This window comes from Patella vulgata, chromosome 2, assembly GCF_932274485.2.
Source record: "Patella vulgata chromosome 2, xgPatVulg1.2, whole genome shotgun sequence".
In the NCBI taxonomy this organism is placed as follows: domain Eukaryota; kingdom Metazoa; phylum Mollusca; class Gastropoda; family Patellidae; genus Patella; species Patella vulgata.
The window spans coordinates 36,865,028-37,000,497 of NC_065880.2; the positions used below are offsets into that span (position 1 = coordinate 36,865,028).

At 35.1% G+C, this 135,470-nt stretch overlaps 6 protein-coding genes and 1 long non-coding RNA gene across 10 annotated transcripts; 3 read left to right on the forward strand and 4 right to left on the reverse strand.

The window, feature by feature from the left end:
* Window positions 1-16,519: 16,519 nt before the first annotated feature.
* LOC126810580 (uncharacterized) lies at window positions 16,520-22,397 on the reverse strand. The gene is made up of 6 exons (XR_007675260.2): window positions 22,253-22,397; window positions 21,887-21,997; window positions 18,357-18,435; window positions 17,856-18,014; window positions 17,016-17,119; window positions 16,520-16,567 (listed from the first exon to the last, which is right to left on the reverse strand). It is a non-coding gene; the product is annotated as an uncharacterized LOC126810580 (long non-coding RNA).
* A 12,741-nt stretch (window positions 22,398-35,138) lies between these two features.
* LOC126810917 (dynein axonemal assembly factor 5) lies at window positions 35,139-46,827 on the forward strand. The gene is made up of 10 exons (XM_050536293.2): window positions 35,139-35,816; window positions 36,255-36,497; window positions 36,670-36,756; window positions 36,949-37,181; window positions 39,893-40,102; window positions 41,969-42,112; window positions 42,356-42,524; window positions 43,118-43,416; window positions 45,408-45,756; window positions 46,050-46,827. Exons 1-10 carry the CDS (start codon window positions 35,186-35,188, stop codon window positions 46,172-46,174), a joined length of 2,490 nt encoding a protein of 829 aa, XP_050392250.1. The 5' UTR covers window positions 35,139-35,185; the 3' UTR covers window positions 46,175-46,827.
* A 17,805-nt stretch (window positions 46,828-64,632) lies between these two features.
* LOC126809529 (von Willebrand factor A domain-containing protein 3A) lies at window positions 64,633-70,031 on the reverse strand. The gene is made up of 11 exons (XM_050534156.2): window positions 69,802-70,031; window positions 69,031-69,123; window positions 68,654-68,753; window positions 68,399-68,526; window positions 68,056-68,145; window positions 67,729-67,783; window positions 67,481-67,582; window positions 66,977-67,083; window positions 66,671-66,796; window positions 64,993-65,101; window positions 64,633-64,713 (listed from the first exon to the last, which is right to left on the reverse strand). Exons 1-11 carry the CDS (start codon window positions 69,861-69,863, stop codon window positions 64,633-64,635), a joined length of 1,053 nt encoding a protein of 350 aa, XP_050390113.2. The 5' UTR covers window positions 69,864-70,031.
* A 35-nt stretch (window positions 70,032-70,066) lies between these two features.
* LOC126809531 (signal peptidase complex subunit 2) lies at window positions 70,067-72,280 on the forward strand. The gene has a single exon (XM_050534159.2). The coding sequence runs from the start codon at window positions 70,162-70,164 to the stop codon at window positions 70,747-70,749; it is 588 nt and encodes a 195-aa protein (XP_050390116.1). The 5' UTR covers window positions 70,067-70,161; the 3' UTR covers window positions 70,750-72,280.
* Window positions 72,281-72,525: 245 nt separating this feature from the next.
* On the reverse strand, window positions 72,526-98,662 carry LOC126809530 (uncharacterized). The gene is made up of 17 exons (XM_050534157.2): window positions 98,528-98,662; window positions 96,888-97,120; window positions 95,884-96,580; window positions 92,988-93,738; window positions 92,473-92,640; window positions 90,733-90,937; window positions 87,737-87,793; window positions 87,236-87,363; window positions 86,711-86,899; window positions 86,271-86,319; window positions 86,033-86,132; window positions 85,531-85,609; window positions 85,256-85,353; window positions 82,893-83,025; window positions 82,262-82,351; window positions 79,931-79,994; window positions 72,526-76,457 (listed from the first exon to the last, which is right to left on the reverse strand). Exons 1-17 carry the CDS (start codon window positions 98,548-98,550, stop codon window positions 76,390-76,392), a joined length of 3,132 nt encoding a protein of 1,043 aa, XP_050390114.1. The 5' UTR covers window positions 98,551-98,662; the 3' UTR covers window positions 72,526-76,389.
* Window positions 98,663-108,238: 9,576 nt separating this feature from the next.
* LOC126809551 (uncharacterized) lies at window positions 108,239-109,418 on the forward strand. Its single transcript, XM_050534180.2, has 2 exons — window positions 108,239-108,432; window positions 108,918-109,418. Exons 1-2 carry the CDS (start codon window positions 108,298-108,300, stop codon window positions 109,416-109,418), a joined length of 636 nt encoding a protein of 211 aa, XP_050390137.2. The 5' UTR covers window positions 108,239-108,297.
* Window positions 109,419-111,979: 2,561 nt separating this feature from the next.
* LOC126810524 (tetraspanin-5) lies at window positions 111,980-134,275 on the reverse strand. Of its 4 annotated transcripts, none has more exons than XM_050535639.2 (7): window positions 134,017-134,275; window positions 121,443-121,637; window positions 119,073-119,246; window positions 117,690-117,806; window positions 117,326-117,376; window positions 116,878-116,994; window positions 111,980-116,301 (listed from the first exon to the last, which is right to left on the reverse strand). In XM_050535639.2, the coding sequence occupies exons 1-7, from the start codon at window positions 134,098-134,100 to the stop codon at window positions 116,230-116,232; spliced, it is 810 nt and encodes a 269-aa protein (XP_050391596.1). In that variant the 5' UTR covers window positions 134,101-134,275; the 3' UTR covers window positions 111,980-116,229. The 4 variants fall into 4 exon arrangements, with proteins under 4 accessions (XP_050391596.1, XP_055954481.1, XP_055954482.1 ...); XM_056098506.1 differs by lacking the exon at window positions 134,017-134,275 and adding an exon at window positions 132,999-133,150; XM_056098507.1 differs by lacking the exon at window positions 134,017-134,275 and adding an exon at window positions 132,475-132,495.
* Window positions 134,276-135,470: the final 1,195 nt, after the last annotated feature.

Consider the following 135,470-nt stretch of genomic DNA (forward strand, 5'->3'; position numbering starts at 1 on the left):
TATATTTCCTCGTGTATATATTCAAAGCTGCCCGAATTTCAGACGGCGAGGTATTGCGGTCATAGAATACACCCCAAAGATCCAAGAGATTTACCGTTATAGGTTTATAATTTATGCTACAATAAAGTACTGGAAACGCAAAAATGAAATGAAATATGTGGTTTTATGGCACGTCAGCTCGAACCGGGCTATATATATTGCGCCAAACAAATGATGAATATTACGAGACAGGCTAAATTATATCACAGAAAAACATTATATGCATAAATAAAGCCAATATCACAGTTGGTAAAATTAAAAATAAAATACAACTTTTATGCATATAAATATTAAATATAAAAATGAAATGATATATATATATATATATATATATATTATGAAAATTTATGATAAAATCCTGTCTCTTTTTTAAAAGTCTAGCACTTTACCATATAAACCCGGTTGGGCAAACATGTGATGTAATGACTGACAGCGGTAAAATGCGATCTAACATCCTTGAGATGCGTGCACTCAATCAAAATGTGCTTAACTGTCAAAGGAACATGACAGTGTTCACATATTGGTTGAGGCTCTCGCTTTAAAAAAGTATGACCAATACGAGAGCGGCACAAAACAACCCCATCTCTCCTGTTAGACCTGTAGGAGCTAGGCCAATCTCCAAGGAGAGGTTTGATGGGATGAAGTTTATTTGTGTCTGCAAGATCCCAAGACCGTTGCCAGCGGTCATAATATATAAAATGTTTGATACAAGATTTAAAATCTGTAAAGGGTAAAAGAAGTTGTGATATGGGAAGATCTAAAGCAGACTTGGCAGCTAAGTCTGCTTGATCATTCCCTGTAATATCAACATGACTGGGGAGCCAGCAAAGGACTGTCCTTGCCGATAAACTCGTGTGATGGTAGCAGATGATAAATATCTGCTACTAATGGGTGTACAAGCTGTTTATTGTTTATTGCTTGCAAAGAGGACAGAGAATCAGTAAAAATGACGTGTTTTAAATTAGAAGATGATTGAATGAACTCCAGTCCCTGAAAGATGGCCTGGAGCTCAGCAGTAAATATGGAAGCAGCAGGTGGAAGTCAACCCGATCACCATCTTTGGAACCATCTGTGTAAATGGGAGTATAATCACCATATTTAGACCTCAGCTCTGGATAGAGAGTCTGAAACACCGTGGAACTAGTATCTCTCTGTTTGATTTTCGTTAGATCTAAATCGCTCTTTGGAGGCGATATAGTTTAGGGTGGAGTATTCGCAATACTGTCATGACTGATGCCAGCCTCTGACAAAAGGGGTTGGATGCGAATACCGAATGATGGATTAACGTTAGTTTTCAGTAAATACAGATGTTCATGATATGGTCTAAACATGGTGGTATATTAAATATGATGAGGCAGAGATGCAATTTTTGTAGCATACTACAGTGCCAGTTTATCACGTCTGTCGTGCAAAGAGGGCTCTCGAGCCAAGACGTATAAACTGTGCACTGGCGATGTACGAAATGCTCCTAAACTGATTCTAAGTCCTTGGTTGTGTATGGTGTCGAGCTGGAATGGGACTACCATCCAGTGTAAGTTCCGGATCAGGATGTAAACCTCTTCTTTGACAGAAGTGCATGCACACAGTCTTGGATTTCGAAAATCGAAATCCATTATCAGTTGAATAGAATTCAAGCAAAGCTGCAACTAATGTTCGATTGTCTGCATACTTGTCGATCTGTAACACATCTGGAAGTCGTCAATATAAAAAGAGCCGTCGACCCCACGTTTAAGGCACGTTGGTATGGTATTGATTTTGATAGAAAAAAGAGTAGGAGATAATATACTTCCCTGAGAAAATTGATCCCAAACGTACCTTAAACGACCTATCTTCTAAGAAGTTTTTAATGAAGATAGGTAAGCGACCGCGCAGACCGCGGTTATGTAGGTCGCGCATAATACCATATTTTCATGTGGTATCATTAGCTTTCTTCAGATCGAAAAATATAGCAACTAAATGCTGTTTCTGGATGAAAGCATCCCTGACAAACTTTTGAAATCTAACGAGATGACCAAGAGTGCTCCTCTGGGACCGAAATCCACATTGGAGATCTGTAATTAGGTTGTGGGACTCGAGGTATCGAACAGCCTTCGATTGATCAATCTCTCCATGGTTTAGCAAATGCAGCTGGTTACAGCGATCGGACGATAATTAGTCGGATTCGTAGGATCTTTACCCGGTTTAGGGATGGGAATTATGGTGGCTTCATGCCACGAAGGAGGGAAATTCCCATCAACCCAAACCCGGTTAAAAAGATCCAGTAAGATTAAGAGTGTAGAAAAAGGTAAATGTTTTAAAATCTGGTAGTGAATTTCATCTGGACAAGTTGCAGTATCCCGAGCTCGTTTAAGCGAATCACGGAGTTCAGCAATGGAAAATTTGTCTTTATAACTTTCATCATTACGGGACTTGAAATTTAGTCGCCTTTTCTCCTGTTGTTGTTTAATGCCTCGAAAGGCATTAGAGGATAAATTGGATGATGAATTGAATGAGAAAGTACTGGCCAGAGAATTAGCAATATCTGGAAATGTCGTTATTGTGGAATTATCAACATTTAGATGGTTAACTGATAATGCACTACTTTTACCTTTAATTCTACGAATCCGATCCCATCCATACCGATTTGGAAGTGGTACGGGAATTTATCCTTGAGACATAACCCTGCCATGAAGACTTCTTTGCTTGGCGTACGGTACTACGGGCCTTCACCCGGGCCATTTGTTATGCTGCAATATTCTCCATGGAAGGGTGATGCTCAAGGCGTCTTAAATACGACCACGCTCTTTGAGAGCGGATTTGGAATCGTTATTATACCATGGTTTATTGAAACGTTTGGGCACTACTTTTACCTTTAATTCTACGAATCCGATCCCATCCATACCGATTTGGAAGTGGTACGGGAATTTATCCTTGAGACATAACCCTGCCATGAAGACTTCTTTGCTTGGCGTACGGTACTACGGGCCTTCACCCGGGCCATTTGTTATGCTGCAATATTCTCCATGGAAGGGTGATGCTCAAGGCGTCTTAAATACGACCACGCTCTTTAAGAGCGGATTTGGAATCGTTATTATACCATGGTTTATTGAAACGTTTGGGCTCAGTCGTGGTCTGGAATCGCCTGCTCAGCCACATCTTGAAGAAATGAAGTGAATAAGGCCATGGGCTAATCTGCATCTTCTAACTCATTTGCATCAAAAGAGAAGAGATACAAAGATTCAAAAAGAGCCCAATCAGCCTTATGCAACTTCCACATCTGCGGTCGTTCAACCGGAGAAGGTCCATTATTTTCTATGAAGATCGGAAAATGGCCACTATCTCACAGATCCTCATTTACTCCCCACGTAAAATCCTGAAACAGGACCGGGGAGCTAATGGTAAGATCGAGGGAAGAAAAAGAAGCTGTGGCAGGATGTATATAAGTAGGCGAGTCGTCATTTAACAAACACAAATTATTAATGTTAATGAAGTCCGCTATTTCTTTACCTCTGTTGTTATCATCTGGACTACCCCAGAGGGAATGATGACCATTGAAATCTCCCTCTCCCGTAATTATAAATGGGAGAGGAAGTTGCGCAGAGAGGTCATCAAGATCTCTGGGGTTCAGATGTAAACTTGGTGGTAGATATACAGAGCAGAGTGTAATGGAAATATGTAGAGTCACCCTACCTGCAACTGCCTGTAAAGGCGAGTTGAGGATGACTTTACTCTGCGGAATATTTCCATTAAGAAAAATGGAAACACCACCATGTGCTCTACCATCATTATTAGCAAAATGATGATAGGCAACAAAATGTCTGAGTGATAAGAGATCTGAATTCTTTAAAAACGTTTCTCGTAAACAAATAGCCAAGGGATTAAATTTTTGAATTAAGATTTGAACTTCATTAAAATTTGGTTTAAGACCACGACAATTCCATTGCATAATGGAATTAGCCATGATCAGGGAGGTTTAACAGGTTTTCTATGATGTTGTTTGGGGTCATGTACATCTACAACAACATCCATTAGAGTGTCCTGTATCCCGAACCTGTTAAAGGTTTGGACAGGATCCTCATCACCCTTCCGACTTCGGAAGGAATTTAATTTTGACTTTTGAGGAACGCCTTTACCAGAACGTTTGTTGGTGGTTCTTGGTGGACTTCCACCTTTTGCTGGAGGAGTAGGGGGCACAATCTCCTCTATCTCCTCGGGCTTTTTAACAGTCTGAGTGTTGGGAGAATTATTGACGGGTTTTGGAGGTATTGGCGGTTTTTCTTTTCACGAAGATTCTGTCTCAGCTGGCCAGACAACAGGTGTTTGGCAAGCAATGGAAGCGGTCTTCGGTTTGACTGCGTTTGCAAAGGACATTGCAAACGTTGGGGTTGCAGCCTCAACCAACTTCCTTGCTTCACCTGTTTTCACCTGTTGTACTTGTTTTTCTTTTTTCCATATCGGACACTCTCTGGAATATGTTAAATTGGGCCCTTTGCAGTTAATGCATAGGTGATCGAGTTGACAAGATGTACTGTTGTGACCATCTTGTCCACATCGAGCACACATCGCCTTCGCCGTACACACATTTTTACTGACAATGAAAGCAACGCAATGGATTTGGGATGTAAGGGGAAACTGGAATGGCAAGAAAACCAAATTTGATCATCCTAGGTGTTGGTTTGGATAATATTACCATTACCATTTCCACGGACAGTGGCGGCGCCAAGGGGAGGGGGGGGGCAGAGGTGGGGGGGATTTATCTGGTCTGCCCTCTGTTTGCCCCCCCCCCCCATAATTTTAGAAAATAAAAAAAGGTATTCGTGATACGTTTCGGTAATCAATACCTTCTACAGTGATTAAATCCCACATACCCACTCAGTCATAAACTTGCATGTTGTAGAGCCTGCTGATTGATTTCTTACCAAGCCCATCCTGCTGTAAACATACTATAAACAATAACACGTGAATCACTTGAGAAGTGCTTTTTGCGATCCACAAAGTTTTGAGGTATAGGTTCAACGTACGCGGTGAGAATACGCATTCACTTGATACACTCACTCCGTTCGTTTGACACCTCCCTCTCTGTTCGGATAAGTTGGCGATTTGGCGACGAACAGTATCTGGTCAACTCGATAATCGGTGCCAGAATACTGCCAGACAGCATTTCCGACAGTTTATTTTTTTTCAAAATTTTCTTGGGGAGGTCCCCAATACCCCCCCCCCCCACAAGGGTTCGCTACGTTGAGGTTCTCAAGTCCGTTTGTTTGACACTTTGTTCTCTGGTCGGATAGTGATAAGGCGACGGACAGTATCTGGTCAGATCTATTTATCTCGACGATCGGTGCTTGACTGAATACACAGACAGCATTTCCGGCAGTCTATTTTTTCAACATTTTCTGGAGGAGGTCACCCATACCCTCCGTAAACACTCCCTTCTTTGGCGCTCGTGGGTGGGCTTCGTGGATGTTCGCTAGTTCGTTCGTTTGACACTCTATCTCAACGATCAGTGCCTGAAATACTGCCAGGATGCATTTCCGGCAGCCTGTTTTTTAAAAATTTCTGGGGGAGGTCCCCCTACCACTAGTCGGAGCTCATGCCTTTGCCCCCTTAACCCACAAAGGTTCGCTACTTTGACGCTCTCAAGGGGACTTCGTTGAGGCTCGCAAGTCCGTTCGTTTGACACCTTGTTCTCTGGTCGGATAGTGATGAGGCGACGGACAGTATCTGGTCAGATCTATTTATCTCGACTATCGGTGCTTGACTGAATACGCAGACAGCATTTCCGGCAGTCTATTTTTCAAAATTTTCTGGAGGAGGTCACCCATACCCTCCGTAAACACTCCCTACTTTGGCGCTCGTGAGGGGGCTTCATGGATGTTCGCTAGTTCGTTCGTTTGACACTCTAACTCAACGATCAGTGCCTGAAATACTGCCAGGCTGCATTTCCGGCAGCCTGTTTTTTAAAAATTTCTGGGGGAGGCCCCATACCACTAGTCGAAGCTCATGCCTTTGCCCCCTTAACCTTGGACTGTGCCCCAGCTTTGCCCCTCCAACCACCGGTGGCTGGCGCCGCCACTGCTAACAGAGTACCATTTCGCATTTTCTTGACGCTTTTGGGCTCACCATCTAAGCCGACAAGGCCTTTAGCAATCAGAAAAGGGAACGTTTTACTTAAATTAATATCGTTGGTACTCTGTATAACCAGAAACCTAGGCCAGGTTCGGGATGTTTTATTCGGTAAATCATTCGTTTCCAAATCCTCGGTCTACATTCTTTTTAATGTACGAGTCTTCTTAATTTGGGAAGCCATGAATTATTATAAAAGTTTCATCCCTGCCTGCTCTCCAACAACCAAGGGCTGCAATCTCCATGTGGGCTGCTACGCGGATATCCAGCGTATACGCCCTACGAGGACAAACAGGGAAATACCCAGACAAAGTAAAGATTTAATCAGTTACTCTACCCGCTTGACCCAAGCCGCCGCTTTAGAGTAGGCACTCAGGACACAAAGGTAGAATTGCAACAAATAATATATTACAGATTTATGGGAAAAATGCGCCTACTCGTAAGCTAAACACGACCAAAGCCGATGTTGCTAAGAAAGACCCCGCAGGCTAAATCCCCACTCAATTACCAGGATTCCACTGTCCACCGACGCAGGTCGCAACGCACGGCAAACACGTTGCCCTATTACAGGGATCCTTTTAGTCGCCTTTTACGACACGCAGGACATACGAAGGGTATATTCTTATCACCCCCATGTTTTCTGGATTCATATACTATTCAAAAAAAGTAGGGGATATTTGATTTTGGGGGCATAATACTAAAATATGCAAATGACTACGAAAAAAGTCACTATAGAACCTAACAGAAGAAACATTTCCAGTTACATGTGACGCCCAAACGCACCAATAGCTACCGCATAGAATGCAGGTGATGCTTGGGATCATCATGGGGGTCCAACCCAAGATTTGCACGACTCTGACTTTGAATGTTACAGTCATTGTGGCATTGAATTCCAGGGTGGAAACATCAGTTTAATTGTTTTAGTGACCAGAAAACAAATTTTGATATGCGTCGGCTTACCCAAAATGAAAGGTTACGTGCCCTTGGCATGCTACAGATCGGCACAACACAGGCGGTTGTGGCGCGGACGATGAATGTTTCTCAGTTTGTCATAAGCAGGCTATGGTCCAGATACCGTGATACACAATCTGTACAGGACAGACCACGCTCAGGTCGACCAAGGGCGACAACTCAAGCCCAGGATCGATTTATCCGTACCTTGGCCTTGAGAAATCGTGTCATCACAGCAAATCAGATCAGCGCTCGTCTTCAAACAGACACTGGTGTGAGAGTGAGTGGCCAGACGATTCGGAATCGACTGCATAGGAGTCACCTTCGCGCCCGACGTCCTCGCGTGATCCCTTGTTTGAGAGATCATCACATTCAGGCAAGACGTCGTTGGTGTAGGGATCGTCAACACTGGGATAATCGACGCTGGAGCAATGTGATGTTTTCAGATGAGTCAAGGTTCACTGTTGATTTTTTGGACAGACGTAGGAGGGTGTGGCGTCGTCGAAACGAGCGCTTCCAAGACGTTAACGTCATCAGACATGATCGATTTGGGGGTGGTTCTGTTATGGTGTGGGGAGGCATCACTGTTGCTGGAAGAACGGCTTTACATGTTGTTGCAGGGCGTGTTACAGGCCAGTACTACCGGGACAACATCTTGGCAGTCCATGTTGTGCCGTTCGCACGACGTCATGGCCGCCGTTTCATTTTCCAGGATGACAACGCAAGATGTCACAGGGCCAGGATCGTTACAGGTTACCTCCAACAACAGAACATCACCACATTACCTTGGCCAGCACTGAGTCCCGACCTCTCCCCCATCGAGCATGTCTGGGACATGCTTGGACAGAGGTTACGTCAACGTCAACAACGTCCTGCCAATGTCCAAGAACTTGCTGCTGCGTTGCAACAGGAATGGGACAATCTGGACCAAAATGACCTTAGACGTCTCATTAGGAATATGCCACGTCGGAACAATGCTTGTTTGGCAAACAGAGGAGGATTTACCCGTTACTGACTTGGTTGTGGTGCTGTGGTAACTTTGCTGTTTGACCCCGGGTATCATTTTACCCTTATAATGGTCAGTCTGTGCCTTACTTAGTCTAACGATCATTTGGAATAAATCGATGAATGTGAACTTCATTTCATTTTGTCATTTGTTTCTTCGTCAGTTTCATTAGGTGACTTTAATAACACTTAAAAATCAAATATCCCCTACTTTTTTTGAATAGTATATTTCAAAATATTGCTACTATGGGAAAACTACACATATTTATAGATTTAAACGAAGGGATAATACAAACAAAACAAAAAGTGTACTAGTGATCGGCAGCTGACTGAAACTTTCAGTGACTTTTTTATAAACAAAGTCATCAGCCTCAGAAATGGTCTTGGAAATTATCCATTTACGTTTCATCTCGACACATTTAAAGGTGATGATTTCGCCTCGCTTAAAGAATTTAGTTCTTCGGAACTTGCCGATCTAATTCGAGCTTCCAAACCTACATGGTGCCAGTTGGATCCTATGCCTCCAAAACTAATGCTGGAGTTCCTTGATACCTTGATTCTTGTCATTACTAAAAATGTAAACATCAGTCTCGTAACAGGAACAGTTCCAGCTTTTTTTAAAACTGCTGTTGTAAAACCTCTTTTAAAAAAGTCAAACTTAGGATAACAACCTTCTTAAGAATTACAGACCTGTATCCAACCTGTCTTTTATATCCAAAGTTCTTGAAAGAGCTGAGCTGTGAAAGTCCGTCGCATGTCTGACACTATGGGGACAGATGATCGTAAATGACTCTGGAACACCGTTTGTTACTAAGTTTATATAATTACATACATACAGCAAACTACAAAGTTATGATAGTACTCAGACTTAACGGCTTAAACGTGGCAAGAGCCACATACTTCTTGTTAGTTCTACATAGGTTCGCGCTAGGATGATGTGTTCGCCCTAGCCTCTAAGCCGAGGAGGCTATAGGTATGTTCCTCTTGAGCTCCGAATGATTGTCTGAAGTAAATCAAACCGGCTCTATGATATATAGAAGTATAATGCAGCAGCTATTAGGGCGGAACAATTACCATTTTTGGGTAAGTGTTTCGTATAGGCACCGTTTAACGTCAACATTATTCTAGTTAATTGTACTAATCTGTGCCCGAGATGACTGGACGATAGTACCCTACTTTCCAGAAATGAACACTGACATAACTGGGGGTGAGTTAGTCTAAGTCTAGACTCTAAGTTAGTAGTAGGATAATGCAAGCTACTTCATTACCCTAGTTTTCGTCACACATCATGTAGGTAAAGATTTCTATATTAAACAGAACACTTTTCTTAGACCTAAAATAACCCCAATCTGGTTAAAACAGATCCTATTTCGTTTCGTTTTTATAGTTCAAAATTTCGTTTTACTTGTCTTTACTTTTCTTGGATCTGGAGGACTTGTTATTTAACTCGTGTTCTGTTTGAAATGAGGGGTCAGCCAATCAAATGGTCTGTCGAATCGAGTGTTTGACCTTTTTTGCCCGGAACTGTGGGTAATCCACTAGTAACATCAATGCTGATTGGTTAATCAAATGTCTGACGTCATAGGTCAAAAGTCGGTCTTTTGACCACTGACGTGACCTAACGCTATAACTTGTCAGATCTTCATGTAGTGTAGGCCACCGAAAGTATAAAAAAAACGAAACGAAATATAGATTTGTATTTTTTATCAGATTGAAAATAACCCTATAGTGTTATATATGGAGCATTTATACTCAAATAATTTGCTGTATGAATTTCAACCGGCCTATAAACCATTCCATGGAACAGAAACTGCACTGAATTGCGTGCTTAATAAAGTTAATATTATTGTTTATAAAGGAAATGTAGCTTTGTTGATGTTGCTGGACTTGTCCGCGGCATCCCATAATTTTTGGGGTACTACATTAAAATACAATCTAAAATCTCTTCCGTAAATATCGGACCATCCCGTAACAATCGGGACACTTCGTGAACGCGAATAAAACCTCTCTCTCTCGTAACAATCGAGGTAAAAATATATAGACGAAACACAAAAAAAAACGAGATAAACCCGTTAATACTTTGTGAATGTTTATGGGTTAATTTCCAAATTACGATACTGTAAACCCAATTCCGATTAAACAATCACAAAGCATTTTACTTCGTCTTATAAACCTGTTAATACTTGGTTAATACTAATTTTAAAAGCCAAAATATGTATTCAAAAACAAACAATTATAATTTATAATCTTTTAAAAAAAACACGACTTATCCGAAATAACAAACGAACACACAATATTATCTTTTACAAATAGTTATGTACTGCTCCACTACAAGCCTTATATGTAACATATTTAATTTTTGGGTTAGTGACATCAGTTGAAAAGTCATATTTCTTAATAAATTTGATCCAATTAGTAAAAAAAAATAAAAAATTCAGGGTTTCTAGAAAATGGTTGAGAAAATTGAGTAACTACACCATGATATTTAAGCGTTTATGATGATTTCCTCAGTTAATTTGTTAAACACAGCACTGTTGTCAGAATTAACAGTGGCCATGGTTAGGATTTAGAAAAGGACTCATCTTTTAATATAATGCTCTGATCTTATAGTGGTTAGGACTTCAAACGTTGCTCTGGTACACGGTGCCAATTACAATTAATATGTTACACTTTTAGGTTATTTGAATCGGATCTGTATGACAACACTGGTTTAACTTCATGTGATACTTTTATTGTTCTTCAAACATATTATGTACAAAACTAAAAACTCCCAACTAACTTACACGACCCTTGTTCTAGCCTTAACCCAAGGCGTCCATGGCCTTTTTCCGTTATCTCCCTTTCATTCTTGCTTATATCCCCCTTCTAGACAAAGGACCTCACAGAATTACACATCAGGCTTTTGCCAGATCAAGCGTTCCGTACAGATTGCTTTACAAGACAAAGGATATTACGTAACTCGTGCCAGCTATAAGTTTATATTATCGTAATTACGAATGAGTGCAATGTGGACATCCCTAGATGTCAATAACCGACATATAGATATTTGTCCCCCGCCTTTCGAAGAAAGCAGAGGACTATTAAAATGGGTTCGTCAGTCTGTTTGTCTGTCTGTCTATCCGTCCGTCCGTCTGTCAATCCGTCACACTTTTTGGGACACAATAACTCTCCTTCTAATTGACCTAAACTGTTCAAACTTGGTGTAGGTGTTTATTAGGTCAATGCCTTGATGGAGTTCGAAGATGAGCATTTTCTGCTTAGGATAAGCAGAGATAAGCAATTTGATTGGCTGATGCTTTGGGACACGATCAATCTGATTAAAATACAGATCTATATTTCATTTCGTTTTTTTATACTTTCGATGGCCTACACTACATTAAGATCTGACAAGTTATAGCGATAGGTCACGTCAGGGGTCAAAAGACCGACTTATGACCCTTTTGACGTCAGACATTTAATTAACCAATCAGCATTGATGTTACTAGTGGATTACCCACAGTTCCGTGGAAAACACACCTAAAGCTCGCCGTAACAGACCGTTTCATTGGCTTATCCCTGACACCATTCAGAACACGAGTTAAATAATAACTCTTCCAGATCCAAGTGTAGTGAAGACAAGTAAAACGAAATTTTGAACTATAAAAACGAAACGAAATAGGATCTGTGTTTTAACCAGATTGGGACACGATAACTTTAGTTCCAATTAAGTGAGAGTGGTGAAACTTGGTGTTTATGAGGTCAATGCCTTGATAGAGTGCGAAGATGAGCATTTGCTGCTTATGGTAAGTACAGATAAGCAATTTGATTGGTTGATGCTTTGGGACACGATAACTTTAGTTCTAATTAAGTGAGAGTGATGAAACTTGGTGTGTAGTTTCATTACATCAATGCCTTGACCAAGTTCTATAATGAGAATTGTCTGCTTTGGCTAAGGAGCAATAAGCATTTTGATTGGTCAAGACTTGGGAACATAACAACTCTGCTTCTACTAATTGAGGTAGAATGTTTAAACTTTATGTAGATGTTTAACATATCTAGCTAAAGCTAAGCAGAGATGAGCAATTTCCTTAGTCGATGCTTTGGGACAAGATAAGTTTGATTGCTCTATACTTTTGAAAAATTAGATGTGCGATTAATTAATATGTGTCATCTATTTATTTGGGAATTTCGGCGGAGAACATCAGCCTCACTGTTTAATCCATTCTGCTTTAATGCGTCAAGATGGCACGATAACTATCAATAACATCTGCCATTATGTAACACTATAATGTATTCGTCTTGGCGGTATGAATCTGTAGTTATTTAATTACGTGATGTGATTTTATCATTATGTGATGTGCATATTACATTACGCGCAACATGGTGTGATTTTGTCATTATGTAATGTGCGTATTCGGTTACATGATGTGACTTTGTTGTTACATGATGCAGTTTTGTCATTACATAAACGTTTTTAAAACTCGCATAGCAATTAATCAAAATATTGGAACTATTTTCAAACATGTACGTTGTATTACCATTTCATGAAAAATATTCCCATATGTACTATTTCTAAAGCCATCAATAATTTTCTACTTTACATTCGTCTTGGTTGTTTGAATCCGTACGCTAGATAATTAAAGCGCATTATAGTTATGTCCCCTGTTCCAACTCCCCTCCAACTCTCTCATCTTCAATAATGCTTTTATTTATCATCATCCCACATTCTGCTCCTTGATATGCCTATGGGGCCGTGGTAATCGAGCGTCAGGGCAATGGCTTTTCGGATACAATGTCCCCAGGTTTGCATCCAAGTGTTGGCCGCTGAGAAGAACCTTCAGGAATTTTTTAAGACGGGTACTTACCACTGACAGCGAGTTACTTTGAGAGGGATACGTAAACAGGGGCGCCGGAACGTCCGAGGTGAGGGTTGGGGGTGGGGAGGTTATGTAAGGTGAGGGGACGGAGTATGTTCTCTCACCCCTAATCCTCCTCCTGGAAAATTTCTGAAATTCTGGTGCAGAAATGAAGTAGTCTGACATCTTATATCCGGTTACCATTTTAATCCCGTCAGATCAGAATGTAATTCAAATCACTAGAAACAAGAACTGATTTGGTGCACTTTGACGTTTATTATACTGAACAATAATCTCGAATCCAACTTCCACCTAAAAGATTGACCCGTTTTATCCATTTTAGCCGGCTAAAAATGCAAGGGCAGTGGGATAATTAATTGCCTGGTGCTTTTGGCACGAAAAACCTGAGGTTCCGTGTATACCTTGGATTGAAGTAGTGTATTGACGAGAAGTTAAACTCCATTCTGTTCCTTTTTATTTCATTAAAGATACATTATGGGAGATTTTTATAGAGAGTTGACCATTCTTGCTATAACAGTTCAAAAGTAGATGATGAAAGAAGAATATATTGAAAATTTCAGTCAAATTACTTTATTCTGAACATAGTTGTCATCGTTGTAATATTTGACTAGAAATGGTAGTGAAATGTGCCTTCACCTTGGCCGATCGTTTGATTGACAGGCGTTAACTCCACCTACATATCTCGATTATCAAGTAATGTTTTCAATGGCATGCGGAAACGCTCTACAGCGGCCTCACTAAGTACACTCTATCATTTTGCCTCGATCTAACTGACGTATTATCATCAGGGTGCGCCATATTTGAATTTATCAATGAGTGAAATCCTATTTAAATCCGAGCTGTAGCCGAGCCATCCGTGGGTCTACAGAGTTGATTTTGGGCTAGATGTTTAAATAAAGATCTAATTTATAATTTCTATAACATCTGAAGCCTAAATTAAGACTTGCAATAATCAGATTTTGCTCTTGCATAATGTATGTTTAATTACAATCAGGAAATCAAACTTGTATTCTGCAAATTCTATTTATCTACTTTCATATTATATTTGATGCATGTTTATTTATAAATATAAATACTTCCGCTAATTTTAACCAAATTAATATTAAAAGGGTAATATGAACTAAATTAGTAATATTTGGCTACAAGGAAGTATCCCTTGATATACACAGAACACAATTCTATGGAATACTATTTTATTTTTAGCGACGTTTCTATGTGACAAAACTCTCCCATTTATTCGAACCTTACTTTTATTAATTTCAAAATATAATATTTGTACTAACCGATGTAAGATTAAATATTGGATTGTATAGAGCGCCTAAGGACAGCACATGTTTTATGTTGCTCTGTGTTTTTACTAATTATTGTTGTGAATAAGGATTTGGATTTATGTGATTTTTGGACTGGGGCTGTATCACGGTACACAACTCTAGTGAGAAACAAAATCAGAAAAAGATTGATTCATACGGTAGTTTTGGTAACTTTTATTATGCATATTCACTTTATTGTGAAATAAATTCATCATGAACCAGGATTTGCTACAGTGACATGATATACTCGTCAACACAACCATTGTTCTTGTTCAGTCATTTGAGACCGAGGGGTCGTAGAGCTGGCAAGAATAAACAAAGATTGATTAAAGTTACAATTTCATATTTTCTAAGAAAGTCAAAACATAATTATTTCTATGTCTTTTGCTCAATAGGTTGCCAACTCACTATTATACGATCATATGTTATCTTTCTCACACTTAAAAATCTTCCAATTACCTCCCTTGTTTTCCTATTCCCCACCATGGAATAGCTATCTTCAAACGTTTGAATTTGAAGTTGAAAATGATATTTTGCCAATTTCTCAACTGGCAATAGTGAATTATAGGATTAATAGGATTATTCTTTAACAAGGCAGGACTGTTTATAGATACTATCTATTTTAGGGCTTTATTTTGATACCGTACATTTTAAAAATATAACTTAAAAATATGAAATTGTAACTTTAAGACAGTCATTATTGTCAAGACCAACCAAGGTGTTAATTTTAATAGCTTAATTGATCTGACCCTAATTGCTCCAGGAAAGAAAGTGAAAAACGAGAAAAATTCTGAAAAGTTTAGTTTATGCATATTGAATACTAGATCTGTCCGAAATAAAACTGATGAACTGAATGAATATGTTGTTGATAATGATGTGGATTTATTTATTGCAACTGACTCGCGGATTCGCAGTGAAGACACAGTTACCATCAACAAATTAGTTCCAACCAACTTATCCAGGCTGTGCAAAAGGCGAACTTTCACCTGTATAATATTGGTAAAATTCGACCCTATATTTACCTTGATGCCACTAAAATGTTAATAAATGCTTTTGTTATTTCATCTGTAGATTATTGTAATTCATTATTGTATTCTCTTCCTAAAACTCTTGTAAGTCAGCTACAGAAAATCCCGAATAAAGCAGCTCGAATTGTATCTCTCACCAAACCATTTGTACGCAGCACCAAAAGAATGGAACAAATTGCTCTGGAAGTCCAAAATAGTCCAAACTTGGCTATATTTAAACGATGTCTAAAAACCCTGTTTTTTACCCAAACTTTTGTACTATAATTTAAATGCTTCAGTTTCCATTTTGTATTTTGTAACTTGACTGTTTCGTTTGTTGTTTTTTTTTTTTGGGGGGGGGGGGGGCGGTAATTTATATAAATGTATGTTTTTTAGAATCATATTTACATTGTAAAACACCACAGAGCAGAGTGACTGAATGTTCAGCGCTATAGAAAACGATTATTATTATTATATTATTATTATTATTATTGTCTATTTAGATTCCCTTTAACTGATTACTTCATGCAAACATATTAGTAGAATCAATTCATTTCTTAGTAAAGTAATTTGGTTTCCTTTACCGCCCTCATGTATTTGTCGCATTCGTGTTGTTGGTGACAGTACAATTTACTTTGAAGTCCTATTCTGAGTACTCTCTACGCTCCTCCTCGGGACAAATGGGGCATAATACCGAGAGGGTTGGTCTTCTCATGACCCCATTGTTTCCCACCAAATTTGAAACAAATCCAATAAAAACTGTAGTCTAATCCACCGCGTTTACAAGGTTTTCGGCAAAGGGAAGGTCGCCGAATGCTGAATATCGATAGGTTTCACCCGCTTATGACTCCAGTGTTTTCCACCAATTTTTAAAAAAAACTCTCATCGTGTTCATATATATCGAAAGGGTTTACCCCCTTATGACTCCAATGTTTTCCACCAATTTTATAAAAAAAAAAATAATGCCCTCATCGCGTTCACAAATTTTTGGCAAAGGAGGGAATACTTCTGACCGGAAAGGAAAAACGCGGTACGCTGAATATCGGTAGAGTTCGTCCTCTCATGACCACACTGCTTCACACCATCCAAACACTGAAAGGGACAAAGAATATGAAGTAAGCTCTTTTGGGCTGTTGGTCCGATGGGCTAATAATGACCAGCGCTGCTATAATCAATAAGTAATAAAACAAATAATTACTCGTGTCTGCTATTTATTCAGTGAATCAACTATCTTATCAATAATCAAATAGCATCATCGACCAATAATTCTTTTGTTGCTAAGGTCAGTTTTCCCGACCTGAAAAAAGAGTTACAAGAACATTAAAAACTATAACAATTAAACCTAATTCGCCCAATCTGTAAATGATAGCCTCATAAAATCCTGCTATAATTGCCAGAACCGGAACAGTGTTTTCAAGCACTGACCTATTCACAGACCCAACGACATGGTTCGAACGATACAAGCGAGTTAGAAAACAAAATCTTAATCCACTGGATTAGAAATTGTTGAAATAACATATGTTAAGTGTTTTTTATTTTATTTACTCAGCAGCTAATTAACATTCTGATCAGGTTATTGAATTTATAAGTCTATTCACACATTTTTTTAAAATATAAAACTTACTGTATGTGTATATTATTAAACCTTCAACAACCTATAATGCAATGCTAGATTTAACTATGTTGGGCATCCTTTACATTTCTTTAATAGGCAAATGTCTCATGAATAATATGTAACTATTTACCGGAATAAGTTTGGCGTTGGAACAGATAGCTGGAATATTAAAGACAGCTGGATCCACAATACCATCTGTTATATCATAGTAGACATCACTCGACAAAAACTGAACTGAAAACAAAAGTATTCCAAATACAATCTCAACTAAATTTTATAAATGTATTATATATCATTTATAAATATATTATATTCCAAATATAAATGTATCCGATATCATTTTGATACAACTAGATCTAAATACAACCAATTGACTTGCAGTTCTTGAAAAAAGAAATATATTACATGTATATCCAAAACAGTAACTTTTGTTTTTTCCGGACATGAAATGAAATGGTGTGTAACTCCTATTATTTGTGCTTAATAACGATAGGAGGATACTTGTCGGAACGTCGTGCTTTTAGAATAAAACCAGGGATCGATCTCCCATAAAAATTGTGCTACGTTTAATAATTTCTTAATCGCTAAATGTCACTTAACGATTATGTTCTGCTCCTACTGGGCTAATGAGGACGGTTCGGACATTTATTAGAACCAATAATATAATTTATTTTATGATCAGTAGTGGAATACCGCATTTTATCAGTGAAATAAAAGTGTTATTCCACTGGCTAAAGTAGTCCATGTTGTTTTTACCTAAAATGATTGTAAAATCATAAAATAAATAGAACATTTGTCGTTTTGTCGTGAATAACATATTTTATTTCATCTCTAAGCAAGAAAACGTTTATATTTTCACTCATTTCTTGCTTCTCGATGAAATAAAATATGTTATTCACTCTAAAACAACAAATATCCTCTATATAACAATAACTTTATCGATTTTTCCGCATTTATTATAATATAATACCTCCGTTACTAGCTCCGTAAATAACTTGGCTAATTGGTTTGCAATGGTCTGTCATTGAAATAGAAGCAGAAATTCCGTTAGCTTCGTATTTATACGTGTTAAAAGAAATGTTGTTCTTTCCATCCACAATAAAATGTTTTCCTTCAAGTTTAGCCGAATCTGAAAAAAAGCAACAATTCATACAATAAATGATGATCATTAACGATGAGTTGCATGAGTGACAAATAAGCTACAGGTTAAGTCGGTGCAGTATTCGTAGAGTATTTCTTTTGGACTGACATCTGGCAGAACCAGGACTATCCAATAGATAACTCAGACTAATTCAAACATCAGAACCAGTAACGTTGGAAACCAGAATATTTAATTGGCCGAATGCATTAGGGGGGCACTGAGCCTCATTGGGATGTAAAATTAACAAAATGATTTTTTTGGATGTAAATCATGGTCTGTATTGGCCCTTTTTTGTGTGAAGCATTTTTGAAGATCATTCAATATACTTACTTGGTACACAGCGGGTTTGTGGTGATGGAGGAATCATTTTCTTGCTGCAAGTATTTCCACTTATAATATATTCAATGCCCTGAAACATGAATTTAACAGTTTTTGTTTTCCATAGGCTATTAATATGCATACTGAGAGTTTAGATGAAATACATTCTGTAAAAGTGACGTTTCAGTAAACTGGTCCGTCTATAGACAGCAGCATGTTAACAAGCATCCTGAGAGTCTTGCCGAAGCACTGTTTGTATTTGTAATATGCTGATACATTTCTGGGAATAATTATAATGCGTATAGATGAAATACATTCTGTAAATGTGACATTTTAGTCGGGTCACAACTCCTAGATAAGTGACCATTTCTCGGGGAGCAAAGTTTGACGATGGCTTCGGATAGAAGGGGCCCCAGTGAAGATATTTGTAGTTTGCTGATCTAAAATCTATAGGTAAACTCCATGAGCGCTGAAAATCCAAGATGACATTGACATTGACAAACATTGTTGGCGGAATGACCCATGTAATACATGTATATCATTTTATAGGTTTTGTTGGTCACCCGACACATTTTGGACAGTTTCTGATTCATGTCACAAAGAGTTGATCCAATATTGCCACTAAAATCCAAAGTGGCAACAGAAATTAGCTCTAAAGTTATTCTTTCAATACCAATAGCATCATATACGTGTGATATGTCGTTTCATGGGTTGTGGGAGACAAGAAGCACGAATATGCCATTTCCAAGCTGTATAGTTAGCTCTTTTGACCTATTTCCTAAAACTATCACGTATAAAACGTATGCTTCCTAGTCTTTTTTATAAGTCCACATTTTCATGTAGACGTATATTGTCGTAGCCCCTGTCCGCCCGCCCGTCCGTCCACAATTTGTTTGTGGACACTCTACAGGTCACAATTTTTATTCGATTTTGACGAAACTTAAAATATAGGTCTATCTCCCAAAGATCTCCGTTCCGTTCGATATTGGCATATATCGGACCATAACTCCATGAATTATAAAACCCTTATTGTACGAAAAATCACGTTTACCGTGACATGACGACAGACAATTATGCCCCCAGTGAATGTCCTTGTAGACAAATATAACAGTAGGCGATATGAAATTGAATAGGCCATTTATTATTAATAAATGACAGGAAAATATAATATACGTAATAACAATAATGTAACAAAAATAGACTAGAACACAAAAATACCACATTGGGAATGATTATTATGAATTTAAATACTGATTAGCTAAATACATTTTTGTTAATAAAGATGGGGTACAGTATATACCGCCAAAGATTGTGAACGCCACGGGAGGGAAGACTGACTGGACCTTCCGAGGCGGAAACAGTCCAGCCCTTTGATTTTGATGAAACTTGAAATGCATGTTTATAACACAAAGATCTTGATTCCTTTCGATATTCGCGCATATCGGATCGTAACTTCCTGAATTATGGCCCCTGATAGTACGAAAAATCGCGTTTTTAGCGTCTGGTCCCTGTAGAGGTAAAAATTATTATCCAATTTAAAAAACCGTTTGAATATATCACCGTTACACTTTAATGACGCTTGAGTGTAAAAGTATGGTATATCAAGGTTGTGGACCCCTAGCGGTCATAAGATCTTGGTTCCTATCAAACTTCGCGCATATCGGGTCGTAACTTCCTGAATTATGGTCCTTGATTGTACGAATAATCACGTTTGTAGCTTGTGGTCCCTCTAGAGGTCACAATTTTCATCCGATATATTACCGTTACACTGTAATGACGCATAAGTTCGAATTTCGTGAAAATCGGACCAAAATTGCCGGACAAAATGGCTGCCCCTTGTACGCAAATAGTATAAATATATAGTATATCAAGGTTGTGGACCCTGAAATATGAAACTTGAAATCCTTATTTATTACCCAATGATCTTGGTTCCTTTCAATATTCGCGCATATTGGATTATCACTTCCTGAATTATGGCCCTTGATTGTATGAAAAATCGCGTTTTTAGATTGTGGTCCCTCTAAAGGTCACAATTTTTATCCGATTTAAAAAAAAAACAACGTTGATTATGTCACCGTTACACCCGAATGATGGTTGAGTTTCAATTTCGTGAAAATCTGGACCAAAACTGCCTGACCAAATGGCCACCCCTCGTACACAAATAGTGTAAATACATGTATATGGTATATCAAGGTTGTGGACCCTCTAGAAGTCACAATGTTGATTCGATTTTTATGAAACTTGAAATATTTTGTATAAAATAACTTCTATTTGACCCTTAAATGTGTTGTGACTATGAACGTTCCAATTCCGATGCGCTCACTATTATTAGAAAAAAAAACCTATTCAGTGACTTGGAAGCATACAATTTGTAGTGTGCACCACGCGTATGCCACTAGATTGGGATAGTTTTATGCAAAAGGGCAAAAGAGCTAACTAAACCCACCATCGGCTCTTTGGAATGGATCGAAAGTAGTGAATAGGAGAGACAGAGAGAGAGAGAGATCATTTCGGGACTAACATATGGTTCAATTTTATTTCTATAATCAATAATTCGCTTGGGCGTAGGGGTCTTTAGCAGTGGGAGGAAATCGGGGGACCCGGAGAAAACCCACGAGGTTGGACATGCGACCCTACTCCTTGTCACGTACAACCGGGGAATCGAAACCACGTCAGTTGACTCAATGACAGACCTTATAACCATTCGGCCATCCGACCCCCCCCCCCCCCAGTCAATAGGAAGTGTTTGTCTATATTGATACACATCCGGTGATCTACCAAGCTCATTGCACATGTTTTCTGAGATCTGAGAGTCACACTGCGGAATCCAACATTATATTAGTTTGTAATGTATTATGATAGCTGAAATATAGGCAGGATAAGATTCATGGATGTCTAAACAGTTTATGTTTGTTTTTATTACACGTGTAGGTCTGTATTCGCGAAAATGCTTAATTTTGTATGTTGTCTCCATTCAAGTCAGTTATACCAGCTTGCATCTTCAATAGAAGGCTTGATCTCGCTTTAACTACGTACATCTTATCCAGATGTTGTAAAACTCGCAGTCGTTGCTTCAGGAACATGACCAGCTTGGAATGGCATATTCGCGTTTTTCACCGCCCCCCCATAGCCCCTGAAACGTCATACCCTTGGTATCACACGTGTTTGTGTTGCTATTGATGTTGAAAGAATACTTATAGAGCCAAATTCTGTCGCATTTTTGGATTTTGGTGGCCATATTGGATCAGCCGTTTGTAAGATGAATCAGAAACTGTCCAAAATGTGTCGGGTGATCAACAAAGCCTATGAAATGATATATTACACGGGTCATTTCGTCAACAATGTTTTTCGAGTTCATTTTGGCCGTCATCTTGGATTTTCGGTTCAATCCAATGTCTCAAAGTTTAAAATAAAATATTTCCAGAAAAGAGGCTGTTCATTGATTTAAAAAGTTATGGAATCCCACGAAACACGAACTTTATCTGGAACTTTGCTTAAAGTATACCAACCCGTAATCAAACAAATAAATAAATAATACTTACATTATTATACATCTGGATAACTTTCACTTGAACAGTATAACCATTAGCAGTAACATTTTCATCAAATGCTGCTCTAAAGTTGGTTAAATCATAATGAACTTTAATATCTGTCTGGAAAATGTGCGAAAATAAGTAATCATCCACATAACTGTCATTCTTATCGCTGTGGTGGACATATGGCACTCGACACTTTACGACATTATCAATCAAAAGTGTAACATTTCAAAATCATATGAACCAGAAATAAAGTATCGGTAAGCGGCAGTTTTAGTATTAGATGCTGTAAAGTTTATTAGAATTAACAATGGTATTCTATTTTAACAACTAGAAATTGATCAATTCTGGTAATATGATATTACTACTTACTACAGAGACTGTAGGTTTTCCATCTTTAATACTACCGGCGGTTTGTCTTTGGATACCTTCCCAGGTATTGGGAACACAGCAGAGTTGAGCTAAACAGCAACCAGAGAGACCAAGTAGCAATAACACCGTCTTAATCATCTTCAACTTATGACAATGTCTTCTTGTGAAATTTAAGCTTACATTCGAATATATTATAAAGAAAAAGGGTGTGGGTCTTATTAAAGATAAGATTAAAGTAAATTATATACACAAACGAAGAGGCCAGATTATAGATAAGCCTTAACTTTTTAAGTAAACAATTCACTATTTGGCAATCTCACGGGGGTCACGGTGGCTAAGTGGGTAAGAGGCTGGCTCTCTAGCCTGGAGGTCGGGTGTTCGATCCCTGCATTGGCCGAGAAAGTTTATCCAGATTTTCCGGCGTGGTTCAGGACGGAGGGCCTGACAAGGACAGCTGTCTAGTCATTCAGATGGGACGAAAAACCGAGGTACCGTGTACACATTGGCGTGCTTGCAAAAGATCCATTGATAGTTGGAATTCGATATAAGAGTAGGCCGTTGTGCCGCTGTCCGGGCAAAAATTCCCTCATAGCACACTGTATGGCGTATGCCCGTCTTCATTAGCCCAGTTCGGAGCAGAACAGTAGGACGTTAAACCCCATTTTATTTTCATTGGCAAGCTTACAAATTCATCAAAAATGACGTTAATTCAAGACCATAAAAAGGGCCCCCAACTAAAAAATGGTTACAAACTTCGTGAGAACATTATCGTCAGATTTTCAGGATTTGCCGAATATCATTATCGCAGATTTTGAATCTATTCTTTTTTTTCGGGGAGGGGGGGTAGGGTAGACATAAACTGAATTTCCAATATACAAAAATTGCATAGACTCGGATCTGCATTTAATAAAACCTGACGTTTACGCAGACATTTGTCTAGAATCCCGAAAAGAACTTATAGTATTGTCGATGTTACAAAAAAATAGGCAGCAGGGTTTTTATTTGAAGATAAAACAGAATTTAAATGAAATGAAATTGGGTTAACGTATAACTACCTTTCTGTTCGGTCTGCCCCAACTGGGATAGTGAAGATGGGCATAAAGCGACGTTTCAGTCTATACATTATCGAATTTTAATGTCTATACAGGCTCCCACCATGTAATTTAATATTAATCTAAGACACCTCTTCTACTGTTTTCTATTTGATTTCTTACCTTTTCGGTTCGCTTCATTTCGTTTTAAAGCGTAATTGGCTTGTATAGGGCGATTTTGTCATTCTGTTAATTGATTTGATAATACTTTTATTATACTGACAGATGTGTTTTGTGAGAGGATTGGCCTTCTGGGTTTCTCTTTGGTTGTTATGTGTGGCGTGGACCAGGTGGTTTGTTAAAATGTGGGTATATGGAACAAAAGAGTGCGAATTGCGAAATTTGAATTTCAAGGTCTCGTGTGTCATCGTAAACATCCAATTTGGATAATATACCTTACTTTTTAAAACATGTCTTATATAGTTATCTAAACAAAAACTAACCTGATCTCCTTTTTCTGTATATATTCGGAGATAACTTTTAATTCAAGAAGACAGATTGTCACAGTTTGAAGATGTTCAAGACGGTGTTATTGTTGCTTGGTCTCTCTGGTTGCTGTTTAGCTCAACTCTGCTGTGTTTCCAATACCTGGGAAGGTATCCAAAGACAAACCGCTGGTAGTATTAAAAATGGAAAACCTTCTGTCTCTGTAGTAAGTATAGTAAACGTTATCCATTTACCAGAGTTAATCAATCGATAGTTGTTAAAATGGAATATCATTAATTCTATTCATGACGACTACAAAAAATGTCACTTACCAATGCTTCATTTCTGGTTCAGCCAACGCTATAATTATTCACAACAAAACAAAACACAATAAAGGTATATAATATGGACATAACTTTTTATCTATTATCAATATTATATACCTCGAGTTATGTATTTAAAGAAATTGTCAGTTTTGTTGATTATTACTTATTTTCTCCCATTTTCCAGACAAATATTAAAGTTCATCACGATTTAACCAATAAAAGAACAGCATATGATGAAAATGTTACTGCTAATGGCTATACTGTTGAAAGGAAGGTTATTCAGATGTTTAAAGATGTAAGTATTGTTTATTTATTTTTTCATTTTCGTTTAAACTATAATTTTGTGCGTTAACCTCTGTCAAAGAGATGAAATTCGGGTAGTGAACAGTACAAGACATGGCATACGTACTCGTTCTAAACAACTGGTACCACTTTGTCGCATTTTTGAAAATTCAGATGATGATATCAAAGAACTGGTCATAGAATTATCTTAATTCTTCTCTCATGACTAATGCGATCAGTTCAAGAATATCGTGCAAAACTATCAACTATGACATTTATTCTTAATATGGAAAAACAAACCCTTTTAAATTCATGTTTCAGGGCATTGAATATATTATAAGTGGAAATACCTGCAGCAAGAAAATGCTTCCTTCATCACCACATACCCGGTGTGTACCAAGTAAGTCAACTGAATGATCTTTAAAAAAAATTGCTATACACAAACAAGCTAAACGCAAGAAACAATACAAATCATTATTTCGCCCAAACATCCATTTCGTTACCGGTACGATTGGAATTTTCAAATTTAACATATAATCTATACTAATATTTTTGACTGTCGTTTGTCTGTCTGTTCGGGGTTGGCGGATACACTAGGTCTGCCCCGAGTCTGAAATTTGGGGTATAGGGGTAGCTCGGACCGGGGAGTAACATAGGCCAGGTGGCGTTAGTGTACCACTTCCGGTTTCGGGGTTATGACCCCCGAGCGAAGCCGGGCATTCTTCTAGTTACTTCTAAAATGGAAAGAAGTCCACCAGTTCTGCAATCAGGCAATCAAAATAATATCCTGGTGTCCAAAGTTTCTGGTGTCGAAGCATGTGTCAAGTATGCACTGTAAAAAATAATATATGTTTTTAAATCCCTACTTTTTGTTATGTGACGGACGTTATCCGTATTATCACTGAAATTTGTGATTTGAGACAAATAACTAGTATTTTTACCAAAAAATCTGTTGTTTTAGTTGCATTTCTATCTTTGGACAAAAACGTGACAAGGAGTAGGGTCGCCTAATTATCCAATCTCGTGGGTTTTCTCCGGGACCTCCGGTTTCCTCCCACTGTTAAAATCCCCTACGCGCAAGCGAATTATTAAAATAAAATCGAACCATATGTCGATCCCAAAATAACCTAGTTTGTGTCGCGTGGACGTTAAACCCCATTTCTCTCTCTATTCAAATTAAGTATGACAGTTTGTACAATAACGTTGACATCGATAATTTAAAATTTCAAAAAACTTAATTTGAATTTTACTGTTTGATTTGATGACATAATGAAATTGTGTTCAGTGTTGCTTTTTTTTTTCAGATACTGCTAAGCTCGAAGGAAAACATATGATTTTGGATGGAAAGAATAACGTTTCCTTTACCACGTATACATACGAAACTAATGGAATTTCTACTTCTGTTTCGGTGACAGACCAATGCAAACCTATTTATCAAGTTATTCACGGGATCAATGATGGAGGTATATCGAATGTAGACAGTTTGATAAATAATTGGTTATATTCATAACATTTATTTCAAGGTGTCGTTTTCCGTATGTATTGCCAATACTACTGGCCCAACAATGTTACTATTTTGGGGGGTTTGCTTCCTTTTTAGTAATATATACGGTACACTGTATATATATGCAGAGCTAGCAACAAATGATATAGAATACAATTTAGTTGAGATTATATTGGAATAGTATTGTTTTCAGTTCAGTTTTTGTCGAGTGATGTCTACTATGATATAACAGATGGTATTGTGGATCCAGCTGTCTTTAATATTCCAGCTATCTGTTCCAACGCCAAACTTATTCCGGTAAGTAGTATTCAAGAGGCATAACAGCGTCAACATTATTAGATCCCCGAGTCGGTTGCCTGTAAAAAAAAATGCAAAAAAATGCAAACTTAAAGATGCATTATGTAAGCGTTAAATTTGCCTATTACAGGTCTTTCTTTTGTCTTCAAATGTTATAAAATTATTATTTAGACATTTATTAACATGACAAACCTAGAATCCACTCCTAAACCAACGGATGACTATGAGTTAAATGGATTTTTAAAAACATCCGCGAGATTAAAAAAAATTAACGATAAAAATAGAAAACCGAGACTAAGTGTTGGTTGTCAAGTACCATTGCTGCTATAATGAACGATCTAGGCCCCTACGCTTTATCTTCGTTCAGAATAAAGTAATTTGAATGAAATTTTCAATAAATTCAGTTTTCATTATCTATTTTTGTAACGGTGGCACTTTATCTAAATTTTACATAGTGCATCTTTAATATTAAATATTCTGAAATGTAACATTTTTTAAAGGTTTAATAATATGTAGTTCCATTTTTAAACAAATGTGTTTTCATTAACAGGCAGTTTTCAGGTGGCCATAATTTGCACTTCTAAACCTCTACTTATTAATCTTACAGGGTTATCAAAATATGGGTAGGGTTGGTCAGTAATAGTCTTACACGTGCGCTTTAGATCGTATAGTTTGCCAGTGGCGTGGTTTCGATTCAAGGCTCGTACATGACAAGAGGTGGGTCGCCTACCACACCAAGATGACCTTTCTATGAGAGAGAGAGATAAGGTGTCCACTCGACACAAACTAACACATGGTTCAATTTTATTTCAATAATTCGCTTGCGCGTAGGGGTCTTTAGCAGTGGCAGTCGATGATTAGTAGGGTTTCTGGAAATGACATAGTTATAGTGCAGATTGGAGTTTATACGTTCACCGAAGCCATCAGATCATCGCACCATTTGCGAACGGTCTTGGCGAATTAGATCTGGAATTTGTTAAATTGTCTTGCAAACTTCTTTTAATTAATTATATATTTTACATAACCAAATTGTTATACTCTTTAATGCTTTTATAAATCTTTATTTTAGACCGTGAAAAATGATCTGCATTATAAAGGACTTATAGGTAGATGAAGTGATAATATGTTTCTATTTATGTACGTGTATATCAAATAACTATAATACTGATAAAATAGTTTATATACTGAATAAATAGCAGACATGTGTAACTATTTGTTTTATTACTTATTGATTATATACACTGAACTGAAAGGTAAATTTTATGACAGTCAGGATAATATAGAGTCGACTTTATTAACAAATTCTTTATTTAAACATTGAGTGATGATGGTAAGGTAAATGACATGAACTGAAATTAAACGGGGATTAGCGTCCTACTGCTCTGCTCCGACTGGGCTTATGAAGTGCGGTGTGCTATGAGGGAAATTTTGCCCTGACAGCGGCGCTACGGTCTACTCTAATATCGACATTGTACACTCGGCAAACCTCGGCAGATTCCGGTACACTAGATTCGTAGAATCTGCCGAGGTTTGCCAAATGCGACCTTCTAATGAGCTTTCTCGGCCAACGATGGTAAGGTATGATATCAATATATTTGTCAGTGTTAATATGAAGTCACGGGGTAATGAAACTGCGTGAGCATAAGTTATTGAAGAACAGGGACGGTTACAGGAATTGTGTAAAAGGTTGTTGCCGAGCAAGCAGGGCTAAAAAAATTTTTTCGTTTTCTCACGATTTTCCCGAGAATAAACCCATGACAAGTGAACTAAGACAGTGCAATCTGTTACGTCATGTTACATTTAAACGGTTTGTGACATTTATATTTCCGACATGACCGACAAAGAGATATAATAAGAAAAAGAAAGAACCCCGAGCGGACCCAGAAAAGTAAATTTATTCTAGCTCTTTGAAGCTTGATATATACAAATATACTTTTTACGTTGTGCCTTTTCAGACTTTATAAATATATTATCATTCTCGGTTTTTATACGCCCACATGGAAATGCGGTCGTATATTGCCATCGTCCCTGTCCGTCCGTCCATTCGTAGTACACAATTTCTTGTGAACACTCTACAGACTACTTTTATTAAACGGAAATTTATGTTGTTTACATTATTGAGACGAAGGCGTTTATTTAATTTCAACAATTTCCATTATTTACTTCTAGTCCCCGCTTGTACGTGAAAGGGAGTAGAGTCGCCTGTCCAACCTCGTGGGTTTTCGCCGAGTCCCTCGGTTTCCTCCCACTGCTAAAGATCCCTACGCGCTAGCGAATTATTGAAATAAAATTGAACCATATGTTAGTCCCGAAATAACCTAGTTTGTGTCGAGTGGACGTTAAACCGCATCTCTCTCTACAAGGAGTAGAGTCTCCTGTCCAACCTCGTGGGTTTTCTCCGGGTCCCCGGATTCATCCCACTGCTTAAGACCCCTACGCGCTAGCGATTTATTGAAATAAAATAGAACCATATGTTAGTCCTGAATTGACCTAGTTTCTCTCTCTCTCTCTCTTGTAAGACTTTTGTAGAATTTTTGCTTTTAAATTAGTAGCATTGAATTAATTAATATCTTTGCCAATTATTAGATTCACATATATGTACTTAAATCAAAATGAGCGAATGAATGACAGATTGGTACATAAAAAAGAGTTATAATTTGGTAAACATTAGCTGGTTCCGTGGGAATGAGAATATCATGTTTAACACGTGATTGGACATTTACCTATTGTATCATTTGGCTTGAGTAACCAATCTCTATAATTATTTACATCATATTTGACCAATAAGATAATTGAAGGTCCAAAACCCAAAGCTACAAAACTATCATATTTGTGAGAATTCGTCAAACAGCAGCTTGATCCCAAAAGGAAAAAGATGTAGCAATTTCTATCAGCAGACTCCCCTCAGCGAGTCTGGTTGGATGGGGTTTGAGAGAATGACTTTACTGTTATTGTATCTATGTATCCGGCTATGGTATATAAAATGTAAAAACGAACTGTTGCATTGTTATTCCTGGTAAGACAAACGTCTTAACTAACTGAGAAAACAGTAAGAAGTAAATACACAACGTGAAGTTGAAGCAAAGACGACAAGTGAAAATACTAGACGATCACAAGGCTACTAAGATATGTAGTAAGAAAAGATGCATGGGGGGGTTATACGCCGGAGGTGGCTACCGGTTTTAGTATGTCCTCCGCTCTCCACGTCTGACAGAGACCCATCCTACATATTTTATTTGCTGCCGTAACTCAGTTTCGACCTTTAGGGTAAGCAGCAACTTTGGAAGATAAGAAAACCCGTACAAACCAGCAGCAGGAAAAATTTTGGTGGAAAAAAATCTGGTGGATAAACAAATTGGTGGAAAACAAATCTGGTGGAAGTTGGTGTAAATATTCGCAAAATTGGGTAAATACAGATCAAATAACCGTAATATAAGATTTAAATAAGATAAGTGTTTATAAATTAAAGATACATTATGAGAGATTCGATAACGAGTTCGCAGCTCTCACTATAATAGTTAAAAACTAGATAACGTAAAGGCAATTTGCTGAAAACTTCATTCAAATTGATCCACTGTGGCACTATGAACCGAGAACAAAGCGAATAAAATTTCTGCCTAGCCTCGGTCATCATTACTAAAGTCAGTACGATAAACAGCATAGTCTCAATTATCCATTTAATCGTTAAATCGAGACGGAAAGTTATGCAGTAAATCGGCTCAAAATCCACTTAAGATCACAGGCTAGCGATGCCATCTAGAGTTGACTATGGTCTGGATAAGTTAATTAATGTCTAATTAATAATTTAGATGACATTTCAGGCCTAAAGAAAGACCTGCAATAGACAGATTTAGCTCTTGCATAATGTATGTTTAACTGTATAGATAATAAAATGCGTATTATCTGGTTAACGTGACCTGTAGTAAGTATAGTAAATCTGGGTTATTAATTAAATTAAAGTGGGTTTAGGGGGTAGGTATAACTAAGGAATAATAATAAGGAAACGTGTGACACTATCCTGTGTCTCGGCAACAAATAAAACCACTGTGACACTACCGTAGGACAGATGTGACTTTTATCAGGAACTTTCAGGGAACGGCCCGTGATACTAGGGTGACACTAACGTCTAGGACTTTCTTTGACTTCACGTTGTGATAACTATTTCCAATGATCAATTAAGTCTGAAACACTGTTTATGTTGTTACTAAGTTTATATAACAAATGCAGCAAACTACTAAGTTAAATAGAGGAAAACTACAACATCTATTATAGAAACTTTAGGCGTTATTAAAACATCTACGGTCTGAGTTTAGCATCCTTTACAACTCAGACCTAACAGTTTAAATACTACATTTTGTCTCTATCCCAGCCTCTCAGCCGAGGCGGCCGTGGGTATGATGTTTCCATCTCTGACTTCTCTGTGATATCTCTATCCCTGGCCTCTTAGCCGAGGAGACTGTGGGTATGACGTTCCCCTGAGCTCCAAATGATGTCTCCACCATAGCCTCTAAGCCTAGGAGGCTATGATGTTCCCCTCTCGGACCGCTCAATGATGTCTATTTCCCAGCCTCTCAGCCGAGGAGGCTACGATGTTCCCCTCTCGGGCCGCCCTATGATGACTGAGAGTAAATCAAACTCGCTCTCTCCTATATAGAAGTATAATGCGTCAGCTATTAGGGTGGAAAAATTACCATTTTTGGGTAAGTGTTTCGTATAGGCACCGTTTTACGTCAACACTATTCTAGTTAATTGTACTAATCCGTGCACAAGATGGCTGGACGATAGTACCCTACTTCCAGCAATGGATACTGACAAAACTGTCGGTAATTAAAGTCTAGGATAGTAGCAGAATAATGCAAGCTACTTCATTACCCTAGTTTTCGTCACACATCATGTAGGTAAAGAATTTCTGTATTAAACAGAACACTTTTCTTAGAACTAAAATAACCCCTGTAGTATTACAAACGGAATAGGGAATAAAATAAGGAATTCGTGTTGTCTCCGGATCACAGTGGAAAGACGGCATAACTAAGGATAAAGTTTGCCGTGGTTTCTACTGAGATTCGTTAAATGTGTGTTTTTGTGTCGTTCGTATATGATTTTGGTTATGTAGAGCTAACATAATTTTGAGACTCTAGTCCAAGTTTCGGGATTATGAAAGAGTCGAGTAACGACTAAATTGGGTAATTTAGCTTTTGAATAAAACGTTAGATTGCTAAAATGTGTGCTGTTGTGTCGCTCTTATATTATGTGTTTAGCTATGTAGCGCTAATACAATTTTGAAACTCTTAGTCCAAATTTCAAGATTATGGTAATTTAACTTTTGAATAAAAAGTGGGTTATGTTAAAATCCCATGTATTTAAATCTAGGGATCTAGGTATAGTTTTTCCTGGAAAAAACTAAAATTAACGGCTTGTCAAAATTGTGAGATTATCGCAAAGTCATTAATACCAGTTTAATAGGAGGTTAAGGTGAGAATAAGACATCTTTTTTTTTTTAGAAAAGTGGGTAGGGCATACGGTAACGTTTGCCCGTATATAACTTTGTGTCATTATATTTTGCTTTACAAACGTAATATAAACGTTAAATATATATTTGCTAAAATTTACGCTGTTTTGTGTCATTAATTAAATTTTGCTTTAAATTGTTCACATGAGGTGTTTACGAATGTATAGGTGGACATGGTATTAAATTGAACTTTTTAGTCTGGTTATTAAAAACAATAGGTATTAACAGTTGATGCATGGATTGAACAAGAGAAAGCAGAATCCAACTTTATCATAGGGCAACATTTAACAAATTAAATATAGTTATTATCAAATTGTTAACATTAATTCTAACTCTCATCACTTTCACTTTATCATATATATAACAGCATAATATACTGTTTAAATATAATGGTCGTACACAACTCTTTGGATTATTTTATTTGCAAAATAAAGTCTGATTTCTGAAATAGATATTATAGGTAAAATTAATTATATTTATGATATGTTCGTTAAAAAAGTATTAACATTAGTGTTACTTTGCTCTTATTTTTTTAACAAATTTTCACAAGTTGATTTCCTTTATTTTGTTAATGTAGAATGGGTAGAATGGTAATGAACTGCTCTTTTCATTTTCTTTGTTTTATTTGTTTCGTTTGAATTTGATTTATCAGTTTAGTTTTTGATTGTTTAATTTTTGTTAATGAAGTTGATTCTTTTAAACTTCGTTTTTATTTTTGAACTCTACTTGGTGTAGGTGTTCATCAGGTAATACCTCGACTGAGTTCAATATAGAGATTAGCCGGTTGATTTGTTGGATATAAACCTTTGAATAATAGCGCCTAACAGGCAGCTGTGTTTAATTATGTTCTCCTGATTTTGATTGTTTTTGTGTGTTTGAAGTATATGTTTGTGATATGCGCTTAGAAACACTTCACGTGTAATGAAGCGCTATATAAATCGAACAATAATAATAATAATAATAACACTGTGTTAAATTTGACGCACACGTGTGAAAGTCACGTGACTTCGGTGAAGAGTTGAATGAACCTATATGTGTAATTAAAAGCTAGGTATATTCTGATTGTCGTGTTTATAGAATATGTTCTGAGTGCATGATGTCCGGACTCATTTGCTTGGGACATAGTTCTAGATAAATTAAATGAAATGGGGTTTAGCGTCCTACTGTAGGATAAAATGGGATGTCATTCAGGGCGACCTTCGGTTATAATTTTTTCACGACTAGTGGTCGGAACTAGAAACCGAACGCGAATGGTCCGGACCATCGTCTGTTCAAAGACGCCTGCCCCCAGGGACATGGTGATGTTATTATACTCTGCTTTAAACCTCGAGCATAACCCTGAAAAAACCCTAAAAAAAACCCGTAACCCCAAAATAAGGTCTATACATCTCTCCATGGAGGATAATGAATCGCTGTGTTACATAGTTTAATAAACAAATAATACTTTCATGAAGTTATATTTGCGCGACTCAAATTAATTTCAGAGATGGCAAAATTCCTTGTAACTTGACGTTACTTTTTGCATAGCGCAAATATTGAAATAATGCGTAATTTTTAGACTAACATAGATTCAGACATAACATACGAGACAAAAGATATCTGCTCATAGAAGTAGCAACCATTTAAAATTCATTCAAGCTTTCTTAAAATCAGATACTTAACAAAAATAGATTCTTTCTACATATTCTACATTTTCGTTTCATCGACACCACCATCTTGGAACTACTCCGACCATGCCACAATAGCATGGCTCAGTATTTTCGGGCTATGGTCCGGACTAAATGAAATTCGGATTCAGTTAGTTCGACCATAGTCAAGAAATCACGATGACCGAAGGTCGCCCTGATAGTGGCCATATTTGTGTATCATCCTGGCTAAGGTAATAATATAGGAAATGTTTATGTAATGTTGGATAGTGTTTATAAAAAAACGAAATACAAAATTGTAAATAATTAGGTCAAAAGGTCACATTACTGACGGGGAAATAATAAAATAATAATGTAATTGTTTTGGCGGAATTATAAAATTGTCCATTACTAAGTTAAGGTCAAGAGGTCAAAGTTAGTTTGGAGATTTATAATTAAAGAGACACATTGCAAGGTTTATTAATAATTAAATGAAGTTTAATTTTAATTAAAAGTAAGATTTAATAATAGGATTTAGGAATAATAGAGTTAGAGTTTTAAATTAAAAATATTTAGTTCTTGGTCTGATATGGTAGCTGAAATGACCAATTTAATGTGAAACCTGAACTTTATAAATTATAAGTGATGTGTTATAGTGTTTTGAAATTAGAACAAATGAAGATTTGAGTGCATATTCATTTTTCAATCTCTATTTTTGAACTATTATAGCGAGAACTGCTCTGTATATCTAAATCTTACATAATGCCCCTTTAAATAATCTGTCTGGGTATATTAAATTATATGACATTTTAAATTACTGAATGTAGATATTTTTATTCATTGGACTGGGCTAATCTTAAATCATCTGTTTGACAATTTGTTAAAAATATAGACTATGTTTTCATTAAAATAAAATATAAAAAAAGCGCATATAGGAACTAAAAGAGCTATTTTAGAGTTGGTGTTTAATAGAAACGCATCCCTTAATCGCAATATTATAAATTGGGGAATTTGTAAGATTTAAAAAAAGTAGCCTAGTTAATTTTGGAGATTACATGTAGTTTACCTAATTTAGCTTACGCTTAGAAGGCTACCTCGGAATCCGCTAGTGGCGCGTCGAAGGGTATAGGCGTTATTGTTAATCGCACCCACAGTCTGAGGCGGACTGGCCAGATAGTCAGCTTGCCCAATGACAAGTGGACCTCTAAGGAGTGGGCCCCCTTAGAAATTAGACAACATATTTAAAATATAAATTATCAAAAAATATAAAGAAAACAAAATCGGGAAAATTCTAGTTATATCTTTTTGTTTGAAAATTTAATTTATTCATTCATTTTAAAAATTAAATGATAGAATTGTATTTGTCTCCTGCGAACCAATATATTCAGACCCAGTCCGCCAACAGCTGTCCGTACGGATTCATGTTTCACTTTTCAGAAAGATGAGAACATGGACCTTATGTCCATAGGCGCAACTATGCTATCGTTATAATTTTGATATCAATATACTAGGAAGATTGAGGTCAAACCCGGACAATTGATTAAACTGAGATATATTATAGTGTGAGTGCACGTCTAAAAAGCTATTGGATTCAAGCTCGGACACGTTTTTTTTATTAATCAGTTGTCATAGAGACAAAAACCACCGTACCAAATTATGCAAGTTGTAGAATTTCATTTGTCACACGAAACTGTAACGCTAAATGAGGTTTTGATTTTTGTTAAATAACGGAACATCAATGGATTTATTAATGCGCATTCTCTTTTACTATAATAATTGATATTAAAGGGATATAACTAACTTTAGAAAACTCTTCATAGCGGAGATCAGTTTAGTACACAAATTTCTAAAACGAGGCGTAGCGATCAACAACATGGCAGCTCTTGACGAAAATTCTAACACGGTTTTACAAGGAATCGCCCGCCATATCAATTGTTTGAGTGAAGACAACAGAAACACGAGGAAAAGGGCACTAGAGAATATCCAGAGAGACACACTCAAGAGGAACATCGCTTTAGAATCAACAGAACTCCGGTTAATTTTTAAAGAAATTCTGCCCCCTGTTCTAAAAATATTTTCTGACCCGGTTGAAAAATGTCGAGAACTCTCTACAAATGTCGTTATGTCTTTTCTCAAGATAGTTCCCGATCCCGAGGATTACCTTTCTTATATTATACCAGTCTTAGTTCAGCGCTTAGGACAACAAGAAATTGTGGAAAACTCAGAAGAACAGAGACTGCTGCTGGTTGAACTCCTGAAACAAATTGTGGAATTTTCTGGAAAAAACATAGCAATGTATTTGGATGATTGCATTTCAATACTTCAGAGAACAATTGTGGATCCCTATCCAGAAGTAAAGAAAGAAAGTTGTAGATGTGCAGGGTATTTGGCTAAGAAAATTCCTGAGCACTTTCACATGCAATCAGAATCTTTGATAAAGCCATTATTATGGTCAATAGCCCATCAACATTCTAAAGTTCGTACTATCGTTGTAGAAGCCATAGGTAAGATAAAAGTGTGTATTCTTAACTGAAAAAAAGTTTGGTGAGTTTTCTTATAACAACCGAAAGATCCATTTTGTTACATGTGACTTCAAAAAGTACTAGCTCTTTGGAGATCTTAGCGGTACAGATGTTTTAGGTTTCAATTTATTATGGGTTGTGCACAATATTTTAGTTGTTTTAAACGCATTTATCAAATTCATTCAAAATACTTTGTTCAATGCGTGATTTTTTGTTAAATTAAGAGTGACTAGGGTTATTTTGAACATGATAATACATGTATCAAAATTAAAATTATCAATTTTTAATATGAAAGAAGGCCATTTAATTACCATCAAGTTTATCGGTGTGGGAAACCAATTCATAGTCCAGTTTTCTGAAAACAAATAAGATGTCAATTCTATATATCATAAGATGAACAATATAGTGATTCATTTTTAGGTGATGTTGTGCAGTACGGTAATGGTAAAACAGTTGAACCTGTAGTTTCTCACCTGGCACAGAGATTGTTTGATCAATCTCCAGCTGTTCGGAAAGTTCTAATTAAAGTTGTTGGCTCATGGCTACTAGACTTGCCTGATAGATATTCTTTCTTTCACAAACTTATCCCACTCTTATTGACTGGTATAACAGATGAACAGCCAGAAATATCAGAATTAGCTGATTCTTATTGGCATGACACTGGTAAGAACAACAATTCAGATAGACTTTTTGGGGGGGGGGGATATGATTTTTTCATTTCAACATTCTCAGTAGCTTCTGAATTATTGGACTAGTAAAGATTTGATACTGTTGAGTTAAACTGTATTTATTTTACTGTTAATGTATAATTTTTTTTTTATATTTTTTTTTGAAGGTATAAAATATGAAAGAGAAAATGAAGATGATTTGAAAGATAAACAAGATTTTGCCAAAGAAGATCCACAACATTATCCCCCAAATGGTATGATTCTTTCATGATTCACAAAACATTTGTAATTGCGTAAGACATTAAAATTTTAGTATCTACCAGTACTCAGGAAATTTTCATTGAACTGACATACTGTAATTTTCGTAAACTGAGAATCAACACAATCTTATATCACAAGTTTAAAAAATTGTTTGCGCCAACTAATTTCTTTCATATTTTTTGTAGTTGAAAGACCAAATTTAGGATGTCGTATATTGATGCAAAGGAACTTGTCAAAGATATTACCAGGTTTAATGAAAGATATTGGTGACTGGGTTCTAGAAACAAGAATAAAATCGGCAGCTTTGCTCTATGTTTTATTACTAAATGCAGAAGAGTACATTACTCAACATATGGAAATAGTCTTGTCAGGATCATACAGGGCTTGTATGGATGAAGAACCAAAAGTAGTACGAGATGTAAGTGAATTTAATTTCTGGATTGACAGCTACTGTTGCTGTTAAATGTTTCCCTTTTTTTTTTCTTTTTTTAAAAAAAAAAAAAATAATACAGTCATTGTTTTTTGAGGCGCGCGAGGGGAGGTTTTTCTCCATCGCCTTAAAATTGAAAATCGCTCTCCATATTTGTAAATCATGGCCATGTATTTGTTTTTTTTTCTTCAAAAGAGTGTGAAAGACTCACATTCCGAGCGCCACCATGCTGTCATTGTGAACATTTTTTTGGTGTATTCGATTAGTATAATGTGATCGCACTAGCTAATAATAAAAGTCTGATGAATATGTTGCTAAAAATAGATGGCGCCTATGCACCATTGGTTAATTTAACTGAAATGAAAAGTAGAACTCTCGCGAGACGTGAGAAATTACGAGAGATGGCACGTGAAAATTTCCAATGAGAACAATTCCGGAAGAAATAGATTATATTTTGATGGAATTTTCAAGCGTTTATGATTATATTTTGAATAGGGGTTATGTTTTTAAATACAATTTATACAAGCTATATATATATTTAGAAATATCGAAAAGTATTTCTATTGGAATACCGTATGTACTGTAGTTATAGACGACAGTAGAAGTTTGACTTGACCGTACTCGAGTGCTATTATTTAGCAGAGGATGTGTATTATCATTTATAGGCTATGTAACCAAGAATGACCCCTTACACGCAGTTATTGATCTTCAGAACCATTTCCCATACAAACAACTAATCACTCTCCTTAATATCAGATCATTCTCCTTAATTTCTAAATCACTCTTCTTATCGAAACTGGGAGAGCTTTTTTAGGGGAGCGATTTTTTCAATTTGTTCATTAAGGGGAGCTTTTTTCGGCTCTCCTCTAAAATACAAAAAACGACTGATAATACCAGTATCCAGCAATGTCACTAACTTTTCAATTAACAGGAAATTTTGCTAAAGTAAGGGGCAGCAAATGTTTAGGGCCTCAGGCCAGGTGCATTTCGGGTCAATATTTTAAATGACAGAAAGTTTTTTTTAAAACATTTTGTGAAAATATACATAAAAAATCTATCCAAAAAAACTTTAATAATCCAAATAAGTGCTTTTCAGTCATATCTGAGTAAAGTCTTAAGATAAGCCTTATTATAGAATTGCACGTCTACCAATTTTAAAACTGAAATCCGTGAATATTAGTTTATATTTTTAATCTTCATGATACCAGATAAAAGGCAGGCTGCATTTATTCGGAATTAGCAAATTTCAGTCTGCAAAACCGATAAATCCTGTTTTCTAATTATGGGTGTAATCGTGTGAATGGAAATCCCTGGAAACGTGACATCAGAGTTTTATTTTCCCCGCAAGTGCCTCCCACATAAACAGTAATAGCGCTTATATTTCTATAACTTTTGAGTCCGACTATTTTCGTATATTGAGATTGATATCAAAACATTATAATACAACCGCTAGTAATATATTTAAACGAAAAAGTAATCTAAAATCGCAGATTGAAAGTCAGCTAAATTTCCGTCAATCACTCAATGCCAATGGCTTCCGATTTCACGCTCAAGTCACGTAGCATGAAACGTTTTCTGTTCACGGGAGAACTGTCAAAATCGTATAGACGTTTACTACTAGCCATGAGGAAAAATGACAGTAAGGGAATGGACCTTGTACAGTCAGTACAGGTCTCTATTTTATTAGCTACGCTCATGTACTTTGCTATTACTACTCCTTGATTACAATATACTTTTATTAACCCACAAGCATACTACCGGAATAAGAATCATGAGGTTGACTGGTTAGTTGATACGTCTGTGTGCTTTGCGTTTAGGAATTAAATTAGTTTCAATTAATATAATGCCAAATTATTTTATTAAAATTAAATTGCTGATTTTTTTTAGCTGAAAAGTAGCCGGAAATTGGCCTAATGTAAACGGCGAAATTTGTCGGTTGCCGGCTTCTAATGACATCCATGCCAGTATCTGATGTGTTTGGGGTTAAAGGCTAAAATGAAATGCAAGATTTTGTGCAAAGTAATTAAAGTAACAGAATAGTTGATTTTATGCATTTACTATAAAAATTTAAGATATGATACATAAGTTTCCATTGAGTTTCCATTGACAATTTCTTCTTGAATATTTAGACCATTTAAAATGGATAGCTTTTTACTGCTTACCAGCATGCTTAGGAATGGAGACCAGAAAATTGCCGGCACCGCTTTTCAACACAAAAATGAATATTTAAAAATTGAGATATTCTCTTTAAATAAATATTCCTTGCTTGTATTGTGTCATTTCTGCTGTAGTTACATATTAAATAGCGGACGCATTATATGGTGGGCCCATTTTATTGCTAATAGAATGTAAAGAAGAATTTAAAAAAAACAACAGATATCTATGTCTGCATGTGATAGAGACGTCCGGTTGATAGGTCTCCCATGAGTATAGCTGACTAGAAGCTGGTTTTGAAAATGCAGTTTGTGTTTACTAGGAGGAGGATGGGAAGAGGCAACGAGATGTCAAATTAACATAGCTTTTTTTTTGCCAGGCACATATTTATATTGCCCAATAATTATGATACTGTGGCTATGTAATTGTATAAGCTGTAAATACTAACATATTAATAAAAGCTAAAACCCATCATAATAGTAATTTAGCATTGTGCCGCTTTGGAGACTAATATATTTTTTATAGTTTATATTCTGTTTTTCTAGGTTTTTCGATCATGTGAATTAATTGGTTATTTTGTATCACCTGAAGTATGGTGTAAAATTGTACTAAATAATGTCAGAGCATCTCAATCCTCAGGAAGTTTAATGGTTTTAGCTGCTGTGATAAGAGGCTCTGAAAAGGAAAAGTTAAAACCTTATTTATCAAAGATCTGTGAAACCATAACTTCATCTGATGTTTGTCAATCTATTCAGGTAATTATATTATACAAGTACTAATATCAAATTGCTAGTTAGCTTGAACTGTGTATTGGTATTAGGAAGAGTTGTACTATGTAATTTGAGTTTAATTGTGATTTCTAAATATTCCTATATTAAATAATATACTATTCAAAAAAAGTAGGGGATATTTGATTTTTAAGTGTTATTAAAGTCACCTAATGAAACTGACGAAGAAACAAATGACAAAATGAAATGAAGTTCACATTCATCGATTTATTCCAAATGATCGTTAGACTAAGTAAGGCACAGACTGACCATTATAAGGGTAAAATGATACCCGGGGTCAAACAGCAAAGTTACCACAGCATCACAACCAAGTCAGTAACGGGTAAATCCTCCTCTGTTTGCCAAACAAGCATTGATCCGACGTGGCATACTCCTAATGAGACGTCTAAGGTCATTTTGGTCCAGATTGTCCCATTCCTGTTGCAACGCAGCAGCAAGTTCTTGGACATTGGCAGGACGTTGTTGACGTTGACGTAACCTCTGTCCAAGCATGTCCCAGACATGCTCGATGGGGGAGAGGTCGGGACTCAGTGCTGGCCAAGGTAATGTGGTGATGTTCTGTTGTTGGAGGTAACCTGTAACGATCCTGGCCCTGTGACATCTTGCGTTGTCATCTTGGAAGATGAAACGGCGGCCATGACGTCGTGCGAACGGCACAACATGGACTGCCAAGATGTTGTCCCGGTAGTACTGGCCTGTAACACGCCCTGCAACAACATGTAAAGCCGTTCTTCCGGCAACAGTGATGCCTCCCCACACCATAACAGAACCACCCCCAAATCGATCATGTCTGATGACGTTAACGTCTTGGAAGCGCTCGTTTCGACGACGCCACAACCTCCTACGTCTGTCCAAAAAATCAACAGTGAACCTTGACTCATCTGAAAACATCACATTGCTCCAGCGTCGATTATCCCAGTGTTGACGATCCCTACACCAACGACGTCTTGCCTGAATGTGATGATCTCTCAAACAAGGGATCACGCGAGGACGTCGGGCGCGAAGGTGACCCCTATGCAGTCGATTCCGAATCGTCTGGCCACTCACTCTCACACCAGTGTCTGTTTGAAGACGAGCGCTGATCTGATTTGCTGTGATGACACGATTTCTCAAGGCCAAGGTACGGATAAATCGATCCTGGGCTTGAGTTGTCGCCCTTGGTCGACCTGAGCGTGGTCTGTCCTGTACAGATTGTGTATCACGGTATCTGGACCATAGCCTGCTTATGACAGACTGAGAAACATTCATCGTCCGCGCCAAAACCGCCTGTGTTGTGCCGATCTGTAGCATGCCAAGGGCACGTAACCTTTCATTTTGGGTAAGCCGACGCATATCAAAATTTGTTTTCTGGTCACTAAAACAATTAAACTGATGTTTCCACCCTGGAATTCAATGCCACAATGACTGTAACATTCAAAGTCAGAGTCGTGCAAATCTTGGGTTGGACCCCCATGATGATCCCAAGCATCACCTGCATTCCATGCGGTAGCTATTGGTGCGTTTGAGCGTCACATGTAACTGGAAATGTTTCTTCTGTTAGGTTCTATAGTGACTTTTTTCGTAGTCATTTGCATATTTTAGTATTATGCCCCCAAAATCAAATATCCCCTACTTTTTTTGAATAGTATATTATCTTTTGGTAGCAGTCAGAATATATTATCTTTTGTCCTACACTGTATTTCATGTACACTTGTAGATATAAACCAAGGTTCATTGTAGCTTCAATTTGACTGAAATATTTATTGTTTATTTTTGTTTGTGAATAAGAAATGTGTTTTTGTTGAATATATTAAATGCTGTTTATATTCAGTAAAAAGGACCCTTGTTTTACAGCCTCAAGTACAGCTCCAGTTAATAGCATGTGTAGATTCTATTGGGTTAATAATGGCTGATGAAACATCATCTGTAGCTCTACAACTATTTACAGTTTTACTGACTGCCCTAGCATTGGCTCAAGATCAGAATGTGAAAGACAAGGTACTTATTCTAATATTTAGATTCTACTTTCATTTTTCTTTTTTTTTTCTTTTTTGGAGAAATATTTAATTGAGATTTTTAAGCATAAAATCTGACTTTTCTTTCTATCTACAGTATCTTGAATGGGACTTCTTTCTGTCTTTAAGCTAAAACATTCAGTTTCTTTAATGTACCACTTTGATTTTAACACTTATATGTTGATTCTAACATTGAGATGTTGATGGCTTATTTGTTTTTTGTAAGGTTAATTCATCTTTAGAACAACTAGCAACAGTTCATGGCTTAGCATCTAAACAACATCTGTTTGAATTGTACACAAAATCTGTCATAAAACAGTTTGATGATAATTATTTCTCCTGGACAAATCATTCAATGGAACGTCAGATATTTGATACTTTATTGATAGAAGCTGGTAAGTTAGTAGAACATGTTATAAATATTATCCCTACTTTTAGTCATATTTCAGATCAGATAACTTATTAAATATTTTGATATTGTGGTATTTGATAGCATGTATCTTCAGCAGAAAATTATGGCCAAATGTCATAAATATAAACTAGGTTATACCTATTTACGTAGACTAGTCATCTATAAATGTATTATTAATATATTTTGTTCCTGATTTATGTTCCAAAATTTTAGTCACATGAAATGAGGTAGGACACCTAGTGTTATGTAAAATTATGCTGATTGAATGTCAATATAACAGTGACTACCGTTGTAATAGACTGTAAAACCATAAAGAGATTATGATCAGATGATGTCAGCTGTCACTCAGACAACTAGCGTGTGATCGTGATCTGACCGTTTGGTCCACACATAGAAATTACATTTTGCTTCCATACTACCCCAGAGGTTAACGACAGAAGTATTTTCAATATAATTATTAATGTGTCTGTCATTATTCAGACAGTTGGAAATTATCCTATTTAATTCAAAGTATAAAGACATTTTGTTACATTTCTTCCATCTTCATCACAGTTTTAGTCTAAGGGTGTTTTTTAGGTGATGTTATTGGAGATCTGTTAGAAGATATCATACCTATTCTGGTCACCAGTCTTAAACCAGAAAAAGACCCTGAGATGCGGTTAAAGTTTTTTACACTTCTGTCACGTTTAGTAATGAATGCTGCCAACACACTGGATTCTAAGAAGAAATTTAGCGGTTTTGCTGTATCTGTTGTTAAAGATATGGTGATGCCGAACTGTGTATGGAGAGCTGGTAGAACTGCGGGTGCTATAAGAACTACTGCTGTCTCATGTCTGTGGGCCTTATTAAAAAGCCATGTACTTAGTAAAGAAAAGGTATGCATTGTATTCAATTTCAAAAGAAATATTACTAGGGCTGCAACGATTCATCAATGAATCGATGAACCGCAATGTTTTAAAAATCCACAATGCAAGATACAATCAATGGCCGTATCGCTATTCGTTATACAAATAATAATTTCACAAAAATAGATTGATATTCCTTTAAATGCGTTAATAAGTCCATGAGCAAAATAACTTTTTTACTTTCAGACACATGAAGTAGCTTATTATAGCTATTTCGTCAAAATTAAAATATCAGTCTGGTTAAGCAAGTCGTGCTGGAAATTAAGTTGCGTTCAAATTACACACTTGAATAATATGCGGAAAAAACAACATATTAATATATATAGGCCTATATACATCCGTAATATGCAATTTGTGATAATATTACTGTATAAGAATGGCGATTTGTACATACTGCATACATTGATCAGCACATTTTCAATGTATATTAATATTTGATATTAAAATCTTTGTAACGTTATTTCCTTTGCTGTTCCGTAATCTATTACTGACCTGACAACGACAAAACTGTTCATTGACTGAAATTGTTGTGGCAATACAAGCCAGCCAGCTGAAATTTTTTTCATAATGAATTCACCAAATGCAAGTCGCACGATCGACAAAAGCAATATTGAAATCAAAATCCCCCATACCAAGTATATAAGTCACAAGTAAAGTATGGGAGTATTTAGGATTTCCCGTTAAGCATGACAGCAATGAAATCTGGTCAGTTGACCGAGAAAACTCCACATTTAAAGTAAATCATAAAAGTAGGTCGTCGAGTTTTCACAGTGAAAGACTCAAAATTTAACAGCATTTTTAAAATTTATTTCCTATATCGCGATTAATGCGATATTAATCGTATTGTAGATTATAAATCGTGATGCGCATCATATCGTGGCCTGGCGTATTGTTGCAGCCCTAAATATTACCTTTTCTTTCTTTGTTTATTATTAAGAATTAATGTGGTTATACCCATATTCTATTGAGTTTTAAAAATTATTTAAAGATGCATTATGATACAAAAGTTGCCAGCATTACATCAAACTATTTCAAAGTGTGGCACATTTGACATTGCTGATGGAAAAACTAAAGCAACTTAAGAATTTTGTTGTATAATCCTGTGATGATAGCAAGTTTACACACACTAATATTTTTGTCTGTAATGATTTTGATTTAAGTATACCTTTAAAAGGGCAAAACTGAATATAATCGAGTTTCAGTATTTTCGTCCCTTTAACACTAGCAGGATGAAATCTCTTAAAGTGTCCATACAGTTAAAGATACCCTTTTGGCTCAGTAAGTAAAATGTTGGAATGCTAACCTGAAGGTCCCATGTTCGACCCCTGTGCTCAGCGAGAAAGTTTGTCAGGATTTTCTGGCACGGTTTACAGGACAGAGGCAGAGGACCTGGCAAGGGGCAACGTATAGTCATTTGAATTGGATTAAAATCCGAGGTCCGATGCACACATGGACGTGCAGGTAAAAGAAGTTTAAATAATCCATGACAGTTGAATTCAATATACGTAGGCTGTGGCACTGCTGTTAGCTCAAAATTTCCTTCATAATCATATTTTGCATATGCTCGTCTTTATTAGCCAAGTCAGTGCAGAACAGTAGGACATTAAACCCCATTTTATTTTTATTAATAAATCCATATTATTAGGCATGAATCTATATTATCAGGCATAACTTATAATGCATTTACAAACCATTCTATGAGAGGAAGTACCTGATTGGCTGTAGAATGTCAGACGAAAGTAACAGTCCAAACGACTGGTTAGAAGTTTGATACTTTAAATTAGTATTCTAGATTTATATATTTATCTACCCATAATTAATATTAAAACACAACAATTACCCGTACATATAATAAGAATATCTTATGTTATAAATGTGTCTAATGATAAAAAAGAATGATTTTATATACATGTATATATAAATTTTAAACATTATCAAAAAAAACCCTTTATCTCTTTTAGATGGAGCCCATTGTAGAAAATCTACTAACTCAAGTTATGACCTTGATGGAAGATGACAATAAAAGTACACGTTTGATAGCTTGTCGTGTTTTAACCAGATTATTCGAACTGATGGGTGGAACTTTAAATCAAGATCGTCTACATAACATCTACCCAGAATTATTGAAAAGACTGGACGACAGTAGTGATGAAATTCGTGTTGTTGTTGCCAAGACATTTTTAGCTTATTTTGATTGTTTTGGTGAAGGTTATGATCCTGATTTATATAAAGCTCATTTAGAAGCTATATTTAAAGGATTATTAGTTCATTTAGATGATTCAGAGAAAAAGATACAAGAAGCCATTTTAGGTGTGTATAATGGTTCTTATCCAGCTTTTTATTTTTTTTTATTAAACTCAAAATTAACGTGACAATTTTTTTCAGTTATTTTTGGGAAGAGACAAAATCATGCCTGTCAGTGACTTCAACCCAAAAATAGCTTTTTTCACAAAAGACATCATTTGACTAAGGCATACTTTATGACAGTTAACTGTGGAATAGAATAGCAAAACAATAGTTGCTTATTGTCCTTTGACAGGTACAGGTTTCTTATTGATGTATTATTTATATTACATACAGTTTATCTTTTTTTACATTTTCAGAAGTTTTAAAAAGAGCTGGACAGCTCCACCCTGCTATGCTAAAACAAGAAGTAGAATCAGTTAAACATAAACATCGTACAGGACAGTATTGTGATATCCTATTAAAAGATATTCAGGTTCAATAACATATTTATCAACGTCTCCATCCATTATCAGCATTTTCCTTGTAACAGTTAATTATTAAATTACAGTATGCTCTCATGAATAGCTGTATTATACATAACTGTATATATCATATTATCGAGCCTAAATATTTGTGTATATCATACATATTCTTTTTGTGTATTTCATACATGTTATATTTGTGTTTATCATACATGTTATATTTGTGTTTATCATACATATTCTGTTTGAGTATTTCATACAAGTTATATTTGACATGATGTAAATGTACATCACATTATATCCATGTACAATGTATTGTTTCATTTGTGTAATTGTTTTTTGTTTATAATAATTTATTTGTACATTAAATATAGTATACTTTACACTGAAAAAATGTTTGTCAACATTAAACAGATATTTTTGGAAAAGCGTATAAGTGTTCTTTAAACATACATTATGCAAGAGCTAAATCTGTCTATTGCAGGTCTTTCTTTAGGCATGAAATGTTATTTAAATTAACGGGTTAAGTAAACCTAACAAAATTTTACAGAGTTTATATAACACTGGGTTAAATATAAACATTGCCACCGAACTACTCCATAACACTAAGAAATAGGAGCATGCAAAACTAAACTAATTGCAATTTGTAGCAGAAATTTTAGAGTTAACACTGAAAGTTAGAATTCAAAATTCCTGAATAAAGGGATAATAAGATGAAACTCTGTGCTGATTTTCTGTATATAGTGCTGTCTGTGTCAGTCGGTCCGACAACAGCATTTGCTTGTTACCATGATAGAGGCTACAGATTTTGATGAATTTTTTTTTCAATTTGGTGTGATTCTCGCCATTGATTTTCAGCATTCTACAACTTTTTGTTCCAAAGTTTTTTTCCCTTTTTCTGATAGGAAAATTTCTTGTTAATGCAGTAGAGGCCAAGAGTTTTTGAAGCTTTTTGTTCAAACTTGCTATGAAGCATTGGCACTCCATAGAGGCAACAGTTTTTAAAGTGGTTTTCTTTTTCAAACTTGGTATAAAACATCGGCATCATGAGCATATGATCCTTATCGATTTTCAGCTTTCTGACACTGTAATTTCTCGTTAATGTGATAGAGGCTACAGTTTTTGAAGCTTTTTGTTCAAACTTGCTATGAAGCATTGGCCCTCCATAGAGGCAACAGTTTTTAAAGTGGTTTTCTTTTTCAAACTTGGTATAAAACATCGGCATCATGAGCATATGATCCTTATCGATTTTCAGCTTTCTGACAATGTAATTTCTGGTTAACGCGATAGAGGCTAGATTATTTTTAGGGATTTTTTCTTACGTAGTATGAGGCATAGGCACCCTGAGAAGATGATCCCTATCGATTTTCAGCTTTCAACGATTTTCTGTTTTGGAGTTACTGACATCATGATTTGTCATTAACGCGATAGAGGCTAGAGTTTTTGAGGGTTTTTTTTTTCAAATTTGATGTGACGCATTAATTTGGCACCACGAGAAGATGATCCATATCGATTTTCAGCTTTATCCAATTTTCCGATTTGAAGTTAATGCCCATGTCATTCTGATATCCTAATTTCTGGTTAATGCTATAGAGGCTAGAGTTTTTGATGGATCATTTTCAAATAAGGTGTGAAGCATCTTTCTTGGATTTTCTGTATTGGAGTTACTGCCCTTGCGTGGTTTTGTTAACGCAATAGCAGATAGAGGTTTGAAGGTGTTTTTTTTTCAGCGTTACTGCCCTAGTCATTCTGACATCTCAATTCCTTCTTAACACGATAGAGGCTAGAGTTTTCGACACCGTGAGAAGATGATCTCTTGATTTTCAGCTTTCTCCGATAAGCTGCTGCTGTGTGGGCATATTTACATGAACTATGATGGAAATTTTGCCTGTCAAGTGTTCTTTTACGTGCACACCAATGTGTACTCGGGGCCTCAACAAGACGCCATCCTTGCCAGGCTCGACAATGGTGTAAATAGACATATTAGTTACACAACCTTAACTCAAATACAGAGGGTGTCTGAGGTTGAGTTATGGCATGTAGTGGGTGTAACATCAAACTTTCCTGCAATTTATGAACACTTCATTCATCACATCACTGGCGTAATCAGAACTAGCAATTGTGAAATAAAAACTAACAGTAATCTCAATTCTCAAAATAAAAATTCTTTAATTGGGGGCTAGGACTAAGTTAACTTGAGTAGTGGTCATCATTATCTATCTTTTGTCAGAATATAGAATTGGGCACGATCTGCTTTAAGGTAAAGGCTTTATCTGTCAAAATCATCTGCTCCTTCCCTCATGTTATTATCAAGATTGAATCTTACTAGAATAATCATGATGTACTTCGTGACATCAAGATAAGGGGTTGCATGTAGGCACAGAATATTCCCCAATCTTATTTGAATCTTTATTCTAAATAAAATATTGTTTACAAAAAAAAAAAAAATCAGATTCAAGATTTTATCAAATAATTTTTTTTATTAACTGTGTGGAATCTAACAATTAACAATCCACAAGACTAAGGAAGAATTTTTAAAAATCTTGAGTTGGGAAATGACAAGTAAATATTTAAAATATACAGATAATATCACAGTAAAAAACATATTTATAAAAATGAACTAATATAATAAATATTATCTAAATTTCCCTCGAAAGAGATCTAATATGTAAACTGACCGATTGTAAATAGGACTACACGTTAATAAAATACCAATATAATATTAAAATAGATGTTGATTTGTAATCACAATCTTCCTATGTTCTCTATTAACAAAACTTTTATTAATGAAGTATTTGTATAGGGACTACAGATTGATATATCTAGTAAGCGATGTATTTACTGGGGGTAATATGGTCTGCATTTAATGGGACAGTCATTGATGTCAAATCAAAATATTGAGAAGATCAGAATTTTCTAAATGGGATTACATAATCCATTAATGAATTTCATTCTTCAGTTGTATAAGTGATTTGATAATCTTGGCAATCACTTACCAAGATAATTTTGGCATGTATAAATGTATACTCATTTCATTTCATATAAAATTTTTTGGACGTTTGACCACCCCCACAATGGAAACTGAAAGTTTGTATTTATTCAATAAAGCATATAAAAGCTTCAGATAGTTGTATACAGATCCCTTAATAACAGATCCAAACCAAGATAAATAGAGTTATGATTTCAATATTTCATTAATTCTACTGTAAGATAAATAAAGAAATATGTGCAATATGCAAATATATAAGGAAAGATTCTTTTGCTAAAAAGTTCATATTAATTTACTTAGAAATTGATACATTTCCAAAGATTCTGAAATTATCAATATAAACACTAAATTCATATTTTGTCAAATGAACAAAGGATTATTTTCTAATTTCAAGAATGATCTATTAATTTAGATATATGGACAAATATTAGTTGACTGGTTTATTCAAGATATGAATTTTATCTTGTTTAATCAATTAATGTATCACTTGAAATAACTGAATATATATGTCTGTAAAATGACTTCATCGTACAGCACTTTTAGGTCGACTGGACAATAATGGCGTTGATGTTGCTGAAAAATATCAATAATACATATCAAATATTGATTTATTAAATTGACCATTTGAAAAATTTCATTTCTTGACTCCCCAGATTATAGCGAGTGGTAAATTGGTTACAGCAGAAATCAATCGTATTCACATACTGTATTGTACAGGGAAGACAGCTACCGAACAAACTCAAGATTGTATTACAGGAGTATGAACTGGTGGGCTAATTACAACATTAGGTGACCCTTTCTCCAAAATTAGAAATGTGTGGATTGTTATTTTAGAAATACATTAATAGGGTGAGTGAAATAAAATAAAAATCAGTTTGATATATAAATACTTTCCATGTTAGTATTCATTATAAATAGCCCCAGTTAAATTAACAAGCCAACAGTGAGGCTGATGTCCCCCGCCGAAATCCCCAAATAAATAGATGACACATATTAATTTTATTTTTTTCAAAAGTATCGAGCAATCTAACTACACACTAAGTTTCATCACTCTCTATCAGATAGAATCAAGATTATCTTTTTCCAAAGCATCAACCAATCAAATTGCTTATCGCTCCTTAGCCCAGGCAGAAAATTCGCACAATCGAACTAATTAATGAAATGTCTTAACCAGCATAAGATTGGATTAATTTCATAAAGCACTGCGAGGTATAGCTTGATCATAGCTTTAACTATTGTTATGTTGACTTGAAATTTTGTACTTTGTATCGTTTATCTGATTAGATATTAACCTACCTCTGGCACTGTTTATTTGTTTATCCTGGTTATGTGCTTTATACAAGGCTCTGTAATATAAAAACAGTATTTCATTAATTTATCCAGCATTTCTGAATATCAGTACATGTTCATCTATATTTTCTAAAATTTGGTTCAACAAGGGCCACAAGCCAACAGTGAGGCTGATGCCTCCCACCAAAATCCCGAAATAAATAGAGGACACATTAATTAATTGCACGTTTAATGTATCTTTTTCAAAAGTATCGAGCAATCAAACTGATTATCAACTATACACTAAGTTTCACCAAAGTCAAAGAAATTGCTTTGCTCTGCTTAGCTTTAGCAGAAAATGTTAATCGTTGAACTCACTCAAGACATTCACCTAATGAACATCAACATCCAGTTTAAACATTCTACCCCAATTAAAAGCAGAGTTGTCATGTTCGAGAGTCTTTGACCAATTAAATTGCTTATAGCTCCTTAGTCTAAGCAAAAATTATCATCATACTTAGTCAAGGTAATGATATAATGAATCTATACTCGGGAGTTTCATAGCTCACACTTAATTATAACCAAAGTTATCGTGCATAAAAGCCTCAACCAATCAAATTACTTATCTCTGCTTACTGTAAGCAGACAATGTTCATCATTGAACTCCAAGGCATTCACCGAATGAATGCCGTCACCAAGTTTAAACATTCTACCTCAATTAGAAGAAGAATTATTGTGTATCAAAGTATCGACCAATCAAATTGCTTATCACTCTGTTTACCCTCGGTAGAAATACACCAAGTATCTCAATTAAAAGGAGAGTTATTGTGACCAAAAAAGTGTGACGGACAGACAGGCAGACAAACAAACCCATTTTAATAGTCCGCTGCTTTCTTCGAAAGGCTGACAGTCCCGAGGGGGGTGGGGGGTCTCCCCCCAGGAAATTTTGAAAATTGACAACCGCAAACCCATTTTCCAAGCATTTCAGACCAATCTTGATACAATTAGATAACAGAATGACCTGAGAGCTCTATCATTAGATGAATTTGAGAATTCCCTGCAGTGTCAAAAACAAAAACCTTTTATTCTCCGTGATGAAAATAATGCAAATTATAATATAAAACGTCCACCATGACACTATTTTGCCTGATCTCCAGGCAGAAATCGAAAGTGAAACTGAAATCCAAACCCGGAAGTGATTCATTTTTCGCGAAAAACTCAAAACTGGCTTATGACTTATGAAGAACAAAGTAGAGGTTAAAAGATGAATTACACGGTTCTTGGTATAAAGTTCTTTCCTTGTAGTACACTTCTTTTTTTGTGTGTTTGTCAGTCATTTTTTCCTATCTTTTCTTTCTCCTGCCCTGTGTCCTGATCTCTCCTCCCTTTTTTCTTTTCTTCCCTAACCCTCTCTTTTCTTTCTCTTTTCTTTTTACTTCACAGGCTTAATTAGGCCCACTTTTTTTAATGAGTTTAGGCCCACCTGTCACGGATAGGTGGACAGGTGGGCCCAGTCCGGCACTGAAGGCTGGGGACAAATATTTTGGATATTCGAATACAGCATTATAGATTATTTTATGTAATGTATTTACCTGAATGTGCGTGATTGTGCTAAATATTTTCTGGCTAGTGATATTTCAGAACCAAGTCTTTTGAGATCATCTCCTTCAAAACTGGGAAGGTGTGGATACTGAAATAACAATTTGAAATAAATGCAATATTCTGATACTGAACTCAAATTCAAACAAATTATATAGATAACGTCCTATGAAGGCAAAACCTTTTTTCAATGCCAACTATTACTGTATCATTTCCATTTCAAGGTTTCACCAGTTCTTGCTATAAAGAGTGATATAATATAACCCAATTACCTCAGTGTCACCAAGTCCCTCCGATAATAATTTGTGGGCGAAAAGTTGAGCATCGAAATTATGGTGACATCTGTGATATCTACCTCCAGTTTCATTAGCTAAAAGTTGGAGGAAACTATTGGCAGTGCTGAAATATAAAAATGTTATAATATGGCACATTACTTTTAGAATAAATTCTAATAAAAGCTAAAGATTATTAATGTTAATCCTGATAGTTACGACAGTACTTGTGTGTCAAAGAACATTACACATCTATTCTGTACTTCTGTCATTACATACATGTAATCATATAAAATATTACCTGTCTGAACAATTAAATGAGATCGTATTGACTGGTATATTTCTCTCTTCGTTCATAGCCATTAATTCTCTAAGTACTAGAGATGTACTGGTATCGGGTTTCCCATCTGTTAACATATAAACCGCATCTATATCTGGGTCCTCAAAGGCTAGCTGCAAAATAAAATGAAAGTATGTTACGTTTTTTTCACAATTATTCAGTCAAAAAAAGAGGATTGTTTGTACATAAATAAATATCTAGGTCCTCAAAGGCTTGCTACAAAAAAAAAATGAACGTGTGTTACAGTTTTTTTTTCACAATTACTCAGTCAAAAAAAAGAGGATTGTTTGTACATACATATTATAATAATAATAATGGACATTTATAGAGCGCCAACATCCAGCTAGATTAGCTGCTCTGGTGCGCTGATACAACAACAACTAAATAATAAAAAAAAAAAATAAAAAAAAATTAAAGATCGCATGGGGGAATCGCGAAAGCTTTGTTCAAAAAATGAGTTTTTAGTTTCTTTTTGAAGATGTATATGGTGGTTATATATGGTGATGTATATTGAGTTAATAAAAAAAAGAAGATTGGTTTATATAAACATTAGATGTAACCATGGTATAAAAACATTTCGTTGCAACTTGTGAGGCAATGAATTTAAATTTACAACTAGCAAATAACAGATGGGCAGGGGTGACGACAATATATTCCCACATGAAAGATTAACAGTGTTGAACGGCAACATAAAATGTGCTCATGTTGAGCAATCTATTATCAACGAGAAAATAACTCACTTGAAGAGCTTCTAGTGTACATGTATTTCCCTCGGCTGATAAACTAGAAGTCCATTCTACAGCATCATGACAATTTTCTTCTGTTGCTAGTTGGATATTCTGTCTCCATTTCTCACAATCACCAGAAAAACGAATTAAATTAAATCTGAAATATATCCAGTACAAAACACATACAGATGAAAAATAGTAAATTTTAAAATCATATTCCAACTTCAGATTGTGGTTAAAATTCACCTCCAATAACCACAACACAAATAAACCAGATTGCTATGAGGCAATATCTTTATAGTTTTTGTTGATTTTTTTTCGAAGAACAACCTGGAAAGCAGGTAAATATACTATTCAAAAAAAGTAGGGGATATTTGATTTTTAAGTGTTATTAAAGTCACCTAATGAAACTGACAAAGAAACAAATGACAAAATGAAATGAAGTTCACATTCATCGATTTATTCCAAATGATCGTTAGACTAAGTATGGCACAGACTGACCATTATAAGGGTAAAATGATACCCGGGGTCAAACAGCAAAGTTACCACAGCATCACAACCAAGTCAGTAACGGGTAAATCCTCCTCTGTTTGCCAAACAAGCATTTATCCGACGTGGCATACTCCTAATGAGACATCTAAGGTCATTTTGGTCCAGATTGTCCCATTCCTGTTGCAACGCAGCAGCAAGTTCTTGGACATTGGCAGGACGTTGTTGACGTTGACGTAACCTCTGTCCAAGTCAGTAACGGGTAAATCCTCCTCTGTTTGCCAAACAAGCATTTATCCGACGTGGCATACTCCTAATGAGACATCTAAGGTCATTTTGGTCCAGATTGTCCCATTCCTGTTGCAACGCAGCAGCAAGTTCTTGGACATTGGCAGGACGTTGTTGACGTTGACGTAACCTCTGTCCAAGCATGTCCCAGACATGCTCGATGGGGGAGAGGTCGGGACTCAGTGCTGGCCAAGGTAATGTGGTGATGTTCTGTTGTTGGAGGTAACCTGTAACGATCCTGGCCCTGTGACATCTTGCGTTGTCATCCTGGAAGATGAAACGGCGGCCATGACGTCGTGCGAACGGCACAACATGGACTGCCAAGATGTTGTCCCGGTAGTACTGGCCTGTAACACGCCCTGCAACAACATGTAAAGCCGTTCTTCCAGCAACAGTGATGCCTCCCCACACCATAACAGAACCACCCCCAAATCGATCATGTCTGATGACGTTAACGTCTTGGAAGCGCTCGTTTCGACGACGCCACACCCTCCTACGTCTGTCCAAAAAATCAACAGTGAACCTTGACTCATCTGAAAACATCACATTGCTCCAGTGTCGATTATCCCAGTGTTGACGATCCCTACACCAACGACGTCTTGCCTGAATGTGATGATCTCTCAAACAAGGGATCACGCGAGGACGTCAGGCGCGAAGGTGACCCCTATGCAGTCGATTCCGAATCGTCTGGCCACTCACTCTCACACCAGTGTCTGTTTGAAGACGAGCGCTGATCTGATTTGCTGTGATGACACGATTTCTCAAGGCCAAGGTACGGATAAATCGATCCTGGGCTTGAGTTGTCGCCCTTGGTCGACCTGAGCGTGGTCTGTCCTGTACAGATTGTGTATCACGGTATCTGGACCATAGCCTGCTTATGACAGACTGAGAAACATTCATCGTCGGCACCACAACCGCCTGTGTTGTGCCGATCTGTAGCATGCCAAGGGCACGTAAACCTTTCATTTTGGGTAAGCCGACGCATATCAAAATTTGTTTTCTGGTCACTAAAACAATTAAACTGATGTTTCCACCCTGGAATTCAATGCCACAATGACTGTAACATTCAAAGTCAGAGTCGTGCAAATCTTGGGTTGGACCCCCATGATGATCCCAAGCATCACCTGCATTCCATGCGGTAGCTATTGGTGCGTTTGGGCGTCACATGTAACTGGAAATGTTTCTTCTGTTAGGTTCTATAGTGACTTTTTTCGTAGTCATTTGCATATTTTAGTATTATGCCCCCAAAATCAAATATCCCCTACTTTTTTTGAATAGTATATTATCTGGATGCTTCCACTCACTTAATAATAAATAAATCATCACTTACTCAACAGCATTGTTATGTAACTGTTCCCATATTAAAGCTGTCAATTCTTTTTTTAATTCTTCCATACGTGTCATCATTGAACCAGATGTGTCAATTAAAAATACACAACGTTTATGAACAATAGATCCAAATACTCTCCTACTTCCTGTAATACACCAATAGTATAAACTCATTTTAGTTTAAAAATCAAACTTAACTTGGTATATGTTGTTGAGGGCAATTTTGATATGCTATGGCATTGAAAGCTAATGTCAGGTGTTATGGTCTGTTCTCTAGAGTCATTAATGGAAGTAGAATAACAATTTGTATTTCATTTTGTAGCTAGCTTTCTAGGATCAAGTGGATGGAGACAAAAAAACGGAGCCAACTCGTTCCCCTCAGCTGTTCAAACATGACCGGCTTTTCGGACAACTCTAGAAACAATAGTCTATGATATCACACTCGGTGGAATGCCTACAAGCAGCATTCCTTCTGGTAAATTGAAATGAATATATTTCAAAACTTATTCCATACATACCACTTAATAACCACTGTAATCTCTTTAAATAACGACACAGAACTTTCTCTACATTTGCTTCAAACTCTTCCATTTCATGTGGTAAAAGCTGTAAATGTTTTATAGTACCCTTGATATTAATCGACGGAAAAATATGACAATATCTGAAAATATCAAAATAAAGAAATAATTTTAAAAATAAGTAATGGTAGCATGTATCAGAACCACAAAATTTATCAACAAATAAATTCAATGATGATAATTTAATAATTTAAAATATTGTATCAAGATAAAATATGGACTAGCAATCGTTTGACAATACTTACTTGGCAGAAACAGATTTATGTAAAGATTTAACTCCCTTTTCTACATGTTTACAGTCTGGACCAGAAACAAAACGATTTAAATCTAGGTGTAGTTTACTTAAACTAAACATTCTCATCCACTGTAACAAAAACAAAATAAATATATAATCAGTGTAATATGAGAGAGAGAGAAATGGGGTTTAATATCCACTCGTAACAAACCAGGTCATTTCGGGACTAACATATGGTTCAATTTTATTTCAATAATTCGCTTGCATGTTGGGGTCTTTAGCAGTGGGAGGAAACCGGATGATCCGGAAAAAAACCACGAGGTTGGACAGGCAACCCCACTCCTTGTCACGTACAACCTGGGAATGGAAACCATGCCAGTTGACTCAATGACAGCCCTTATGATACAGCGCGCACATGCTAACCATTTGGCCATCCAACCTCCCCCAGTGCGACAGGAATAACAAAATATACTTTAAATCATCTGTTGTGGTGAGTATAACTATCACAATGAATTAGTTCCTTTTAAAGGAGGAATTCCAGATATATTTCAGTAAATAAAACTTTATAATTCAGTATGGAAGATGTAAACCTTATTAATTGTAGCCCTAAGCAACTATCTGATGCTCTGTGCTCTGTGACACATTTTCAAAAAAATGTTGGAGACAATCTTCATTACTATCATTACTTAGGTAAGCCTAATTTAATTATATTTCAAAAACATTACAAAATTCTTTATCTTTCAATATGTAAAATTGAGACAGACAATATACAAAGTCACCCCATTTCATGATAATGTCCAAACAATAATTTACATATAACAGTATACCTGCTTGGATGTAACATAGTCTTCAGATTCAGGTATAATTGGTCGGACAAAAGATTTGCGTACTGACTTCTGATTGGGATATTTTTCAATGACAGAACCTAAAATATAAGGAAAATATTTTCATTTTACGGTAGATCAAACTAAAACAGTTTTCAATACAAAAATTAAAGTATATCAGTGATTCCCAATCAAGTATTTATTAAAGTTAAAGAAAATATATGGTTTAATCAATGCTTCTAAACATAAAATAGATTATGACAATCAATAATTTTACTTGTATAGACTGTAAGTGACGATACATACCTATATTATTTTTTTTATCATCAATAAAGAAGTGTGATGCGGTTACACGTCTGCCATTTGTATGAACTCTCTGCATTGGATCTTTAGCTGATGTTGGTCGACCTTTCATTGGTGCTATGATATATAATAACAACAAAATATTTCACATTTACAGTACTTCAATTAATGGTTTTAAATTTTCAACTTTTATAGAAATAGAGAAATTTACTATTATGTACTGATACAAAAGTACAACAAATATCTACAGAGGCAGATATAACATTTTGGAAAAAGGAGGACGCAAACCAAGGTCTTATTATTAGTGATATTTCAGAGAAAGTAAAAAAACATTGGAAAAGTTAACTACAATTTATTACATGTTACATTAAAACATTTTTATCTATGTTTCATGTTCAAGCAATATATATAGTCTGGTTATTGTCAGTGGTGTAGGTATGAATAGAAACACAAAAGCTACCATCCACAAACAGATGTAAGGAAAGGATATGTTGAAGTAACATCTGAAGTTTTATAACAATTAATGTAAGATATTAGCAACTCAGTCGTACTTCCCCCTCTCCCCCTCTGTATTCATGCCTGAGTTACATGCACTGGTGACAGATAATGTTGTAAGAGTAAGCACATTCCGCCTTACGCATGACACCTATCACTAATTATAACTACTAATATATGGAATAAGGAAGCAAAGACAGATGCAACAGTACAATAACTTACGTTTAGGTGTTCGAGACTCCAAATTATCCCTTTTGGCACTAGATGGTCTAACCCGTACAACTTTATAGCTGTCTTCAACTCTATGTTTCTGTGGAGAAGGTGGTAAGGCTTTCATCTTAAAAGATGGGGGAGGTGGTAAGGCCTTGATCTCTTCCATATGAGGATGACTCTGAAACAATTAGAGACCTACAGTGTCCTACAGCTAAAATAAACATCTTATTTGATGCTAAACTACCTGTCTGTAATAGACAATCTAGCACAACTACCTTTCCAAACATTGAACAAACTACAAAAATAATGAGCAGACTGAATATTAAGTTTTTTGTATATTTTGTGAAGAGTGATATTGGGAGATACTTGGCTCGACAGCTCACCAACTAAGAGGTCCCTGGTTCTATCTCAGTGTTGGTCAAGGAAAATCCTGAAATACCTCTGGATTTTCCTGCCTGGTCTCCCCATTACATGTTGCAGAACTAAGGGTCTAGCAAGAAAATGAACTACTTGTCATTTCGATGGGAAGAAAAACTGAGGTCTAGTGTATACAACTGCCAGTACCTTATAGATCCCCTGACAATTAGAAATCAAAATATGAGCAGGTCATAATGCTCCTGTCACAGCATTATTTCCCTTGTATCACACTACATGGAACATGACTGTCTCATTAGCCAGAAAATTACAAGGTTAAAATCCATTTCATTTGGATGAATGATTTTGTTAGGTTGGTATTTTGTTAGGATATCATAACTAAGCTGTATCTTTTATGTTTAATGTTTATACTTACAAATTTATCTTTATACTTCTTTTTGACTGATTCTACTAACATAGCACATTTAGTAGAAAAGTTAAGAGCTTTATCTATTTCTGTATTTATGTCTTGTATATCATCACTTTCTATTATACCTATAAATACAAATCATTATCTTTATAGCACACCAAACCATTATCTTTATATCACACCAAATTACTATTTTTACAACACACTAAATCATTATTTATATAGCACACCCGACCACATCATTATCTACATTGCACACTAAATCATTATCTATATAGCAAACCCAACCAAATCATTATCTACATTGCACACTAAATCATTATCTATATAGCACACCCAACCATATCATTATCTGCATTGCACACTAAATCATTATCTATATAGCACACCCAACCATATCATTATCTACATTGTGCACTAAATCATTATCTATATAGCACACCCGACCACATCATTATCTACATTACACACCAAATCATACCATTATCTTTATAGCACACCTTATTTTTCCTTCCCATCGAAATGACAGCCCACCAAATACACACAATTGTTTCTACAATTTTTTACAGACAAATAAAATGTCTGTGTTTTTTAATAGTATTAACCAAAATAATGTGGTCATTATAATTAAAGCTCAATCACTAGAAGGTCCACAAACAAATTATCTGCAGAAATCTCTGCATTAGGCTTGTGGGAAGTTGTAAATCCATTAAAAGATTAAATAATTTTCTTCATGCGATTTTTAACCAACAATTAAAACATCAGCAAAAACAGAATTTTAAAAGTGCATATTAGTCAATCAACCAAAGCTGATATCACACTTACAGAAAAAGGTAAATGAATTAGATTGGGATTTATACCTGTTTCTCTAAACCAATGGAAACGTCCATTACTACAATGGGCAAGATTTCTGAGGCATTCAGCTGTTCTTGTAATGTTGGCGTATCTTCCTGGTATGGCACCCTCAGCATTATAATCATCTACATTAAATAATATACAGTGTAGTTGTATATGCCGACCACAATACATCTCTTCTATGTAGGCACTAGTGACATCTTGGGTTTGATCTGGTACACCACTAGTAAATAGATATACCCCCTGTACATCTGAAAATACATCAATATTATAAACTGCCAATCCATACACACAAACATAATTCTACGCAGAATATGAAACAATTAAAATAAATACATTTTATTTTAGTTGAGAAGTAAATTGGTGGTATTTTGTGACGGGAGAAATTAAATAGAAACTCCATTTTATAGGAACTTTTACTTAAATAACCCACCCTTTATCATTGAATCAAATTAAAATTTTATCAATAAATAAGAGAAAAGCGACTCACTTATTTGATGCTTTATTTCATTATCATTTTCAACAGCTTTACGATAAGCAGATAGAAAATTTCTACTTCCACTACATTGTAAATCTAACACAAACCTACAATCAATATTAAAACATATTAGCACAAAGAAATAACTGTAGATTATGTTTCCACTATGTTGGACTGGTCAGTCTCTTTGCTTTATACTGAAATCCTTATTGTTAATCAGTATTGCTCTGTCTCTGTTATCAGTCATATATTTAAGTAAAACCAAAATGTGAAAACTTACTTCCAAGCATCTTGTAAATTTTGGGGTGTCGGTTTCACCATTGTAGGTTTCCATGATTTACATTCACTTCCAAACCTATAAATATTCAAATAAATTAACAAAAAATAATAAACAATTACCTTAAAATATGTAATGAGTATTCAATGATAGTGAGAACCGAATCCGATTACACTATATTTATTTCCTGTTCAATACTACGCAGAAATTCAAACAATATAAGAATATATCTATACATAAAAAGAAAAATATCTCGGCAATAAATATTTTTGCACTTACGAAATAATGTTGAAATATTCTTTATTAGCAATCTGTTGTTCCATCAATAATCGTAGTGAATGTTGCATGTGAACCAAATAGTTTATGTTTGACACCGATGAATCGATCAAAATCACAACACTAAAAAATAACAACCCAGAAACATTTTCAAACATGTCAATTATTGAAAGTCAACTCTAATAATGAATTCTCACATAAATAAGTCATGGAAAATGTAACAGAAATGAATTCAAATATCTAGAAAGCAATTGTCTACTCAATTCATACTCATGCTGTATGGTAACAATTGAAATGAAATGAAATGGGGTTTAACGTCTTACTGTTTTTCTCCGAACTGGGCTAATGAAGACGGGCATACGCCATACCGCCTACTCTTATATCGAATTCCCACTGTCAAGGGATCTTTTACGTGCACGCCAATGTGTACACGGGACCTCGGTTTTTTGTCTCATCCGAATGACTAGCCAGCTGTCCTTGTCAGACCCTCCGTCCTGCATCACCGACAAGGGGGAACCATGCCGGGAAATCTGGATGAACTTTCTCGGCCAATGCAGTATGGTAACAAAAACCTCATATTATATGAATGATAAAATGGTAATATAGAGACATTTGTGGACAATAATAATACATCTTTTCTCCATAATTTAAATTTTCTCCGATACTTACTTTTTCTCAGTAATGGTGCCAAATATCCGTCTACTACCCGTCGCCAACCAGTCAACTCGTCTCTCAAACAGACTGACTACAGCCTTTAATTGTTTCTGATATTCAAATAGTTGTGACATATTCACATGAATATTTTTTATTGATCCATCATGCCAAGGAAACTGTACCATTGCTTTCTGCAATACAAATAATAATAGTTTAAATAATCCGTTTTAAAAAGAGTTCTAAATCATCTCTGATTTAGTATATTTGGTACATTGGGTCATTTTATATTTTTTGGGGGGTTAATTGTTATACATACAAAGCAGGAGCCCAGGAGGGTCAACCTAGCTGAAAAGTGTACCAATTTTCACCTATATGGTATCAATGCGTGCATATGTGATCAATCGTTCCTGTGGTGGTAACGGCTAATTTAGCCTAGCTGTGGTCTTTCAGTTGCAAAAATCCATGGGGGGTACCCACAACACCAGTAATGTCTGTTTTTGTAATACTTGAAGATGTAAGGTCCACTGCTGTACCATTTTCATGTGGTACACTTTTGAGCTAATCCAGTCCAAGTATTTATGCCCAGAATCCCAGCCCTCAGATCTACATCCAACACCAGATTCCCGGAAAACTTACATTCTGATGATACCACATATACATGCATTGATACCATATAGGTGAAAATTGGTACACTTTTCAGCTAGGTTACCCCCCCTGGGCTCCCGGTCTATTACTCAACACTTAGTATGATTAAAATCTGAATAATGAGAAATTATTCTGGTTTGCATAGACGTAATGCTGTTTTAATGAAGACTAAAGAGCTAGGTTTCTTTGCATAAGAAAAATGTTTGGATCAACATATACCCCCGTCAGACCGGGGTGGCATCCTTACTGTGCTGCTACGACGACAGAAAATGGTCTCAGAGCGCCATAATCGAGGTGGAAACACCAGATATATCGTGCTGTGGTCTCCATGGTTGCCAATGATCGCTGATTCATGGCGTTTGCTTTGAGCTGTTAATATAAAAGCCAAGTTTCTGCGATCTGACCTGGAAAGCTGTTAGAATGCAGTTTGGTTGTGAAGGTCGAGAGAAAAACGTGGTAACATCGCCATGAACGTAGTACATGCACAGTACACACATGGTGAAGACGCTGTGAAAATTGTAACATCTGCAACAGCGACTTCATTGGGTCTTCACCACAACCCTTGCGGGTCTGTCACGACCCCACCAAGCGTTGGGGTCCTGATGGCATTGCCATGACAATGTTACGATGACTTCACCACAGTTACATGATTGCACCATGGGGATCCTGTGCGCCTATGGCGATCTTATGGGGTTCCCACTGCATTAATGGAGTTCTTAATACGACCATGGCGCAGTTACCAAGCTTGCATTATGCTCCAATGGCGACCATGCTTTTCATGTGCTACTGCACAATGATCATCTTGACATTTCCAAAAACTATGATCATGTGATAGTAACGCATTTGCAGTCGCAATACACATAGAAGATGTGTGGTAAGAACCCCATGAGCGTGGTTAGAGCACGGCAGTTTCACCAATGATCACTGTTGCCAAGCCAATAGATCTGAATAGAAATGCCATAAGCATGGAGAGGTAGTGACGGACGCGCTGTGAGAATGTGGTATATTCGCATAGGTCGCGGTAAGAACGCGTCTCTTTTCAAGTTTTTAATATTGGGGAACATTTTCTTTCTTTGCCGGCGACCATGTGCATTTTCTGGTCGCTGTACGGTCGCAGCAGCGCAGTAAAGAGGCCACCCCAGCCTGATGGGGGTATAAAGAAAGAACTTTTTACAATACTTACACCATGAACTTGTGATTGAACTGCCTTGTTTATTATTGGAATAAATTCTTCTTTAAAGGAATAAGCATTGGGGGCTAAAACTTGGTACAAATGGAGACGTTTTGCTGAAAAGAAATAAATATGATCCAATTATTACGTTTTTATATGCTTCAAAATATACATGAAAATACTTCAACTTGCATCTAATAAAATCTACAGCATAAAGGATTAAACACCCAAGTATACATTAGTGAGATGAAGAATATTTGCAACAAAACTTATAAGTAGCTTACCTTTCAAGCCATGCTGTTTCAACCAGTCTCTTGATCCGCGAATGTGAAATTTAGGCACCTCAATTCTTAATGGATCCTCATGACCAGGGGGACGTGGTAGAAATCTAGATTGTGGTAACTTAGCAACTTCTGCAGATATCTAAAAGAAACAAGTTTAACTTGAGCTTTTCAGATGATTGACCACACACATAAAGAAAGGGCTGGGGTGTGAGTCAAGAATAATGAAACAAATATGATATAATTTAAATTTGGTATTCAAAGAATTTTTAATGTATGTGTGCCATGCATTTATCTTAGAAAATGACGAGACATTTAACTTAGAAGTTTGTATACAGCTTAATATCAATTCTAAGAAGAAAGTAATGAAACGAACAAAGCCAGAATCTATTTCTGATAAGTTTTGGTCTTGAATATTTACAGGAAATAATAAGGTCATTATTGAAAACCAATATGCTGAAATTTCAAATTCTGTAAAATAATCTTTACATGTTTCGCACCAGATCTCAAATCAGGAAGTTACTCAAAGTTTCCTATTTCCTTTTAATACCAAGATGAAACCAGTAATAATAGTTTATACAAATGGACCGTCAATTTTGAGGTATAATTACTAGCATATTCTGTTATAAAATAAAATGATATGGAAATTCTAAATGATACCAGAATTAAAAGGAATGTATACTGTTAATAAAACAAACCTCATTCATGATACTAATCAAAGCTGTTCCCATCATGCCTTGTCTCATTTCTTTTATTTTACTCAGTATATCTTGGGCTTTATGTATCTCTTTAAGTAATAAACTAATATCTGTACCACTATAAATTTGTTCCTGAAAAAATAAATAATATATACATATAAGTAAACTTATCATTTCTATTACAGAACCTATTTGACAAGAAGGATCAGAGAGTACAGAATTTGTTTTTTTTCATACTTTAGTTTCCGTCCCATGCTATCCTAAAGAAAGAATTAGCCAATGAGCTGCACAATACACCACACTAAAATGTACATTTCAAATTTTGTCGTCACTATACTTAAGACTTGTATGAAATTAAGACTAAGAGATTTTGATTTTTATAAAATTATACGTATATTATAATCATTATCATCTAAAACATACCTCACAGTTAGCTGTATAACAATGATATCTTCCTCTAGATGTATCAGCTAGATTGCGTAGTGTTATCTAAAAAAAAAAAAAAATTCCATTATATATATTAAATGCCTGAAGAGCAACTTTGGTTGTGAAAACATTAGCACAAATTATGTAGTTTCATTTCGCCAAAATAAATGTTACTTATATATATATATATATATATCCACAATAAGGCCTGCTGTAATAAACTGTAATAAATGTAGGTGTCACTTTGCAATGTTCAATACACAATTACAACAATATTTGTTACCGTTGCCAATGCCAATGTTCCCAAAGAATGGTTACAAAAATGGATTGAAGACAACTTACATTTGTCATATGATCAGAACAATCATAAGCTACTGTATGTATAGGTAAATTTCTTCCTACTCCTAACTGATGAGAATATTCACAGAGAATTTCTGACATTTGGTCAGGACTGCAAAATAATTCATAATAAATATAAAGTTGTGAAAGATAACATCTGGGAGATTACAATAAGGTAGAATCGTAAACAATCATAATCAAATCAAATGGTAGTTACATCTTCAGTTTACTATCTGGAAACTGGGTGATATGTACTAATATGGATAGTGGGATTTGTGCAAAAGAATGCATATGCATATGTATATTAATATTATGGCCTTGACTAATTATTCTCCATTGTCAGTATATTAGCTATGGTATGAGTTTATTTTAAGCGATTAAGTGATCAACATATTTATCGTGTTAGTTATATCACCTATGCGTCGTCAGTGGTTGGAGGGGAAAAGCTGGGGCAAAGTTCATGGTTAAGGGGGAAACCAGCGGTATGCCTCCTCCCTCCAGAAATATTTAAAAAATATACTGCCAAAAAAAAACCTTGACAAAGCCACCTCATGAGCGCCAAAGTAACGAGCCCTTATGGGGGGTATGGGGGACCTTCACCAAAAATTTTTGAAAACTAGACTGTTGTCGAGATAAGAGTAATTATAAACTTTATCTACGTGATTAAACTGTGATTTCTCCATTGCCAGATGTTTTAATCTCCTTGATGTCGGCCTAAAACATGTAGAAACTAGTCATATATGTCACTTATCCTAATAGTACATAACACCCCAAATCAATATACATTGTCCACGATATCACTTCGGTGGAAGCGGTCAATAAATAAAGCTATTTCACACACATCCAAAAAATACTAAACAATGCAAGCTCTGTTTTGTGATCGCACACGGTTATAGTACAATAACTGAAACCGAAGTAGAAATCTCGCGAGAGGCGTGAAATTATGAGTGAAATTATGAAATGAAAATGTGACAAATTCCATGTCTAATGTTGGAAAAAAGATTCTATTTTGATGGCATATTCTCAGATTTATGATCATATTTTGAATGGGATTTATGTTTTTAAATAAATAAACACGCTAAGAAATGTTGATGAATATTTTGATCGGAATAGTGTAAGTAGTTAATTGTTTTAGACGATAGCGCGTGCTTGAGTCGAATGTGATTATTTAGCAGATGATGTCACTCGCTCGTTGTGGTAGAGCGACGGTTACTGCCAAAGTTTGGGATGTCATTTTTTTTACTTTCTGTTCATAAGTCGAAATGGAGCATAAGACGAACACTGGACTTCTGCTGAAAAATGTATTGACTTATACCCCCGAATAATATGGTCATTTTGAAGGAATTTTAAACAGGTACGGGTTGGCAGTAGTTGGCATGCTTTCATTCTATCGTATTATGACATTGCGTAATTTTGTAGGAATATTACTGACATATATTTGATACCGTACGAGAATTAAATATGAAAAATAACTAGGTGCACCTATTTTTTATATTACGTACGAATTTAAATATTTTGTTGATGCGTGATATTTAATTGTGGTCTGTAACCGCTTGCTTAAATAACAATAAGAGTTATTCCCCTTTATTTTTCGGTAAAAATGTCTGACAAGAAAAATTTTGAAATTCCAACACTGCCATAAACCCAGATTGTAATTTAATAATCACAGAACTGCACTTACACAGATCCTAGAATTAGAACTATGGTATCTAAATCTTTCATTTTCATCACTTTTTTTAGAGCTTTAAGTGCATTACATCCACCTGATGGCATCAGTCTCATAGCCCATTCCTTTGCATCTTCAATTCTAAAAAAATAAATTAAAAAAACATATAAAATTACCAAAACATTACATACAACAAGGTTTTAATTTAAAGAAGATCTGGAATAAATGAAAACCTTAAAAGTTGTTTCATTTTTGACATTCAAGCAAGTGTTAGCAATTAATGCAAGAAAAAATACAAAGTATCGTAGAATTGCTGCTTACACTCTGGGATTGACATCTCGTACTACGGGCCAAAGTGGGTCTATTTCTGATCCAAATGACATGAGATATATGGCTGATCTTTTCGATAATTGTTCATCAATCAAATGCTGAAAATGAAATTTATAATAAAATTAGTTTTCTGAAACTGATCTTTTCAAGTTAGTAGGCCTGGGAGAAAAAAGTTATATAGAGAGTACAAAATTATAATTCAATTTTGCCATTTCTGTTTTGAGGTTAAATTTTGTAGGTCTACATTTTTAAAGACTTAAAATATTTATGAAATGTATAAGCTATTTCTCATTAGACTATCAAATGCAGACTGTACTGATATCAAGGCTTTATCTTACAGTATTCAAAAATTCTATTACTGTTAATAATTGTCCGCAAATGCCTTTCCGAAGAAAACCTTTTATTTTACCAGTTATTTACTTGGATGTTATCTCAAGAAATCTCCAAATAAAGACTTTGAATCAAAAGCATGATATAAAAGATTCCATTACTTACAATAAGAGATTCTTTTAAAGCTGATAGTCGACCATAACCTAGGCTAACTTCAGAGGCATCAATGCAAACACCAATTTTTTGACCACCAACATTTCCAAATACCTTAAAAAATATATCATAAAAACATTAGCAAGCAAAACTAAATTTTGGACATAGCCTAGGCATATGACAAGTAATTCTAAGTATTTCCTTTATGAAAACTATAGAGATTTCCTTAGTATAAATTTGCAAGAAAAATAAACAATTACCCTTTTACTTCCCTGTAATAACCATTTTATTCTCTTGGTATATTGTTCTATTCCTCTGAAAACAAGAAAATATGTGACAATAAATTAAATCAATTCAAATCTGACTTATTAGAGCTGCCGTGGGTCTTTCTTATTTAATACACCATTAGTTTATGGGAAGTTTATAATAATATAATTACTTGTTCAGTTGTGAACTTTTCTATTTAAACTGGGTATAATGCAGAACTAAATATACATTACGATTAAATAGTCTTTAAACTAGGACACTTGGCCATCCAATTTCAGAAAATAACATTTTTTTTATATACTATAGTATATAATACTTACGTGTTTAGTCTGTATTCAAATTCATTAACATCCATAGCATCAAACTGTATATGTTGATTGACTCTTCCTGTTTGTTTATCAGGATGTAACCTAAAGTAATATTTGTACAGAAGCATGATTTACGATCAATATACATCATCAGACTAATTCCAATAATAAAGTCAGTAACATGGGACATTTCTCAGATTAAAATTACTAATTTAGATTAAATAATTTTGCAGAATAAATTAGATATTTTTTTCTATCCATTTGAAACATTTCATTGAAACATTCTGCCAAATAAACCTCTAGGATAATTCTAGTTTTAGGGATGTTATACATATAGATAATTACAATGTATTACCTTCCTATTTTTCCTTTATCTACAAGATCTTGCAATGTTAGTTTCTGATATTCTATGCTGTGAGTTCTAAGCCATTCTTCTGATGTTTGTCCTTCTGCACTTACAACAGCATCAGTATTTGCAACAGTCTAAAATCAAATTATGATCCAAATATACATATTGCCTAAACAAAGCATCTATATCAACAATCTACAGTATTTTCAAAACATTGATTTAATAATTGTTCTTTTGATCTTAACGAAAATTATATTTTACCTGTAATGCATTAGTCTGATTAACCTTAGTAACTGTTAATGGTAATGGTGGTTTAGCATTTCCAATATTGATAGGAATCCATGGTTTTAGTATCTCTCCCCTGTTGATAAAGAATTATTTTAGAATTATTATCCATTGAAGTATTCAATAATCTTTCTACAAAATAGTTCTAGTGCTGGTATGTTTAATAAGATAATGTCAGTCGAGAACACACATCAGATCCTGATACCTAGTCCTCATTAAATTCCTGGTATCTATCTATACATAGGCCTATAAAAAAAACTGGAAACAAACAGTAAAGCTAATGTAAAATCTGAACCTGCCCTAATTTGGACAATAATCGTATTTTTCCTATTAGATGTAAAACTATGAATTACCTGTATACTTCATCAAAATTTTCACCATCATCATCATTTTCATCTTCTTCTTCCTCGTCTTCAAGTTTAACAGAATCTGCTTTTTCTTCTTCTCTATAATCAGATATATCATAGTGTATATGAATACAAGACTAATTTCTAAATTTTATGAGAGAGAGAGAGAGAAATGGGGTTTAACGTCCACTCGACACAAACTAGGTCATTTTGGGACTAACATATGGTTTAATTTTATTTACATAATTCGCTTGCGCGTAGGGGTCTTTAGCAGTGGGAGGAAACCGGATGACCCGGAGAAAACCACGAAGTTGGACAGGCGACCATACTCCTTGCCACGTAAAACCAGGGATTCGAAACCACGCCAGTCGACTCAATGACAGACTTTATGATACAGCGCACGCACGCTAACCATTCAGCCATCCAACCCCCCCAATTTTTATGAGAGATATGGACAATAAGTATATCAGACTGGTATTAAGGTAATGAAAATTGTGAGGTGAGGGGTAGGGGTAGGGGTTGGGGTGTGTGTGGGGGGGAGGGGGGCACGACAGCATTATTCTATAAATCCATTAATACCAATGATCACAATTGGACAAAAATTTCCACACAACATAGAATAGTGACAAGAGCTGTTTTAATAAATAACAGTCTCAAGCAGCCGGTGCTTACACGTATTATCATTTGCAACGTCTACTGACATTATTTATACTGACACAGGCGGGGCTAGACGTTGCCGAATAACAATAATAAGAACTAAAAAAAATCTTTACTTACTCAGATTCTTCCTTTAGTGCTTCTTTGAATGACCTTCTTGGAAAAGAAAATAAATCAGACATTTTTCTTGCATAAATTCTTCAATAATCCTGTATTTAAACGTTCATAATAAATAATTACATGACATTATTCATCTTAATCGATTGTGTTTATGTTGTTGCTAGATATAACAAGAAGGCCCCGGGCCGTCTTTTTCTTTGCGTCCTGATTGGTCAAAATAGCGGGCACCTGTCAAGTAGTCTCGAATGTCTACACATGCTACAGAAAACATTTTAGAGTTGAGAGTACACAACGTGTCTTTCTTTACTTCCGGTTCTGTAAAAAGGAAACATCTGTTTGGTTCCAGGACAGGAAAAAAGGATGTCTAGCTCTGGTACTGATGCTGATGCTCAAGATAAACCTGTTAAAATCGATAAGTGGGATGGCACTGCATTAAAAAATGCATTAGATGATGCTGCCAAAAAAGTTATGTTAGATAAATACAACATGAAAGAATCACACTCTCTCATGGACGGTCGACTGATGATCTGCACAGTTGCTGTTGGATTTGCTATGTTTGCGTTGATCTGGGATTATCTTAATCCCTTCCCCGCATCAAGAACCGTTCTAATCATTTGTGTATTGTCTTACTTTCTTCTTATGGGCGTGTTAACTTTATACACCACTTATACCGAAAAGGGTATATTTCTAGTGGCTTTAGATAAAGATAAAGCTGGAGTAGATCCCGATGACATATGGACCTTGGCATCAGTTCTCAAAAAATATGATGATATCTACATGCTGAGTTTAACTTTTGAAGATGGAAAGACAAAGAAACAACGAACAGTTGAAAAGGGGCACTCTGTGGCTAATTACTTTGACGAAGAAGGATCCTTATGTGTAGAAAAATTTGAACCATTTGTCCGACTACTGAAAGACAGTCTTAACTTTGAAAAGAAAGGAAATTAGCTTTGAGAAAGTAGAATGCATGAGTGAAGAAGTGTCCCCCAAAAATTATATTTTATTTTTGTTTGAAAGTCTGTTTCCATATTATATAACTTCAGTACTTCACCCATGAACACTTTTCACTGTGTAAGCTTAATAATGTATGATGTGTCCAAGTATATTTTTTTTTTTTTTTTTTTAAAAACCCTACAGATTTAAAGTTTTATGAGAATCAATTCATAGCTACATATATTGTACATGCAGCAGACGAAAACTATCAATTTCTTTTTAATATCTGTATATATTCGTAAAGTTAATGGTAGTGGGTTAAAAGTGTTATTCTAGTGAATGCATCGTTGTTACTTTGTGCAAATGAGAAATCAAGTCACATGGGAGATTGTCTATTTGTTACATTTTTATGGCAGATGTCTAATACATGAATGATTGAAATAAAAAATAATGTCTTCTACTAATATATAACTGCGTTTACATGCCCATTTAACTCTTTCTAATAAATGATTGTACATGTATTATATGTTTGTAAAGTAGATTCACTTTATTACCTCTTACCTCATTAGGAGCAGAATGAGTTAATCAAATAAATTAGTTCATAAATTGTACAAATAGCAACCAAGATGCATGAAAGTCTTTTTTGCTGGTCCAATTCGCTTTTTTGACACATAACATCTTTTCTATACCAACAGATGAGTGGACTGTGTGCTACAGCTTTTCGTTGGCTTTGCAATATAGATCTTATAATCGGTATTCACCCGTCATGACAAACATTCCCTAATTTAATGGAGTGATGATATGGAATGTGTAGATGACAAATCATGCCTTATTTATTATGTGTTTGGTTTACCAGTATGACCTAGTCTTTTACTTGGTAGCACTGATTAACTGGTGCTTTGTGAATAGTATGTTTTCTTAGTTTAAGATTGAAAATATTTTATAGTTGTAGTTACGTGTATAATTTTGTTTCAAACTGACAATAACATTGGCTTGTTTAATTTATGTGGGTTGAGGGCAATTATATCAACAAAAAACAAATTGGAATAAGTCTACTAGTGCTATAATAAAATATGAAGCCGACATTGCATTACGACAGGCAATTTTCTTTTGGGATGCTTCAGTGTTTGCATTATGGTAATATTAAAGTACAATTTTCAAAAAGTCCCGCATGTTAAAGAGCAGTTGAAAAAAAATACTCTTGTTATTGAAATATTTGCATGTATCGTCACTTAAATTTGTGTTTGGATATTGTGTAATATGAGATGTAAATACTATCTAACCAAATGTATCCATAAAACACATTGTATTCTGTAAGCACAATTGCAAATAGCTGTTAATTAGATGTAACTTAAAAATGTGCATATAGTACCTGGATACTAATGATTTTAGAAATGCTTATCTTATAGCACTAACAGTTGTTACATGTGCTTTCTGACGATTCATTGCATACTTTTTTTTTTAAAGTTAATTTGATGTATCTATTATATTATAATTGTTCATAATCAAAGTATTCTTGATTTATAAATAAATTGTCTTTACAATTTCTTGTCTATCATTGTTATAATTTCTTTTCAAGCGGAAAAGTTACTTTTCAAGACGCAATGACATTCTGTTAATTTCTAATGTAATTTCACCAGGGTCCTTGCTACTACCAGCAATTATGCTGCATTTAATTTACCCTGCCCTATCGTACAGAAGACCAATTCTGCCTTTCACTACTGTAGGATAAAATAAGCCAGCTGCAAGGGTGTTTTCTTCCGAGTATACCAATCAACTTTAACACAAGTAGATATTCCTCTGTTTATTCACATTCATTATCTGAATTAAGAACTCTTACAAATGTGTAAATAACTAGTTTAATAAATTGAAACAGATTACATATTTTCACAGATTATTTTCCCTACATTTAGTGTGTCAGAGGAGATAATTTCTATGACATTTTTATTGACTGGTTTTAGTTATTTGAACCAGCTCAAAATCACCCACAACCATTTATTTATTTAAACTTCTATTCAAAGACACTCATGACCATTTGTTCAGAAATAATGAACTAGATCACAAATAAATGCAGGATGGACATAGCATTACCCAAAATTAACATTGAGAATCAAAACTGCAATGTATTTTCAACCAGCGGCTGCCAGGCAAGACACGCCCACAATTTGCAAGAGATGGATGGACAAGCTAAACAAAGATAGGTTGCCAGGCAACAAAACATACACCCAGTTAAATCGTCCGGGCAGTCAACAAGAGTTGTCGCATATTTTTACTTTTTTCGGTAATGAAACATTTATAATACACTAAAATCTGATTAAGAGTAACAACTCATTAAATAATTATCAGAAAATCATTAGTAATTTGTTTGGTTTTTATAAAGTTCTGCCTCATGCTAACCTTTAGTATATGAAACATTTAATACATGGATGCAGCTGTTCAGTTATCAAAATTCGTTGAAATTAAATATACCTGTTCGTCTCAAGACCTTAAACTCTGTGTATCAATCTGAAGTCAATCGGTTGATAACTTTAGCCTCTAAAGTGTCACAAGATTTTTCAAAGTGATCAAGGGCCATAACTTTGGCCGTAATTATTGGAAATCGTTGAAAATCAATAGGATTTTTCGTCCCATGACCTCAAACACTGGGTAAAAATTTAAAGTTTATCGGATATTAGCTTTAGCCTCTAGAGCGTCCACAAGATTTTTTGAAGTGATCAAGGGCCATATTTCTGGCATTAATTATCCGAAATCGCTGAAAATCAATAGGCTTCTTCGACTCATGACCTTAAACACTGTATATAAATTTAAAGTCAATCGGATATCATCTTTAGCCTCTAGAGCATCCACAAGATATTTTGAAGTGATCAAGGGCCATAACTCTGGCAGTAATTATCGGAAATCATTGAAAATCAATAGTCTTCTTCGTCTCATGACCTTAAACACTTTGGCAGTAATTATCGGAAATTGCTGAAAATCAATAAGCTTCTTCGTCTCATGACCTTCAACACTGAGTAATAATTTAAAGTCAATCAGATGTTAACTTTGGCATCTAGAAAGTCCACAAGATATTTTGAAGTGATCAAGGGCTATAACTCTGGCAGTAATTATCGGAAATCGCTGAAAATCAACAGGCTTCCTCATCTCATGACCTTAAACCCTGTGTATTTAACGTCAATCGGATATTAACTTTGGCCTCTAGAACGTCCACAAGATTTTTTGAAGTGATCAAGGGCCATAACTCTGGTAGTAATTATCAGAAATCGCTGAAAATCAATAGGATTCTTCGTCTTATGACCTCAAACACTGTGTATAACTTTAAAGTCATTCAGATATTAACTTTAGCCTCTGGAGCATCCGCAAGATTTTTCAAAGTGATCAAGGGACATAACTCTGGCAATAATTATCAGAAATTGCTAAAAATCAATAGGATTCTCCCCCCCCCCCCCCCCATGACCTTAAATGCTGTGTATAAATTTAAAGTCAATCAGATTTTAACTTTGGCCCCTAGAGCATCCACAAGATTTTTTAAAGTGATCAAGGGCCATAACAATGGCAGTAATTATCGGAAATCACTGAAAAACAATAGGCTTCTTCAACTCATGACCTTAAACACTGTGTTTAAATTTAAAGTCAATCGGATATTAACTTAAGATTGTGGACGCCGGACCGATGAACCAACGACAATATATGGCCACATTTCAATGTGGGCGTATAAAAAGCGATGTTTCGTACAATCAAGGGCCATAGTTCAGGGAGTTACGATCCGATATGCGCGAATATTGACAGGAACCAAGATCGTCGGGTTATAAAGATTATTTCAAGTTTCATCAAAATCGGATCAACATTGTGACTTCTAGAGGATCCAAAACCTTGATATACCATATATTTACACTATTTGCGTACAAGGGGCGAGCAGTTTGTCCGGCAGTTTTGGTCCGATTTTCACAAAATTCAAAGTCAGCCATCATTAAGGTGTAACGGTGATATATTCAAACGTTTTTTTTAAATCGGATAAAAATTGTGACCTCTAGAGTGTTCACAAGCTAAAAGCGTGATTTTTCGTACAATCAGGGGCCATAATCCTTGAAGTAATGGGCCGATACAAGCCAATATCGAAAGGAACCGAGATCTTTGTGAGATAGATCTATATTTCAATTTTCATCAAAATCGAATAAAAATTCTGACCTGTAGAGTGTCCACAAACAAATTGTGGACAGACGGACAGGGGCGACGACAATATACGTCCACATGAAAATATGGGCGTATAAAAATATACAATGCTAAATGATTAAATGTTTTGGTTATCTTGAAAGTCAAATGTTTGCTAATGAATCCTTTCTGATAAGAAAATGGTCAAAAAAATTTATTTACATGTACATAACTTTTAAATCAAAAATAATTTTGAAATATATATAAATATATATATATGGTTTTTATTCTTTTTATCTTTGGACAGTCACAAAGCAATAATCTACAGTAGAGTACTGTCTCTAAATCAAAAATAATACCAATGTTGATTAATTCTATATTCTTGACTAGTTTGAAATATATATTTTTGGTTTATTGTTCTCTTTTTATCTTTGGACAGTTACAAAGTAATAATCTACAGTACAGTATCATCTCTAAATAAAAAATAATATCAATGTTGATTAACTTAAATTTAAGATTTATTTGCTGATTAGACCCAATTCAGAAAAACAATATTAATGTACACATCACATAATTCTTAAAATACAGATATGATGTCACCTTTTGATGTTGCCGTACAATTATTTCAAATAATCGTACAGGCAACTTGCAAATCGTATATTATTTATACTAGTGAAATATTGGACTCGCGCGACATATTTCACGGTAAAAGCACGTGTGGAGTGTCTGTATTTTAAGTCGTTTAATGGTCTCGAGCTTAAGAGGGCCATTGGCCCTCTTGTTGTTACAATATATCTCTTAATGTCTCGCTCTCGACCATTAAACAATACATTAATCACATAACAATAATGTACTTGAACAGGTTGTCCAAGTCTACTTGTTTTTTAATAGCAGAAATAGTATTCTAGCACTAAAGCATACAATTTGCATCAAACCATTAAATTATATATTAAAAAAACCTTAAAATATTACAACTTAAAACATCAACATCTTTCACCTTGGATTAATTAACTAATAAAACACTTCTTTGGCACTGGCTATGTATTCACATTGTTTAACAGTTAATATAATAGTTATTATATTTTGTTGATGTTCTGCTATCTCTTGAAATATGTTGTAGAAAGCCTAATCCTTTTTGGTAAAGGTAAGACAAATATCTTCAATTAAAAAAAAAATACAAAAATATTGTATTTGTAATGGAGTAATTCGAACAGTTAAATCATAATAGACCACTGTATTACAGTAAGGCACATATGGATTCTCCAAGAATCATGTCAACAAAATTGTTTATTATACATGTATGTGTATACACTTCTACGATTTCCTTTTTGGTAAAGGTAAGACAAATATCTTCAATTAAAAAAATATAGCACAATATTGCATTTGTAATGGAGTAATTCGAACAGTTAAATCATAATAGACCACTGTATTAAAGTAAAGCACATATGGATTCTCCAAGAATCATGTCAACAAAATTGTGTATTATATCTTTATGTGAATACACTTCTATGATGTTCTTGCTCTTTTAGATGGTGGTTCATCAGGAGCTCCAACGACTTTGTCTTCTAGAAAACCTACAATATTCATAAAATACACTAAACATATTCAGACAAAATAAATTCCATTAATATGCTCTCCATAAAAATAAATAACATGAATGCTAAAAAGTGACCAGGTCCAGATTGTAGCTAAAAAGTAGGCTCATTCCTATAAATAATTTTCTCAATTCCCGAATTTCACATTTCCAGAAGGTGACACATCGTTTCTTGGTGGTCTAAACACTTAAGATTGAGCCCTTCTGCTTCTAGCTATCCCCTTCTAACCAGCAGAATGTTTAAGCAAATGTATACGACTCTCTTTACGATTTTCCGAAAAGATATTTACAGATTTAAGGTAGAACATAATAAATTGGATTGTTTGCCTTTTTGTTAGTTGTCCTGCATATTTCGAAGAAAGCAGGGGACTGTTAAAATGGATTCGTCTGTCCGTCACACTTTTTGGGACACAAAAACTCTCCTCTAATTGAGCTAGAATGTTCAAACTTGGTGTAGGTGTTTATTAGGTCAATGCCCTGATGAAGTTCGGAGATTAGCATTTTCTGCTAAGGGTAAGTAGAGATAAGCAATTTGATTGGTTGATGCTTTGGGACAGGATAACTTTAGTTCATTTTTAATGCACATTTTCTGCTAAGGGTAATCAGTGTTTGGAACACAGTAACTCTCATTCTAATTGAGCTAGAATGTTCAGACTTGGCGTAGGTGTTTATTAGGTGAATGCCTTGATGGAGTTTGAAGATGAGAATTTTCTGCTTAGGGTAAGCAATTTGATTGGTTGATGCTTTGGGGCACGATAACTTTAGTTCTAATGAACTGAGGTTGAGGACACTTGGTGTATAGTTTTATCACATCAATACCTTGACTAAGTTCGATAATGAGCATTTTTGCTCAGGGTAAGCAGAGTGATAAGCAATTTGATTGGTTGAGACTTTGGAACATAATCACTCTCCTTCTAATTGAGGTAGAATGTTCAAACTTGGTGTAGGCGTTTATTAGGCGAATGCCTTGATGGAGTTCGATGATAAACATTGTCTACTTATGGTAAGCAGAGATAAGCAATCTGATTGGTTGATGCTTTGGGGCACGATAACTTTGGTTTTAATTAAGTGAGAGTGATGAAACTCCAAGTATAGATTCATTACCTTGACTAAATTTGATGATGAAAATTTTCTGCTTAGGCTAAGGTCAAGGAGAGATTAGCAATTTGATTAGTCAAGACTTTGGAACATAACAACTCTGCTTTTAATTGAGGTAGAATGTTTAAACTTGATGTAGATGTTCATTAGGCTAAAGCTAAGTAGAGCTAAGCAATTTAATTGGTCGATGCTTTCGAACAAGATAACTTTGATTCTATCTGATAGAGAGTGATGAAACTTAGTGTATAGCTGATAAACAGCTTGATTGCTTGATACTTTTGAAAAAAATAAATGTGTGATTAATTAATATGTGTCATCTATTTATTTTGGGATTTCGGCAGGGGACATCAGCCTCAATGTTAGCTTGTTTGTTTTTTTTCAATCTGATTAAAACACAGATCCCGTTTCGTTTCGTTTTTTATAGTTCAAAATTTTGTTTTGTCTTCACTACACTAGGATCTGGAAGAGTTCTTATATTATCTGCGTTTTGCTTGAAGTGAGGGATTAGCCAATGATGAAACGGTATGTTATGGTGACTTCTTGGTGTACCATGCACGAAACTGTGGATAAACCACTAGAAATGTCAACGCTGATTGGCAACTTGTCAGATCTTCATGTAGTGTAGGTCATCGAAAGTATAACAGATGGGTTGCTAGGCAACGAAACATACGCCCACAGCAGCTAAATCGTCTGAGTGGTCGACAAGGGTTGACGCATATTTATTCTTTTGTAGGTAATTGGGGCCATTTACAAGACAATTTCATACAGATCAGATTATAATTTTTGTCGTTTGAGGGTTCACAAGGATCTACAAACTGAAACAAGGGCCTTAACTCTGGAAGTAATTTACAGAAAATTTTGAAATTTGACATGCTTTTTCGTTTTACTAATATAAATAATGCATATAAATTTCATACAGATTGGATGATAACTTTTGTCATTAGAATGTTCACAAGGTTCACAAAGTAAAAAAAAGGCCATAACTCTAGAATTGATGGAAATTGCTGAAATTCAATAGACCTCCGTTTTACAAATTTAAATGATGCATCTAAGTGAAACAAGGGCCAAAACTCTAGACGTAATAAACGGAAATTATTGAAATTCAATAGGCTTCTTCGTTTCACTAATTAAAATAATGCATGTAAATTTCAGAAAGATCGGATGATAACTTTTGGCTTTAGTGCGTTCACAAGGTTCAGTAAAGTGAAACAAGGGCCATAACTCTAGTCATAATAAATCGAAATTGCTGAAATTCAATAGGCTTCTTCATTTCACTAATGAAATGTGGATGACGGACGGACGGATGAAGGCGATGGCAATATACGTCCACAGGCCTTGTTTTTTTAGGAGCACAATCGCGCTTGCGCTCCTAAATTTTGTATCAGGAGCATTCATATTCAAATCCTAGAGCCATCAAAAAACAATGAACTCATTGAACTGAATCTCCGTGGTTTGTTATCGACGAAAAGGGGAAAACACTAGTTTGAAGACGGTTGATCACATGGCGTCATTTAATGACATTATGTTGATATAAGCGGCTCATACATTCGGAATTCTTCGCTGGCCGCTGTCTGAATAACTGGGTCGCTTATATCAACATCACATAATATGACCTATCTTTGATACTAGCATCATCTCATCTAGCCTCGCCAACAGGGATTGCCTATCGCGCAGAAAAATGGCTGCATTTAGCAGACGAATTCTTATTTTTATTCGATAAATCTTGTTTCCATGAATGATAGTTATATCCTCTTCTTGATGAAAATACCTTGACAACTTCATCTATCTTATCGTTATCTCAACTAACCTTGCCAACAGGGATCGCTTTTGCCGCAGCAAAATGGCTGCATTTAGCAGACGAATTCATATTGTTGATGTTATATTCTGTAAGTCTTGTTTCCATAAATGATAATTGTATCCTCTTCTTGATGAAAATACCTTGACAACTTCATCTATACTATATATGGAACACTAGTCAGTTTTTATTGCATATGTTCAGAATTTTTTGATAACTTTATGTATTCTTAAAGATATTAAACAAACAGAAACTTGATAGCATTTGAAGGAAGTAGATTATTTTATTTGGACTTTTTGGACATATAAAAAACGAAACAAAATATAGATCTGTATTTTAATTAGATTTTTTTTGATATTTTGAGTGTAGACTGTATCACTACATTCCCGGGACTTTAAGAGTGCAGTGGACGCTTACGGATCCATTCATTTGATTTGATATACACATTTGTTTTCATTGTTTGAAATAGCTGTAAATATTGTGTGTCTTGTCCGTGGGTTTGTCTTGTGTAATTGTTTGTGTGATGCGATTATCATGCACTTACTAATATTGTAACATACCTTTTTCTTTTCGTTTTAACTGAGCTTCATGTTGTATTTCTAACACAGCTCTTTTATCATCTTCCTAATAAAATATAATAATTAAAGGCCTCATGCATTAGTTGATAAGTTTATACAACTATTTCAACCATATAATTGAGCCACTGATTGCAAACATAAACTGATGAAAAAACCAGCGGCTGCCAGGCAGGATACGCCCACATTTTCGAGAAAACAAGCTAAAACGAAAGTGATTTTTCCTACAATCAAGGGCCATAATTCAGGAAATTACAATTCGATATGCGCAAATATCGAAAGGAACCAAGATCTTTGAGTTATAAACTTACATTTCAAGTTTCAACAAAATCGGATAAAAATTGTGACCTCTATAGGGTCCACAACCTTGATATACCATATTTTTACGCAATTTGAGAACGAGGGGCGGCCATTTTGTCTGTCAGTTTTGGGCCGATTTTCACGAAATTCGAACTCAACAGTCCTTAGGGTGTAACGGTGATATAATAATACGTTTTTTTAAATCGGATAAAAATTATGACCTCTATAGGGTCCACAAGCTAAAAACGCGATTTTTCGTACAAACAGGGGCCATAATTCAGTAAGTTACGATCCGATATGCGCGAATATCGAAAGGAACCAAGATCTTTGGGTTATAAACTTACATTTCAAGTTTCAACAAAAGCGGATAAAAATTGTAACCTCTATAGGGTCCACAACCTTGATATACCATATTTTTACGCTATTTGAGAACGAAGGGCTGCCATTTTATCTGTCAGTTTTTGGCCGATTTTCACGAAATTCGAACTCAGTCGTCCTTAGGGTGTAACGGTGATATAATAATATGATTTTTTAAATCGGATAATAATTATGACCTCTATAGGGTACAAGCTAAAAACGCGATTTGTCATACAATAAGGGTCCATAATTCATGAAGTTACGGTCCGATATGCGCAAATATCGAAAGGAACCGATATCTTTGTGTTATAAACTTACATTTCAAGTTTCAACAAAATAAGATAAAAATTGTGACCTCTATAATGTCCACAACCTTGATATACCATATTTTTACGCTATTTGAATTTGAGAACGAAGGGTGGCCATTTTGTCTGTCAGTTTTGGGCCGATTTTCACGAAATTCAAACTCAGCCGTCCTTAGGGTGTAACGGTGATATATTAACACGTTTTTTTAAATCGGATAAAAATTATGACCTCTATAGGGTCCACAAGCCAAAAAACGCGTTTTTACGTACAATCAGGGGCCATAATTCAGGAAGTTACGGTCCGATATGCGCCAATATCGAAAGGAACCAAGATCTTTGGGTTATAAACTTACATTTCAAGTTTCAACAAAATCTGATAAAAATTGTGACCTCTACAGTGTTCACAAACCAAAAACGTGATTTTTCGTACAATCAGGGGCCATAATCCATGAAGTTACGGTCAGATAGATGCCAATATCGAAAGGAACCGAGATCTTAGGGTGATAAACCTATATTTCAAGTTTCATTGAAATCGGATAAAAATTGTGACCTGTAGATGGTTCACAAACAATTGTGGACGAACGGACGGACAGGGGCAACGACAATATACGTCCACATGAAAATGTGGGCGTATAAAAATGAAGAAAAAATACATAAAATTTTAACATATACTGAGACACAATGAAAATGCATCAAGTGAATGATTGTAAATTTTGTTTGAGAAGTACAGTTTAATCTTGCTATTTCTGAATTTAACATCAGATCACAAAGATAACATGTGAGAATGATGTTTCACAATATTGTAAATGACCCACAGATCAATTCTCTCAAAACAAAACAATTGAATCTGACAGAATGTGAATACTGAAAAACTCGATTGATAGTGAAGACATGGGGCGTAGAATGTGGCTTTTAAAAAAAAAATAGGGTCAGTGCAACTCCAATAGTTGTGTGGAAGACATAACAATATGCCGAAGTTGACACCTGAATCTTGAGAATGCGTCATTGCGTTAATTCAAGAGAGCCAGATATGATGAGTAAAAGAGCCACTAGAACCAGGATTGAAAAGAGAGTGGAAAAAGTTCCCACATACAGCCGTTCAGAGGCTTATCTCCTCCATTTGGTGAAACTGCATGGTGTATGTGGCTGCTAGATGGATACACACGTTACTGACTTCATTTTTACTCATTGTGCCTATGTTCCTTGTAAAGTTATTTTTGCCTCTTTGGATTGTTGTTCATGGTCTTGTGTCGGTAAATGACCAGCCTACACTCATGCCAAATATTACATTTTGTTAGCACTTCTAGACAAATAAGTTGTGCGTTTTTATTGTGTCTCAATACATTATACGTACTTCTGGATTTGACCATAAAGAGCAGGCGGTACACTTGCTACAGTTGTGTCCTGGATCTCGTGGATGTTGACAAAAATGACTATAACTTATCTGTGGAGAGAAACATATGATATTACATTACATACACAAGAAATGTATTCATCAATCATCAATAAATAGTTATTAATTATGTGTGATTAAGATTTTTGTTTAAAAAAACATCTTTTAATTATAACACCTATCTTCAGATGAAGAAAGTATCAGGTATACATGGTGCAATTAATTCAATTAAGAGAAAGTTATTCAGATATCAATAACATCTTCATTTATCCATTACTTCGTTTAATTAAGCACGGAAATGAATAGTGTTTAATGTGAACACAATACTAAAGCCATTTTGAGACTAATATATATTTTTACATGAGAAATGATATGGATTTTGTCATGACAGTGGTGTTTCTGTCTACCTGTCTTCAACTTCCAACTACCAAGAGATATTTTTTATGCACTCCCAACTTGTATACAGATGTACTACCAGTATACGTATTTTCCATAGGCGGTTTCGTCTCTACCTCCACTAGGATCAATCCTTGTACATTCTTCTGTCACATACCCGTTTTTTATTTAGAGCAATGATGGCAAAATGACTTACATTAGGTTTTCTGCATATATAACACATAGAAGCACCACATCTACATGTCATCTTATTACATCCTTCATCTTTCATAAACTGTGATTTACATCTTACACATGTTCGTACTTTAGCTGCAGTCATTTTCTCTTCACTAGACAATCAAACAAAAATATATTCATGATCAAATCTATGTACCAATTTCTGAGTCAATGCAAAATTATGTGATAAATATGAGGAAAGGAACCAGCGGCTGCCAGGCAGGATACGCCCACATTTTGCAAGAGATGGATAGGGAACAAGCTAAAAACAAAACGATTTTTTGTACAATCAGGGACCATAATCCACAAAGTTATGGTCTGAAATGTGCAAATATCAAAAGGGACTGAGATTTTTGGAATATAAAGATGTGTTTTATGTTTCATCAAAATCGTATAAAAATTGTGACCTCTGGAGGGTCCATAACCTTTGTATTACATACTTATACACAATTTGCATACAAAGAACGGTCATTTTGTCGGGCAGTTTCATTTCGATTTTCCCGAAATACCAATTCAACCTTCATTATGGTGGAATGGTGATATATCTAAACGTTTTTTTAAACTTAGAAAAAAAAAATTGTGACCTCTAGAGAATCCATGTGATTTTTCGACCAATCAGAGGCCATAAGCCAGGAAGTTACGTTCGGATATGTGTGATTATCAAAAGGAACCAAGATTTTTATGATAAAAACATATATTTAAAGTTTCATCCAAATCAGATAACAACTGTAGCCTCTAGAGGGTCGACAACCTTGACATACCATAGTTTTACAATATTTGCGTACAAGGGGTGGTCATTATGTTCATCAGTTGTTGTCCGATTTTCACGCAATCCGAACTCAATCATCATTAGTGTATACCTGGGATATGTTTACACGTTTTTTTAAATCGGATAAAAATTGTGACCTCTATTGGGACCACAAGCTCAAAACGTGATTTTTCGTACAATCAAGGGCCATAATTCAGGAAGTTACGATCCGATATGCGCAAATGTCTAAAGGAACCATAAACATGCATTTCAAGTTTCATCAAAATCAGATCAAAATTGTGACCTCTAGGAGGTTCACAACCTTGATATACCCGATGTTTACACTATTTGCGTACAGGGGGCGGCCATTTTGTCTGGCAGTTTTGGTCCGATTTTCACAAAATTCGAACTCAATCATCATTAGGGTGTAACGGTAATATACTAAAATGTTTTTTTAAATCGGATAAAAACTGTGACCTCTAGAGGGACCACAATCTAAAAACGTGATTTTCCGTAGAATCAGGGGCCATAATTCAGGAAGTTACAATCCGATATGCGCGAATATCGTAAGGAAACAAGATATTTGAGCTATAATAATGCATTTCAAGTTTCATCGAAATCGAATCAAAATTGTGACCTCTCGAGTGTCCACAAGCTAAAACCGTGATTTTTCGTACAATCAGGGGCCATAATCCATGAAGTTATGGTCCGATACATGCCAATATCGAAAGGAACTGAGATTCTTGGGAGATAGACCTATATTTCAAGTTTCATCAAAATCGGATAAAAATTGAGATCTGTAGAGTGTCCACAAACAGATGGTGGACGGACAGGGGTGACGATAATACATAGAGAGAGAGAAATGGGGTTTAACATCCACTAGACACAAACTAGGTCAGTTTGGGAATACCATATGGTTTAATTTTATTTCAATAATTCGCTTGCGTGTAGGGGTCTTTAGCAGTGGGAGGAAACTGGAGGACCCAGAGAAAACCTATGAGGTTGGACAGGCGACCCTGCTCCTTGTCACGTACAACCGCGGAATCGAAACCATGCCAGTTGACTCAATAACAGACTTTATGATTCAGCCATCCAACACCCCCCCTCCCTCGACAATAATATAAGTCCACAAGAAATCATGGGTGTATAAAAAGGAGATACAAGAGAATAGTTGTAAAAAAAAATAGCTCCAGTTAAAATTTAGTTACTGTCCCTAGGGAAGTTGTATTTTAATGCTCAAACCAGTTGCATATTCTATTATTTTCTACATACTTAGTAGCGGTACTAAGTTTACAAGAAGACTCACCCAGTGCCTTTGTATGCCAAAAAAAAAGTAAGTCAAATTTTTTTCAATGGAAACAGAAAAATCATCAAATCCAAGTAATTTCTAATTAGCAACTACTATAATAAGTTGATGTTTGTTTGTACGAAGTTTCATAAAGCTATCTTGAACAGTTTATGAGATATGCACCGGAAATGAAACTGAGGTGGAAGGATGGATGGAGCTCATTTCAATAACTCTGATTTTAACTATGTACAACACTGGATAACATACTAAAGATATATGAAACATTTAAGAAAACTCTTCTACTCACTATTCTTTTCTTAAAGTCATTTCATCTTTCTTTTCTAGTTCACTACAAGGTATACCCATATGATCTTTCCATTCTTCTTTACAGAATCTACACGTTTCCTTAAAATATACATTTATTTTCTTGATATATCAATCATGATTTCCCTTTGACTCGGAGTTGTATCTTGAGCATAAAATACATGTGCATTGAGAAAATGAGTAACTCTAGATATAAAAGCTTTTTAAGGTCCCAAGAAGTATGGCAATAGCAATATATGATAAATCAGTAATTATTACCTTTAAACAATGAATATTTTGGCATCTAAAAACTTTATCACCAGGATCTAAAATAGCAGCAAAATCACAACCAGGACACCTGTTTTAAAATTAAAGATTCAATTCATTCAAAAAAGTTACAATGCTATCTAAACATGCAAATACCAATATATAAATATCACAAAAGCTTAAACAGGCCTTTTATCCTAATTTTACAATTACGGAACAAGGCGGGGAACAGCAACACTCTGATAAAAGAGAAGCAGTGACACCTTTATAATGGTGAGGATTTATATTATGTACAGTAAAAGATTGTTAAATCTATCTACATTTAGTGATTTAAAAGATTGAAAAATAAATGAATAAATTATATATAAAATTATCAAAACAAATTGTGTTTTTTTGTAAAACTGATTATCTCAAATTATAGAATCATTTTTGATATACTGGTAATTAAAAGTTCATTTATGATAAAAGGTTAAATTCTTCGTTGATCTTTTATTCAGTAAATATGGAAAATTACCTTACTAAATCTTCTATATCAGCCAAATTGAGATTTTCTTCTCTAACTCGGTCTTGATACTTTTCTAGAACATCCTGAGCCAAACACAACTCTAATTGGCCTTCAAAATGAAATTATTAGCAAATCTTACATAACCATTTCCAAATCAGTAATTTATTCATTTTACATGATATGAAAATAGGTAAAATTAATAGAAGTAATATAATGAAATAAACAAAATATATGATTGAAAACTTACTTTCAGGAAAAGATGAGTCACATCTATCTGTCATACATGACAAATCCAGCTAAAACAAATTAAATATATAGAAAGAGTGACAAGATATTTTGCATTTATTCTAAAACATGTTTGATAGAAAAGAAGTTGAATCTTCTATATATACTCATCACAATCAAGTTTAAAATCAAATCTCCAGTGCTGCATCATATCAATATAATGTATAATTCTACCCCCCATGATGAGAGATAGCAACACTCTAAATGTGGAACATCTTGAATCTAAATAAAATGTCTAGATTCGGATACAAAGCTATCGATGACACTCTACAGTTTATGCACAAAATTTGAACAAGACCTTTCTTTTTATTATTCTTTAACATATAAATTTTATGGTATCCAATTCAATCCATTCAAGGGTTGAATTTTTGAATTTGTTTTCATAGAATAATAATCAACTACCTTTCCTGAGCCAAAGACAGCCTCTTTCACATAACTCTGAAGACAAGTTTTACAAAAAAGATGACCATCAAAGCACTGAACCATGTTTTCAAATGGATGTTCTCCATAACAACATAAACATTCAATGCTTTCACCAGCTTCTTCATACTGATCTTCATTTAACTTCATTGCCAGCTGGGCATCTGCATTCTGACAAATATATGAATCTGATTATTTATCATACAAATAGATAAATATTTCAGAGGGATATTAGATTCTCCCTACCTATTATTTTAACATAATACCTTGTACATTTTCCATATGGCTAGTGTGAGTGGAGGACAAATTTGAAAGCCTAACCCATATTTCAGAGCGGAGAAAAATTTCTTCATCTCATCTAAATATCAAAACCATAAAAACACATACAATGTTAATTCAAATAATAGATAATTGTAGGTTCACATAGAGCAGTTAAAACCAGATTGAGACTCGAGAGTTCCAACAGAAAACTTGTAAATTTACCACACACTTTGATTCACCACTTACCAACTTCTCCTTTTTATTCATGTTGGCAATAAAATCCATCTCCATTTGTAATTGTTTTGTCATTCTTACAGATTTTGCTGCTCTCTTACACTTCAACAGTCTGCTTTTAATAGATCTCTGGACACCAGCTAAAATGTATGGTCACATTTTATGTATCTAATATAAATTGGAATTCTATAAAGTGGAGACTAAAATTTTTAGACATACTCACTCCGCAAGGAATACACTGTAATTATTAAGTTATTTTGTAATTGTTTTAGCTATTCATTATTTTATGCTGTATTATGCATGCAAATGTGTTCATGTGCTAATGACTAGGTGTGACCAGCAGAACAAACAGTCCGAAATATTTACAATTGACATGATATGATGCCTTCATTATTTCATTTGTTGTATTTATGGTAAGCTTATGAATCGGCTTTTCTGATTTTTAAAGGTAAAACAGATGAACATCCAATTATATGGCATCTATTTTTAAGATATGAACTATAATTTTCTTACCATTATCTACCATACAGATGTTTAATTCTTCTATTCTTTTACCATTTTTTAATGAATCTGAAAACAAACAAATGTACATATGCAGCAAAGATAGGTTGCCAGGCAATGAAACATATGCCCACAGCAGCTAAGTCGTCCAGGGTGTCAACAAGGATTGTCACATGTTTTTTTTTTGTGTCAGAAATGAAAACATTTACAACACACTAAAATCTGATTACAAGTAACAACCCATTTGGCTTCTAGTTCTGCCCTATTCTAACATTTAGCACACATAACATTTAATATCAATTTCAATAATCATTGGAAATCTTTGAAAATTGACAGGCTTCTACATCTCATGACCTTAAACACTGTGTATAAATTTAAAGTCAATCGGATATTAACTTCATTGGAAATCGTTGAAAATAAATAGGATCCTTTGTCTCGTGACCTTAAACTTAAACACTGTGTATTAATTTAAAGTCAATCGGATATTAACTTTAGCCTCTACATATGTCCACAAGATATTTCAAAGTGATCAAGGGCCATAACAATGGCAGTAATCTTCAGAAATCGTTGAAAATAAATAGGATCCTTCGTCTCATGACCTTAAACACTGAGTATAAATTTCAAGTCAATCGGATATTAACTTTAGCCTCTAGAGCGTCCACAAGATATTTCAAAGTGTTCAAGGGCCATAACAATGGCAGTTATTATTGAAATTGTTGAAAATCAATAGGATCCTTCGTCTAATAACCTTAAACACTGAGTATAAATTTAAAGTCAATCGGATATTAACTTTAGCCGCTAGAGCGTCCACAAGATATTTCAAAGTGATCAAGGGCCATAACAATGGCAGTAATTATCGAAATTGTTGAAAATAAATAGGATCCTTCGTCTTATGACCTTAAACACTGAGTATAAATTTAAAGTCAATCGGATATTAACTTTAGCCTCTAGAGCGTCCACAAGATTTTCCAAAGTGATCAAGGGCCATAACTCTGGCAGTAATTATCGGAAATCACTGCAAATCAATAGGATTCTTCGTCTCATGACCTTAAGCAATTGTGGATGCTGCAAACGGACGGACGGATGGGGGCGACGACAATATACGACCACATTTCAATGTGGAGGTATAAAAACCTATAAACTGAAAAAAGCTAATGGCACAAGTTGCATGAAATAGAGTATGAATAAAAAGCGTCCACAAGATTTTTCAAAGAGATCAAGGGCCATAACTCTGGCAGTAACTATCGGTAATCGCTGAAAATCAACAGGCTTCTTCGTCTCATGACCTTAAACACTGTGTATAAATCTAAAGTCAATCGGATATTAACTTTAGCCTCTACAGTGTCCACAAGATATTTCAAAGTGATCAAGGGCCATAACAATGGCAGTAATTATCAGAAATTGTTGATAATCAATAGGATCCTTCGTACCATGACCTCAAACAAAAGTCAATCGAAACGATGATATATAGGCATGAACACGGTGTGTAAATATAAATCAATCAGATGATAACTATGGTCTCTAAAGGATCCACAAGATTTTTCAAAGTGACCAAAAGCCGCAACTCTGGAAGTAATTATCGGAAATCATTGAAAATCAATAAGCTTCTTCTTCTGATGATCTTAAACACTGTGTATAAATTTAAAGTCAATCGGTTAGCCTCTAGAGCATCCACAAGATTTTTCGAAGTGATCAAGGGCCATAACTCTGGCAGTAATTATCAGAAATCGCTGTAAATCAACAGGCTTCTTCTTCTCATGACCTTAAACACTCTGTACAAATCTAAAGTCAATTGGATATTAACTTTAGCCTCTACAGTGTCCACAAGATATTTCAAAGTGATCAAGGGCCATAACAATGGCAGTAATTATCAGAAATTGTTGATAATCAATAGGATCCTTCGTACCATGACCTCAAACACTGTGTATAAATTTAAAGTCAATTGGATATTAACTTTAGCCTCTAGAGCGTCCACAAGATTTTCCAAAGTGATCAAGGGCCATAACTCTGGCAGTAATTATCGGAAATCACTGCAAATCAATAGGATTCTTCGTCTCATGACCTTAAGCACTGTGTATAAATTTAAAGTCAATGAGATTAACTTTAGCTTTTAGAGCATCCACAAGGTTTTTTGAAGTGATCAAGGGTCATAACTCTGGCAGTAATTATCGAAAATCACTGAAAATGAATAGACTTCTTCGTCTCATGACCTTAAACACTGTGTATAAATTTAAAGTCAATCGGATATTAACTTTGGCAATTGTGGATGCTGCAAACGGACGGACGGATGGGGGCGACGACAATATACGACCACATTTCAATGTGGAGGTATAAAAACCTATAAACTGAAAAAAGCTAATGGCACAAGTTGCATGAAATAGAGTATGAATAAAAAGTTGCATCCAATGATCATCAATCTTTATTCATATATTAGTCCATCCTCCTGTACAAGTACACTTTGCTATGATGTGTTATGCCATCATGCCAAATTATCATTATATATTTTAGGACAAATGCTCCGTCTGAATGGAGACAAGGTGATTTCCTTTACCAATCACAGCCTAATTCTCATCTATGATTTAGTTCAAACGAAATGGAAATTTCTGCTTGAAATTTGAAAGCCTGACCTAACAATTTTATCAGATCATATCAATAGATAAAGCAACATAGATGACAGAGATTTTGTTCAAGATAATACATGTCTTGAAATGAAACGCAGGACTGTGTTAACTTGACTCAAAAAGTTAATAATTGTACATTAGGAAACAAGACGGGAAAAGGCAACACTTCCTTAAAAGAGTTGCAAACCTGTCCACCTGCTGGATGAAAGGATGATGGCAGCGGAAAGAGTAGACATAAAATGGATATTTAAAAATCCCCGCTCTACATCAGTACAAGAACAGACTCTATGTAGAAATGAGAGGTACCGTAGTTTATTCATAACGTTTCAGGTTAGGAGACACTTTATTAAAGCAGGGATTTTTAAATATCTATTAATTGTACATTACCTGCATATGCTGCCTGTACAGCATTAAATATAGATCTATAGGATGGAGCATAATAGTTGTTATAAAACTTCATGATGTTATTTATATCTCTTACAGAAACAAACGGAAAGTCATTCTGAAGTTGTTTATTTACTTCCTCCATGTAATTATAATTTATTTCCTTAGGGTAGTCTTTATAGTAATCTATAGTAGATGATTCAGGTTTCTGAAAAACAGAAAAAAATAATTCTAATATACAATAAATTCTAGTAAGAAGCCATAAATCAACCATTCAGAAGTATTCCCAGTTAATAATTCATTTACACAAAAGTGCAAACTTATATATGCCCACACAGCAGCTTTGTCTGAACTGCAGCTTATCCAAAAAGAAAATTTGGATGTTGAGCAAATTTGATAAGGATCTAGAATCCTTGAAGAAATTTTATCCCTAGGACTCATTCTCTTATGACCCCATTGCTTCCAACCAAATTAAAAATCACATGTCAACAAAATATTCAAATCCCGTAAGTAATAAAATTGGTGAACCTCGCTATTTTTCACATTTAATTCCTGTACGGCATTCAAATATATGTCAGTAACATTCCTACAAAATTAAGCATTTTCGTAATACATTGAATGGAAGCTTGCCGATCCTGCTTCGGCATCAAATTCACAACCCTAATATTCCTTCAATATTACGTGTCTCCGTTTATACAGCAGCAAATGAATGCAGAACTTTTGAAATAAGTTAGTTTGTGATGTCAGAACATCGTTTTTTCTTTATAAAATGTCAACAAAATATTCAAATCTATACATAACAGAAATAGGAACACCTCACTATTTTTCCTATTTAATTCCCGCATGGTTATGGTATTCAAATGTATGTCAGTAATATTCTTACAAAATTACGTGTTTTCGTAATACGATAGAATGAAAGTTTGCCGATCCGTACCTGCTTCAACCTCAGCAAGTAATATTCCTCCAAAATTACATGTCTTGGTTTATACAGCAGCAAATGAAAGAAAGGTGTTCGAAATAATAATACTTGTGGTGATGACAAAACACCATTTCCTTCTTTATAAGTCAGTATTTTAAAATTACATTGATAGTTAAATCACTGGTAAAAAGGCATAGCTAACTCCAGCGTATTTGTCGTACGTGACTCATAGCACATAGCTTCATAGTAAGCTCTGCCTTATATGTTAAAGCAATTTTCGTGTGAATGCTTGAGATCACAGGAAAGTGCCACTGTGGATGAGAATTTCTATGGAGTCTTAAAAGACGTAGAAGAAATCGCAGTCCATTGATTTAGGGTGTTATATACTCTTACAATATGTGACATCTATGACTAGTTTATAGATGCTGTCGGCTCACATCAATGCGATTAAAAAGGTTCGACAATGGAGAAACCACGAGGTAAACATGTGGATTGAAATTATAATCACTCTTATTGGATTGATGAATAGTCCGACAAAGGGGAAGCAATGACTTCTGTTTAAGATGAAATTGATGAATTGTCCTACGAAGGATTAAGTCAGTCAACCATGGCAGATTAAGTAGTTAATCAAGGTAGGTGTATAGACGGTATAACACGATAAATAAGCTGATCACTTAATTACCTAATCAATCCTGCCTATTATCAACGATAATCGGGTTGAGTGGTAGTTATACCCTCTGTATACTATATTAATTTTGGAATTTTGAATACTATTCACCATGTCTTGATGTCCGATTGGGCGTTTGGAAAATAACAATACTTACAAAAGGTGTGTGTGTTGTTGGCGAGTCTGTGATTATAATTACTTGTTTTTTCGGGTAATCAGGATTATCTAGTAAAGCAGCACACACATTATTGACTGCTGCAGGTCCTGCATGTGATAGTAACAGCCGATCTACATAATCTGGATCAACATCTGCGAATAACTGGAGCTGTGAACAAAAATTTATAATGGATTAATTCAGCTTGCAGTTTAATTTGAAAAATATGTGGATGGTGTCTGATGTCCCCTATTAAACAACATGCTGAAACATCCATTACAAAAATCAATAGAATCCCTTGAAATTATTTGTTCTGTACATTTTTGTGAACAAGCACACACAGAAAGCATACCAAGGCACCCACATATGGAAAGCCTGAATTTAATGGCCCCTTTGTCTTCAAAACATTGCATGGTACTACAAACCATAGTCACAAAATTATTGATGTAACCTACGCATAAGTTTCCCCGTTTAAAAACTCTATGTTTCCTAAATAAATATTCTAAAGCTATTCTTACCACTTCTTTAACCTGTTTATTGTTTGCCGACATGTTGATTGTTGAATGTGTAACTTCTGTAATGGGTGAGGCAGTAGATCTAATGGTTGATGAATTAGAAGGGGTAGTTAAGGTGTTACTAATTACACTGCTGTTAGATTTTGGTGTTGTGACAGTGCTGGTAAGAGTATGAGTAGACCTTACAGTAATGATGGGTGGAGTTATTAACGACTCGGCATTAATTATGTTCGGCACAGTGACACCACTTCCAGCAGTAGCAGGTTTGATAGCATAACCAATATCATTATCTGTATTGTCTTTTATCATACTATTTATATTTGTAATATTAGCCTTTAGAACATTACTAGTTATGGTACTGCTACAGGTACTTGGTTTTAACACACTAGAAGCTGGCACTACCCCATTAATGCTTAATTTTAACAGATTATTTTGGCTAATACTTGGTGCTAACAAAGTATTTTTGATACTAGTAATAACCGGTTTCAGTGCACTGTTCTTACTACAGTTAGTATTAAGTCTCTCTACAGTTATAACATCTGGTAAGCTTTGAGAATTTGGAACAGAATATAAAGATCCCTCAACTGGCTGTTTACGGTTATTTGTAATGTAATCGTTCAGTCTGTTTTTTATGCAAATGTTATTTTGCTCATGTGTATCAGTCACTATGGAAGAAACAGAAGTTTTTGTGGAAGAAGTAAGAGTTTCATTGTGTCCCAATATTCCACCAAGAGAAGAGTTTCTATGCTGCACGCTGAAATGAAATGAGTTACAATAAAGATATATAACTAGATCTGCCAGGCAGATATGAAAACTTTCATATTCACGGTCACTTCCTGTCACATGTCATGGGCTATATAAAGAATCTAAATAAGGAAAAATAATTATTAAAATCAGTCAAAAACGCAGGAAGTTATAAGCCTAAATATAGCGAGACATATTTCACCTAGGCAGAAAAATAATTTGAAAAATAAGGGAAATCACTGAGACTTATATTGCTGTAATCGGATTGACTTCTCATTCCAGAAGTTTTAGAAAAATGGATGAAACTGTTTAAAAACGGAATGGATAAAAGAATGAAATGAAAAGGGCGGGAAAGAACTCAGATATGGCGGGAAAATATCGAAAAAATTAGATAACTTTGAATGGAACTTATATTTTTGGAATCAAACTGACCTCAGCTATTCGAATATGTAGTTCTAATTTGTAAATTTTAAAAATTAAGGAAATAAATTGTCCTCTAAACAACTTTGTTGGCACGAAAAAGGTCAAAGGCGAAATTCGAAATTATGAAATTTTGAAAAACCAAAAATTTGACCCTGATTCCGGCTATCCAGAAATATATTTATTTTGGAAACAAGAGACGAATTCTCCAAACTACAGCCTATTGTGTTTATTTTAAAGGCCATTAATGTGGATTTTTCACTTTTGTCAAATAAAATTCAGAATGGTGACAGTAACTGAATTCAAAAACGCTGCTCTGCACGTATCTTTTGGCATTCCATCAAAGATTCAGATAATGTAACTCTGATGTCTGTAAGTAAAATATTGCAAAAGTCTTAAGGATTTTTCACATTTCAAGATGGTGGCACTTCCATATTATGTGTATGCATCAGTAGTGTCTTAGCTAGTACAGAAATAAATTTTCAAGGCAACCAAACCTATATTTTGTCGATTTTTGGGAAAACTTTGATCCTTTATATTTCCAAGGGGAGGTAAGTTAGAAAATTTCTAACGACAAGTTTCACGAGAATCGTGATAATATTAAAGAAGTTGTCAAGTTGGATTTTACTTCCGGGATGAGATGTCAATTACGTTATTGTCAAATTCGAAAATCGGATATAGCAGATTGAAAGTAAATGCTTTAAGGTACTCACAGAAAAGAATTAGTGAAATAGGTGAAATAGTCACAAAGTTACAGCTATGTTGGTCAACTGTTTTTGTCAGTAAAGTTCGGTGATTTTGGATTCATAAAACGTTTTGAAAATATATTCATTCCAAAGCTACCATCCATTCATGGGAGGTAGGTCAAAGTTTCAGAAAGATCTTATGGTTAATTTCTGAGATATAAACTTGGCAAGAAAAACACAAAACAATAATAAGAATAAGAATAATAATCTTAACAAAAACAATAAGCTTTCATATAAATATGAAAGCTTAATAATAGCATAATATGAATAATTGATATAGGTTCAATACCAGTAGTAAAGACAAACTACACACATGCCCTCTAGCTTCTGAACAGTCACTCCACATATTGTAGTACAAAACAAATGGTGAACTATCCTTAAGCCAGTTGATTATCTAATAAGATTGTGAACCTTTAGTCAATGAGATTATTCATACTAAAGACAGATAAGACATTCCAACTTTCCAGTAAATGGCTTATCACAGATCTGGATTAGTATTAGCACAAAAATAATAGTTTTATACAACTACTTATGTATTAGGCAATGCACAAAAACTGCACATAAAATAGAAGCAGAACAGAAGATGAAATGAAATAAGGCTTAACATCTTACTTTTCTGCAAGATTAATGATAGGACCTGAATACACAACAGACAATACAATTATATGTCCACATATTCTCTGATTTACAAACGTCAGAAAATTGGTTTTCAGCTAATTCATTTAGCGTGTTTATTAGTAAAATTTGAGTTCTTTATTTAATTTTCCCTTGTAATTTCTTTTGGTCTAATTACTGATAATTTTTGAGAGAATATATTTTTATGCTATGAAAACACTTAATGAAAATCTGCAAATAAATCTATTCAAAATGTCATACAAGTTGGACATAATAATAATATGTCATTTGATTAAAATGTACATGGAGATACAGCTGAGGATTATCCGTTACCAGATCTAGGAAGCACTACTTTTAAAGGTTTATTTACTCACTTCATCATTTTGTCAGGTATTGCCTTAGCATCTTTTACAACCTTGTTAATAAAATCAGTAAATGATGTTGATTGTTTACTGCTAGGTATTGGTCCTTGATTACACTGAGTAGGAGTCAGCTGTTTAACATGGGAACACTGAGTTTCCTTTATTTTGTCAGGTGAACTCATCACAGGGGTTAAACTTGCAGAAGTGCAAGGCTGGGTTGCCTTATAAGTGTTACATGTACCAGATATTGAGGTATCATCTGTTATGAAAGTTGATGTCACTGATGAATCATTTTGACTGCTATCGCTATTTCTGTTAACTCCTTTTCTAAATTTCATGTTGAGTTTAGGCAACTCGTCCAAACTACTTTCATACACAGTGACTACATTTTGTGTTTTACTTGGTGAAAATTGTTTGTCTATTTCAGTAATGCCACTAGATGTTTTAGTATTATTACTGCTATTATCATGTTTATCAACAGTACAGTTTTCTAATACTGAATATGTTTTTTCTGCACTTGACAAGGCAGCATTGCAGTCTGCTGTAGGTGTAAGGCTAACTCTGGTCGATTCTAACAATGACTTATCAAGAGGTGGAGGTGGTTTCACTGATGCAAACTTGGTGGATGCTGAAGCTGAACATATCGGAGATGGAGTTTGGTCATCCCCAGGTACAGGCCAATTCATTATTTGACAATCATCATCTAAATCTGTAATATAATAAACACCATAAAATTAAGGTAACCTAGCTGAGCTGTTCAAAGTACTTACAATAACCACCAGACATTGGGTAATCGTACTCAATCATAATTGATTACATGCAATTGTAATTTAATCGTTTACTGTTGAAAATATGCTTTATCATGATTATTTTCTGATTACTTTTTGTCAACCACTGTCAAGCCATTTATTAAAGCAACTAAAATGATATTCTCAAGTTTCATGAAGTAATTTGCACACGGTAGTTAATACAAAAAGTTCAATGGTATGCCATTGGTTATTATTTCATATCCTTACCATCACTATTAGATATACAAACTGCTTGAGCATCAACTTCATATAACAAAGCGTCATTATCCAATATAAAATCAATACAAATCTGAGTTAGATTTTGAACTTGTGGTGTAAAGGAGCACTGGTACTTTACCACAGCAGTTAAAGTTCTTTTATTAAACTGTGAAAATATCATACTGAGATGATCAACTACACCCTGTTCTCTGTTTGAAATATTACTGGAGATCAAAAAGTTACTGCAAAAGATAATAAAATAATACTAGGTAATAAGCTAATACAAAAATAAGAATTATTTTTTAAAGACAAAGTGCACACAAACACCAAGTTCCAGCTGTGAATATAAATTATATACTTGTACCTCCCTGTTGTTATTCACCTGGCATTAGCAGCAAAAATGTTTTTAATGTCAACAGTTGATATTGTTTTGGACACCATTTATCATATTAAGAAAGAGTCAAAGACTGATATATTTGCATATTTGGATTAAGGTAAAATAAAAATGGAATGGAATAGTGTTTAATGTCCGGTCAAAACAATACTTTGGCCATTTTGAGATAAATAAAGTAGTGAAAGATATGATCACATATGGGTCTGCAATGCAACTTGGGTAGAGAAATGAGATAAACATTAATCATTTATTTTTTTATCAACTAAAGGGAAAAGAAATGGCCATCTCCAATCCATTCAGAGAAAATCCAGAGAACCTAATCATAGCAGCTAACAGAATAAGAGAAAAAACATGTGTTGTGTTAGAGAATTTCTAAGTTATTTATTGTGTTGAAAGTTATAATTACAAATTAACAATATCATGTTAAAATATTTAAAAAATTGTAATATTACAAAATTTGCAATATTACAAAATTTATTTTAGGTTAAGCTATATTTACAAGTTTATTTTATAGGTAAGTGAAGATGCAATACCTGATGATTTTTTATTGATGGGACTTTTAAAATCGTGAAAAAGCACTTTTATCACCATTGTAAATTATGTATTTAGATGTATTATGTATGTGAAATATTATTGAAATAAATTTTATAGTTTGTATGTTTATACAAGCCTATTTATACAATGTATTATGTATGTGAAATATTATACATGTAGTTTGTAAATGTCTAAGTAAATTTACGTATTAAATTAATGTTTATGTTGTTATGTATGTATTTATATTATGGTATTATCTATTACGCAACATTTATGTTAATAAATATCATTTCGTACATGTAATAAATGGTATGTTTTGGGTTTTTTGGCCATTACAACCAAATTTTTGGGCTGTTATGACCAAATATTTTGGCTGTTATGGTTTAGGGCCGTTATCTCTATAACCCGACATGACTCCCATTTGTTTAGAATCAGGCTTAGGAATTGGATTTTGCAGGGTTGTCACATTAAAAAAATCATGAATGCCGAAAAATTTGGCTGACAGCCACTGACGCTTACGAAACATAAAATAACCTGTCAAAATGTTTCAGTACAGAATATGCATTATCTTGATACCACTTTTATATCTTAGCCGAAATCGTGGTATGATACTGAACAAGGGTTAATCAGGCACATGCCAATCTCTATCGACTTTTACTTTCACTCTTTCAGTTTTCACTCGTTTTCTGATTTGTTGGTTCATTAAAGATTACAGTCGTACCTCAAAGATTCTTTAACATCCATAGCAATTTCAGAATTAGACCACTAGCTTCTTGTTCCAAACACGGGATGGCTAGTGTAAAAAAAAATATCAAAGGTGCACGTTCATCAAAACAATATAATCTGTAAAATCAAAAAACACATAAAAACCCGCCATATTGGTAAAGGGGAATAACTCTCTATTGTTTGTAGGAAACAGTTTTCCTGGAAACTTGTTTCGGATGGTGAAGGTAGTCTGAACAGTATATTTTTGAGTAAGTTTGGTTGACATGTAAGCTTACGCATATAAGAATTTATGCTTTACAACTGTACAGAATGTATACTCTGTTGTGTGAGGTGATATATATCAACTACACATTACACGCAGTATCAGCAAGGCAAATTCGGTCGGAAATGGAGTTATTTCCCCTGCGCAGTGTTGCGGTCAATCTGGTTGCGACTTTTATGTAAAGGCTAAAAGCTGTTGCCCCTTCAGATTTCGTCATGTCGAGAGGAGGAGAAATGGGGTTTAACGTCCACTCGACACAAACTAGGTCATTTCGGGACTAACACATGGTTCAGTTTTATTTCAATAATTCACTTGCACGTAGAAGTCTTTAGCAGTAGTGAGAGGAAACCGCGCCTACAATCGTGGAATCGAAATCACGCCAGTTGACTCAATGACAGACCTTATGATAGGCCTACAGCGCGCTCGTGCTAATCATTCGACCATCCAACCCCGCTGATTTCGTCATACATCACGAGATGTATATATATAGGGGCCCACGTGATTGTTGACGAGATGGTGGGTTGTGGAGAAATAAAAATATTTTTATTGATATTATTAAGACAGAAGACCCGTCGGTCTGTTTTAGTCATCACACGGTCTCCAGGAATTGTATAATTTGTCATTAATCTATGTATTAAGTGTATTGCACTTTTTAGTTTAGATGTCATTTGTTAAGACCTCGCTCAACAGCGGCCACAGAGTAAAAATACTCTGTGCAGCGGCCGCGCTTCGTACACTCTATCATTTAGCCTCGATCTAAAATTTCCGGGAGTATGACGCCAACGTAACGGTTAATCTCCGCTCACGACGCCATTTAAAAATTTAATCAATCAATAATTAAATCGAAGTTGAGATGAATAAAATATAATTCAATTTTCGAGTGATATATTACAATTATCACTAAAAATTATAACTTTATTGTCTCTAATCCATCGAAATGACGTTTCGACCCGGCTTCTAATTTTAAAAAATTTCCGGGGGAGGCCCTCCCCCCCCACCGGACCCCCGTTGCATGCTCATGCCTGAGGCATTCGATGTGGGCGGCAGCGCCGCCCACACGCCCCGCGGCCAGTTAATTTTAATTTACCATGAACACCCTTGCAGAAAATTGGGCCCCACCCCCCGAATTTTTTTTTTTGCACGACGCCCCTGCTAACCCTAACCCGTACCCTAAACTTAAACTGTGGTCCATGACGAAATTCTCAATTGATAGACCTAATCGGGTTTTATATTAGAAAGATATGACGTCAATGAAATTAAATGGGGTTTAAATTATTTAACGAGCTATTTATCTGCAGAGATTTGATAATCCTTAAATTAACGTCTTGGGGGAATTATTTGTCGCTTTGAGCACTTGTTTTGTTAATGATAATTGAATTGTTTGATGTCCATGGCGATCCCGTAAGATTCCCATCTATATTATTTTCTTTTAGTTTTATTTTAATTGTAAGGCCTACCACAAAAGATTGATAATTGTAGGCCTACCTTTGAACTACAACTCTATAATTCGAGAATGTATGGAAATAGCTATCTTGTTATACGCAAGGGCTTTGTAGTGAATGGAAAACACAATGGCGCGCTTTGCCTCATGGTTTTGAGTTTTTGCAGCCCTTTAAGTTATTGTGCCCCCTAGCTCTCAAATGGAAAAAAGGGAACCACGTGGTTTCAATGATAGTCATAATGCTTAACAAGTGTCAAACATAGACCATGGTTCAAATATGGTACAAATGGACATGACTCTAGCATGCTCCATACAGCCCAAATTTTAACAAACCAGCCACAAAACGATATTTTCCTAGGGCCTAAATACTGGACTGGAGGGTTTGCATGCTACCACAGGACCTTGTTTCCCATCGAAAATCATACGTCACCGGTCACGCCCCTGAATATAAGGGACTATCGAAGATTCGGCTGGCATGTGGCATGACATGTATTAAAACTACGAACTCATTGCGAAAATACAAGCCTATCCTATATGTTTATTTTCAAGTATCAGCTCGAGCTATTAAAAAGACATGCGGTTTGCGCATATTCGAGTCTCGTTAAGGCGGATCAGGTTCAAACTTATTGTCCCCCCGCCTTTCGAAGAAAGCAGGGAACTATTAAAATGGGTCTGTCCGTCTGTCACACTTTTTGGGACAAAATAACTCTCCTAATTGTCATCCGCCTTTCGAAGAAAGCAGGGGACTATTAAAATGGGTTCGTCCGTCTGTCTGTCCGTCCCTCCGTCCGTCTGTCCGTCACACTTTTTGGGACACAATAACTCTCTTTCTAATTGAGCTAGGTGTTTATTAGGTCAATACCTTGATGGAGTTCGAAGATGAGCATTTTCTGATTAGTGTAAGCAGGGATAAGCAATTTGATTGGTTGATGCTTTGGGACACGATAACTTTAGTTCTAAATAAGTGAGAGTGATCAAACTTGGTGTATAGTTTCATCACATCAATACCTTGACTAAGTTCGATAATGAGCATTTTCTGCTCAGGGTAAGCAGAGATAAGCAATTTGATTGGTTGATGCTTTGGAACACAATAACTCTCCTTCTAATTGAGGTAGAATGTTCAAACTTGGTGTAGACGTTCATTAGGTGAATACCTTGATGGAGTTCGATGATGAACACTGTCTGCTTACGGTAAGCAGAGATAAGGAATCTGATTGGTTGATGCTTTGGGGCACGATAACTTTGGTTATAATGAAGTGGGAGCGATGAAACTCCGAATATAGATTTATTATATCATTACAATGACTAAGTTCAATGGTGAGAATTTTCTGCTTAGGCTAAGGAGCGATAAGCAATTTGTTTGGTCAAGACTTTGGAACATAACAACTCTGCTTTTAATTGAGGTAGAATGTGTAAACTTGATGTAGATGTTCATTAGGTGAATGTCTTGACTGAGTTCAATGATTAACATTTCGAGGTGAAGCTAAGCAGAACTGACCAATTTCATTGGTCGATGCTTTGGGACAAGATAATCTTGATTCTATCTGATAGTGAGTGATGAAACTTAGTGTATAGTTTGATTGCTCGATACTTTTGAAAAAAAATAAATGTGCGATTAATTAATGTGTCATCTATTTATTTTGGGATTTCGGCGGGGGACATCAGCCTCACCGTTGGCTTGTTGAGCTAGATGTTCAAACTTGGTGTAGGTATTTATTACTATTACGTCAATACCTTGATGGAATTCGAAGATAGGCAATTTGATTGGTTGATGTCACATTTTCCGATAAAAACAATACTATTCAGAACATATATATTTTTTCCTTTGTTTTCTGGCTTTAGAATTGTTATAAGGATGTCTATAAATAATTCCATGAAATCTACAAGACATGTTGCTTGTTCAAGACTGTGCTATGTGTGTACTATATACCTTCTTGTATTGGCTTATTATACGATTCCAATTACAGATTTTCACCAGGTCAGTATATTAAAATAGTTTTCAATCATACCCGATTGTTTACCCCGTTTTGATCTTTTATGCGATATTATACTCTTCGAAAAAAGTAGGGGATATTGAAATGCAAATACCTATGCAGGTTGTGATATGATAAATAGTCATGGACACTTGACATGTTTCGAGAGTATGTTCACAGATGAAGAACTTAATCCCCCAACAGAACCACTGAGCTGCACATGCGACACGCAATAGCACCATACACGTGGGAGGGGTTCATTGTCAAATTTAACACTTCAAGGAAGGGTTGATGAAAACTGCCGCGTGCTTGTTTATCTATCCATGTTTACTTTCCTATCGGTTCTTGCATAAGATTTACCGTTTAGCGTATCTTTGCTTTAGTGTGTTACGTTTAATTTGATCTCATGGGGGTTGGATGGCCGAATGGTTAGCACGTGCGTGCTGTATCATAAATCCTGTCATTGAGTCAACTGGCGTGGTTTCGAATTCCCGTTTGTACGTGACAAGGAGTAGGGTCGCCTGTCCAACCTCGTGAAATAAAAAAAATATACCGTATGTTAGTCCCGAAATGACCTAGTTTGTGTCGAGTGGACGTTAAACCCCATTTCTCTCTCTCTCTTTAATTTGATCTCGAGACGTTTTCGTCAACGGCAACGTCAATGTCAACCGACAACACTGCAAGAATTGGTCGTGTCACTGCAAGAGGAGTGGGTCAGATTGCCCCAAATCGTGATTGGACGGTTGATTTAGAGCATGCCACGACGAATTGCTGAATGTCTGAGGATTGGTGGAGCAATTACTCATTAAGACAAAAATCAAAAACGTCCATTTTCACTTTTGACGGTGTATCTCTTTGTGAGTGAAATGGGGGCGTCATATAAGCCGCCCATATGAACTGTTTATGTGCATGTGTAGGCAATTGACCTGTTATTAACATACACTGGTTACCTCTAATAAAAACAGCAGTGCATTTCCGTAGTTTTGTATTGTTTCTGGATATCCCCTACTTTTTTGAAGAGTATAGTTATTTCTCGTAATAGGAAACCCCTACGTCCATCCTTTGGCCTATATGCAACAATTAAAAATGATATGGATAGTAAATTGTATAGATCTTCTTTTTGTTACTCTCTTTCAGGCACCGACTTCTGAGGAGACCGAGATGACTCACAGGGTGTCGTGGCACTCAGGTGTGTAATATTTTTCTGATTTTTTTTTATACGGTTTGAATTTTGTGCTTTTTATACGTCCACATCAATACTGTCGCCCCTGTCTATAAGTGTGGGTGTGTGTGTCTCTGTGTCGCCTACAGGCCACAGCGGCAATTAACTGATCGTCTTGAAACTTTGCATACTTATTCCCTATACCCTAAGGACGGCAACTATTGATTTTGATGCATGATTCGTTCCTTTTGGGAGGTGCTACTCACTTTTTGTTAGTATTTTGTCTAAATAATCTACAGGTTGCAATTATTAACAGATTTGGATCCAATTCGGCATGATCCATCATAGGGTTGTACCTATTTATTTTGTTCCATATCCAACCCCCAGGGGCAGAGCCACGCCCAATTTCTGTGTTTATCGTCTAAAGGCTGCAATTCTGAATGGATCATCTGGGAACTTTGCATAAGTAAAGACAGCAATTATGTAGTTTGGTGCATGTCCCGATACCCAGGAATGTGGACGTATATTGCAGCGGTACCGTTACTCTTGTTTAAATATGCAACCCACAAATCATTGTTTTTACTACCATAGGCGTATGGGCTCGGTGACTGTTAGGGGGGTGGGGGCAGAACCCGGGATGACCGAAAATATTCCGGGTTACAGACGGCGGCGCCGTTCGCCTGCTAGAGGCGAAGGAGCGGAGCTTAGTAGGGACCATGACCTGTGGGGCAGCTGGGACACTTGTCCAGGGGCCCAGCGCCTAGTGGGGTCCGGAGGTATGCCGTGTAATGTTAAAAAAAGTTTTTGGTATAATCCATTACAAAAAAATACACCTTTACTTGATCGTAGAGTAGAAGACAACGGATAACTTGTCTCAGTGTGGGTATCCAGTGGCGTGAGTAGGATTAGAATCGAATTTTGTCTGTTTACTTTTTAAGTCAAAATGGTGAATTAAAAACTATAAAAAAAACTATAAGTCACCTGCCCGGTCCTTCGTGTCGTGGGGCCCCATCCGTCCTTGTTCCATTTGAGGCACTCATCACCCTCCAGGTAGGGCCTAGTTCGGACCTGTAGAACGCTACAGTGATGGTGAGCTTCCAAGTGTGCACGGGGGGTTGGATGGCCGAATGGTTAGCACGCGCGCGCTGTATCATACGGTCATTCATCGAGTCAACTGCTGGGGTTTCGATTCCCCGGTTGTACGTGACAAGGAGTAGGGTCGCCTGTCCAACCTCGTGGGTTTTCTCTGGGTTCTCCGGTTTCCTCCCACTGCTAAAGACCCCTACGCGCAAGCGAATTATTGAAATAAAATTGAACCATGTGTTAGTCCCGAAATGACTTAGTTTGTGTCGAGTGGACGTTAAACCCCATCTCTTTCTCTCTCTCCCCAAAAAGTTCCGTTAGAATCCAGTTCAACGTGATTTTGGGTATTGAAAAAATAAACGAATAGTGATGAAAAAAATTCTTTTTGATATTTTGGCGTCTGATGGTCACAATTTTTGTTTTTCCATTTGTTTGCTTGGTTAAAATTTATTTTTCAAAATTGTCTACATCTGACTATTATTATATCAGTGAAACTAAAACCTGGTACATATACATGTTTTTGGTATGTCATAATACGTTGTTGTATTAAATCTCAAGTCTCTGTGTTTTAGCAAAGTGAACTCCAGTTGCTTGTCCCGGGGTCTTGAGGGCCCTATAGCGGGCCCTGTTAGGGACCACCAAGAAAATTTGACGGCCGCTATCGCGTTTTCCAGTCCGTGAGTATAGCAACTTCGAAGTGGAACTAACACAGTTATATGGGATAATAATCACTAGTTTATGCCGTTTCGTTAAGTATCCTCTTATCGTTATCAAGATTGTGCTTGCTAACGATAAGAGGGTATACTTATCGAAACGTCGTGCTTGTGTATAAGAAACCAGTGATTGTTATCCCATATAACTGTATAATTTCTGTAATGTTTCCAATCGCTAAATGCCACGAAATGATTAACTTCGAAGGGGTCTGACATACATGTAGTCTAATTTAGATGGTTGACTCGAATTCCAATCAACCAATCAGTCGTTTACAGTCAATGTGGTGCCAATATAGCCTACCATAGGTGGCTGACCTGAATCCCCAACAACAATTGTCGAGGGGTATGGGAGCCTCGCCCTCCCGGAGAGAAATTTGAAAATTTATCCACCGCAAATGCATTTTTCTACTATTCTAGCCTGTGGGTTAAGCAACTCCAAGTTCCCCAATCCCACTTTATGCCGACCTGAATTCCAACCTACCAATTAGGCTGTTGCAGCTGCATTCACAAATAATAATCGATGTCCGAAAAATGGCGTACAAAGTAGAGTGGCTCCATAGTCAGTAATCGATAGTCAGTTCAGCACAAATTAGATTTCGGACACTTTATTTTGCCAATTAGATGAAATAATAATTTTTGTCTTCACTTTACCCATCTGCCCGAAAAGTGGGCCCCCCCCCCCCCAAATGCTCGCACGCCTATGTATAACGCCCACATTAAAGGACAATATTGGTGTCAGTCATTATAAAATATGTGATAGAGCTCGTTAAATACATCCCAAATATAATTTTAACACAGACATCATTGCTACGGGAGTTGTGTAACAAGCACGTGAAGAAACGGGAAGTGACGCCAAACATGACAAACATGAGTTGTCCTTCTATATAACTGACTGAAGTAACGAGCGGTAACAGACAAACGATCGAATTTCATTTCACTGATAATTCCGTTGAACTTTTCAACTTCAACGGATTTATCAGTGAAATGAAATTCGATCGTTTTTCTCTTACCGCTCGTTACTTTAGTCTGTTATATAGAAGGACAACTCGTGTTTGTCATGTTTGGCGTCACTTCCCGTTTCTTCACGTACTTGTTACACGTCTCCCGTAGCAATGGTCTCTGTGTTAAAATTATATTTGGAATGTATTTAACCAGTTCTATCACATATGTAATAATGACTGACACCAATATTGTCCTTTAATATGAAAGTATGTCGTTATCCATTACCTCGCGTTAATTTTGATGCGGTGGTTTTGCCCCTGTTAACTTTTATTGAGTTTACTTTTGCATTGCAACACGACCCTTTCCCTGCACATAACTAAACATTATACACGGTTATGAGCTAATCACTCCATTAATAGCATGAAAAATGCACAAGTAACGTAAACAAACACATTCTATAAATATAAAATTTGTATTTCGTAACAATCATGAGACAAGAGACGTTGGTAATCACTCACTCTGCTGTCATGGCATAGGAAAGGTTAGACCTAGGCCACAAAATGCATAAATTATCATCCAAGCCGGAGGATTAACAACCGTTGATATTTTGATTGTTAATTTTAAGCAATCAACTTGAGTATACTTTAGCGTGGATTAAGCTGTGGAAATTCTGATATTTTCCGAAAAAAGCGATTGACGCGCGGAGGCTTTTGTGTACTTGCGAATCTACTTATCACCTGATAACATTTAATCATTGGGTGTTTTATCTTCTTTTCTTTTTCGTTTAGTTTCCAAAACCAGAGAAATCAGCGATTGTCAAGGATCAAAACTGAATAATTCAATTGAAGATGGCGTGAGACATTATCTAGGTTTAACGGTGCCAAATGTTACAATAGGATATCTAAATAGTTTGGGGTTTTCGCATTTCGAAGCATTTGATAAGGTTAAAATACCACATTTGCCAGTTGTGCTGTTTGCTGCTTCGTCAAATCATTTTCTGGAAGTTCAAGGACTCATCCAGGATCTTCATCAGAGATTAATGTGGGTTTATCCTAATATAAAATTGCTATTTTACGATTTGGGATTAACACCATTTCAGAATCAACAGGTAATATTGGCTTAGGGCCGTTTTTCATGTGCGCGTTTATGTCGGCGAAAAAACGCGCACATGAAAAACGGACTTAACCTTTGTCGACTTTTCGGTCTAGCGCGAATTTATACCCAATTCAACACACATTACGCAAGAGCTAAATCTGCCTATTGCAGGTTTTTCTTTATACCTGAAATGTTTTCTAAATTATTAATTAGACATTAATTAACTTATCCAGGCCATAATCAACTCTCGATGGCATCGGATTTCTCCGATATTTATCAGCCATATTTTGATTTAAGCTAAAAATGGAGGAGCGAGACTTAGCTTCGAACAACCAGTACGGTGGTTGAAATTATTGCACACGTCTTGTCAAACCTTCAAAGGCTAATATCTTCGCTCGCAATAGAGTAATTTAAATGAAATTTTCAAATTATTCATTTTACATTATATATTTTCTAACTATTATAGCAAGAATGGCTAGCTCTTTATCTAAATCTAACATAATGTATTTTTAATCAACAGACACATTATAGGAAACAAGATTTAAAATACCCCGAAGAAGCCGTTGCATAAAGAAACCGTTTCCGCAGCTTTACGACTGATGCTTGAATTAATTTGAATCACATTTTACACACAATTAAATGGGACAAGTGAAACTTTAACGTAGCACTATATTTTTCTTTCGCAACTTACCCCTGCTTTTCCCTAATCCTTGTTTGCGCAAGAAAGTAGCATGATAGGCTTAATAGTAATAAATAATGGTAATGTGGAGGCGTATTTTGTCCACAAGAGAAGAATTTGCAGTATATTTAGACACAAGGGTAGGTCTAAAAAGATTTATTGATATAAGAACTTCCTTACTACATTACGGATATTTTTAATCACTTTGTGAATGTATTCATCAAAAAACTGTCCGATTTATAAACCAAAAGATAGTTTAATATACATTTATTGACTTTTAGTTTATTTAAACTCAAGGCTAGGTCTAAAAGGTATTGATGGTAGGGGCTTTCTTACTACAATACGGATATTTGTAATCAGTTTGTGGATGTATTCATCCAAGAGCAGACCAATTTTAAAACAAAATTAACATTTAATGTTTCTGTTCTTTACATTCAATTTCCAGATGGTTAAACACTGTAACTGTGAAGTGCGTAAATTTCCATATAATGGATTTCCTCCCCACTTAAGAAACCTAACAACATACGCCTGGAAACCGATTATTATTCAGGTACGCTAGTGTTTAAACTTTTCATTGTTATGGAAAGATTATGGATTGTTTAAGGAATTCTCAGTTAGAGGAACTTATTTTGATTAAAAAAGTGACACAAATTACTATGTGTAGGTTATGGACGCATTTCATTTTGTAGAATGTTCTCAACACTATCCTGGTGTTGGCAAAGAAAGGTCATCGGGATTTTCCAGCGTGGTTCCCCATTGTCAGTGGTGCAGGGCGGAAGGCCTGGCAAAGGACAATGTATAGTCATTCGGGTGGGACGAAAAACCGAGATCCCATGTACACATTGGCATGCACGTAAAAGAACCCCTGACAGTTGGATTCGAAATAAGATAGGCCTTAGTGTCGTTGTCATATGGGCAAAATTTCCATCATATCACACTAGGTGGCGTATGTTCATCTTCATTAGCACATAGTTGGTGAGGAACAGTAGGACGTTACACACCATTTCATTTCATTATTTTGTTGTTTGTTTACAGATGGCTTTGCAGGAACACCATTTTGTGGCTTATATGGATGCATCAATACGCCTAAAAATATCTGATTTGACAGATTTGTTTCAGAACACCAAAGATCGTGGATTCATGTATCTTTATGGTGATTTTTTTAATTTGGAGGTCATGCAGCACACAGACCAACGAATGCTTCAGTTCTTTAGACTGGATGGTTGCAAATTTCTGACTGTGACTGAGAAGCAAGCGACAATGGTTCTTATTGCTGATAAATGGTTGAGTCATTTTATTTTAATGAAATGGTGGGTGGTGTGTGCTTTAACTTTAGACTGTATAGCCCCTCCGGGTACGGAAAAGCTGTTATTCTGTGATCCAAGAATTAATAAGATTGGTAAATGTCATCGTTTTGATCAGTCGGCATTGAATCTCATTATTTATTCCATATTCAACAATCCAGAGAATCACGTAATTTCCAGACAATTCATTAACACTAAAAGAGGTCAGATGGTGAATTACTTTGAAAAATAAATAATTTCAAACTCATGGTTTGGAGTCTTTTTTCGGTGTCAAATGTGATCTGATATGTCGAGAAATCACAAGGGCTGCTTTTACTTCCGAAATCGAAGTCAGGCAATAGACATTAATACTGCCACATACTGGTTCCAGTTATTTGTTTTTATTCCTTCCTGTAACCACCCACAGAACATAAATTCTGATAGATGTATAGCCTCTGCCATATAAAAATGTTTTAAGATATGACCCCTTGAATATTTTGTAAATAATAAAAAATATGTTTCCAGGTAATGAGACATATGCAGTCAAGATGTCCACAAAGGCTGTCACATTGTCAATCTTCAGGTTAATAAAAACAATGACTTTCAAGCAGTGTCGGATTAAGATGAGTTGGGGGGGGGGGGGGGGGTAGAGCACTTGTATGAATAGGGGCCTCTGCCCAGCTCCCTTCCAAAAATCGGTGATATATATATTGAAATTGAATTATATAAAAAAGATATTTTTGATTTAATACACAGTATAGATTAATTTGAAAAGTACAATCACAAATCACTCATGAATTCTCAATGGTTAACAGTGTATGTCTAATAGCAAATTGTTGTTTCATAATGCCAATTTGTGCTGTCACTCCCTGCATCATAGTTGAACACAACAGTTAATATAATTTCAAATAACTATCATACACGCACAAATCAAAATATAAATGAAATGAAATGGGGTTCTGCCCCTATACTGGGCTAATACAGACGGGCATATGCCATACAGTGTGCTATGAGGGAAATTTAGCCCGGGCAGCGGCACTATCGCCTACTCTTATATCGAATTCCAACTGCCAAGGGATCTTTTACGTGCATTCCAATGTAAACACGGGACCTCAGTTTTTCGTCTCATCCGAAGGACTAGACAGCTGTCCTTGTCAGGCCCTCCGTTCTACACCACTGACAAGGGGAAACCACGTCGGAAAATCCAGATGAACTTTCTCGGCCAATGCAGGGATCGAACACCGACCTCCCGGCTAGCGAGCCAGCGTCTTAACCAACTAGCCACCGTGGCTCCCAAATCAAAATATAAACTAGAACTCCAAAGAGTACTGACGTCCAAAAAATGATGAAGAAAACTTTCGCAAATCGAGCGAACTTCCGAAATTCGAATAACCGTCAGTCAGAGCCCATATGGGATTCGTCTTAAAAATCCAACCTGTGGCTGTCAGGCAGGATACGCCCACATTTTGCAAGAGATGGATAGGCCTACAGAACAAGCTAAAAATAAAAACGATTTTCTGTACAATCAGGGGCAATAATCCAGAAAGTTATGGTCTGAAATGCGCAATATCAAAAGAGATTGAGATTTTTAGAACATAAAGATGTTTTAAGTTTCATCAAAATCGGGTAAAAATTGTGACCTCTAGAGGGTTCATAACCTTTGTATTACATGCGTACGAAGAGCGGCCATATTGTCGGGCAGTTTCATTTCGATTTTTCCCGAAATTCGAATTCAACCTTCATTATGGTGGAATATCTAAACGGTTTTTAAAATCGGAAATAAAATGTGACCTCTAGAGAATCCACTAGCTAAAAATGCGATTTTTCGACTAATCAGGGGCCATAATCCAGGAAGTTACGTTCGGATATGCGTGATTATCAAAAGGAACCAACATCTTTATGATAAAAACATATATTTAAATTGTCATCCAAATCGAATAAAAACTGTGGCTTCTAGAGGGTCCACAACCTTGATATACCATTATTTTTACAATATTTGCGTACAATGGGCGGCTATTTTGTCCGACAGTTTTGGTCCGATTTGCACGAAATTCGAACTCAACAATCATTAGGGTGTAACGGTGATATACTAAAACATTTTTTAAATCGAATAAAAATTGTGACCTCTAGAGGGACCACAAGCTAAAACGCGATTTTTTTTGTACAATCTGGGGCCATAATTAAGGATGTTACGATCCGGTATGCGCGAATATCGAAAGGAACCAAGATCTTTGGGTTATAAACTTGCATTTCAAGTTACATCAAAATCGGATCAAAATTGTGACATCCATGAAGTTATGGTCCGATACATGACAATATCGAAAGGAACCGAGATCTTTGGGAGATAGACCTATATTTCAAGTTTCGTCAAAATCGGATAAAAATTGTGACCTGTTGAGTGTCCACAAACAAATTCTGATGTCAGTTTCTGATGCATTTACATTTTGGGGTGATGCTTAGATTTCTCAGTCACCATTCCGCAGTGATGGAGAGATCTTACAGTTTGCTCCCACAATGGTGAAATGCTAAGGTTGGTTACTGGAATATAAACAGGTATCTATAACAATATTTAGGTCCACGAAAGTAGAAACATGATCACGTGATATTATTGTATTGTCAATTTTACGGCCGTGACACACGTACTAGTGCTACAGTAGAACCTTGGGAGCCTTTGCGCAGTTCCGATACAAACGCTATGGGTAATCTGGCACTGCAGATGGAATAACTTTTGTCACCAAAAATTGTGGATCACAGACGGAATGAAACGACGAAAAGATTCTACCCCATTTCAAAGTGGGAGTATAAAATAACAAAAAGGTCTTATTTCTTTATTAAATGAATGATTAAATGATCTTATAAATAAACTGAATATAAAAGTCTCCCACAAGAAAAAAAAAACCTAAGTAGGCCTACAATTTATTTATATGAGTATTTCCGTACTTTAAGCAAAATTATAACAGCATTTTAACAGATGTGAGTTAGAATAAAAACAATGTGGTAATAAATAGAGATACAACATGACAAGAAATTGAAGTCAAGTGTATATATATATATATAATGGTGATGACAAGGATAAAAGGGTGACTAAAAATTCACATGTACTAGAATATAATTAGCACTAACAATTCTTCTAAAAAAAATCAAAGAATATCACATACACTACAGGAGAAACCAAAAGAGATTCTGTTAACTTTACTGTTAATATCCAAGGGTTGGATGTCCACACACCCTTTTAGGTTTGGCCAGTTATTTTATGTCTATTTTAAGTCACTTTCCAAAGAATAAATAATGTTGATAAATAGTTCAAAAACTTGATATGAATAATTAAATGGGCGGTGAATTGGTATATAAAAACAACCATTTAAAAGCTCTCTGTGCCTGTCCCAGTGAATTCATGACTGATAACAAATATGTGAACACAATTATTAATAATAATGATATTTGATCTTTGGTGTATTTCAATTATATTCCTACCTGGATAATTCACCATGTTAACAATTACTGTTGTTTACTAGTTTCTCACTTTGAAAATCATATTCAACAGGTTATGAATGAAACAAGACTGTTAAAACAGTTTAGGAACACAAAAATTATCTAATAATAAAATTAAAATGATGCTTGATAAACTGACATATTACAATACATTTATGAACATGCAGACACTATTGGTTATGAAAATATAATTTGTTAAGTAAGACCTTCTATTACTTATCTACAAGACAACATTAAGTACATGTATCCTGAGTAACAGATGTGAAAAAGTCACTAGATTTTAATGTTTTTTTCTTTTGATTGACTTACAAAACACAAACTTTTCAATAGATCTCATTAAAACATTTTTTTAGAAAAAGATCAATCGTTACAGCAATTAGAACTTGAGAAAATATATTACATTTTATGTTTTTAGAGTATTATTTACACATTGCTTTAAATATGTCTGAATTTTGTAAAGATTGACTTTACAGATGACAACTAGTCTTAAAATAAAAGGTTAGGCTATTGTACCAACACTTTGGCTGTGTATTAATATATCATATGAAATATACAACACTGATATTTATGCAAAATCTATTCATCATGCTTGTTTCATCAAATAGACAAATAAATTACTTGAGTGTTTATATTAAAAATGACACAACCTCTTTGATTTGGGTCAAAATTAAATTGTCAATTTCACTGGATTTTATTTGTTAATTTGATGAATGACAATTTGTCTTTGTTGAAAATATGACATCCATAGATAAGCATTTTGTGTTCCACTTTAACCAAATTTAGTAAACAAGCTAACTTCTGCTCATACTTTCAAAACAAGCATACAGAGCTTGCTCCACATCGCTAATCAAAATAAGACATTAGATATACCCAATTCGATACTTTATTTTGACCTAAATCAAAAAAGAAGTACTTCTGTAAGCTACAACAAAATTAAAGATACATTATAGGAGATTAGATAAAGGGCTGGTAGTTCTTACTATAATAGTTAAAAATTAGATAATGTAAAGGGAATTTTACTGAGAATTTCAGTCAAATTGATCAACTCTGAACCGAGTTGGAATTTTGGATCTAGCCTTGATCATCATCACTAAAGTCGGTATGATAAAAAAACATAGTCTCGATTATTTAGTTTTTTTAATTAATCAGAGCAGACTGGGTTCTCTAATACAGTAAATATTGCAGGTTAACGATGCTATTGAGAGTTGATTATGGTCTGGATAAGTTAATTAGTCTAATTGTCCCCCGCCTTTCGAAGAAAGCAGGGGACTATTAAAATGGGTTCGTCCGTCTGTCTGTCTGTCTGTCTGTCCGTCTGTCTGTCTGTCTGTCTGTCCGTCCGTCTGTCTGTCCGTCACACTTTTTGGGACACAATAACTCTCTTCCTAATTGAGCTAGAATGTTCAAACTTGGTGTATGTGTTTATTAGGTCAATGCCTTGATGGAGTTCGAAGATGAGCATTTTCCGCTTAGGGTAAGCAGAGATAAGCAATTTGATTGGTTGATGCTTTGGGACACGATAACTCTCTTCCTAATTGGGCTAGAATGTTCAAACTTGGTGTATGTGTTGATTAGGTCAATGCCTTGATGGAGTTCGAAGATGAGCATTTTCCGCTTAGGGTAAGCAGAGATAAGCAATTTGATTGGTTGATGCTTTGGGACACGATAACTTTAGTTCTAATTAAGTGAGATTGATGAAACTTGGTGTATAGTTTCATTACAGTAATACCTTGACTAAGTTTGATAATGAGCATTTTCTGCTCAGGGTAAGCAGAGCGATACGCAATTTGATTGGTCGAGACTTTGGAAGTAAAGATATACTGTTTGATTGTTCAATACTTTGTAAAAGATAATTTGTGATAAATTTATATGTGTCCTCTAATTATTTTCCTATTTCGGCGGGGGACATCAGCCTCACTGTTGGCTTGTTAATATTAAGATAACATTTCAGGCCTAAAGAAAGACCTGCAATTGGCAGATTTAGCTCTTGCATAATGTATGTTTAAGGATTCAATGATATCCCCCTAGAATTTGAAAGACACAAACTTTAGAATTAGATCATGGAAAAGGAAAACTATATGTAGTTTTAAATAAATGTGTCTGGCTACATGTAAGTATAGTGAGGTAAACAATACATGATATCATATATATATTTACAGGTGTTTATAGCTTTAACAGTTATCATGGACACCATGCTGATTGAATGAATATTGAAGTATATCATGTTTAAAGAGAGTAAAACATCTTACCAAACTAACTGTTTGGGTATATATATATTGTAAAACATGAAATTAACGTAAACTAAACAGGTATGACACAAGTACACATTGAAATTAATGCAAATCACTAAATCCAACATTACAGCTGAGTGACATCTTGTTAGTTAAAGAAAAATGTGCCGTGACCAATAGATTAAATATCTGATAATTACATCATTAGTTTTGTTTATCAATCAGATATTAACAAGTATGGCCTACCATCTCACTAATCACTGTTTATTATCTTCTTAATTTCAATAACAATCATTAGCTACATCACATTTAATGCATTAATTTATTGTTTCACAATAGCCAGTTTCTACAGATGTTCAAGAGATCAAACTTACACATACTGATATGCAATCTACTAAATTCCTGTATCTTTCACAGCAATTTGTGCAGACTTCGATTTCACCTTTTAAACACATGAATGTACACATATGGCAGAAAACAATATTATAAAATTTGTACCAAATAACATTTTAGTAAAAAATAAATTTTTCTAGAAAAAAGTTCATGGTACTAAAAGAGCTTTTATTGGTAAAATAAATTAAGCTTTCCTATAAAGTTTTATCATTGAATGTTGATGTTGAATTTTCGTGTAGTTTTAATTAGAATTCAATTACTGATGGTTTTCTTTAACAATGTTCAACTTGTGAACTATGATAAACATACAATAATTTGATTAAGTAGTTTAGTTCCATATGAAGATTAAAATAGTACATTTACATAAGACTAAAAGCAATGTGTTTTTGTGTTAAAAATAAAAGAGGGCAAAAAAAATTCAGCAGTTCATGTACCAAATACATAGCGGTTACCCATAACTTGTTTCAAGTTATAATTCCTCTTTTCAGGAAGGATATAGTCTCATGAAAATGATACATTTACAAGTATATTTAAAACCTACTCATATGGTACACAATAAACTACATACATTCTCTCTATATATATACAATGACTGTCATTTATAACAATGATAATAATTACAAGAATTGTTTCACAAGAAAAATAGCCAAACTAGACTAGATGTTCAACGGATATTATTCTAACGGAAGAATCAATAAGCCTAACTTAAAATAATCTATACCAATTTCAAAATTTAAAGTGGTATGGGTTTGTACTGAATGAGGTTCTTGTGTTAAATTTTCCATTTTGAATACTAATTATCTATAATAATTGTTTACATGTAGTTTTTTCTATATATTTTCACTGTGTTAAAAAGTTACAGTCACTAAAGAAAAAAAAAACGTAATGAGAGATTTCCATTCAAACCGGTGTAACTGGCACATTGGCTTGTACACCACCCATTAATTGTCAGTAGTGCCATTTAGCTCGCTGTGCTTGTATATCACTTCGTAAGTTTTGAGCAAAACAAATTCCTAGTATCTGAAAGAGAAAATGTTAAATAGATAAGGGAGGGAACTGTGTCAAGTAAAAAAAAACCAGTTTGCCAGACAAAGTAATATACATCCAGATCAGTTTTGTTGGCTGTGTTGTACATTCATCAGAGACAACAAACCTGGAACTACCTTTAAAAAAATGTTCAGAATCCATAAATTATATAGATTATTTTAACGTGTACTATCAACAAGTATACTGAAAATTAACTCAAAATCAGTTAACAAAGAGTATGGAAAAGTATGTTTATCAACAATCACATGCGCCAAGAGCAAAAACTCTACAAATAATTTGATCAAAAAGCTCTCTTTAATCTGTAGATGTAAGTGTGGACTGGCGGAAAATGTAGACATTTGTTTACGAAGTTTCAGTGATGGGGTAATAAGAAAAAGTTGAAATTCTACATGATTCTTCATTTCACTGACCATAACTCTTAGACAACTGTTGGATGGATGCAGGGTCGACAGCAATATACTATTCTTATAAGCCCGCAATGAAATGTACCTGGTAATCAGTAATAACAATATTCTTTTACAACAAAGTTGTGAAAGTCCAATAATGTACCTGCAGTAATGCTATTCCTACAGCTACTCCAGCTACTGGTATTAGATTAGATTCTAACCACTTCTCTCCAGATGGTATACAACCTAATGTATAAATTTTAGTCGTCCTGTGATAATCCTGTAAAAAACCACATCAACATAAAGATGATAACAAATGAATCTCAAATGAGAAAACCAAAGACTATCTTTAATCACCAGATCAATGCATGACTAACTCCACTAACTCACAACTTATAAGTTCAGTAACTACCGTTAAAACATAATTTCAAGAACATTGAATTGAAACATTGAAATCGCTCTTTTTCCCAAAGTTTGATACAAGTTATCATTAAGTTCTTCACACAACTACTGTAAACCTCATGCAATGACATTTCTTGGGCAATAAATTGATTTTAAAAATAATGACTAATTTTAATTAATTGTTTCGAATACATTTGTAATTATCTTACATGTGATGATCTAAGCATATCATATCCACAATGTCGATTTTTAATCACATCCTGTAATATAGAGAAAAAGAAAGTAAAGAAAGGCTAATTAGTGTCAATATAACTTGACCCATTGTACATATCATTTTAAACGTGATACAGGATGCTGAACTAAAGTGATAACAATTACTGATATGAAAGTATACCAGTACTACACCAAAATCTCAACATCAGAGAAATGGAGATAAACTAATATCTATACCGGTACACAATTACTTCTTTCAACCTAAATTATTTGTGAAAACTTAAGTTTAATATTACATGAAAAATTGTTCATGACAATGTTTTAAATCATAGTTTGAAAGGAATCTGTTCTATTACTTACATCAGTAGGTTGACAACATGAAAATGGCACCCCACAAGCTTCAACACCTGGTGATGAACAGTTGAAATACATATTACTCTGCCAGTCATTATATGCATACACTCCACAACAATGTAGCTGAAAAAATATAATAATAATTACCATTAAATAATTAACTAATTTTACATACATTTTTACTGGACTGATTAAATAAGGATACCTGGTGAAAACCTACAGGGTTTGACAAACAACCCCATTCTTTATTATACATATACAAGGGCTGGCTGATATTAGTTCTAAGCCCGTCTGTGAAAGACCTGTACAAAAGTCAATGACTTCCATTATTTTTTCTACATAGACCACTTCATGGTGTACACTGTTTTTCCAACAATGTTGCAAGGCCTGGATACTGGTCAGGAAGAAATTTTCTTCAGCCACCCTAAAAAAGACATCCACAGCTGACATGACATCATCACTACTAGGAAAATGATGACCGGCTAGTTCCATTTTCATTTTTGGAAACATGTGGAGGGTTGATGGGGCCAAATCGGGCCAAAAAATTATCAGGGGACGTCAGGAATCTATTAAGTAGTCAAGAGGTTTGGCGCCAATCTTGCAGAAACCTTTCCCATTCCTAACTCCTTGGCGATGATGTGCTCAATCCTCTCATAAGAGATGCCCACAACACTAGCAATATGTCAAGTGGTCAATCGTCGATCAGTCATCACCATTTCATGCACCCGGATAATGTTTTCTTGAATGATTGCTTTTGATGGATCATCTCTGACACCCTTAAAATTCTGCAGCCCACTTCTTTACTGTGGAAAAGGAAGGGGCATCATCCACCAAAGTGGAGACCATGTTGGCATGTATCTGTGTTGAGCTTAGTTGCAGGTACTTGATGATGACTGCCCTATAACCAGTTTTGTCCATTTCTGGTGATTTCAATGGGTAGGTTCACAAGATGGTCTGGTGTGAAAACAATAATACCACTCAGTTGCAGTTCTTATGTCTATGATTCATTCAATGATTGAATGCTTGTTGGTGGCAAATGTTTAAAAGCCCAATTGATCTATCCTTTTCAGACTTAGAACTTTTCATGGAAAGAAAAGAAATACAGATTTTCAATATCCACAAGCAGGTCATTTTATACATAATAGTAATGTTTTTTTTATGCGGGGAGCTCTTTTCCAAAATACAATAAAAACCAGTCAAACATTTTATGACATGGTACATGGAAATAAAATCTTTATATCAATAATTCTCTATCACACAATAATGGAGTGAAACTGAAGAGCCTGGCAAAAAATCCACCAATGAATTAGTGACAGGCATAAAATACACATTAAATTAGTCTATAATTTGTAAGTGATGGGAGAGATTCAAATATATAAGTAATCTTACCCAATCTCTCTGAACCCAGTCTACAAGATTCTGTAGATCATCATCTTCTCTATAATTAACTATCATATTCTGTACTTGTCCTTGTATCTGATCCTTTACCCAATCTTTATAAACAAATCCTAATATTCCCAATAGTAACTCAATAAAAAATATCAAACCAACTGCTATCATAAACTGAAATTACAAATACATTGCCATTTAATATTAGATTATCAAGTGATAAAGTAACAAGATGAGATGAATAATGCAATTTATTCCTTTAACTTTAACAGTAATTGGTTGTACAGTATTTAACATATAAGCCTATCCTGAAGAATATGTAAAAGCTCAAATTCAAAGTTCTATAAATAATTATTAGTTGCTCTGTATTCCCAACATGCAAATATTTAAAAATAATTGCTATACAAAACACATTATTAAGTTTTTAAAAAAAAAATATTTAAATGTGTTGATCTTAACTTTGTTAAAAGAGCTAAATTGCTATTCCTTGTCACCTAGAATGGACACAAATGGGTCACAACGCATATTATAATGTGATACGAATATAAACTGATTTACATTCAATCGTCTGTTTTTACTGTAATTTGTAATCAGTTCTGTTCCACGAAAAACAGTCTTTGGCGTCTGGCGCCGTCTGGTTATTCCAGTCCACTTCGGTAGTGTTCCCATGTGGGATATGTTTAGACTCGTTCATCCAGTCACTTCATTACAAATGGCACTCTAAAGCATTCTAGCACGCAATTCGTGTGTCAAGTTTAAAATTTTCACTGTAAGATAACAATATCAATGTTGATTTAAATTGACCAATAAGTCGTGTTTGCAATGTTGAAGATGTGGATGATGCTGAGTTAAAGATTTAGCTACTTTAACTGGATTTGGAAATTGGAAATTCTAAAGTTGAAAACTTGAGAAAGGGAAGTGTACATTTACACTTCAGTGATCGTGTGTCTTCTAAATATTTAATAATAATTACCAAATAGAATACTAAGCAGCTGACAGTCATTTGCATTTATTGGACAATATCCATGTTAAATTGTACTAAAACTGATTATTTAACATTTAATTAAGAAAATAAAACCAAAATCTCAATGGTCGATAATCTCCTGACTTTGAATAGTTCTTTATTATTCATATTAGAACTTCTATGTATTTAAAACAAAGATGACCACTTGTGAGTGTAACTAAACAGGCTTTAGTTGGAGTTATGTACAGTCTCTGTGTCGGTATCATATTAATCAATAGAAAGCAGTCAGTATGTGGACATAACCTAATCTCTAAACAATGACTGACACAGACTACAGACTCAGGTAATCTTAAACACTGAAACATAGCGGCAATACTATATACCGGAAAACACCAGAAAACAACCGGAAAACACCATGTTATACCGAATACCGGAAAACACTGGAAAACCACTAAATACCGGAAAACACACTAAATACCGGAAAACACCCTAAATAGGTAACAAAGAGTCTGGTCCTCTGTTTGCGGGGAGTTAGGGTTAGGTTTTTCTGGTGTTTTCCAGAGGACCAGCGGTAGGTTAGGGTTAGGTTTTTCCGGTGTTTTCCAGAGGTCCAGGCTCCGAGTTACCTATATAGGATGTTTTCCGGTATTTAGTGTGTTTTCTGGTATTTAGTGTTTTTCCAGTATTCAGTATAACACGGTGTTTTCCAGTTGTTTTCCGGTATATAGTATAGCCCAAACATAGTACTCTAGACTATCACATTTAGATTTTTACATACTTATGATTTATTTAATTAAATTAAACAAATATCCATAGAAATTCTATTAAAAACAGCCCAGATTTAAAAATCCATATTATGGCTGAAGATTGTCTTTGTCAATTTGTGAAAAACAGTACTTTGATGCACCAATAAGGTCTCATTGTGTTTGGTTTCATTTCAAAATTTTAGTCAATCTAACTTTTAGGAAAACCGGACTAGCAATATTCAGGGAATAGACGTGAATGGATACATGACACAGGTTCTGTCAGTGTCACTTGAGACTTGCAGGCTATGAAAGATGTTAATGAAATGACTGCTATAACACAGCGGTTTTACACAACTGTGTTTTCATTGCATTTGTTTATGAATCCTGATCAGTAGTCAGACAAATAGAAACAAAAGTATCTTCAACTGAATTATTGATGAATTTTTCTTCAAGTGCTTGGAAACCAGTTTAGTGTACCAGACTAAAAGTTCCTCTACAGCTCTATTTTTATAGATCGATACTGAAAAAAAACCCCTTAATATCATATTATGGTTATTTCCATACTCTTTTCAAAGAAATAATTGAAAGATATTGTTTCATTTGGATTTAGAATAATATCCATATTGATACTTAGAATAATATCCATATTAATATACTTACAAATAAAAGTAGACATGAATTCTCCCTGAGTGATCCAATACAGCCAGCAAACCCAATTATAAACATAACACCACCAGATATAATGAATAATAGAGCTGGGTCCAGAGCAATGTTTGTTAATTTACTGATATTCTGAAACATGTCCTTTTCTGTCCATGCCCATAATCCTATTCCTAGAAGTCCTGCACCAATAAACTGAAATACAAATTCAATGAAACATTCATCACTGTAAATTGAAAATAATAAATTAATGTCATTCATTAATGGGTTATTGTCAGATTAAATGGATATTATAGCAGTGTTCAGTCAGGATTATCTGTCGCGACAACCTGATTTCAATTCAATAACAGCCCGTTGAGGCAAAAGACACAGGGCACACCATTACCAATGTCTACTCTTGATACCATTTTCTTATCAACAAAATTTTGAAGGTGAAACTTTGTTGTGCACAATATTTCAGCGCCTTCATAATTACATAGCGATGTTTATTTATAGGTGAGTGTTGCCCATACATAATTGGTTTATACAAAACTAAACACAATGGTCTCCCCCAAAAATTCAACAATCAGGCACATATCACCAATGAAATGTCAGTGACAATCTGCAATCTGTATACATTAATGCAGCTCAGTGATTATTCGTCATTAATAAAAAATAAAAAATAATTCTGTGTTTCTGCAGACACAAATTAACATTATGAGCTGTTCATGAGCAATAAAGGCCCTATAGCACTCTGAAAATGGTACTTGTAGATTTTTCATCCATAGTCCGATTGCATCATGCCCAGTGTAAAATTAAGGTACCTGTACATGTAACTTTATAAAAATAAATATAGCCTAGATTATTTTCAAAAGTGACTAGCAGTATTAGTATCAAATTTCACTAATTGCCGATAACTACTGAAAGCGGTAATACTTTAAATCCAAATTTTGACTGATAGTAAGGAAATATTATCAGTTGCATATTATTATTATGGTTTTCATTGCACAATGGAGGCTGAAATCAGTAGTGAAATATTTCATATATACCAAGCTTTAAAACATCATTTTTTTTAGTTACCCGGTATTCCATAAAATAACATTCGAGCCTCAAGCCTACATTGTATTGTTTTTAATTAAAAGATATCCCATTCCCGTAAAAGTTTGTCTTGTCTATATGTACATGTATTTAAATAGCTAAATGACAAGAAAAGTTTATTTATGCCATACTCTATTCACAATGATTATCACACCATTAAGAACAAGCATCGGATGGGCATTGTGGGCCGTGTCGCCTACTTTTTTGGACAGAATTCCAGGACTTAGTGATAAATTTTCTATACATGTAGAATATGATCAACACTTCAAGGAAACATATTCATTTTTGATAAAAGTGTAATCTTAAATTAGTCCGTTTAGAATGTTACATGTAAATAATAAAACTGGATAGAATTGTCAAAAAGGCTACATGTACACTATTTGTCCAGGTTATGTCATTCTAGTCTAATCTTCTGAATAGCTCTGATGAAGGTTTCTAGATACATGTGCCTTAAGCAAATTTACTCTAAAGATTTGAAGAGTTGCCAATTATTTCATCTTCTTGTCTTCAATAGGCAATGTAATTGGATGAAACTCAAAAACTTGGAACTGGAAAAGGTGCAGAGGTCAGTGATCAATACTATGATATTGATTAATTCTGGAGTCGTTCTTAAAGCAACCAGTAATACAATAGAAATTGCAAATTCTTTCAATGGTGAGCAAAAATGTGAATATTTTACAATCTCTGTGAAATTGCAAAGGTAGACTGACAAAATATTCTCTAAGCCTTTAAAACTAAACCTTGAATAATCCTCATTTGTAAGCAAAAGATAAGACGCCAGAAACTGCTATTCATACTATAACAAACCAGACCAGAGTACATGTATGATTTCATGTAAGACCTCTAGAAACCTACAAATTGATTTCTTGGTTGTGTAAAATTAAGAAAATATTTTCAATTTTAATATTTAATAATATAGAAATGCTACTGATAAAACACCAAAAACAAAACATAAGGTCCAGTTCTTGTTTAAAATTTTAATTATGAGCATGAAATGTCGACATAAGAATGTAGAAACAACAATCACTATATGATATAGGATATGGGTTATAAAGTTACCCGGTTATAATATTTATGACATAAAATTGGACAATTATTATAGTTGTGACATATTTTCATGTTAATTAAATGCCATGTAACAAAGGATTTATTTATATTTATACTTATCAGACTAAACAAAAGATAAGCAACAAAACATACAGCTAACTGAGCAGTAGACAGGGGTGGTCAAATGTATTCATGCTTTTGTAGGTAATAGGTGCATTTACAAGACACTGATATCAATTTCATACAGATCGAATGTCCACAAGGTTCAACAAAGTGAAACAAAGTTATAAACGGAAATTGCTGATATTCGATAGGCTTCTTCGTTTTAATAATCTAAATAATACTTGTAAATTTAATACAGATCGGAGGATAACTTTAATCTTTAGAGTGTTCAACAAAGTGAAACAAGGATCATAACTCTAGAAGTAATTAACAGAATTTGTTGAAATTCAATAGGCTTCTAATTGTCTCATTATGTGAACAATATATATAAATTTTAAACTGATCAGATAATAAATGTAGTCTGTAGAGTGTTCACAAGAGAACAGAGGCGACAGCAATATACGGCCACATTTCCATGTGGGCATATAAAAATACAATAAAAACATTAATTTTGTTATAAAATGAATAACGAATGAGTAGCTAGTCACTGCCAGTACAACAGAAAATGATCAATGATCTGTTATTGAAAAAAAAAAAACAACACATAGGTTACACTATAGGTTTTAAAATCACAAAAATGAATGTGCCACAACAGAACATGAACAGATCAATTGTCAAATATAATCTCTATTGTTTACAGTTCCTGCTGTGTACATAGGATCAACCCTGGCAACCAGAAAAAAGAACAACTCTTTTACAGAGAACAAAAGGTTATACATGTATGAACAAACAAGGCAGAAACCATTTTCCTATATAAGTAGACAAAAATCAATAGAATGGCATAATATCCACAAAGACATTATAGCAATATAGGTTTGGCAACTTTCTGACACAGGCAATTCCTAAACTGCTATTCTGATGGTCTTATTATATTATTAATAAATGTTTTTGAAAGAACTGATACCCTCATTAACATCTACCTGCATACATGTATTACATATGTTTGTTACTAATAAACTGTATTTTGAGACATCTAATTAAAGGAGCTAAACTGTTATTCTTTGGCACATCTAGAAATGGACACAAATGGGTCGCAACTGTAACCCGGGGCTCTCAGAAAAATTCAGATGTCTACTAGTTTGAATGAATTGGTTTAATTCTATGCTTGCACTTACAAAATCCGTATTACAAAATCCGTTGCCAGAATTTAGACAAACTAGGTCAAGACCATGACCAAAGTTTGGATTCTACCCAAATTGCATCTTGGAAATCTAGGTCGCCATTCCGCAGTATTACTTGAACGTTCTGTCTTCGGACAACCTATTATTAAACTTCAAATGCATCATATTTACATCTTCTTGTGTATATATTTATAAAAATGAAATGAAATGGGGTTTAACGTCTTACTGTTTTGCTCCGAACTGGGCTAATGAAGACGGGCATACACCATACTGTGTGCTATGAGGAAAATTTTGCCCGGACAGCGGCACTACGGCCTACTCTTATATCGAATTCCAACTGTCAAGGGATCTTTTACGTGCACGCCAATGTGTACACAGGACCTCGGTTTTTCGTCTCATCCGAATGACTAAACAGCTTTCCTTGTCAGGCCCTCCGCCCTGCATCACTGACAAGGGGGAACCATGACGGAAAGTCTGGGTGAACTTTCTCGGCCAATGCAGGGATCAAACACCCGACCTCCAGGCTAGCGAGTCAGAGTCTTACCCACTTAGCCACCGTGACCCCTTATATTTATAGGTGTGGCTCCTTAAGCCTGTCAACCCGACCAGAATCCATTGTTATTAGTTAATCCGTCCCTCACATATTATCCCCTAGTGTTAGAGCTGAGAGCCCTGGGTTACATGGGGGCTTGTTCCGGGTTAATTGGTCGTTGACAACATATCCAAGATGTCGACATCACCAACTGAACAAGGGAATCAGAAGATGAAGACAGAACATCTGAGGTAGATACGCCACCTCAGTCTAAAACTTCTGCGGTAGATACGTCAACACAATCTATAACTAGGGGTGTCACAATCGGAACAAAATTTGGGGTCGGGTTGTTTCTGAGGCAAAATTTGTCACTGAAGACGATTATGAGATTATTTTACTTCTGTGACGTCATTTTCGGTTGGGGTTTTTCTGATTTCCAAAATGGCCGCCAGAATTTGACGAAAAATTAATTTCCAGATAGTATGGGTGATTATCACGCAAGGTATGGCTTGTAATATATCATATATAAGGTTTTTTAGTAATTGAACTGAAAAAATAATCTCTAAAACTAGTTTCCCCAAATCCAAGATGGCGGAAATTCAAAATGGCGGCCAAAATTTACCTAAAATGGCTGATTTGCCAGATAAAAGTCATTTCACTCTTTGATATGATTTATAATATGTAATTTAAAGGATTTTCAGTGGCAGAAATTCAAAATGGCGGCCAGAATTTCCCTAAAATGGTCGATTTTTCGGATAATCGTCATTTTTAAGTTCGATATAGCTAACATCTTATGGAGACATAATGTGTGGTGCATTTACGGTCTTATAAAGCTCTATTCTTACATAAAGAATTCTTGATTCGCACGGAAGTGTTTTAGCCGTGATCATTTTAAGTCATGCTTATGCCAAGATCTGGGTAAGTGTTAATTGTCCCCCGCCTTTCGAAGAAAGCAGGGGACTATTAAAATGGGTTCGTCCGTCTGTCTGTCTGTCTGTCTGTCCGTCTGTCTGTCCATCTGTCTGTCCGTCTGTCTGTCCGTCACACTTTTTGGGACACAATAACTCTCTTCCTAATTGAGCTAGAATGTTCAAACTTGGTGTATGTGTTTATTAGGTCAATGCCTTGATGGAGTTCGAAGATGAGCATTTTCCGCTTAGGGTAAGCAGAGATAAGCAATTTGATTGGTTGATGCTTTGGGACACGATAACTCTCTTCCTAATTGGGCTAGAATGTTCAAACTTGGTGTATGTGTTGATTAGGTCAATGCCTTGATGGAGTTCGAAGATGAGCATTTTCCGCTTAGGGTAAGCAGAGATAAGCAATTTGATTGGTTGATGCTTTGGGACACGATAACTTTTAATTGAGCTAGAATGTTCAAACTTGGTGTATGTGTTTATTAGGTCAATGCCTTGATGGAGTTCGAAGATGAGCATTTTCCGCTTAGGGTAAGCAGAGATAAGCAATTTGATTGGTTGATACTTTGGGGCACGATAACTCTCTTCCTAATTGAGCTAGAATGTTCAAACTTGGTGTATGTGTTGATTAGGTCAATGCCTTGATGGAGTTCGAAGATGAGCATTTTCCGCTTAGGGTAAGCAGAGATAAGCAATTTGATTGGTTGATGCTTTGGGACACGATAACTTTAGTTCTAATTAAGTGAGATTGATGAAACTTGGTGTATAGTTTCATTACAGTAATACCTTGACTAAGTTTGATAATGAGCATTTTCTGCTCAGGGTAAGCAGAGCGATACGCAATTTGATTGGTCGAGACTTTGGAAAACAATAACTCTCCTACTTTGATTGTCCCCCGCCTTTCGAAGAAAGCAGGGAACTATTAAAATGGGTTCGTCCGTCTGTCTGTTTGTCTGTCTGTCCGTTCCGCTTATTTGTGATAAATTTATATGTGTCCTCTAATTATTTTCCTATTTCGGCGGGGGACATCAGCCTCACTGTTGGCTTGTTTAACTAGATATCAGAAAAGTACCACGTTTTCATAAATGTACTCTTTAGATAAATTGTACAATATTTATCAGTTCACTAGTTACGTGTTGACCTTTAACATCACACTTAGATCCTGTACGCTTTGTGTCTTACAGTCAATACATGTCATGAAGAACTCTTTAGACATAATTTCGTTTATAATACTTTACTCGTTTCTATTGAGTTGTTTAGCAGAAGTAACCCATGACAACAATATGTTGAGACGACTACGTAACAGAATAGGACGATTCAATGTTATTAAAATGACACAATGACAATTTTAATTTTATTACCAACCCTTTCACAATATTTGAATGAAATATCTCACACAGGGTGTTAATCTGTTTTCAGTTTCTATTCCAATTCAATAAAACATTTAAAACATTTAATACATGTCTTGGCTTGATTCATTATTTACAATTTAATACGTTAATCGTGTATTTTAAATAATACAGTTCAAGAGATCAAAACATTTCCGAATTTATACATTCAACATTACACGTAGACCTAAATGTATTTTTCAAATACGTGTATAAACATTTATATGAAATATATTATAAACAGATATGCTATGACCAGCGTTGCCATTATCTTTATTATTCGACTGGAAAACTCCTGTCATTCACTCTGTCGTTCGACTGATCCATCCTTCACGTTGTCATTTCCGAGTCTGAAATTTGGGGTATAGGGGTAGCTCATACCGGGGAGTAACATAGGCCAGGTGGCGTTAGTCTACCACTTCCGGTTTCGGAGTTATGACCCCCGAGCGAAGCCGGGCATTCTTCTAGTATATAAATAAATATATAAATAAATCATCTTCATGGTCATCATCATCGTCATCATCACTATTTAACACCAATCATCGTCGCCTGACAATTACCTTATCTATTCAAAGCGCTTGTTTAGTTTTAAATACTTGTGAACTTTACTAAAACTCACTTTGTTGAACGGGTTACTTTCGTTGGTATCGCCATATAGGAACGCTTTTGTATTTATGGATTTAAATGGGAGGGTATATAATGTTGAGATACGCTGAGACGAATAATTTGGGCAGTGCAGAAAATAATGGTCGCTGTCTTCTTGAGTATGACCACAACTGCATGTCGGGTTATGTGAAATATGCATTAAAAATCTATGGAAGTTTAGAGCACTTTTACAATTACGAAGTCTGGAATGTATAATCTGAAATTTACGTTCTCCATAGTAACATCTTACTGACATCAATAAATACAAAAATATAAAATGGCTGATTTGTCAGATAAAAGTCATTTCACTCTTTGATATGATTTATAATATGTAATTTAAAGGATTTTCAGTGTCACTAAACTTAAAATTAATCTAAATATAACGGGGTTCCAAAATCCAAGATGGCGGAAATTCAAAATGGCGGCCAGAATTTCCCTAAAATGGTCGATTTTTCGGATAATCGTCATTTTTAAGTTTGATATGGCGAGTGATATGCGATTTAAAGGGTTTTCTGTGTCACTCAACAACCTCAAAAGAAGAGTTTCCAAAATCCAAAATGGCGACCAGAATTTCCTAAAATGAACGATTTTTCAGATAATCGTCATTTTTTCGGTTTTGTATGGCTTGTAATAATGTCCTTTATTAGGTTTTCAAAGTCCACGAACTTGAAAATAACCTCAAAAATGAATTTTGAAAATGAATATTACCTCAAAAATGAATTTTGAAAATGAATATTACATCAAAAATGAATTTTGAAGATGGTAGATGATTGCTTAAAAATACAACAGGACAATCGTGAATTTTCCTATGGGATTGGCTTGTAATAGCAAAGAGTAGTAGTTATTTTGATGGTAACTGGAACTGTTATACTGGATCTCACATAAACAAGATTTAATATTATTCCAGCAAAACAGTGAGGTATATATATCCAGTTGTTAAGAATTTATCTATTGTTTATTCAGAAATGGTTCGAAATAGTGGTTCAGTGAGTAAGACTCGCTAAGAACGAGATCTGGGGTTCGTTCCCTATGTTTGCTGAAAAAGTACCTTAGGATTTTCCAGTGTGGTTTCTCCTTGTCAGGATGCAGCACCGGGGGCTTCTCGAGAAACCAGGTTTATATGTACACGTTGACGTGCGCATACAAGAACCCTAGACAGTTGGAATTCGAAATAAGAGTACACCATAGTACCACTGTCTGGGCCAATTTTCCTCATAGCACACTGCTTGACGAATATCAATATTTATTAACTTTTGTTCAGAAGACTTATGTCCGGAAACCGTTTGTGGTATCATCTAGACAGATGAATTCATATTTGTCAGTCATGTATTTCATAAAGTGAAAAGTGTAAAATGAATCATCGAAGTCTCTGTGTCCGCAACTTGTGTGGTATGGTATCCACAGATCATATTCGTCTGTAATGTAATGCACACCAAGTTCTAAGTTAAAAATAATCATCACGAAAATAATTGGAAATGCATTTACGACTAGGTATCCCAAAAGTCATCCCCCACGATTTCCTCTTTTCTTTTGTGTTGTTCTTACATGTAGAACTTGTTGTGAAATACGTAACTGACGAAAATGACCTGTGGATACAACATCTAGACTATACCACAAAAGTTACTGGACACGGAGTCTTCGATGCAAAAACGGACCACATTACCATTTCTGAACGAATACGAGAACTTAAATTCTTACTGACTGGATATACCACAAATGATTCTCACTCCGGTAAAATGGTGCAAAGACAAAGGAGATGAAATTAAAAATGCGTCAGTTGGCCCCGTTGTATTGTTATGGGGGTTTTATGCATAAAAACAATTAAGCTACATTTATTGTGTCTTAAGGTTAAATTCTTTGAAATTCTAATTAGCTGACTGGTAAGTTCTGCACATGGTTTATTTATTGACAGGTAGATTCCTGGGTCAGGTCAAATTCAGTTGCCCTAAAAAAACTATTACAATTTGCTATTATAAACCAATCCAATAGAAAGATTGGTGATTGTCCCTTTTTTTTCTGAAACAATCATCTACAATTATCAAATTCAGTGACTCTGAAAACTTAATAGAGGACATATTACAAGTCATATCAAACAGAAAATTGACGATTATCTTAAAAATTGACCAATTTAGAGAAAATCTGGCCGCCATTTTTTAATTTCCGCCATCTTGGATTTTGGAAACTCTATTTTAGATTGATTTTGAGTTCAATGAGATTCAAAACCCTTTAAATTACGTATTACAAACCATATCAAAGAGTGAAATGACTTTTATCTGACAAATCGGCCATTTTAGATAAATTTTGGTCGACATTTTGAATTTCCGCCATCTTGGATTTTTAAAACTCTTTTTTTCTTTAGATTAATTTTAAGTTCAGTGACAGTGAAAACCCTTTAGATTACATATTACAAACCAAATCAAACTGTGAAATGACTTTAATCTGACAAATCAGCCATTTTAGGGTAAATTTTAGCCGCCATTTTGAATTTCCGCCATCTTGGATTTGGGGAAACTAGTTTTAGAGATTATTTTTCAGTTCAATTACAACAAAAACCTTATATATGATATATTACAAGCCATACCTTGCATGAAAATCACCCATCCTATCTGGAAATTCATTTTACGTCAACTTTTGGCGGCCATTTTGGAAATCAGACAAACCCCAACCGAAAATGACGTCATAGATAAAAAAAATTCTAAAAATCGTGTTCAGCTAGCAATTTCGCCTCTGGAAATTGCTGGCCTGAAATGATTTGTAAAAAAAATGTCTTATTGTGACACCCCAACTATAACAACTACTACAGCAACCACTAATGAAAATGCTACTATCAGAATTTCAATCAACTCGGACAGTGTAACAATAGAAGTTGAACACTTAATCCATGAATCTAATGTGAGAATCAAGCCGATCTCAGGTCTCAATTGTACTAGCTGAGAACTAGAAGATGAAACACACGCTCTTCTCCATTGCTTCGCCCACAATAATCTTCGGAAAAAGTTTTTAAGTCATCACATCAAAACTAGTTTGACTGATTCTATACATGTACCTTACTAACATTATTAATATAATTTCATATACTTTTAGAAACCTCTGTAAACCTTCTATGTTCTTTGATGTTTATTATTGTATTGTACTTTGTATTGTATGCTTTAACATATACTCCTGTATAGTTGTGTAATAAAGCATTATTAGTCACTGGCATCTGAGGGGACTAAGGGTGTTTTCGATAATTGGCATAGTCGTTTTTACGTGTGGTCTCTTTTTGCGACTTTGAGTGAAGATAGCTGAATTAATTTTAATCCGATTAGTGTGAACTTGCCGTAAAGTGGATAACATGTAGTAATCATTGGTTATATGTACCGAAAGGTTTTCTTGCCCATCTTATGTGCACTTTAAACTTAAATCACTTAAATATTTGTGCCATTTTGCTGAAATTAGGTATAATTGTAAAATTTCCAAGTACAGTATTTATTTTTTAAAAATAATTTTAAAAAAACTGACAAGCACAAATCTATTTAGATTGGTTTCAGGTCCATGAATATGCAAACCAAGATTTTTTTTTTAAATCTTAAAATCTATGATGCATAGAGCGACAATAAGGTTTCAATAACAGGGGCAAGAAGTCAAACCTAAATATACAATACAGAAAGTTTTGTTTTCCTGGCCTTAATGAAATGTCTGAATTTTACTATCGTGAAATGATTATAATAATATCATTGATCGAGGGCAATATCTCTTAAGAAATTATCTAACACAAGCCAACAGTGTGGCCGATGTTCCTCGCCTCAATCCCAAAATAAATAGACAACACAAATTACAATGTAGATTAATTACTTGCGTTATGTTTTTATAGTGCATCGAGAAATCATTTTGTTTTGTTTATTACCCAGACGTACATGTACGTGCATAGTCTGGCCCGCTTTGCCATCAGGGTTCTGATCTCGAGAAGGCTGGAGTCATATGCAGGATTTGACCAGCTGGCAGTTAAGTCTAGGGGCCCGCTGCCAGTCTGACCTCATCAAATTGCTTATTTTTGCTTAGCCTTATCAGAAAATGCTCAGTCAAGACATTCACCAGATGAACACCTACAAGCCGATGTCTTATCATTCCAGTTATCTTCCTTAATCAACCTATACTACTAACCTTCCAAAAAATAATCCATTACTGTATAATAATGAGCCAATAAATTCAGAAGTAATGATAAGCCTACCCCGGTATACATGTAGCACAATTTACTAAATCATGCAAGTTCCAATATTCTAATATTGTGTTAGTGTTTCAGTTGCTTGATCGACAGATACATGTACTATTTATATATAATTTTTGTGTTCATGTATTCTGTCAGTTTTTATTCACATTCACAATGAGGTAGCTTATAGTAGTACAAAAGCGGTGGTATTGAGTAGAATTGAAGAAATCATCCTGCCAGGAAAATTGTATTGTGAAACACAGAGTAGGCCTACCGATACTATCACAAACTATAGGGAGTAATGTACATTCACCCTGTACATTCAGGAACTGCTCTACTGAATCCTTGTCGAAAAAGTATCAACCCCCAGTCAATTTCAATGGGCAGCTTTTAACTGCTGAACGGTAGTGTGTCAGTCTCTGTGAACACCTGAACAATGTGAAGGATCATTTTAGTGCGAAAATAAGACCTTGCTTACCTCGCTAGAGTCAGTATGTGTGACACAACATGCTGTTAAAAATATGTCCCCTTCTGCTAAACGGCTTGGCAGAAGCTATTGAAGTCTAAATATAGGGTAACGCACAAATTTACGTAACTCGGCCATATAAGACTAAATGAAATTTAGCTAAGCAGGTGAAACAAAAATGGAATTTTTGAAAAAATTTGATTGTAATTGGGATAGGCAAAGCAATAAATGACTGAAGATTCTCAACTTTTCAAAGATTCCAATTTTTCCACCCGCTTACCTAAATTTCATTTCGTCATAGTCGAGTTACGTAAAATGTTGAATAAATTTTGTATATATACCAGTAAATAAGTCAATTGTCTGAACTCTGAATGGTTAATTCTCGAAACATCTTTTTAAAAATAGTAAAGTGAACTATAACTTTACTGAACTGAAAGTATGATAGTGACTTTTGTATTACCGGTAATCAATTCTAAACTATTTGAATATTTTAAGTCATTATCCTAATGTTATTCTAGCTGTTCAGTTCAAATGTACATAAAGTGAGACTTCAATTATTATCAGTTATAATAAGGTCCATGTTATGGGATGTGGTCATAACGGCCCTATGCCATAACGGACAAAAACAGGTTTGGTCAAAGCGGCCCTGCTTTAGTCATAACAGCCAAACAATTTGGTCATAACCGCCAATAAATTTGATCATAATGGCCAAAAACTTTAGTCGTAAAGGCCAAACATTTTTAATTTAATGAAAAACAATATATTTCAACAAAACATTGATGTGGTGCTACAGTTATACAAATCATGTGTCCTGGAGACATAAGGCCGTTAATTATGTCTTACCCCATGTTTAGTTATCAGTACCGGTAGTTTAAAATAAAGTCATTTAAACTTAATACCGTATTTTATTTCATGTTCGGTTTTTAAACATTTTTTTTCTTTTCTTCCATTCTAAAAAAAGAATTGAAATAACAATAAAAGTTAGGCTTTGAGTGTTGTGTCACTTTAAATATGTCTGTGGAATACTCACCCAAAATAGCACATTAAATCCGAACATCAGATATTTGATACAGCAACTGACTTCAGATTTATCTCTTCGTCGTTTACGTGGCATTTTGATTTTTTTTAATAATCCAGAATTCTTCACTAACTATTGAAGAGGGTACACATAATGTTCTGAAAGATGTATCCTAGTGCTGAAGTGTGTTATTCAGAAGAAACATCATAGACATTTCATTTGCTCCATCTCCTTAACTCCATTTTGAACTCGATTGACCCCTCATTTATTTTCATAACAATGATTTCGGATCTGTTGTGAATGACAAAGGTTGTTAAAAACAAATATCACAAAGGGTTGATAGCTGATTATTTTTCAAGTTGTATGATCAAAAATCTAAGATATATCTTAAATAAAAAAAAAATCTCATCGATCTTCAGAAATTATTGTGAGTGACGTCATAAAAATAAATATGGCTTCCAAAAGCGAAGAAAAGTCTTCTACAGACACAAATTCTTCAATTTTGGAAAGATTTAGATCAGTTACACCAGATGAAGTTTATTTTAAGATATTGCCTACGATTGGGGGTGTTAGCTATCAATTATTTTCATGCAATATAATGCACCCAAGGAGTTTTTCAAGGTTAGGTGTTTAAACTTTTAGATCGGGCACCGTTTTTTTACCAAGGGAAATTACTCTTTTAAAAATGAACAATTTCCAAGGTTATTATTTTATGGACAAAAAGAAGATATTAGCCAAAAGTCACCGTTGAAACATGGACCTTACAATTATAATGTCCATGGTTGAAATAATAATATCAATTTATAAACTAATTTTATTTTTTAATAAAATTTTATGGAGAACACAATTCACGGCAATACTATATATGGGTGATTATCCCATGGGTGTGCAAAGTTGAATGTTTTTGTGTCACTCGATTTTTTTTCTGTTTTTTTTTCTTTAATTTTAAAATTTAAAAATATTTCATGTAACTCCCCTTTATTTTTACAGAAAATTCGGATAAGAAATTTGGATTTATTTAATAGTTTATACATTTTATAAGATCAGACATGGGAGAGTTTGGGCCCTGTGGGTATGCTTTTCAATGTCACTAACACTACATGTATTTTTCAAATTGTTCTTTACTATATTGATCAAAAAGATAATCATGCTAATCAGGGCGCATACGCATCTACTAGGACTATTGTCAGATTCGGTATACAACAGAGTCGTTAGTTATGGTTGTAGAATCTTTAAAATTCAAATTTTAAATTGTCACTATCAAAATGCTCAACACCGTAACACTGATAGTTTTCCCGCAATATAACTTATCTACTGAGGCGAGGGTCACTTCACCACGTTCTGATTTTGCTTGCGTGTATTAATTCATAATCAACACCGTAACGTGGTTTTCTTGCATTTGTAGTCGATTTGATCAGAAACAATGTATATATTTGAATTTGAAATGGTGTACCGATACCTAATGT

Bases quoted from the DNA above. Each gene is read 5' to 3' on its own strand.
- LOC126810917 (XM_050536293.2), top strand. From the start codon at position 35,186: ATGGCAGCTCTTGACGAAAATTCTAACACGGTTTTACAAGGAATCGCC. The intron at 36,498-36,669 runs GTAAGAACAACA...TTTTTTTTGAAG, and splicing joins TTCTTATTGGCATGACACTG to GTATAAAATATGAAAGAGAA. The intron at 42,113-42,355 runs GTACTTATTCTA...GTTTTTTGTAAG, and splicing joins ATCAGAATGTGAAAGACAAG to GTTAATTCATCTTTAGAACA.
- LOC126809529 (XM_050534156.2), bottom strand. From the start codon at position 69,863: ATGTCTGATTTATTTTCTTTTCCAAGAAGGTCATTCAAAGAAGCACTA. The intron at 65,102-66,670 runs GTAAGTGCAGTT...ATTATTTTGCAG, and splicing joins GTTCTAATTCTAGGATCTGT to TCCTGACCAAATGTCAGAAA. The intron at 64,714-64,992 runs GTAAGTTGTCTT...TTTTTTTTTTAG, and splicing joins GTTCTGATCATATGACAAAT to ATAACACTACGCAATCTAGC.
- LOC126809531 (XM_050534159.2), top strand. From the start codon at position 70,162: ATGTCTAGCTCTGGTACTGATGCTGATGCTCAAGATAAACCTGTTAAA.
- LOC126809530 (XM_050534157.2), bottom strand. From the start codon at position 98,550: ATGGATGTTAAAGAATCTTTGAG. The intron at 92,641-92,987 runs GTAAGAATAGCT...TTTTGTTCACAG, and splicing joins ATAAACAGGTTAAAGAAGTG to CTCCAGTTATTCGCAGATGT. The intron at 85,610-86,032 runs GTAATTTTCCAT...ATTTTAAAACAG, and splicing joins GATATAGAAGATTTAGTAAG to GTGTCCTGGTTGTGATTTTG.
- LOC126809551 (XM_050534180.2), top strand. From the start codon at position 108,298: ATGTTTCTGTTCTTTACATTCAATTTCCAGATGGTTAAACACTGTAAC. The intron at 108,433-108,917 runs GTACGCTAGTGT...GTTTGTTTACAG, and splicing joins GGAAACCGATTATTATTCAG to ATGGCTTTGCAGGAACACCA.
- LOC126810524 (XM_050535639.2), bottom strand. From the start codon at position 134,100: ATGCCACGTAAACGACGAAGAGATAAATCTGAAGTCAGTTGCTGTATC. The intron at 117,807-119,072 runs GTAAGATTACTT...ATATTTTTTCAG, and splicing joins ACTGGGTTCAGAGAGATTGG to CTACATTGTTGTGGAGTGTA. The intron at 116,302-116,877 runs GTACATTATTGG...TTTCTCTTTCAG, and splicing joins TAGGAATAGCATTACTGCAG to ATACTAGGAATTTGTTTTGC.